Raw genomic sequence first — 144,179 nt, 5'->3', positions numbered from 1 at the left:
TATCCCCAGAGTCACAGCAGGACCTTTGTCAGGGTCTCCAGCAGTCAGCACCACTCCTTTCCAGCCTACATTTTTGCCACTCGTTGTGATTTGCATCCAGACCACCCCTGCGACCAGGATGGGTAACTGATTACCAGCTGTCAACCTGATCAGAGGGTCCCATTCGGGCTGTATCATCTCGGATAAGTGTCGCCTGCATCGTGGTTACTTGGGAGCCGGTGTCAACTAAACAACGAACGGCCCGACCATCCATTTCGGCCCAAACGAGAGGACTCAGAGAAGCTAAACTTATGGTACTTCCTGCTCTCCTTCTTGACTGCTCAGGCTCCGGGCGGCGTCCCCCAGCCACGGAGCCTCCTATTTTAACAGACAGCGTTGAAGGGTTCTTCCCCACCAGGCACATCCTCTAGCAAAATGTCCAATTTACCCACAGTTATAGCAAGTGGGTTGTTCTTCCATGCGGGGAGTTCTCATCTCCTGATTAGATTCAGGACCAGCTCTGCCCTTAGTGGGGTTCACTGGGGCCATAGATTTCTTCCTTGAGTCCGACCACTCCTCTCGCATATCGTGAATCTGGGGCTCAGTGGTTAGCCTGGGTTCGAATCCCACCAAGGACAACATCTGCAAGGAGTTTGTATGTTCTCCCTGTGTTTGCGTGGGTTTCCTCCCACACTTTAAAGACATACTGATAGGGAATTTAGATTGTGAGCCCCATTGGGGACAGTGATGAAAATGTGTGCGCTGCGGAATATGTTAGCGCTATATAATAATAAATAAATTATTTATAATAAAGATTATTAAAAGATTATTATTAATCTCTTTAAGCAGCTCTCTCACCCAACTTGATATCTCCCCGCTCCGGACCTTCCCTGTCGGGACTGACACCTCCTGCTCTTACTCGCGTGGGAGCACTTCGCCTCCAACTTCTAAAAAAGTCATGTGGGGATTTACCCGCAAGCGCTCGTGCAAGGCCTGTTTCAGCAGTGCATCTCTAAGGCCTATCACTAACTGGTCTCACAGCACTATATCAGGAGGGCCCACACCTACGCCGTCTCGCTGAGCAATTGCAGCGTGGTTTTCCTGCAGCACGTTCATGTAGTGAACAGCAGGGCCGGCTCCAGGTTTTTGTGGGCCCCGGGCGAAAGCGTCTCAGTGGGCCCCTTTAACACGTAATGATACACAGCAAAGGAACAACAAGGTTTACCCGTACAGGCCTCCAGACAATGCACTATCAGGGTGCAGTGGACCCATATAATTAGGATAGCAACACAGGTGCAAAAATACCAACAAAATAACCTGCTCACATCCTACCAATATATGGAGGGGGCGGTTATCTGGTATATAGATGCACATGAAACTTGTGTTTGAAACCAAATGGGCCCAGCTGCACCCTGAAAAAAAGTGCAAAGAAAACACATTTAAAAAAATGTGGAGTATAAGCTGATATTTTTGCCAAAATACGTGAGCCCGTAACCTGCGTCAAAGATCTCCACATTTACGGGTACCTAACACTAATATATATTAATACAGCAAAGCACAGAAAGAGGAAAAAATCCTCCAATAATGATACACAGCAAAGGAACAACAAGGTTTACCCGTACAGGCCTCCAGACAATGCACTATCAGGGTGCAGTGGACCCATATAATTAGGATAGCAACACAGGTGCAAAAATACCAACAAAATAACCTGCTCACATCCTACCAACCAAATGGGCCCAGCTGCACCCTGAAAAAAAGTGCAAAGAAAACACATTTAAAAAAATGTGGAGTATTAGCTAAGGCTACTTTCACACATCAGGTTTTCGGCGTCAGGCGCGATCCGGCGTCGTGCCGGAACGCCGGATCCGGCAAATGTTTTGTAAAACCTGATGTGCCGGATCCGGTTTTTTGCCGGATCCGTCTTGTTCTTGACAGACAAAACCGGATCCGTCTCATCCGGTTCATCCGTTTTTCTATCCGTTTTTCGACGGATTACGCCGGATCCGGTTTTTAAAATTGACCCTTGTGGCCTTCCGAACGGGATTGGCTACTGGAAAACTATATATAGCGTGTTCCTACAGCCCTTCTTTGACAGGTTGTAGAGGAGAAAGTGCAGGTTGGAGAGAAGAGCAAGTTACTGGCGAAGATGGATGTTGTCATTGGAAATATTTTGAAGAATTTGGCGGATTTTATAGCGGAGGCGAATCGTTTGAGGGTGATTGTTCTGGAGAAGGAGAGAGCGAGACAGCAGCGCGTCAGGCATCGTAGACGACGTTTGTGGATCCACCCCATTCACAGCCAAGAGAATGACGCATGGTGTCTATTCTACACTCTGCATGAACCTTCGACGAAACCCGGATAAATTTTTTGGATATGTTCGGATGAAAATGGAGAATTTTGATTACTTGGTGGAGCGCATTGCACACCTCATAAGAAAAGCGGACACCTATTGCCGCTTCTCTGTTTCACCCGCAGAGCATCTGATGGTGACTTTAAGGTAAGCCACATTTATTGGATGTGATCGCATCAGAGCACACTTTCACTGCAATCTTGTTGGTGGTAGTTTGTATCTCCAAGTGTTATAGCTGAGTTTTGGTATGTAATGCTGTGATTTAAAACTAATTTATTGTTTTTTAATTCCCCACAGGTTTCTTGCAACTGGAGAATCCCTTTCGTCACTGCATTTCCAGTACAGACTCGGGATTTCCACCATATCTGGAATAGTGAAGTACACATGCCGTGCACTGTGGGACTCCTTAGCTGAAGAGTTTTTACCAGAGCCCACAACAGAGAGGTGGATTGAAATTGCTGACAAGTTTCAACAGATATGTCAGTTTCCCAACTGCTTGGGCGCTGTGGACGGGAAACATATCCGCATTGTAAAGCCAGCCGGATCGGGATCGGAATATTTCAATTACAAGAAATATTTTTCAATTGTCCTCATGGCCATCGCTGACGCGGAATACAAATTTATTGCTGTTGATATTGGGGCCTATGGCCGCTCCAATGACTCTCAAGTTTTCAAACTGTCTGCCATGGGGCGTAAACTGTATGGAAACACCTTCCATTTCCCACCACCTAGACCGCTGCCGCAAACATCTGGTCCACCTATGCCATTTGTCTGTGTAGGGGATGAAGCCTTCCAGCTGTCAGAACACCTTTTGAAACCGTACTCTAGCAGAGGATTGACAAGAACAAAACGCATTTTTAATTACCGCCTCACAAGAGCAAGAAGAATGGTTGAATGTACCTTTGGTATTCTGACAGCCAAATGGCGGGTCCTATTGACTGCGATCAACCTCAAGACAGAAACTGTTGACGAGGTGATCAAAGCTTGCGTGGTACTCCACAATTTTGTTATCTGCAAGGAACCCATTTCCATTGAGGACACCTCTGAAGAAACCACCTTGCAAGATTACCATGACATTACCACTAGAAGTTCTGTGACGGTTTCAGTAATGAGGGACAATTTTGCACAATACTTTATGTCACCTCAAGGCAGAGTACACTGGCAGGATGACAGAGTGTGAAAGATTTGTGCCCTAACCAAACTTGTGTACCTTCTGTACCAACAGTATATACCTTTGCCAACCAAAGTTGGCTATCGTGTCATGGTCTCTATTTTTGGCCACAGGTGTGTACCTGGTTGTGTTTTATGCAAAGTATTTCACCTTTTAACAAAAGTTGTGTACATTGTTAGGAAATCACCAACAATAAACACAACTTTTTAGGTGAAATACTTTGCTTCAAACACAACCAGGAACACAACTGTGGCAAAAAGCTAAAATTTACCCACAGTTATATACCTGGTTTTGAATACCTTTTTACCTTTTATACCCTGTATTTAACCTTTTTTTTAAACATATTTCGCCGCAGAAAGAAATGACAGACAACCAGTGTAAACAATAATTTAACTTTTATTTAAAATATTTTTTTTTGTAAACTGTTTTTAAACTTAAAAAAACTTTTTTAATAAAGGTTTGAAACCAACTGGGCATTTTTATTACAAAACACATCATAAATCTGTGTAGTGTGGGGTGGAAATACTGCTGGAGGGGCTGCGGGACACTTCGACAATGGGAGTGTGGAGAGAGGACTGGGATCGTGGTGGGGAAGGAACAGTTAGAGGTGATGGTGTGGAAAAAGCTACAGAATGGGTGGACATGTGGGAGGCAGAAGAGGTGGTGGGCGGTGGAGTGGAGGGTTGGGCAGGGACTGTAGGAGCAGATGATGTTGATGGAAAGTTGTATGGGGAAGGAGTTTGGTACGGGGAAGGAGTTTGGTACGGGGAAGGAGTTTGGTACGGGGAAGGAGTTTGGTACGGGGCAGGTTGCTGGAAGTGGGGAGATGTCTGGTACTGGGGAGGTTGCTGGTACGTAATAGGAGGGGGAGGATGGAAAGTGGCTGGAGGGGGTGCAGATGTAATAGGAGGGGGAGGATGGAAAGTGGCTGGAGGGGGTGCAGGTGGAGGAACTACAGTGGTGGGAGGTGGAGGTTGGGAGGTAACCTGCTGTAGAGCACCGTGGCACGAATGCATTACATGCATCTGCTGGGTAGGAGATAGCGTTTCCATGCGCTCCACAACAGACCTGAAAAAGGTGTGGTTTGGCGAAGATCTTGCTTCTGAATGCATGGTTTGCAGAAGTGTCTTCACCTCCAGAATGCTGGAGTTGATCTGCTGAAAGCCTGCGGAGATTTGCTCTGACAAGACTTTTAGACAGTTCTGGAAAGATGCATTCAGATGCAAGAACTCTGGCGCATAACTCTTTTCCTGACCCCTCTGCCGCTGCCGCCCAGTACCCGCAGGTGTACTAGAGGTGGCAGGGGCAGAAGGGTGGGGTAAAGGGAAAGCGATCTCCTCACCAGCAGCTTCATGTAATGTAGGCGGCCACGATGCTCCTGTGCTGGTGGATGGGACAGATGGGTCGAATGTGTGGGAAGGCTGGGAAGGTGCAGATGTACCGGGGCGGTCGAAGTGTCCCTCGGTGCCAGTCTCCTCAGGGATCGCCTCAGAAGGGTCCAATCGTGCTGGCTCCCGAGTGCTGCTCACCATACTGTGGAATAAAGAGAAAAAAAAACAATTAAAATAGTGACATGGTATGGCCCTGGCTGAAAAAAAAAAGTTACATCTAAACATTTTTTTGTCACATGTGGTGTGTAATATTTACCTCCTGGTGAGCATTGTTTCCCGGAGGAACGACAGGGCTCGTGCGTACTTGTACTTGCTCCTGCGTCCTCCAGATCCACTCGGGGCCCGCATCTCTTTATTGAACTCCTTCTTGAAACGATCCCTCACAGACTGCCACCGCTTCACAATTCTCTCCCCTGAAACGAGAAAGGACAAAGTGGTTAGTATACAACATCAGTGTTTCCCAAACTCCAGTCCTCATGGTCCCCAGGGGTCATGTTTTCAGGATTTCCAAAGTAAATAGAAATCCTGAAAACATGATCCGTGGGGACCACGAGGACTGGAGTTCGGGAAACACTGGTTTAAATCAAGCAACCGGTACTGTATATACTTACGTTCTTTAATCTGGGCCCGAGCTTCGAGGTCCTCCCAGCGGTCCACAAGGAGCGAACAGATTTCCTCCCAGAGTCGTCGGGTAACGATAAGGTCAGCGTGGCGGCGGTCAGCCATATTCCAGAGTGGCTCCCTTTCTCTGACGAGATCGATGAGGTGGTCGACATCGATTTCTCCATCCTCACCGTCAGAGTCGGGAGCACGCTGTGAAGGCTGTTAAAGAAAAAGACAAAAATAACATAATTAGCCTCCACAAAAGAAATGAAATAAAAAGTGCAAAAAAACAAAGCAAAAATATTTATACTTACACGCTGGTGACCGCCGCGTTGCTGTCGCCGACGACCCTGGGAGGCACTGCGAGGACCTCTTGGCCGAGCACCAGATTGGGAAGACTAGAGAAGAAAACAAAAAATGTTATGTCTTTGGATGTAGGCATTTGTTTGCTGTGTGTGGTCTGCAGAACATTGTTTTCTATGTGTTGTGTGTAGTGTGATGTTGTGTTTCTGCGTTTGATGCAAAAAAACTTACCAATTGTGAGCCCACTCTAAGTGTCTGTCCACCCCTTCCTTCTTCTGGGAGCTCCTCTTCATCTTGTGATTCCTGTTTTGAAATAAAAGGCAATGAATAGACATATATTACAGAGATGATGGATTTTGGAAATAAAAACTTACCGTCAAACACTGACGATGCGAGGGAGGGCTCCCAGAAGAAGATGTGCTGTCTTCCTGATGGCCAGACTCCATGGCTGTGGGTGGTGTTCCTGCTGCTGCCATTGCTGCTGCTGCTGCATTTATTGGGCGGCTGTTTAATAAAGAGAAACAAAGGGCCAATGAATATCTTGATATTCCATAGCCCTAGTTTGGAGGAATGGGGGATTTGATAATTACCGTCTCTCATCTGCTGCTGGACTCCCCTCCTCAGCATGTTCCATTTGCTGCTCCATTTGGGGTGGTGGTGGTGCTGATGGTGCTGCAGTGGTCTCCTGCCTTCTCCTGCTCCTGGTTCTTGGCTTGGGTGGCATGTTGGGTGTGGCTGAGGGTCCCACTGTCTTGCTTTTATATATGTCTTGTGGGCAGAGCTACTGAGCATGCTCAGACCAAAAAAACCGGATCCGGCCACCAGATCCGGCTATCGCCGGAACAGACGCATTGCGGCGCTCATAGGCTTTCATTGTATGAAAAAGCCGGACACGCCGGATCCGGCGTGTCCGGCTTTTTCGCCGGAGACAAAAAACGTTACAGTAGCCGTTTTTTCCAGACGCTGGATCGCGTCACATTGCCGGATCCGGCGAAAATCGGATGAAACGCATGGCCATCCGGCTCGATCCGGCTCTAATGCAAGTCAATGGGGGGGGAAACCGGATCCGGCATTGCATTTCGCCGGATCCGGTTTCTGTCAAAAGCGCCGGATCGCGCCTGACGGCGAAAACCTGATGTGTGAAAGAGGCCTTATTGGAGGATTTTTTCCTCTTTCTGTGCTTTGCTGTATTAGTATATATTAGTGTTAGGTACCCGTAAACGTGGAGATCTTTGACACAGGTTACGGGCTCACGTACTTTGGCCAAAATATCAGCTAATACTCCACATTTTTTTAAATGTGTTTTCTTTGCACTTTTTTTCAGGGTGCAGCTGGGCCCATTTGGTTTCAAACACAAGTTTCATGTGCATCTATATACCAGATAACCGCCCCCTCCATATATTGGTAGGATGTGAGCAGGTTATTTTGTTGGTATTTTTGCACCTGTGTTGCTATCCTAATTATATGGGTCCACTGCACCCTGATAGTGCATTGTCTGGAGGCCTGTACGGGTAAACCTTGTTGTTCCTTTGCTGTGTATCATTATTGGAGGATTTTTTCCTCTTTCTCCCCTTTAACACGTACCACAATTCATGATGCACAGATACGGCAAAGAAATATAGGTATAGTACAATGCCAAAGATTTCACTTACTTCTTACATTACATGAGTGATATCTATTGCAAATTCTACAATGGCTCATAAACCAGCAAATCCTCGCAGAGCACAGTGCGTGCCCTAGTGGGGATTCAAAAGTTTTCATTTAAGACCGGACAGTATAGAACTCCATACAGTATTCTGGGCATCACATAGTCTTCCATACAGTTTATTGGGCACCACATATTGCTTCATACAGAATAATGAGCCTCATATAATGCTCCAAACAGAATAATGAGCCTCATATAATGCTTCATACAGAATAATGAGCCTCATATAATGCTCCATACAGAATAATGAGCTCCAAATATTGCTTCATACAGAATAATGGGCCTCATAATGCTCCATACAATATAATGAGCCCCAAATATTGCTTCATACAGAATGGGCTTCATATAATGCTCGATACAATATAATGAGCCCCAAATATTGCTTCATACAGAATAATGGGCCTCATATAATACTCCATACAATATGATGAGCCCCAAATATTGCATCATACAGAATAATGAGCCTCATATAATGCTCCATACAGAATAATGAGCCCCATTTATTGCTTCATACAGTATAATGAACCCCATATAATGCTCCATACAGAATAATGGGCCCCATATATTGCTTCATACAGAATAATGGGCCCCATATATTGCTTCATACAGAAAAAGGGTCCTCAATAGTGTTGAGCGATACCACCCGATACTGAAAAATATCGGATCGGAATTGATCGGCCGATCTAAAAAAGTATCGGGTATCGCTGATTCCGATACCGGAAGTCCCATTCAAGTCAATGGAACAGAAATATCGGAATTAAAAAAAAACATTTTTTCCCTGTAGGTTAATTCTACATGAAGAAAAACAACTAATAATAATGTAGAATGTATTGTGGGAGGTGTAGGAGACATTAAATTCATAGAGCTTTAGCCCAATCAAATGGAATAGCAGTAATTTTTTTTTTTTTAAAGACGTTCGTAGTTACAAAGATATTGACTATGTTAAAGTCTTTAATATTTTGTCAGATATGTATGTTTCACTACTTCCATGCTCTTCACCTTCTTTTTTACTTCTCCCACACTTTCTCCTTCATCATCTTCAGCAGCAGCATCTTTTTCATCAACTTCTTCTTCACCTTATTCATCTTCTTCTTCTTCACCTTCTTCCAATTTTTTTTTTTTTTACATTCTTCATATTCTTCTTATTCAACTATTATTCTTCTTCATATTCTACTTCTACATCTTCTTTCTATTCTTCTTCATCATATTCTTATTTGTGTCAGGCATTCCTGTAGTTGTAATCTATAACAGTTTGACGATTACACCTTCCGTTCAGCCTGTCACAAAAGATTTACAACAGGATTTGTCCGCGTTCAGTTGGGCCTGCAGCAACAGACCTTTTCCAGGGGCACCACGAGGAGGAACGGACCCACCCACATACACTGCTTAGTCTTCTTCTGCTTATAAATTAGATAATATCATTTGCTCAGATTTTTAGTCTTATGCTTAATGTTCTTCTGCTTTTGGTTTTTATGCTTCTTGTTCTTCTGTCTCTTGTTGTTCTGCATCTTGGTGGTTGTCTTCAAGTTCTTTGTCCTCTTGGTCATCTTCTTCAGGGTCATCTTTTAGGTATTCTTCTGTGTGGCCTTCAGAGTCGTCGTCTTCAGGGTCATTGTCAGGGAGATCCAGAGTGAGAATCAAAAAACATTTCCACAAGCTTGAACTTGGAAAAGTAGCAGAAGGTACAAGAAGGCTGAGGAACTGCCGAGAACCAGCTGACGGTGCTGGAACCCGGATGGGTAGCAGAAGGAACAATAGCAAATGGAACTAGCGAGGACCAGCTGACGGTGCTGGAACCCGAAGGGGCAGCAGAAGGAACAAGAGCCAATGGCACAACTGTGGACCAGCTGACGGTGCTGGAACACGGTTGCTAAGCAGGAGGTACCTGTGCTACAAAGCACTACCAAGGACCAGCAGACGTTGCTGGAACTCGGATACCAAGAAGGAGGCACCTAGGCCAAAGGCTCTGCCGAGAACCAGCTGACGGTACTGGAACCCGGATGGGTAGCAGAAGGAATAATAGCAAATGGAACTAGCGAGGACCAGCTGACGGTGCTGGAACCCGGAGGGGCAGCAGAAGGAACAAGAGCCAATGGCACAACTGTGGACCAGCTGACGGTGCTGGAACACGGTTACTAAGCAGGAGGTACCTGTGCTACAAAGCACTACCAAGGACCAGCAGACGTTGCTGGAACTCGGATACCAAGAAGGAGGCACCTAGGCCAAAGGCTCTGCCGAGAACCAGCTGACGGTACTGGAACCCGGATGGGTAGCAGAAGGAATAATAGCAAATGGAACTAGCGAGGACCAGCTGACGGTGCTGGAACCCGGAGGGGCAGCAGAAGGAACAAGAGCCAATGGCACAACTGTGGACCAGCTGACGGTGCTGGAACACGGTTACTAAGCAGGAGGTACCTGTGCTACAAAGCACTACCAAGGACCAGCAGACGTTGCTGGAACTCGGATACCAAGAAGGAGGCACCTAGGCCAAAGGCTCTGCCGAGAACCAGCTGACGGTGCTGGAACCCGGATGGGTAGCAGAAGGAACAATAGCAAATGGAAATAGCGAGGATCAGCTGACGGTGCTGGAACCCGGAGGGGCAGCAGAAGGAACAAGAGCCAATGGCACAACTGTGGACCAGCTGACGGTGCTGGAACACGGTTACTAAGCAGGAGGTACCTGTGCTACAAAGCACTACCAAGGACCAGCAGACATTGCTGGAACTCGGATACCAAGAAGGAGGCACCTAGGCCAAAGGCTCTGCCGAGAACCAGCTGACGGTACTGGAACCCGGATGGGTAGCAGAAGGAATAATAGCAAATGGAACTAGCGAGGACCAGCTGACGGTGCTGGAACCCGGAGGGGCAGCAGAAGGAACAAGAGCCAATGGCACAACTGTGGACCAGCTGACGGTGCTGGAACACGGTTACTAAGCAGGAGGTACCTGTGCTACAAAGCACTACCAAGGACCAGCAGACGTTGCTGGAACTCGGATACCAAGAAGGAGGCACCTAGGCCAAAGGCTCTGCCGAGAACCAGCTGACGGTGCTGGAACCCGGATGGGTAGCAGAAGGAACAATAGCAAATGGAAATAGCGAGGATCAGCTGACGGTGCTGGAACCCGGAGGGGCAGCAGAAGGAACAAGAGCCAATGGCACAACTGTGGACCAGCTGACGGTGCTGGAACACGGTTACTAAGCAGGAGGTACCTGTGCTACAAAGCACTACCAAGGACCAGCAGACATTGCTGGAACTCGGATACCAAGAAGGAGGCACCTAGGCCAAAGGCTCTGCCGAGAACCAGCTGACAGTGCTGGAACCCGGATAGGTAGCAGAAGGTACCCAGGAAAAAAACAAAGTTGCAAGGCCGTGAGCCGGCCACAGTTACCGAAACCCACAGTCCTACAGGGGGTGCTTGTCCTATTGGCACTACGGAACCAGCCTTTATTACCAGAACCCGCAGCCCACATAGGAAGCAACGAAACTGCAGGCACCATAGACTCGGCTAACCCGACCGCAACACGACAGGACAAGGTATTGGTGGCAAAGTGACGTTGACACTACCCGGAAACAGCAGGCGTGCTGGAACCAGGCTGGGCAGGAGGGAGTGCCCATGCCAAAGACACTTCTGAGCAGCAACTGGCGATGTTGGAGCCCAGGATCAATCACGGAGCAGGCTGAGGCCTACTTGGAGCAAGTTTTACATCGGTTGTACACTACAACTGATTGTAACCGTGCTCCACTTAGGCCTCTGGCTCTACTGTCTCTAGTATTTCCCCTGGCCTCCAACCCCGCAAGTTGCTGCTCTGAAGTGGCGTCTGCCCAATCCACACTTGTTCCTGGGTTACAGGGGCTCAGTCACGTCAGTGGATTCCCTGATGTGTGTCCGGCAAGGTTTCCTGCTCAGTCCTCATTCACACTACTAGTAATGGGAATGTGGACAGAGCAGGAGACATTGCCGGACACACATCAGGGGATCCACTGACGTGACTGAGCCCCTGTAACCCAGGAACAAGTGTGGATTGTGCAGACGCCACTTCAGAGCAGCAACTGGCGGGGTTGGAGGCCAGGGAAAATACTAGAGACAGTAGAGCCAGAGGCCTAAGTGGACCATGGTTAAAAATCAGTAGTAGTGTGACTGTGTAGGCAGCAGTAGACTTTGCCATCCACACAGCAGGGGAGCAGCTGGCGTTACTGAACACCACTGACACAGGAGCGAGTGTTTCTATCTGTGCGGACGGCACTTCCAAGCTACAACTGGCTGTGTTGGAGCCCAGGATCAATGCTCCGAGCAGGCTGAGGCCTACTTGGAGCAAGTAGAAAATAAGATGTTGCGTGATTTTGGAGGCAGCAGGAGACTTTGCCATCTACACAGCAGGGGAACAGCAGGCATTACTGAACCCCACTGACACAGGAGCGAGTGTTTCTATCTGTGCGGACGGCACTTCCAAGCTACAACTGGCTGTGTTGGAGCCCAGGATGAAGCATGCAGCAGGTGGAGGACAACTTGCAGCTGGTTTTATAGAGGTTGTAGACTACTACTGATTGTAACCTTGCTCCACTATGGCCTCCGGCTCCACTGTCTCTAGTATTTCCCCTGGCCTCCAACCACGCAAGTTGCTGCTCTGAATTGGCATCTGCACAATCCACACTTGTTCCTGGGTTACAGGGGCTCAGTCACGTCAGTTGATCCCCTGATGTGTGTCCGGCAATGTCTCCTGCTCTGTCCACATTCCCATTACTAGTAGTGTGAATGAGGACTGAGCAGCAAACCTTGCCGGAGACACATCAGGGGATCCACTGACGTGACCGAAAAACACACTAGCTCCTGTGTTAGTGGGGTTCAGCAACGCCAGCTGCTCCCCTGCTGTGTGGACGGCAAAGTCTCCTGCTCCATCCACATTCAAACTCCTACTGATTTTTATCCGTGCTCCACTTAGGCCTCTGGCTCCACTGTCTCTAGTATTTCCCCTGGCCTCCAACCCCGCCAGTTGCTGCTTTGAAGTGGCGTCTGCACAATCCACACTTGTTCCTGAGTTACTGGGGCTCAGTCACGTCAGTGGATCCCCTGATGTGTGTCCGGCAAGGTCTCCTGCTCTGTCCACATTCCCACTACTAGTAATGGGAATGTGGACAGAGCAGGAGACCTTGCCGGACACACATCAGGGGATCAACTGACGTGACTGAGCCCCAGTAACTCAGGAACAAGTGTGGATTGTGCAGACGCCACTTCAGAGCAGCAACTGGCGGGGTTGGAGGCCAGGGGAAATACTAGAGACAGTGGAGTCAGAGGCCTAAGTGGAGCACGGTTAAAAATCAGTAGGAGTTTGAATGTGGATGGAGCAGGACACTTTGCCGTCCACACAGCAGGGGAGCAGCTGGCGTTGCTGAACCCCACTAACACAGGAGCTAGTGTGTTTTTCTCTGTGAAGACGGCACTTCTGAACACCAACTGGCGTTGTTGGAGCCCAGGTTGAGGCATGGAGCAGGCTGAGGCCTGATGTTGTTGGCATGTGGAGGCAGCAGGAGACTTTGCCGTCTACACAGCAGGGGAACAGCTGGCATTACTGAACCCCACTAACACAGGAGCTAGTGTGTTTTTCTCTGTGAAGACGGCACTTCTGAACACCAACTAGCGTTGTTGGAGCCCAGGTTGAGGCATGGAGCAGGCTGAGGCCTGATGTTGTTGGCATGTGGAGGCAGCAGGAGACTTTGCCGTCTACACAGCAGGGGAACAGCTGGCATTACTGAACCCCACTAACACAGGAGCTAGTGTGTTTTTCTCTGTGAAGACGGCACTTCTGAACACCAACTGGCGTTGTTGGAGCCCAGGTTGAGGCATGCAGCAGGCGGAGGCCAACTTGCAGCTGGTTTTATAGAGGTTGTAGACTACTACTGATTGTAACTGTGCTCCACTTAGGCCTCTGGTTCCACTGTCTCTAGTATTTCCCCTGGCCTCCAACCCTGCCAGTTACAGCTCTGAAGTGGCATCAGCACAATCCACACTTGTTCCTGAGTTACTGGGGCTCAGTCACGTCAGTTGATCCCCTGATGTGTGTCCGGCAAGGTCTCCTGCTCTGTCCACATTCCCACAGCAGGAGACCTTGCCGGACACACATCAGGGGATCCACTGACGTGACAGAGCCCCTGTAACCCAGGAACAAGTGTGGATTGTGCTGACGCCACTTCAGAGCTGTAACTGGCAGGGTTGGAGCCCAGGGGAAATACTAGAGACAGTGGAGCCAGAGGCCTAAGTGGAGCACGGTTAAAAATCAGTAGGAGTTTGAATGTGGATGGAGCAGGAGACTTTGCCGTCGACACAGCAGGGGAGCAGCTGGTGTTACTGAACCCCACTAACACAGGAGTGTCAGGAACACCGCACTGCACTTGCTCACTGAGCCAGTGCGCGTGTCCTGAGTACAAAGACTGTGCACAAAGATACCTGCGGAGCGAGCAGCAGTGGTGACAATGCATGCTCCAGGACCTGAATCACGTGACTGCTGGGGGCGTGGCCTAAGCTCTACAGAGCTAGGAGCTGCAGGGAAACTCCTAGAAGGCTAACTACAGGACAATGTTACCAAGGAGCATAGACAGAGACAGACACCAGATCAAGCCGGGTCAAAGCACAAGATAGCAGGACAGTACCAAAGGGCTTAGACAGAAAGAATAGTCAGGACGTAGCAATAGATCAGAAAACCAGAATGGGCATTAGACGGTACAATAGGGGTAAACTGTAACGGAGTAACGATAGCCAAGCCAGGAGGTCAGAACCAGAAAAGACAATGGTACCAAAAACGAGAGACGGAGTACAGAGTGAAGGAACAAGCCGGGTCATACACGGGAAGCAAAACAAACAACGCAGAGTACAAGCACACCAGGGGTCAGACACACCAGAATAGCAGTATAGCTGACAGAGAACCCTGGTAAAGAGTGAGTATAAATACCCCTCCCAGATCCAGAAAGAGGCCAGGAACACTTAACCCTGTGAGTGCAGGGCAAGAACCCTGTTCAAACCATGACAGTACCCCCCTCTTAATGGGGGGCCACTGGACCCCCAGGCTTGTCTGGGTATCTGGCGTGGAAAGCCCGCACCAGACGATCGGCATGCACCGAACTGGCCGGAACCCATGACCGATCCTCCAGAGAGTACCCCTTCCAGTGTATCAGATACTGGAGTCTCCGGCGCACCCACCGGGAGTCAACAATGCGCCCTACTTCATACTCCAGCAGCCCCTCTACCAGCACTGGCAGAGCATTTGATGAGGGATCCTCTCTCACCGTCCCCACAGGCTTTAACAGGGACCTGTGGAAGACATTAGAAATTTTAAAGGAGGTGGGCAGCTGCAGTCGGTAGGCTACTGGGTTAACAACCTCCACAACTTTGTATGGGCCAATAAACTTGGGGCCCAGCTTTATAGAAGGTATCTTAAGCTTGATATTGCGGGTGGATAGCCACACCTTCTCCCCTACTGCAAATGCTGGACCTGGCCCCCTCCTCCTGTCAGCAAACCGCTTATAGTTTTCCTGGGCCTTGGAAATATTCCTCTGAACCTCCCTCCAAAGAATTCTAAGACGTTGTGTCACATCCTCAGCACCAGGACAACCTGAATCCATATGGGAAAACTCTCCAAAATGTGGGTTAAAGCCATAGTTGACCTGAAAAGGAGACTTCCCAGTAGACTGACTCACACGACCGTTGAATGCAAACTCTGCCATGGGCAATACCTCACACCAGTCCTCCTGCCTGGAAGAGGCCAAGCATCTCAGAATCTGCTCCAACGATTGGTTCGTGCGCTCCGTCTGTCCATTAGACTCTGGGTGGTAGGCAGAGGAGAAGGACAACGAAATCCCCAGCTTTTTGCAAAAAGCCCTCCAGAACCTGGCTACAAACTGTACCCCTCTGTCTGACACCACATTCATAGGCACTCCATGTAACCTAATTATATGCTGCATAAATAAGCGGGCCAGGGTTTCAGCAGATGGTAACGCGGGGAGAGGTACAAAGTGAGCTTGTTTTGAAAACCTATCCACCACCACCCATATCACCGAGTTGCCCCTGGAAGGGGGAAGATTTGTGATAAAATCCATGGACAAATGTGTCCATGGTCTATCCGGAATTGGCAAAGGCACCAATTCCCCGGCCGGCCGGACCTGAGAACTTTTAGAACGAGCGCACACCCCACATGCAGTCACAAACTTTTTAATATCTGTTACCATAGAGGGCCACCAGAAATCCCTCGCAATTGCCCCCCGGGTAGCTGCAATCCCAGGATGGGCACTCAACACAGAATCATGAAATTCCTGCATAAGTCCGAGACGGAAACGTTCCGGTACAAACAATTTACCCGGGGGTTTACCACCAGGAGCCCGAGCCTGGGCCTCCAAAATCCCTCTCTGTAACTCAGATGAGATTTCGGCCACCACTACTCCTGGCTGAAGAATGGAGGAGGGAGGTTCTGGAGGGGACACCAAATCAAAGCTTCGGGATAAGGCATCAGCCTTGATGTTTTTAGATCCCGGGCGGAATGTGATGGTAAACTGAAAACGAAAAAAAAAAAGTGCCCACTGAGCCTGTCTGGGGGTCAATCTCTTGGCAGACTCGATATAGGCCAAATTTTTGTGATCAGTGATGACTGTAATGGGATGAACAGATCCCTCCAGGAAGTGCCTCCATTCTTCAAAAGCCAACTTTACCGCCAACAACTCTCTATAGCCGACATCGTAATTTCTCTCAGCAGAGGAAAATTTTTTAGAGAAGAAGGCGCAAGGCCTCAGGTTAGTAAGGGTAGGAGGGCCCTGAGACAAAACTGCCCCCACCCCCACTTCCGAGGCGTCAACCTCCACAACAAAAGGTCTTGACGGGTCGGGTTGTACCAATACAGGGGCTGAAGAAAAGCACTTTTTTAATGTCATGAAAGAGTTTTTTGCAGCTACAGACCAATTTTTTACATCAGCTCCCTTGAGAGTGAGGTCCGTTAGAGGCTTTACCACCTGCGAGAAGCCCTTAATAAATTTCCTATAAAAGTTGGCAAAGCCCAAAAATCGTTGCAACCCTTTCAAGTCATGAGGTTGCACCCACTCCGTAACAGCCTGGACTTTCTTAGGATCCATGCGGAACCCCTCTCCTGACACAATCAACCCCAGAAAGGATACTTCTTGCATGAAAAATGAGCATTTTTCCAGCTTGGCATATAAATGATTCTCCCTCAGTCTCATGAGAACCATCCGCAAATGGTGCAAGTGAGATTGACTGTCCACCGAGTACACCAGAATGTCATCCAAATAGATAACCACAAAATGACCGATTAAATCAGAGAAAATTACATTAATAAAATTCTGAAAAACAGCAGGAGCGTTGGTAAGACCAAAGGGCATAACCAAGTTTTCGAACAGCCCTTCAGTCGTCAGGAATGCTGTTTTCCATTCGTCCCCTTCACGGACTCTTATAAGGTTATATGCCCCACGTAAATCCAGTTTAGAGAACCACTTGGCCCCGGTGAGTTGGTTACATAAATCAGGAATTAGGGGGAGAGGGTATGTATTTTTCACAGTAATTTTGTTTAATTCCCGAAAGTCGAGGCATGGCCGCAAACCACCATCTTTTTTTCTTAACAAAAAAGAAGCCCGCAGCCACAGGTGAAACAGAAGGCCTAATATGCCCTTTGCGGAGACTTTCAGTAATGTACTCCTTCATGGCTAGACGTTCGGGCCCGGACAAATTGAACAGGCGAGCCTTGGGTAACTTGGCTCCAGGGACTAGATTAATGGTACAATCAAAGGGTCTATGTGGTGGTAGCGCCTCAGCCTCACTTTCAGAAAATACGTCTTGAAAATCTTTCAGGCACTCCGGAATACCTTCCAAATCGACAGACGACACTGACACAGATTTTACTGGGTTGACAAGGGTTGTCAAGTTACAACATAGACCATTAGCCATACAACTCCACTGAATGATCTCCCCTGTGACCCAGTCAATAGTAGGATTGTGACGTTGAAGCCAAGGCATACCCAGTATCAGTCCAGCCGGCAGATTTATGACAAAACATCTTAATTTTTCCACGTGAGTGGAACCCACTTTCAGAGAAAAGGTATCAGTCATGAAACAAATTCCCTCCTGGGTGATAGGAGAAGAATCAATTGCCACGATTTTAACAGGATCTTTTAACCTGACTGTCCCTATCTTATGAAAAGTCACAACTTTGGCATCGATCAGATTAATAGAAGAACCACAGTCAACAAAGGCGGTAGTCCCAACCGGGCCGCCTGTAAGTTCCAGTTCCACCGGAAGCAGAATTTTAGTAAGCGAGTAAAAGGGTACCTGGGAGTCTGGGCAACCTCCTCGATTGTTACCCAGACTCAGTTGTTTTCCTGACGGCTTCACTGAAGAAGGGCAAGAAGGACAGTTCCTTCTCCAATGTCCAGCGGATCCACAGTAAAAGCACAATTGGTTGTTTCTTCGGTGTCTCCTCTCTTTTTCCTCCAATGACGTGGCACCAACCTCCATGGGCTCAGGACTAGATGCAGAGTCTCTCAGATTGGAGAATAAAGGGGTCTCCTGCAGCATGACCCCTCTTGCCCGCAGCCTACGGTCCATGCGGACAGCCTGGATCATAGCGTCCTCCAAAGAATCCGGTGGAGGATGAAGGGCTAGGGCATCTTTCAAACGTTCGGACAGGCCTCTACAGAACAAACCCCGGAGGGCAGCGTCATCCCAGGAGACCTCCGCTGCCCAGCGTCTGAACTCAGAGCAGAACCATTCAGCAGAGTTCCTTCCCTGTGTCACACTCATCACCATATCCTCTGCCAGACGCAATCTATCAGGCTCATCATAAATGTGCCCCAGAGCCTCAAAGAACAAATTCACAGACATGCGTTCAGGAGCAGAGGAAGAGAGAGAGAAAGCCCATGCCTGTGGAGCCCCCCGAAGTAGGGAAATGACGACCCCCACCCTCTGGAACTCATCCCCGGAAGAGCGGGGCCTCAGAGAAAAAAAAGCTTGCATCCTTCTCTGAAAGACCTGAACTCCTTTTTATCCCCTGAGAAAAGGTCTGGCAATTTGACCGGAGATTCTGGGAATGCCAATGACACATCCCTACCCCCAGAACTAGAAGCCCCTGCATCGACAGCCCCCTGCACAGTAACCACCAACTGTTGCTGGGTATGGGCCATCGTGCGCTGTTCCACATTGAGTTTATGGAACATTTGGGTCAGGTGCTTGACCTGATCAGCCAAGGCTTGTATAGGATCCCTGAGGATAACACACACTTTTTTTTTTTTTTTTTTCAGTCAGAGGAAAAAAAACTGAAACGGTCAGTTATAATGTCAGGAACACCGCACTGCACTTGCTCACTGAGCCAGTGCGCGTGTCCTGAGTACAAAGACTGTGCACAAAGATACCTGCGGAGCGAGCAGCAGTGGTGACAATGCATGCTCCAGGACCTGAATCACGTGACTGCTGGGGGCGTGGCCTAAGCTCCACAGAGCTAGGAGCTGCAGGGAAACTCCTAGAAGGCTAACTACAGGACAATGTTACCAAGGAGCATAGACAGAGACAGACACCAGATCAAGCCGGGTCAAAGCACAAGATAGCAGGACAGTACCAAAGGGCTTAGACAGAAAGAATAGTCAGGACGTAGCAATAGATCAGAAAACCAGAATGGGCATTAGACGGTACAATAGGGGTAAACTGTAACGGAGTAACGATAGCCAAGCCAGGAGGTCAGAACCAGAAAAGACAATGGTACCAAAAACGAGAGACGGAGTACAGAGTGAAGGAACAAGCCGGGTCATACACGGGAAGCAAAACAAACAACGCAGAGTACAAGCACACCAGGGGTCAGACACACCAGAATAGCAGTAAAGCTGACAGAGAACCCTGGTAAAGAGTGAGTATAAATACCCCTCCCAGATCCAGAAAGAGGCCACGAACACTTAACCCTGTGAGTGCAGGGCAAGAACCCTGTTCAAACCATGACAAGGAGCTAGTGTGTTTTTCTCTGTGCAGATGACACATCTGAGCGACAACTGGCTGTGTTGAAGCCCAGGGATTATAGTTCAGGTGGTAGAAACATGAACACAACAGGAGACCTGGATACAGTTGCCAATCAATTATTTAGTCAGGAAGAGGACTGGCAAATTCTGGAGAGATCCAGGCCTTGTTCATTTTCAGAAAAGTAAGCCGGTCGACGTTATCGGAAGATAGTCGCGTGCGACGGTCTGTTAGTACACCACCTGTGGCACTAAAGACGCGTTCTGATATTACACTGGCAGCAGGGCAAGCCAGCATCTCCAATGCATACTGGCTAAGCTCTGGCCATGCATCCAGCTTAGAGACCCAAAACTTGAAGGGGGAAGAGCCATCTGGGAGTACACTGACAGGGCAAGACATGTAGTCTGTCACCATCTGACGGAAACGTTGCCTCCTGCTGACTGGAGCCGTCTGTGATGGTGTAGACAATTGTAGCGGACACACAAAACTTTGCCACATTTGGGCCATAGTGGTCTTGCCTTGTGCTGAGGCGCTGCCTCTGCTGCCTCTTTGTGCTGAGTTTCCTCCACTGCCTCGACGCACAGAGCTGCTTTGTAAAGCACTAGCACCACTGCTGTCGGGTGGAATAGAAAACATGATGGACTGCACCAGTGAGTCTTGGTACTCCCGCAGTTTACGCTCCCGGTTCAACGTTGGTATGAGGCTTTGTAAGTTGTCCCGGTAGCGAGGATCTAGGAGGGCGTACACCCAATAATCAGCCGTGTAGAGAATGTGGGCGATGCGGCGGTCGTTTCTCAGGCACTGCAGAATGAAATCAACCATGTGCTGCAGACTCCCAACTGCCAAAGAACCGCTGTCCCCTGCTTGAGGTGTGATCTCTGCCTGCTCTGCATCACCCCACCCTCGCTGTACATACTGACTAGATCTTTGTGTACCTCCCTCCTCTGGAGAGATGTCTTCCTCCTCCATCGACTCCTCCTCATCCTCCTCACAAAGTGTCCCCTGCCTAGGCCTTTGTGAGGAACCACGTAGTGCAGACTGTCCAGAAGCAGATGGCATTTGGGACTCCTCATCCTCCACCTCTTCCAAAACCTCATCCCTTAGTGCTTGCAGTGTTTTTTGAAGCAGGCAGATAAGGGGGATAGTCATGCTGACTAGTGCATCATCTGCACTCGCCTTCCGCGTGGAATCATCGAAGGCACGCAAAACGAGGCAGATGTCCTTCATAGAGGCCCACTCAGTGGTGCTGAAGTGTGACCGGCGCACAGTGCGACTTGTTTGCGCCTGATGCAGCTGGTACTCCATGACTGCTGCCTGCTGCTCACACAACCGCTCCAACATATGTAACGTTGAATTCCACCTGGTGGGTAGGTCAAATATGATGTGATGTACCGGAAGGCGTAATCGGCACTGCAGAGCAGCAAGGCGCGATCTTGCCGTGCTGGAACGCCGCAAGTGAGCGCACTCTATGCGGACCTTGTGCAGCAGTGCATCAAGATCCGGATAGTCCCTCAGAAAGCTCTGCATGACCAAGTTCAGTACATGTGCCAGACATGGGATGTGAGTGAGGTTACCTAGGCCAAGAGCTGCCACCAGATTTCGGCCATTGTCACACACTACCAAGCTCGGCTGGAGATTCGCTGGCACAAACCACACGTCGCTCTCCTGCTTGATGGCATTCCAGAGCTCCTGCGCTGTGTGGCTTCGATTCCCCAAAGAAATTAATTTGAGTACGGCCTGTTGACGTTTGGCCACGGCTGTGCTCATATCGGTCGTAACAGGCTCCTGCTGCGCTGTTTCTGAGGAACTTGAGTAGGAGGAGGAGTCTATGTGTACAGACTGGATTCCTGCAATCCGTGGAGTTGGCAGAACACGTACAGCGCCACTCTCCAGATCTGTACCAGACGCCACAACATTGACCCAATGGGCAGTGAGGGAAAGGTATCGTCCCTGTCCATGGTTACTGGTCCACGCATCGGTGGTCAGGTGGACCTTGCTACTAACGGCGTTTAGTAGCGCATGTTTTATTTTTCCCTCCACATGTTTCTGCAGGGCAGGGACAGCTCGCCTGCTGAAATAAAAGCGGCTGGGCACGGTGTATTGTGGGACTGCCAATGCCATTAAGTCCCGGAAAGTGTCAGTCTCCACCAGCCTGAATGAGAGCATTTCAAGTGCCAGTAGTTTGGCAATGCCAGCATTGAGAGCCTGTGCTAGGGGATGGTTTACTGAGTATGGCCACCTTTTATCCCATGCCTGTGCTACCGATGGCTGTCGAGTGGCCTGGGAGTGTGAGGATGACTGGGAACGTGGTGCTGTGGGTGGAATGTCACAGGGTCTCCGGACAACAGTGCCAGAGGTTCTTCCTTGGCGATCCTGTGAGGAAGCCGAACCAGCTGTGTGTGAGCTGGAGGAAGAGGCCCCAACACGAGCTGAAGAGGTGGTAGGTGGTGCTGTACGTTGGCCTACGTCTTCAGTGTGTCAGTGTAACTCCATCTCGTGCTTGGTCCGCACATGTTTCCACATATTAGTGGTATTGAGGTTGCTGACATTTTTCCCTCTTTTGACTCTCTGATGACACAGCTTGCATTTGACAAAGCAAATGTCATCTGCAACTGTGTCAAAAAAGGACCACGCACTGCAAGTCTTGGGAGCGCCCGTTTTGCCTTTTGAAAGAGGAATGCTCCTAACGGTTGCCGAAGTGGAGGCTACAGGCAACAAAGTCTGCCCCCTCCCTCTCCCTCCTGTTTTGGCCGTTTGGGGAATCTCTTCCTCAGAGCTGCTCCCACCAACTTCCTGTTCCTCACGCCATGATGGGTAAAGGACCTCATCATCTACACTCCCCCCTTCAAATACCTGCTTCTCCTGGGTTGTCTCGCCAGCACAGTACGCACCAGAAAGTGGCACTTGTGTTTCGTCATCATCTGATGCGTACTGAGGTGTGCTGACCATGGGCACTGGCCCACCCGCCTCTTCGGATTCAGAGGGACAAAGAAGTTGCGCATCACTGCATACTCCCTCTTCTTCACATTCTGGAATGCTGCTTGGCTGGACCCCTCTTTCCAAGCCAACAGATTCAAAGAACAGAAGTAGAGACTGTGATGGCTCCTGTCCAGAGCTCTCTGACTGCCTGGGTACTTTGGCAGGTGGTGAAGAGACAGATGGTTGCTCTTCGGTGCTCTGGCCCTGAGAGGATGTGGAAGTCATTGCAGTCGATGCGTTAGCTGCCATCCATCCGACAACGGCTTCAATTTGTTCCTCCCGCAGCAGTGGGGTACGGCGAGGTCCTACAAAGCTGCGCATAAAGGACTGTTGCCTGCTAAAACTGGGGGCTGCTGACTCACTGGTGCCCGGAGCAGGCACAGAATCCCCATGTCCTCTCCATGCAGAATCCCCACGTCCTCTCCCTGCAGAATGCCCACCTTCTCTCCCTGCTGAAACTCCACGCCCACGCCCACGTGCCTTACTCCCTGCCTTCTTCATCTTGCTAGACTGATAAAGATAGGCAGAAAAGTACAAAGGGGGGGCTTAGTGTGCTTATTCCTGAACAGCTAGTTACAGGTGGAAGAAACACTAATTTTATGAAGTGTGTGTGTGGACTACACTTTAATAGGAGCTAATGTGGCCTACACAACTTTCAAATGTAGTGTTTGGTGAACTTTATTGTTTTTTTTTGTGAAAAAAAACTAAAAGGATGTGACCAAAGATTTGACAGTGATAGTATCACCAACTTTTTGGAGCTACTGCAATGCAGACAGGTAACCTACAATGCAAAAGATGAGGCTCCAAAAAAATTGGGTAATACTAATCTGGCTGCAGATGAAAGGCACAAGCCAGAAAAAAGGCCCCTCTATCTACTCCTATATAGTGTTTGCAACCAACCTGCTATGAATGAGTCACCGTAGGAGGCAAAAACAGAAATACTAGCTAAGTCCAGAAAACCAGAGAAGTTGGCAGCTATCGGATTGCAGACCCCTGAACCTATCAACAACAACTAGCAGTAGTCATGGGGGGTTCCTACGGTGCCTAGACCCCTCAATCACAGCCGGAGAACTAAATAGCCTAAAGACAGAAAGGGAAATCTAAATTGCCCCAGAGAAGACCCCAAAGCAATAGGCAGCCCCCAACATATAATGACGGTGAAGCAAGATGAAAAAACACTCACACAGATAGAAAGATAGGCTGAGCAAATGATGGGGCCCAAGCTAACTAAATAGGAAAGGATAGAAAAGCTGCTGTCTGCAATCCGCCAAAACCCTATCAAAACAAGAGCCAACAGACTGATAGGGAAAAAAGCCCTCTAGGCTTCAAAAAGACTAAATCAGTACTCAGGTATTTTCTGAAGACAGAGCAAAAAGGAATTCAGCTCACCCCAGCAGGGAATGGCAGAAATCCAGAAAAACAAGGCAAAACAAAACCAAAACACAAATGCAAAAAGCAGAGTAGAAAACTTAGATTTTGAGGAGCAGGAATCAGACTGGTCTCCTAGAATCCCTCAGAGAGATCACCAGCAAGGCAGAAGGGCGTCGGCTGCCTTATATCCAGTCAGCAATTCCAGTCACCCAGTCATCATCATCCTGCACAGGTGCATGGTAATTAGCCTCACTACCTTCCTTCACCAGAAGAGGGAGTTCATCAGACCTCAATGGTGAAGGGGAAAATGAACTCACAACACCAACCAATGTAGATGGATAGGGATGGATGCACACTAATAGGAGAAGAAAAAATGAGCTGCAATTAAAGAAAAATATGTGTAAGGCAGTGACGCACGCTGAGCGGCCTACAACCAGACGTAGCTGCAGGACACACTACTCAGCGTGAGCTGCACTCACACACAGTCAGAGACCTCTCATACAGCCGTGAACAGTGCAGCTAAGTGGGCCCTAGCCCTGAAAGACTGCAGAAAGGCTCCGCTGTCTACTCCTAGAGTGTTTGCAACCACAGTATATGGATACGGATGGATGCACACTAATAGGAGAAAAAATGAGCTGCAATAAAAGAAAAATGTGTGAGGCAGTGACACGCTGAGTGGCCTACAACCAGACGTAGCTGCAGGACACACTACTGAGCGTGAGCTGCACTCACACACAGTCAGAGACCTCTCAGACAGCCGTGAACAGTGCAGCTAAGTGGGCACTAGCACTGAAAGGCTGCAGAAAGGCTCCGCTGTCTACTACTAGTGTTTGCAACCAACGTATATGGATACGGATGGAAGCACACTAGATATAATTTTTTAAAAATAAGCAGCTCAAAAAGAAAAATATGTATGAGGCAGCAGTGAGGCACGCTGGGCGGCCTACAACCAGGCGTAGCTGCAGGACCCACTCCACAGCGTGAGCTGCACTCACACAGCCCTTGCAGACAGCTGTGAACACTGCTGCTAGGGAAAAGAAAGCTACAGTGGTGGTTTATGTAGCCTGGGTAAAGCACAATATTGTTTTGAGAATCGCTATTTCTAACTGTCCCTCACAGTCTTCAACAGCAGCCTGTCCCTAACTGAATTCACAGCAGAGTGACCATAAATGGCGGCGGCGGCTTTTATAGTGCATCATGACATCATTTCAGCAGCCAATCACAGCCATGCCAATAGTTAACATGCCTACATGCCTAACAGGATGTGCCCACACTTCTGAGGATTCCCATTGGCTGAATCAATGCGAGCGGGCTCATAGCATTATGGGAACTTCCGATTCCGGTATCCGATATGAAAAAAGTATCGGAAGTCAGTATCGGAATTCCGATACAGCTAATATCGGCCGATACCCGATACTTGCGGTATCAGAAAGCTCAACACTAGTCCTCATATAATGCTCCTTACATAATAATGGGCATCATATAATGGTCTATACAGAATAATGGGCCCCATACAATGCTCCATACAGAGCTCCAGACAGAAAATGGGCCTCATATAATGCTTCATATAGAATAATGGAAACCACATAATGCTCCATACAGAATAATGGGCCCAATATAATGCTCCATACTGGATAATGGGCCCCATATAATGCTCCATACAGGATAATAGACCCCATATAATGCTCCATACTGGATAATGGGCCCCATATAATGCGCCATACAGAATAATGGACACCATGTAATGCTCCAAACAGGATAAAGGGCCCCATATAATGCTCCATACTGGATAATGGGCCCCATATAATGCACCATACAGAATAATGGGCACCATGTAATGCTCCAAACAGGATAATGGCCCCATATAATGCTCCATACTGGATAATGGGCCCCATATAATGCACCATACAGAATAATGGACACCGTGTAATGCTCCAAACAGGATATTGGGTCCCATATAATGCTCCATACTGGATAATGGGCCCCATATAATGCTCCATACAGGATAATGGGCCACATATATTGCTCCATACTGCATAATGGGCCCTATATAATGCTCCATACTGAATAATAGGCCCCGTATAATGCTCCATAGAGGATAATGGGCCCCATATAATGCTCCAAACAGGATAATGGACCCCATATAATGCTCCATACAGGATAATGGGCCCCATATAATGCTTCATACTGGATAATGGGCCCCATATAATGCTCCATACAGGCATACAGGATAATGGGCCCCATATAATGCTCCAAACAGGATAATGGGCCCAATATAATGCCCCATAGAGAATAATGGGCTCATCTCCCCCGCTGGGCTCATTTCCCCCCACTCTCATCTCCCCTGCTGGGCTCATTTCTCCCCCCCGGCTCACTCTCATCTCCCCCCGGGGGGCTGGGCTCATTCTCCCCCCAGCCCCACTGCTGCTCATTCTCAGCGCCGCTCACCTGAGTCCAGGTGCCGGTAACTTTTTCCTGTGAGAGCGCGCGGTCACGTGGTACCGCTCATTAAGGTCATGAATATGGGCGCCACACCTATATTACCTTAATGAGCGGTAACATGACCTTAATGAGCAGTAACATGTGGACCGTGCGCTCTCACAGGAAAAGAGATGCTGGTCAGTTTGATGTTGGGCGGAGGGCGGAGAGGGGAGGGCGGAGAGTGGAGGGCAGAGAGCGGGGGACCGACCCTGGACTTATAAATAAAAAAAAAATTGTTCAGGTGCCAAGTGGACCCCCCTGTCTCGCCAGGGCCCCGGCACTTGCCCGGGTACGTCGGGAGCTGACAACGGCCCTGGGTTACAGTCTCCCCCTCCTTTTGAACACGGCCAAACAACTACATGCACAACTCTCTGACGTCTGTGGGGTCTCCGTGCATTTCCTCCAGAATGTGCAGAACTTTGTCAAGTGTCTCATTCACAGGGGAAAGGGGGGGCAGAGCATCACAGAACTCCTTGCCTCCTCATCCAGGGCCATCAGGGCTACCTCTGCCTCCATAGTGGGGCTCATGGGGTACATCCTCAACATACCCCTGACCTGCTCTGTCCAGTCCCATAGCAGGGTGTTGTTCCCTGTAGATTTGGGGAGGTTGTTCAACATTTCCCCTAGTGATATGCTGGTCCTAGGGGAACCCCCAACCGCTTGGTCTGTCATTTCTGTTCCGGTGGACTGTATCCTGTCGACTATGCCAAGTGTGAGCAGGTTGCGGGATGCAGTGATGGACAGGAGACGGAATAAGGGATAACGTAGTTTACGTTAACAGGGCCTGCGCTGCTATGGTGCTTGAGAGACAGAGCAATCACCTCCCCCTGCTGCATGCTGTCAATTCCCGCCAAGTCTGCCTCTTTCCGCACACGCTTCTGCTTTTTTACCTCAGACATGCTCCCTGCAGCTAACTGCAAAGGTTGGACTGGTTCTTTTAACTTTCCCCCGGACAAAGAGGAGACAGCCCGACAGTTCCGGATCCGGCGCAAGAAAGGTACCCCCAGTCCGGTCCTTCTGCTTACAGTCACTGAACTAGAGATGTAAAACACCAATTCAAAAAAAGTTGGGACGCTAGGTATAATGTAAAGAAATCAAGAATGCAAAGATTTGGAAATCTCTTAGAGCTAACTCCTAATAAAACATAGAATCAGAAATTTTTATTGGAAAAAATAAATAATTTAGAAATTGATGGCAGCAACACACCTCAAACAATTGGGATAGGATTAACAAAATTCTGGACAAGTAAGTGGTACTAAATGGGATAGGTAGTTTTAAAGGATAAGGGGGCATTGAGAGGAGGGGAAAAGAGAAGGAGGAAATACACAGGACAGGGCCTCGCTTCCTCAGCAGCAAGATACTAACTGAGATTAGACATTGCACAGGCAATGTTTCAGTGGGTGTGGCAGAACTAAATAGTCAAGGGCTCTAGGTGATTGGTCAGGGACAGATTAGACAGGTGCACCATGACTGCATAAGAACCAGAGAGTTCTGGCGCCGCCCGCCTATACACACATAGCCAGGAAAACTACAGGAGAGTAGAGGCACAGAGCACAGGACTGGCAACAGACAGAATTCACAGCATGACCCAGAGCAGTGAGTAAGTTGATCTGCGGGGGATGGGAGACCATGCAGTGACGCCAGCAGGGTTGTTACAATCTGACCAGAGAACATTCTTCCAAAACGTTTTAGGCTTTTTCAGGTAAGTTTTGGCAAACTCCAGCCTGGCTTTTTTATGTCTCGGGGTAAGAAGTGGGGTCTTCCTGGGTCTCCTACCATACAGTCCCTTTTCATTCAGACGCCAACGGATAGTACGGGTTGACACTGTTGTACCCTCGGACTGCAGGGCAGCTTGAACTTGTTTGGATGTTAGTCGAGGTTCTTTATCCAACATCCGCACAATCTTGCGTTGAAATCTCTTGTCAATTTTTCTTTTCCGTCCACATCTAGGGAGGTTAGCCACAATGCCATGGGCTTTAAACGTCTTGATGACACTGCGCACGGTAGACACAGGAACATTCAGGTCTTTGGAGATGGACTTGTAGCCTTGCACACAAGGACACAGGACAGAGGTTGAGTCAACTTTAATCCATGTCAACTGGCTGCAAGTGTGATTTAGTTATTGCCAACACCTGTTAGGTGCCACAGGTAAGTTACAGGTGCTGTTAATTACACAAATTAGAGAAGCATCACATGATTTTTCGAACAGTGCCAATACTTTTGTCCACCCTCTTTTTTATGTTTGGTGTGGAATTATATCCAATTTGGCTTTAGGACAATTCTTTTTGTGTTTTTTCATTTAAGACAAATTAATTGAAGATAATAATAACAAAGAATTTGTGTTTGCAATCATTTTCAGGAAGAAACTGAGTATTATCTGACAGATTTGCAGGGGTGTCAATACTTTTGGCCACAACTGTATAGTGGTACAGTGGTACAGTAAAGGGTGTTTTACTGGATGGGAGATACATTTCTCCCAGCAGATTAATATTTGGCCGGGTTTTTCCCTAAAGACAGGACCTGCGATGGTGTCATGGTCACGTGATCAGCCCATGTGATGTCTAGCTCACTGGTGGGAGGGGTTATGGGCTATGTAATGGAGGTTGGTATTTGGCACATGGTGAGTGTCTGGAAGTTACAGGAACTTGGCTGGACTTAGCCTGAACTTGTATACAGGATCCCCGTGCTGCAGGACTATAGCAGCAAGACTCTCAACAACCCTGGGAATGGCACCTGGCGGATGCCACAGGACCTGGCAGCTGCTTAGTTAAACCTGTCCCATGCAAGCGGTGAGTCTGGGACCAGTGGTTCTCCAAGCTGGAGTACATTTATGTTTTTCCCTTATTTTCTGTTAACCTGCTGTTTGCAAAGTGACATTAAACCATTAGACTTTAAGCCTGTGTATTGCCTTGTTACTGCAGCCCTGCCATTACCTACCAGAGCGAATCCCTACAATTGATGGACTGAATACGGGCAAACGCAGTGAGGCCAGGCTGTTTTTGCGTATTTTTTATCTGTACCCCAGCCTATGTCCTGGGTGAAACAAGTGGCACAGACCAAGGCGGGGAACTTTCCAGAAATGGAGGCCACGGTCAAAACGCTCATAGAGGCCATGCGACAGCAGCAGCAGGCTATGCAGCAGCAGGCTACACAGCAGCAGCAGGCTATGCAGCAGCAGGAGGCCATGCGGCAGCAGCAGCAGGAGGCCATGCTACAGCAGACTATGTAGCAGCAGGCTGTTCAGCAGCAGCAGGAAACCAATCTGCTGTTGATACAGCATATCACGACAGCACAGACAAAAGGAGCTAACCGGGGAATCCATGATGTCCGGAAAGCAGTTCTTGCAGTGGTTCCCAAAATGGAGAAGTCAGACGATGTGGAGGCGTACCTGGAGATGTTTGAAGGAGTCGCTGAGAGAGAGAAGCTACCCCGGGACCAGTGGGCAGAAATCATCGCTCTGTTTCTGGCCCCAGGACCTTTGAAAGCATATCAGGACCTACCCATGGAGCAAAGGGGGGACTACACGGTTGTCAATGGTGAGATACTGGCACGTCTTGGGGTAAATGTGTTAGTTCGGGCCCAACGGGTACATCAGTGGGAGTTTACCCCTCCAAGCCGGCTCGGTTCCAGTATTACAACCTGTTGCACCTGTTACGAAAGTGGTTGCAGCCTGAGGTGTTGTCCAACACGGCCATGCTGGACCGCATAGTGACTGATAAGTTTTGGAGGGCTTTGCTCCACTCCCTCCAGACATGGGTCGGCCAGGCATCCCCTACTAATGCCATGCAAATGATAGACCTCATAGAAAAGTATGGGGCTACCATAGAGCTACAGGGTGGGACTCCCTGGAAGGTAACAGGAAGGTTCCCTAAGTCTCCACCCCTGGTTCGGCGAGTGGAGCCCAGGAAGGCCGCTCAGGACTTATCTGGGGAAGTAAGGAGCCCCATAATCTGCTGGCAGTGCCAGGAACCAGGGCATACGAGAGCTGATTGCCCCCACCTGGCTGAGCCCATGGACACCAACTTTGGGTGCCGCCAGTCTCACTATGCCGAACCGATGTGTGCAATGGGCACCCCGAAAGGTCCCAATATGGAACATTTGTGTCAGGTTGAAGTGGAGGGCACCCCGGCTGTGGCCCTATTGGACTCAGGGAGTCTTGAAACCCTGGTACGAGCCAGCTGGATACAAACCAGCGAGTATACGGGTCGGAAAATTGGGGTGTTGTGTATACATGGGCACTTAAAAGGCTATCCCACGGCACTTGTGGTGATCAGCACGTCAGCAGGAAGGCGGTGCCACAAGGCGGGGGTTGTGACTAATTTGCATTATGAGGTGATAATTGGAAGAGACTTTCCTTTATTTATGCTGTGGCCATCTGTTGTCTCACCCACGGAGCAACTGCCGGCACCAGAGGCAACCAGGTTACATTCTCCAGAAGTAGGGCATGAACCTGGTGGCCCAGAGGAAGAAGTGCTGGCGGTAGGGGTAACCTTCCCTTTGGTGGACGAGGGGGAGAGTTCTCCCATAGAAGTATTGGCTGGAGAGGTGGAAGACTTGCCGCCGGAACCCGAGTTGTCAGGCTTGAATGTGTCAGGTGACAATTTTGGAACGGCGCAACTCCGAGACCCTACTTTGGCCCGGGCCAGAGAAAATGTACTGTTTGTCAATGGGGAACCCCAACAACCTGGGGCAGCTACAGTGCTGCCACGCTTTGAGCTACACCAAGATTTATTGTACCGAGTGGAGAAAATACGTAGGGAACTGGTAGAACAGTTACTCATACCTCAGAAATATCCTAGGCTGGTAATGGACTTAGTGCATGCACATGTACTTGGTGGGTATTTGGACCAAAAGAAAACCCTAAACCGAATTCTGCAGCGGTTCTACTGGCTAGGGGTCCAGGAAGAAGTTAAATGGTACTATAGTTCCTGTCCAGTGTGCCAGGTAACCAGCCTCACTTTCGGAGTCCTTTGGTGCCTTTGCCAATTATAGCGGTACCCTTCGAGAGAGTGGCAATGGATTTGGTGGGGCCTCTCAATAAGTCAGCAAGGGGACACCAACACATCCTGTTAGTTCTAGATTATGCTACCCGATATCCTAAGGCCATTCCTCTGCGCCACACATCAGCTAAGCTTATAGCAAAGGAACTCATGGGTATGTTTTCGCGGGTGGGAATTTCTCAAGAGATTTTAACAGACCAGGGAACTCCCTTTATGTCAAAAATTATGAAGGAACTCTGCCGTTTACTAAATGTTAAGCAGTTGCGCACATCGGTCTATCATCCCGAAACAGACGGCCTGGTAGAATGGTTCAATAAGACGCTGAAAAGCATGTTAAAAAAGGCAGTTTCCAAAGACGGGAAGGACTGGGATCTCTTATTGCCATATTTGTTGTTTGCAGTGCGGGAGGTGCCTCAGGCATCTACGGGGTTCTCGCCCATTGAACTATTGTACGGCAGACATCCACGGGGCTTACTCGATAAAGCCAAAGAGGCCTGGGAGAACCAACCTACCCCCCACAAAAGTGTGATAGAACATGTTGCAAAAATGCAAGAAAGAATGGAGACAGTCCTACCCTTAGTCCGGGAACATATGGAGGCAGCACAACAGTCACAGAGTCGGGTCTATAACCGGGAGGCTCGGTAAGAACCTTTAGCCCTGGGGATCGGGTGTTGGTACTTGTGCCTAACGTAGATAGCAAATTCCTTGCAAGGTGGCAGGGACCCTACGAGATCATGGAAAAGGTGGGGCCAGTAGACTACAAGGTACACCAGCCAGGATGGAGAAAGCCAGAACAGGTTTACCATGTTAATTTGCTTAAACCATGGAAAGATAGTGAAAACCTTGGTGGGGATAGTCCGCTGCCTGCAATTCAGATGGAGAAGGCTCCATTACCTCAGGGCGAGGCAGGAGAAGCCCAACCCGCAGTCAAAATTGCAGATACTTTGTCTCCTAGACAGGTTCAGGAGGTCCGGGAGTTTATTAGCCGAAATACAGATGTTTTTTCGGAGCTCCCCGGATGCACCTCCCTAATCCAACATGACATTGTCACGGAGCCACAGGCCAAAGTCCGACTAAAGCCATATCGGGTGCCTGAGGCCCGGCGACAAGCCATCTCGGAAGAGGTGAAAGCTATGCAACAGTTAGGCTGTGTTCACACACAGCGTTTTTTTAGCGGTTTTTACCACGGTTTTCACTATAAAACCGCTAAAAATAAGGTGCACAGTCATTTCTATGCATTTTGCACTTTTTGTGCACATTGATGCGTTTTTTACCGCGAAAAAACCGCATCGCGGTAAAAACCGCAGCATGCACATTAATTTTGCGTTTTTTTCCGTGGTTTAGGCTTCTCCCATGCTTTTAGAAACCGCTGCGGTAAAAAACGCATCAAAAACGCATCAAAACCGCGCAAAAAACACGCAAAAACCGCAGCGGAAAAATAGGTGCGGTTTCTGGGAAGGGATTCAGGTTTTTGTGCAGAAATTTTCTGCAACGTGTGCACTTAGCCTTAGGGGTCATAGAAGAGTCCCAAAGTGAGTGGGCTAGCCCAATAGTCCTAATACCCAAGCCTGATGGGTCTCTAAGATTCTGTAATGATTTTAGAAAGCTTAATGACATTTCAAAGTTTGTGTTAGGGCTGGCGGAATGCACCAAATTATAAAATAATAGTAGGTGCGTTCACCGCCCGGGGTCCACTGTGCAGAGGTGTTACGCTGCTGCTAAGAAATGGCGGACGCACAATATGGCGGTAAAACACACGCGGGTTGAACGTCACCCGGTGTGCGCTGGGCGGGCTCTGTTACATCGCAGAGTCGCTGAAGCACTAAACACAAATACTGAGCCTGTTCAAGCTCACAGAGCAAAGGGAGATGCACGCTCGGCATACGATCACAGGACTCTGGCCCAAGACACAGGGTCAGCGTCCCTCTAGATCTACCATGCGTGCGGAGGCGCAGTCGCGAATGCCAATAACTGCTGCAGACTGCAGTGAGGCGACAGACACTGCCGCGGTACAATAATGCCCTGTAAATGGCCACACTATCGGACGCTAGTACAGTGGAATGATATGCACCGTGGCCTGTAGCTTGCCACTGACTGGCGCTGACTCTATCTCTAGTTCCCTGTCCACACACGTATTATCAGAGGGAGGGGAATCTTAATGAGTCATTCGCAGTCTTCAGTCCGTTCATCACTCAGGCCTGGCCGCTGTAAGTCTTCGTCCCACTTCTTCTCCCGCAGAAGACCTCTTACAGTTTCTGTGAGTACTCCTACCTCTTTTCTGAGGGACTTATTCAGACCTTGCCACGATGCCAGTTGACCTTTAAGCTCGAAGACTTCTTTCTCTAGCTCATCTAGTCTGTGCTCCCTCTCTCTCAGAGCCACAGTCACCCCTAGAGTCTGAGTCACACTGATCATCCAAGAGAACCCTCCAGTTACCCTCTGACTGTGTGTCCACCCCAGTAGTCTCATCTCCCAGCCCACCATCAGTCATGTCACGAGACGTCAGGTCCGTACGTTGGGCAGATGTACCCCTTCTTCCGGTCACTTCTACAACTGACCTGTCCAGCTTAGCAGGCGTCACCATCACAATGTCTGCTAACCCAACATTAGGAACGTCTCCATCCTCCTGCCATATGTCATCAAACAAAATAAAGTCTCGGCCCCTCTCCAAGGCATACACTAAGTCACGTGGTATCCTGCCCCCCCTTTGGTCCCCTCAAACATTACTCTGTCTATTGCATAGTCCACAGTGACCCCGTGTTTACAGCGAACCCTGACGTTTTTCTCGGTCAGAGAGAAAGCGAGAGGAGTTCCTGTCAGAGTCACCTGACTCTTTGAGTCCAACCGTCCAGAGACTCCTTCTCGGTGCAACATCACGGTACACACCTGTGGCCCGTCGTTATCTGGAAAGTACATGCCGCACTCCTCAAAAGACATACACACATTGCGGTTCCCCAGACATGTCCACTGAGGTACCCAGTGCTGCCCCTTTTGATAACTCGGCCTCTTTCTGGACCACCATCCCAATTTGGGCCACCGCCTCCCTCTGGGACTCCACCCCTTTTTGCATTACCACCCTGATTTGGGTCACTGCCCCCTTCTGGGACTCCACCCCCTTTTGGGCTACCACTAGGATTTGGGCCACCGCTCCCTTTCGGGATCTCCCCATATCCATTCTACAGGTCTTCTCAGACCACAGTTCACACAACACAGTTCATGTCTCTTTTACGATACCACACAAGTCCTTGCTGGCACCACCACAGCTCCTGCTGTCACCGATCACCGACACCTTCGGCTGCCGTTCACACACGGATGCTGCTGTCACCTTCGTAACCCCGCCGAGTTACAGGAAGCCACTTGTCCCCTTCGAAACCCCGCCGAGTTACAGCCAGCCGCTTGTCACTTTCGTAACCCCGCCGAGTTACAGCAAGCCGCTTGTCACCTTCTTGACTCCCCTGAGCCACCACAAGCTGAGTTCAGAAAAGACAAAAAAAAAAACCACACCACACAAAACTCACGTGTCCTATTCAGGATGTTCCGTCTCCACCTGAGACCGTCCAACACACAGGGCGCACTGGGTGCTATTAAGGGAGCCGACCCTCCTCCCAGGGTTTCCCAACACACCGACCCCACTTGCAGTCAATCAGGTTGTAAATGTCCGTGTGTAAAGCCCATTCTCCTTGCCTTAGGGCCCTGCAGCTTAGATAGTCTGCCTTCATGTTGTCTTTCCCCCTGATGTGGAGCGCAGTTAAAGATCGAAAATTTTCCTCAGCTATCTGAAGGAGACGTTCCGTTATCCGCATCAGGGCCTCGGAGCGTGTTCCACCTTGGTGGTTGACATAGGCTACTGCTACCTGGTTGTCCGAGAGGATCCTCACATGCTGACCCTGTAGGTACATAATGAGTTCTTTAACTGCTAACTCAATCGCCAACAGCTTCCTCTGGTTAGATGAGGTCTCAGCATCGGAGTCCCAATGTCCCTGTACCACTATGTCCCCCATATGGGCCCCCCAACCCAAAGGGCTAGCATCTGTGGTTATTATGCAGGTTATCTGCGTCAACCAGGGCACCCCTGAGGATAAGTTTTTGTCATCGAGCCACCATCTAAGAGATGTAAGAGTCAAAGGGGTTAGTGATAATTGACCCTGTAGAGACCCCTCTAAGGCCCTGCTATTAACTAGGACATCTCTCTGAAGGGATCTAGTGTGAAATTGTGCTCACCTGACTGCTGGGATACATGAGGTAAGAGAGCCTAACAGAGACATAGCTTGCCTAAGGGTCATGGAGGGTCTATTAATTGCCCAAAGTACCTGCCGTTGTATATGTTGTAACTTATCTGATGGCAAAAGACACTGCTGAGTTTCTGAGTTTAACAGTAAGCCTAGAAACTTTTGGACTCTTAGGGGCTGAAATCGGGATTTCTTGTAATTTATTATCCATCCGAGGCTCTCTAGTCTGGACTTGGCCTTCTCTATCTGGGATAGACAATGGTCCACCGAATTCCCCACAATCAAAAAATCGTCTAAGTACGGGACAATCAAGATATCAGCCTCCCGCAAATGAGCTATGACCTCGGCCATGTCTTCGTAAATACCCGGGGCGCTGCTGAAAGACCAAAGGGAAGAGCTCTAAACTGAAAATGACGGATTAGACCCTCCATTGAAACCGCCACTCTTAAGAACTGCTGGAAGTCTGCGTGGATAGGCACATGATAGTACGCGTCTTTCAAATCCACGACTGCCATAAAACACCCTTCAAACAACATCTTTATTGTTGAACTGATGGATTCCATCTTAAAGGTGCGATTAACCAAAAACTCATTGAGGAAACGTAAATTAATAATGGTTCTAAATGTTTTATCCGGTTTTTGGATTAGGAATAAGGGAGAGTAGAAGCCTCTACCTCTCTCTGATTCCGGAACCTCTACCAGGACGTTTTTCAGGCACAGGCTCAAGACCTCTGCTTCTAAAGCAGCTTGTTCCAGGGGCGAAGATCTTAAGGGAGTTGGTTTAAAGGTATCCCGTGGAACATAACTGAACTCCAACCTGAGCCCGGTGGATATTACATTCCGCACCCAGTCACTATTGGTGATCTGTAACCATGCTGGGAGGAAGGCTGACAGTCTACCCCCCACGGGAATTGCTAGTCATTGGCTCTGCTTCTTCCGTTCTCTTGACGAGCGCCTGAACATGAAGCCCGTACCTCCTCTTCTTCTATCCTCTGGGACGGTCTCTATTAGGTGAAGGATTGCGCCATCTCCCCTGACCGAATCTCCTTCTATTGAATGGACGTTGATAGGATGCGGACCAAAGATTCGGGAACTTTTTCTTAACGTCCCCGGCTTTCTCAAGCAGCTCATCCAGGACTGCTCCAAACAAATATTCCCCCTCACACGGGATAGTACAGAGTTTTGCATGTCTCCCTGCCAGCACTTTAGCCACAAGGCTCTACGAGCAGCATTAGAGAGTCCTGCTGCCCTCGCGACAATTCTCACCGCATCAGCAGAGGCATCCGCTAGGAAGGCTATGGCCTCCTGGATTACTGGTAGGGCCCCAAGAATTGTCTGTCTAGACATTCCCTGTTTTATCTGCGACTCTAACTGGTCCAACCAGATCATCATGGACCTGGCCGTACATGTTGAGGCTACTGCTCGTCTTAAAGAACCGGCTGCCATCTCCCAGGTACTCTTAAGGAAGGTATCTGCCTTCTTATCTAAAGGATCTTTAAGGGACCCCATGTCCTCGAAGGGTAGTGAGGATCTTTTTGATGCCTTCGCGATTGCCGCATCTAATTTGGGGGCCTTGTCCCAAGTGTTCACCGTCGGATCATCGAAGGGCTATCTACGCTTGAGAGCTGGTGGTAGCGAACCTCTCTTATCTGGTTTCTTCCACTCTCTACGGATTAGATCTTGAATTTTTTCATTCAAGGGGAAGACCCTTCGCTTCCTCTGCTCCAGCCAACCGAACATGACATCCTGCATGGATAACTGAGGCTTAGGCTTCTCCACTTCCATTGTCCCTCTGACTGCTTTTACCAGCTTGTCCACCCAGTCAAGCGGCAGACAAAACCGACCAGAATCCTCTTCCTCTGAGGAGGACGAGGGAGATGAAACATGGGAGCCCTTACTTCTCCTCCATTCTACCGAGGAATCAGACTCCACAGGGTCCCCACCCCTTAAGCTTCATGGTTGGGACAGGGATTTCAGGGTTTCCCTCATCTCTGCCCTGACTATGTCCTTTAAGCTTACAGCTACCACGGGCGATTCTTCCGCCACTGTCTGCTGGATACAGGGGGGACACAACCTTTTGGGGCACGAGTCTGGCAACGGGCATGCACACAGTGCGCATTCTCTGTGTTTTGTTTTACTTGTGGCTTTCTTCCCCTAAAAGTAAAACATAGAGGGAGGCCCCGTCACTGAGTGAACATTCACGTAGATCACTTACCAGTGCCACAATTAAGTACCGGAGAATGAGGGGGATTTTTCTCAGTCGATGCTCCTGTCCGTCTAGAGGAGCTTTGATGACTGGATTGGTCACTTCGTCCCGCATGCTCCTTACTGTCATGGGACTCTTTCTTCTTTTGTTTGACCTGCCGAAGGTCCTCCAGGGGCGGCAGTGATGATTGTCGCTGCTGCTGCCGTTGCCGCTGGTTTTGCTGCTGTTGCTGCTGATCTCTCTCCATTACTGCGCTGCAATAATGTGGCCAAGACATGGCACCCATCTAGGGTCCTGCCTATATACCCCTCCTCCGGACAGCAGACATGCCGCGCCCTCCCCCCTTAATAGGGCCCCCCTCCCCAGCTGGCGCTGCTATTGGCCGGTGGACCGGCGCTTACCGGCGCCTCTCCCGATGGGCGCCACCATCTTGGGGCCTTCGCGCCTGCGCAGTGGTGCCCCTGACCCGGAAGTGCCACCAGGCTCCGTCTCCCGACGTCACCGCGACCCGTCGTAACCGGAATTCACGCGGGACTCCCGGGCATTCCCCCATGCAGCGCTCCCCCGGTCCCCAGCACCATGCAGCCACGCCGCCCCCCCCGACCACCGCAAACGCTCCGCCGGAGCCGGGAGACCCCGGGTGGCATACTCATCCTTCCTATGGAGACGGACATCCTCGGGACGCCGCTCCCTGCTGCACACGCCACCGCCGTGCTGCCCAGCCAGGGCCTCCGTAGTGTCCTCCAGGAACTCCGCACCAGGCCGAGGTAAGAGAACCCCTGCTACCTGCACCGGCCGGCCGGCCTGGGATCCATTCTGTCTGTAGGATCCCGTCCCCTCAGGAACAGGAAACCAACTGATGCGTGGGAGAGGTGCCGCCCTTTTGTATCTGTAGGTTTCCTGTTCCTGAAGGGTTGATCCCCTCTCTCGTGGTGCTGTCATAGGAGACCGAATAAAATGCCCTGTAAATGGCCATACGATTGGACACTAGTACAGCGGAATGATATGTACCGTGGCCTGTAGCTTGCCACTGACTGGCGCTGACTCAATCTCTAGTTCCCTGTCCACACACGTAATATCAGAGGGAGGGGAATCTTAATGAGTCATTCGCAGTTCCATGAATTCATCATCATTCACACATGTAGCAACTAGAGTCTATACTAGCGCATGGCCGAGCGGTCATGCGAACCTTTTATAGCCGAGACCGTCCGGAAGCTTCCAGATCTCCAATGGGAGATCATCCTGTGAGCATGCTCAGTGGAACGACGGAAGGACTTAGCCTCAGGGGTGGCTTGCTGCTGAGCAGCTTGCGTTGCTATTGCTGGCCCAGAGGTGGCAGCAACAGCCTGACCCACAGAGCTGGTCTGAGCAGAGCGTCGGGAACGACGAGACTGCTGAGCAGGCTCCTCTGCGGTCGAAGAATGGGAGACCGCCAATTGCAAGGCTCTGGATTCCTGCTGTGCAGTGGCAGGAACCCAACGCCTAACAGTTTGACGCATGCCCCGAGTTGATAGAGTGATTTGGGCAGGCACAGTATTTTACAACTCTGGACCTCACAAAAGGTTATTGGCAAGTACCCCTAACAGAGGCGGCGAAGGAAAAAACTGCTTTTGTAACGACCAAGGGGCTGTTCCAGTATAAGGTGTTACCCTTTGGCTTGCATGGCGCACCAGCAACGATCCAGCGATTAATGGATATTGTTATCCGTCCCCATCACCGCTATGCCTCAGCCTATCTAGACGATATTATTGTGTACAGCACCGACTGGGAAAGTCACTTAGCAAAAGTACAATCAGTGATAGACTCTCTGCGACAAGCAGGGCTAACTGCCAACCCAAAGAAGTGTTCCATAGGGTTGGAGGAAGCTCGGGACTTGGGTTACGTCATTGGGAGAGGAGTTCTCAAGCCTCAAGTAAACAAAGTGGAGGCAATTCAGAACTGGCCCCGTCCTCTCACAACAAAACAGGTAAAAGCCTTTTTAGGTTTGGTGGGATATTACAGGCGGTTCATTCCCAACTTTGCAACCCTGTCCGCGTTTTTAACAGACTGCTTAAAAGGAAGGAAATCTGTGATGGTCCACTAGAATGATCAGTTAGAGGGGGCCTTTACAAAGTTAAAAGAGGTACTGTGTGGTACACCAGTCCTGATCACTCCAAATTACAAAAGAGAGTTCGTTGTGCAGACTGATGCCTCTGAGGTAGGGCTCGGTGCTGTGCTGTCTCAGGAGGTTAACGGGGAAGAGCATCCCATTAGTTTCCTAAGCCGGAAGCTTACCCCAGCTGAAACCAGGTACAGTATTGTGGAGAGAAAGTCCCTGGCCATCAAGTGGGCACTGGAGTCATTGCGCTACTATTTGCTGGGGAGAACATTTCGGTTGGTGACAGATCATTCCCCTCTTAAGTGGATGAGTCAAGCTAAGGAGAAGAATGCCCGAGTCACCAGGTGTTAGGAACGGCGGAACGCACTAAATGAAAATAATAATAAAGTGCGTTCGCCACTCGGGGTCCACCGTGCAGTAGGTGATATAACCGCTGCTAAGTGGTGGCAGGAGCAATATGGCGGTAATGCGCACAGGGTTAAACGTCACCAAGGTGTGCAGAGCAATCTCTGTTAAGTCACAGAGATGCCAAGTAAACACAAATACACAGACTGAGCCTGTTGAGGTCACAGTACTCAGTATAAATACACACACGGTATCAGGTCACAGGAGTAGCCCAAGACGGCGGCACTACGTCCGTCTAGACCTACCGTGTGTGCAGCGTCGCAGCTGCAGATGCTAAAGAGAGCTGCTACTGCAGCACGGCGTGGACACTGCCGCTAAACGACAAAGCTATGACGCAAGCGCAATGTCGGACGCTAGCAGCTGTGGATGTTGCAGCAGAGCAGCGCTGTCGCTGATTCTAACTCAGTCCCTAACCACATACATAATATCAGAGGGAAGGGGTTTTATAATGAGTCATTCACCAGAATCATACATCCGTCCTCATACACACAGCAGCAAGTAAGACTATACTAGCGCATGGCGGAACAGCCATGCGCGCCTTTTATAGCAGCCGGGACCTTCTGCAAGCCTCCAGATCTCTGAGATGGACCAATGAGATCTGGAGCAGGACCTGAGCACATGACTCCCGATCTCCATGAGCATGCTCAGTAGGAGGGCAGAAGGACTTAGCCTCAGGAGAGATTTGCAGTAAACAGCAGGAGACTGCAGAATGTGAGGGTCTGGATCCCTGCAGAGTAAGCGCAGAAATCCGACGCCTAACATTACCCCCCCTCCTAGGGCCCCCTCCCCTGAGCCTTCTGATCCAGCAATTTGTGCCCATCAGAGGTATAGACCTCAGACTCATCCGAAGGCAAGTCAGATGTCCCGGTAGGTGACAGAGAGACCCGGGACAAGTGGAAGGCATCAGGGGCGGCAAGGTCGCCAGGTTTGAGAAGGGACTCGTGGGAGACGACCTGAGCGGATGTTAAAGTGGAACGCCACTGTGTGTCGGCAGGCGTCTCCTCCCTTCATTTAGAGAGGCTATTCTGAGCACAAAAGGCGCAGGCCTGAATATATTTTTTAACATCCCGAGCCCTGTGCGGCCACCAGTAAGGCCCTGCCAGGAGTTTTGTGGTCTGCATATAGCCACAGTGATCACCCCTCCTGGACGCGTGTGCCCACGTGAGAACCTTCGGCCGAAGGCGAGGAGGAACAAGTGTCTTGCCCGGCGGCACAGAGTTTGACCGTTGCGGGGCACTGTTGTCCTGAGAAACAGTGTGTTGACAAATATAACTGCAACTGGAGTCTTGTGCCGGACGTGCCTGGAGAACGGCGCGAGACACCTCCATGGGCTCTGGGGGTGGAACCTCAGGCTCGGGTAGTTCCAGTGGCTAAAAGAAATTGGGAGCCGAGGTAACCTTCCGTTTGGATTGAGCACGTTCCATACCGCGCTCTGAAAAGTGGAAGTCAATGCGGGTGGAAATGGCAATCAGCTCTTCCAAACTTGCAGGAACCTCTCTGGTAGATGCTCCGCCAAACCTCTCCAAAATACAGGGATGAGGGCTTTGTCGGACCACTCCAGCTCGGAAGCCAGTGTCCGAAAACGGACGGCATACTGACTAACCGAGAGAGAACCCTGAGTCAAAGCGAGAAGCTGAAGAGAGGTGTCGTGCGTGACCCGTGCACCGAGGAAGACCTGCTTAATAGCTGTTAAAAACTGAGCAGCAGTCCGAACCTCTGGGTCACCACGCTCCCATAGTGGCATAGCCCACTCCAACGCCAACGCCTAACCCGACAGAAGAATAAACCCCACCTTGGCCCGTTCCGTAGGGAATCGCGCAGCCAGTAGCTGCAGCTGGATAGAGCACTGGCTGATGAAACTCCTACAGGAGGCGCCAACGCCAGAAAATTTATCGGGCAACGGGAGGCGGGTAACTGTCGGTGCGTGGGAGGACGTGGACATAAGTGAAACCGCGTCTGTGATTGCCTTTACAGCAGCTTCGGTGGATTGTGCAGCTGAGAGAGCCCTCAAGAGTGGCCAACCGGCCCTCAAGCTGCTGAATACACTGTAACAGTTGCTGCTGTTCTGCCATCACTAGCCAGACCCTGGCGCTAGTATAATGTTAGGAGAGAAAGTCCCTGGCCATCAAGTGGGCACTGGAGTCATTGCTCTACTATTTGCTAGGGAGAACATTTCGGTTGGTGACAGATCATTCCCCTCTTACGTGGATGAGTCAAGCTAAGGAGAAGAATACCCGAGTCACCAGGTGTTAGGAACGGCGGAACGCACTAAATAAAAATAATAATAAAGTGCGTTCGCCGCTTGGGGTCCACCGTGCAGTAGGTGATATAACCGCTGCTAAGTGGTGGCAGGAGCAATATGGCGGTAATGCGCACAGGGTTAAACGTCACCCAGGTGCGCAGAGCAATCTCTGTTAAGTCACAGAGATGCCAAGTAAACACAAATACACAGACTGAGCCTGTTGAGGTCACAGTACTCAGTATAAATACACACGGTATCAGGTCACAGGAGTAGCCCAAGACGGCGGCACTACGTCCGTCTAGACCTACTGTGTGTGCGGTGTCGCAGCTGCGGACGCCAAGGAGAGCTGCTACTGCACCGCGGCGTGGACACTGCCGCTAAACGACAAAGCTATGACGCAAGCTCAATGTCGGACGCTAGCAGCTGTGGATGTTGCAGCAGAGGAGCGCTGTCGCTGATTCTAAGTCAGTCTCTAACCACATACGTAATATCAGAGGGAAGCAGTTTTATAATGAGTCATTCACCAGAATCTTACATCCGTCCTCATACACACAGCAGCAAGTAAGACTATACTAGCGCATGGCAGAATAGCCATGCGCGCCTTTTATAGCAGCCGGGACCTTTTGCAAGACTCCAGATCTCTGAGATGGACCAATGAGATCTGGAGCAGGACCGGGAGATCGTCCCATGAACATGTGGGTCGCCCCTCACACCCAGGGAAGCGGGGTACTCAGTACCGGGCCAGTGTCAGGGGGATGTGTCACAGCAGCAGTGACCCGGTCCATGGCCCTGAGCGCCCAATATCAATGGCGGTGATGTCAATAGTGTTATTGCTTAGTTGAATAGTTTGTGACGCCACCTGTGGTGTTTGGCAAGTAAGATGTTGAGCCAACGCTGCATGCAGATCCACTGGGACTGATGGTGTGGTGCAGCAAAGATGGTGTAGCTCCCCACAGGTGGAGCTGTGGTCCCAGGGCAGTGTAGGTGCAATGGATGAGGAGAGACGCAGAATGGTATAGATGCTGGTACCCAGATGTAGCGGTGCTGAAGGTGTTAGCAACGAATGAATGGAGGACACCAGGGCTTGTAGTTTCAAAGCTTTACTCACAGTTCGTGGTACCCACTGGTGCCCGCCTCCGTGCCGCGTCCTTCGGGGTAGAGACTCAATCAACCTCCCGAGTAAATCAGGGTTTTCCTCTCCAACACTCCGCCAACATGTGCCTTTCCTGAACGACTCCTCTATTGCGCCTTTTAATGTGAAGAGCTCCAGTACCGTAGTTCTCTGGAATTCCTCCTGTTAGATGTTCCTAGAACCTTACTTGTATGACAGACAGCTGTAGCCTCTATCGGGGACTCCTCTCAGAGTCCTGGCTCGCAAATCGGTTGCTGTTGTGTCCCAAGTCTTGGATGGGAGCAGTGCATTTACAGCCAACTACTCCACCGGTGTCTGCTGCAGAACCATAAGTGTCCATACAACCTCAGGGACCGGGCCCCGGCCTTGCGCTGAGAACCTATAGGCAGGGTTCCTCTTCCAACCCACAACTCCTCTCTGTTCTCTTACTCTTTCGTTCTGCGCTGTTCCTTCTCTCTCTTATGGAAGCTTAGCTTGCAGGTCTACGTCTTTCTCCTTCTCTTTCCCGTGCCAGCTGGCTCAGATCACTGAGGCAGCTGCAGCACTCTTTCTAAACTGAACTCAAACTGAACTCAAAACTAACTTCAGAACTGAACTTCTCTCGCCTGACCTCCCATCAGACTGACCTACACTTCTTCACTTTCCCCCTCTTTTATACTAACTCCACCCACCTCCCAGCACATTTCGTGTTATGAAGCAGGGTTCCACGAAGGGTGCTCTGCTACCCCCAGCCTGAAGCTGCTAGGTGAACCTACTGAACTATCCTGTGTGTGGGATGCAGGTGTTGGAGTGTGGAAAGGAGTTCCCAACTTACCTAGTTGGTGGGGCACCACACCTTAGGAGAAGGTGCAGTACCTCTGTGGCGACTGAGCCTCAGGGGCGCCACATACCCCCCTCCGTTAAACACAGCATGTCCGCGGGCTGCAAGATAACAAAGTAGACAGCAAAGAAACATACAAAAATTTTGTAATGCATAACAACTTTTCTTATACTAATCTTCCTAGTATAGGAGGTACTCATCTTGAACGTTACAAACAATTCTTTCTCAAATCCTATCTAAAATTGTTAATTCTAAGTGCAATTCTCAATTCAAAGTGCTATTCTCTGTAACACATTTTCTCTCAGTTTCTCTCTCTCTAGTACACATTTATTTTTCTTTTCACTGTCTCTTCTAGACGCAAGACACTGACCGCAAGTACCTGGTCTGTCACCTGTCTACTTTCAATTCTTTATTCACATTTCTCATCTCTAAATCAGACATTCCTAATTCTTCTATAAAAGCCATTTCTCAGTTAGTAATACTCAATAAACACATTATCAAATACTTCACAGTAAAACATTCAACAGTTATTCTTGTAAAGTGCTGGACACCGCTCCCAGCCGAGATCTCTTGCAGTGTCCTTTGAGGTAGACATCATCTTCGAAAAGTGTCCATGCAAAAACATTATCTTCGCAAAGAATCTCTAAATGTAAAACCAAGAAAGGACACCTAAAGAGGTGCAACTATTTACAAGTAAGAGTTTTTGGATCACTCCAAGTTCATGATCGCTAGTTCAAATTGTGAAAATGCTGCCATTGCAAAAACTAGGCAACAAAAGTGCTACCAGAAAAACAAAACATGATAGCAAAAATAGAAAAAGGCACAACTGGTGCAAACAAACCCTCCTGGGCAACGAGAGTTACTGTAAATTTTCTAGTACTGGTCCCCTCCTGGGGTTGGTATCCCGGTCCCAGACCAGATCTAGCACGACCTGGCCAGCCGCTGCGACCGTGGTGCACCCCAGGGCCTTCCCAGTTGTCGGGGCATCAGACGTACCTGGGGCCTCCTGGCGGTGTGGTCTCGGCTCCGGTGCAGCGTCGGCAGTCACCGCAGATGTAGGCCCCTCCTGGGCGTACGGCTTGCTCAGCCTCCATAAGGCCTCTTGCCTCAGTCGCAGACGGCATGTCGGCTGGGCTATTTCGTCCTCCAGCTGCTGGCGGTTCATCCTTGAGATCGGGTCGGAGCCTTCAACCATGGCGCCGGTGAGATCCGTTTCTCCGCGCTCCGCAGGCCTCCTTTCCTCACTCTCCAAAATGGCGTTCTCGCGTTCTTCCTCCTGCCTTGGCCCCTTTCCCGCCACTGGCTTCTTCTGCCCCTCCTTCCGGGGGCGGCGTCTTCTTCCAGCGCCTCCATACCAAGCCAGTATACGAACCCCTCGGGGGGCGGGCCATGTCGCTATCACATAGTAATTCAGGCAGGGAAGGTCCAATACTCTTCGCGGTCTTCTCTTCACGCCCTTCTTCTCCGCTCCAGCGGCCATTTCTAATGTCCATTTTACAGTCTATTAAATCAGGTCTTCTGCACATTTTCAAAAGCACAAAGTCTCACAAATCTTAGGCGCACAGAACCCGATGGCATCGGGTCTCGTCATCCTGTTCGTGACGCCAAAATTGGGTCACCCCTCACACCCAGGTCAACGGGGTACTCGGTACCGGGCCGGTGTCAGGGGGATGTGTCACAGCAGCAGTGACCCAGTCCGTGGCTCTGGGCGCCCAATATCAATGGCGGTGATGTCAGTAGTGTTATTGCTTAGTTGAATAGTTTGTGACGCCACCTGTGGTGTTTGGCAAGTAAGATGTTGAGCCAACGCTGCATGCAGATCCACTGGGACTGATGGTGTGGTGCAGCAAAGATGGTGTAGCTCCCCACAGGTGGAGCTGTAGTCCTAGGGCAGTGTAGGTGCAATGGATGAGGAGAGGCGCAGAATGGTATAGATGCTGGTACACAGATGTAGCAGTGCTGAAGGTGTTAGCGACGAATGAATGGAGGACACCAGGGCTTGTAGTTTCAAAGCTTTACTCACAGTTCGTGGTACCCACTGGTGCCCACCTCCGTGCCGCATCCTCCGGGGTAGAGACTCAATCAACCTCCTGGGCAAGTCAGGGTTCTCCTCTCCAACACTACGCCAACATGTGCCTTTCCTGAATGACTCCTCTATTGCGCCTTTGAATGTGAAGAGCTCCAGTACCGTAGTTCTCTGGAATTCCTCCTGTCAGATGTTCCTAGAACCTTACTTGTATGACAGTCAGCTGTAGCCTCTATCGGGGACTCCTCTCAGAGTCCTGGCTCGCAAATCGGTTGCTGTTGTGTCCCAAGTCTTGGATGGGAGTAGTGCATTTACAGCCAATTACTCCACCGGTGTCTGCTGCAGAACCATAAGTGTCCATACAACCTCGGGGACCGGGCCCCGGCCTTGCGCTGAGAACCTATAGGCAGGGTTCCTCTTCCAACCCACAACTCCTCTCTGTTCTCTTACTCTTTCGTTCCGCGCTGTTCCTTCTCTCTCTTATGGAAGCTTAGCTTGCAGGTCTACGTCTTTCTCCTTCTCTTCTCTTTCCGTGCCAGCTGGCTCAGATCACTGAGGCAGCTGCAGCACTCTTTCTAAACTGAACTCACACTGAACTCTGTTGTGAGTTCATTTTCCCCTTCACTACTGAGGCCCGAGGAACTCCCTCTTCTGGTAGAGAAAGGTAGTGAGCCTGATTATCAAACACCTGAGTTTGATGATGATGACAGGCTGAGTGGAGTTACTGACTGGATATAAGGCTGCCGACGCCCTTCTGCCCTGCGGGTGATTTCTCTGTGGGATCCTTGGAGACCAGTCTGAATTCCTGCTCTTCTAAAGCTAAGTTTTCTGCTCGGCTTTTTGCATTGGTGCTTTGACTTTGTTTTGCTTTGTTTTTCTGGATTTCTGCCATTCCCTGCTGGGGTGAGCTGAATTCCTTTAGCTCTGTCTTCTGAAAACACCTGAGTGCTGATTTAGTTTTTGAAGCCTAGCTGCTTCAGGGTCTTTTTCCATATCAGCTGTTGGCTTATGTCTTTGATAGGGTTTTGGCAGATTGCAGACAGCAACCTTCCTTTCCTTTTCTGTTTAGTTAGCTTGGGCCCCACCGTTTGCTCAGCCTATCTTTCTATCTGTGTGAGTGTTTTTTCATCTTGCTTCACCGTCATTATATGTTGGGGGCTGCCTTTTACTTTGGGGTCTGCTCTGGGGCAGTTTAGATTTCCTTTTCTGTCTTTAGGCTATTTAGTGCTCCGGCTGTGATCGAGGGGTCTAGGGCATCGTAGGAACCCCCCACGGCTACTGCTAGTTGTGTTGATAGGTTCAGGGGTCTGCAATCTGATAGTTGCCAACTTCTCTGGTTTTCTGGATGTAGCTTCTATTTTTGTGTCTGCCTCCTACGGTGACTCAGTCATAACAGAACTCAAAACTAACTTCAGAACTGAACTTCTCTCGCCTGACCTCCCATCAGACTGACCTACACTTCTTCACTTTCCCCCTCTTTTATACTAACTCCACCCACCTCCCAGCACATTTCGTGTTATGAAGCAGGGTTCCACGAAGGGTGCTCTGCTACCCCCAGCCTGAAGCTGCTAGGTGAACCTACTGAACTATCCTGTGTGTGGGATGCAGGTGTTGGAGTGTGGAAAGGAGTTCCCAACTTACCTAGTTGGTGGGGCACCACACCTTAGGAGAAGGTGCAGTACCTCTGTGGTGACTGAGCCTCAGGGGCGCCACACATGCTCAGTAGGAGGGCAGAAGGACTTAGCCTCAGGAGAGATTTGCTGCAAGGCAATCTCCTCTACAATCTCCTCTGCAGTAGATAAACAGCAGGAGACTGCAGAATGTGAGGGTCTGGATCCCTGCAGAGTAAACGCAGAAATCCAACGCCTAACACCAGGTGGTTCCTGTCCCTGCAAAATTTTAAATTTTCAGTAGAACATCGAGCAGGCAGACTACAGGGGAATGCAGATGCCCTGTCCAGAGTTCACTGTATGTCATGTGTCCACTCCTTTAGGGTTGAACATAGGAGGGAGGTATGTGGTACAGTAAAGGGTGTTTTACTGGATGGGAGATACATTTCTCCCAGCAGATTAATGTTTGGCCGGGTTTTTCCCTAAAGACAGGACCTGCGATGATGTCATGGTCACGTGATCAGCCCATGTGATGTCTATGTGGCGCCCCTGAGGCTCAGTCGCCACAGAGGTACTGAGGCACCTCCTCCTGAGGTGTGGTGCCCCACCATCCAGGTAAGGTGGAGACTCCTGACCACGCTCAAACACCTGCACCTCACACCACAAAGTAGTGTAGCAAAGCACTTTCGGCGGCTCCCTGATTGGAGTATAGCAAAACACCCATTGGTGGCTCCCTGCTTGGAACACGAAACGTGCTGGGAAGTGGGTGGAGTTAGTTTACATTACAAAGAGCGGGAAGAGATTAGGATTTTTAGTTAGTTAGTTAGTTGGTGAGTGACGGGGTGAGAAGAAGATCCCCGGAGAGAAGGATAGATGGATAGAAGTGCTGCAGCAGATTCCAGTGACCTGGGTCTGCTGGCACAGGAAAGGAAGAGAGAGAGAGCAACATAGTCTGGAAGCCTGATTTTCCATAGAAAGCAAGATTAGTACGGAACGTGAGGAGTAAAAGAGAACAGAGGACATGGGTTAGAAGAGAACCCTTCCTAGAAGTTCTAGTTCTAAGCGCAAGGCCGGGGCCCGGTCCCCGAGGTTGTATGGATACTAATGGTCCTACAGCAGACACCGGAGGAATAGAACTAGTGACCGCTTTATTCCCACACAAGACTTGGGGGCACAACAGCAACTGGATAGTGAGACGGGACTTAGTAGCAAGGAGTCCCCGAGGCAGGCTACAGCTGTCTGCCGTACAAGTAGAGTTCATAAGAACATCGGACATGAGGAACTCCAGTGTAACTCAGTACTAGGAGTACTTCATTTAAAGGCGCTATAAGATGAGACCTTCAGAAAGGCACATGTTGGCGGAGTGTTGGAAAGGAGTATTCCATCTGGCCTGGAGGTTGACTGAGTCCCTGACCCGGAGGACACGGCATGGAGGCAGGCACCTGTTTGTACCACGGACTGTGAGTGAAGCTTTGGAACTACATGCCCTGGAGTCCTCCACTCATTCCTGCGCCAACCCGCCCAGCAGTGCTACATCCCTTGTGCCTGACACTACACCATCCAAGTGTCACTTCACCTACACTGCCCTGGGACTACAGCCCTGCCTGTGGTGGGATATAACATCATTGCTGCACCACACCATCTGTCCCAGAGGATCTGTCTGCAGCGTCGGCTTAAATCTCCCTTGCCGAACACCACAGGCGGCATCACGAAACATTTATAAACTTTCATCACCACTGCAACAACCCCCTTTTACAATGGGCGCCCAGGGCCACGGGCCGGGTCCCAGCTGCCGTGACATCTCCCATTGAAGCTCATCGGGCCCGGTACCGAGTACCCCACAACCCTGGGAGGGCGACCCATCTACCTCACCGGTGGGAGGGGTTATGCGCTATGTAATGGAGGTTGGTATTTGGCACATGGTGAGTGTGTGTCTGGAAGTTACAGGAACTTGGCTGGACTTAGCCTGAACTTGTTTACAGGATCCCCGTGCTGCAGGACTATAGCAGCAAGACTCTCTACAACCCTGGGAATGGCACCTGGTGGATGCCGCAGGACCTGGCAGCCGGTTAGTTAAGCCTGGCCCGTGCAAGGGGTGAGTCTGGGACCAATGGTTCTCCAAGCTGGAGTACATTTATTTTTTTTCCTTTATTTTCTGTTAAACTGCTGTCTGCAAAGTGACATTAAACTACTGACGTTAGACTGAAATTAGACTTTAAGCCTGTGTATTGCCTCGTTACTGCAGCCCTACCATTACCTACCAGAGCGAATCCCTACAAAATATATATATATATATATATATATATATATACACACATGCACATACAGTATATAGTATGTGTATGTATATTATATTTGTATACTGCATGTGTGCAGTACATTGTGTAAATATACTGTATATAAACTGTATATGTATGTGAGCATACTGTATATAAACTGAATGTTTCTGTGTGTATATACCTTATATATGTGCTTATACACACAGTATGTGTGTACTGTATATACAGTATATAGTGTATGTTTCTATATTTATAAAGTATATATAATGTATGAACATGTATAGTGTGTATCTGTGCTGCATATATAGTTCTGTAATTGTAGTGTCACCATAATAGGAATCAATAGTTTACCGTAACACGCACCCCAAATTTTGAGGTGAAAAATAGGAAAAAAATCTTTTTCTTAATAAAGTGGTGGTGCTCCATGCATCTTATTGTTTACTGGTGACACCAATATCGGTGTAACACCTACGTATTTTATATAGATATGGGGGGGCCCCACTTTGAATTTTGCCTAGGGCCCCAATTTGACTAAAACTGGCTCTGACCATTGAATCACTGTTCTATGTTCTGCTGTGAATTAAATATGGCAAAAGACATTTACAAATCATTGTATTTCTCTTTTCTTTACATCTCGCATCTTAACTTCTTTGAAATTGGAGTTGTAGCATTAGATGGTGGCCATTTAAATGAAATGTCAACCATATAATACATTGCCGTGTTTAGTCCCTCACTCAGAACGTGAGTTTCTGTTTGCAGGAACTCTGCTTTGGCTGATCATAGTGAGTCTCAAGTGTAGGACCCCACTCTATGGTATTTTAGCCTAGAGCTTATGAGCAGGATTGTTCTGATGAGAAGGGTAGCACGGTGGCTCAGTGGTTAGCTTTACAGTGCTGGGGTCCTGGGTTCAAATCCCACCAAGGACAACATCTGCAAGGAGATTGTATATTCTCCCCATTTTTGCTTGGGTTTCCTCCCCCATTCCAAAGAAATACTGGATTATGAGCCCCATCAGAGACAATAATGTCTGTAAAGCACTGTGGAATTAATGGTGCTATATAAATGAGTAAAATAAATAATGCTGAAGTTAATCTTTAGTGTGGACAAGGAATGTAGAAACGTTTATACTTGAACCTAATTTAATTCAGCAATCTCACCTATAATGTCTGGCCTGAGGGTGCCAATCTGTTTTGAACTCATAAAAACAGCAAGATTGATTTTTAGTGCTGTGTTTAAAATTTCTTTGTAGTCATTGAATTCAGGCGTATTTACTAAATTGTATCTTGACCTAAAAAATTATTTGTGGATAAAGGGGGTCAGTGGAAATTTTATTAAGTGCTTACATCTAAGCAACTTTCCCTATGATCAAGTCAATCATACTTTGACCACATCTTGGGCAGTGTCTTATTCATTAAATAAGCGTTCAGTCATCCTCCAAACCGAAAGACATCGTACACACATCATGTGACAGAGGTACAGCGCCCCCAGGCTGTAAGAGAGCAGTAGATGGTCTGCCCATCATGTGTGGGATGGTTGGAGGCAGGTGCAGCATTTGGAGATCTTTTCTCAGAGGAATGTGAACTATTCTGAGCATACAGGCCTGCTTGTCCCTCTTCAGCTTGTTTATAATTAGGGAGAGTCAGCCCATAGGGACGAAGGAGGGGGATCTGTAGTGTCTTCCCAAAATAGATACATTCCATGTGGGGAGAGAAGCAGCTTTTGAGAACAGAGGGAGGGATTTACAGAAGAAGGGAGTAGGAACACAAACATCCCTGAACTAAGAAAAGTTACCATCCTCTCCAGCAGTAACTGATATATGGCCGCAAAGGAAAATATGATAGGTAGGACGCTACAGATGGGGGCAAGGCAAAGGTCAGTGCTTTATAGGGTCCATGTTACATTATAACATATCTTGTTGTGTTTGCATGTATCACAAAACAAGGGGTCTGCAAAAGAGGTAGTCATAGAAATCATTTCATTTCTCATAGAAATCTTTTCATTTCTCTGTGTCTCACTCTATGTTGTCTTCATATAATCATAATTTCCATACCTGGTACTGGTGGGGACTAACAAGCAAGAAAATTGCACTAATCGGTCCTTTATTCTGAAAGTTATTTTCTACCCTTTTTTTTTTTTTTAAATCTAAATAAAATATAATATTTGGGTGTTGTAATGTGGCCCTGTCATACTGGATATGGGAACATTGGAAGGCTCCTTTGTTAGTCAACTAAGGCTATGTGCACACGTAGTTTTAAGTGCTGCAGATTTTTCCGCGTGGATTTTGAAAAATCCGCAGGTCAAAATACCTGCGGTTTACCTGTGGATTAGCCTGCAGTTTAGCCCTGCGGTTTCACACCTCACAATGGTGAAGGTGTGAAACCGCAGCGGAATCCGACATGCTGCGGATTGTAACCCGCAGCAAATCCGCGCGGAAAAATCCACAGCATGTGCACAGTGTTTTTGGTTTTACCATTGCAAAGAATGGTACTGTGCAACCCAGCAGAAACTGCTGCAGACCCGCAGGGCCAGAAACGCTGCGGATCCGCAGCTGAATCCGCAACGTGTGCACATAGCCTAAGGGTATGTGTACACGTTGCGGATTTGGCTGCGGATCCGCAGCGGATTTGGCCCTGCAGATCCGCAGCAGTTTTCCATGCGGTGTATAGTACCATGTAAACCTATGGAAAACAAAATCCGCTCTGCACATGCTGAGGAAGATTCCGCACAGAGTTGCTGCGGTTTATTTTCCGCAGCATGTCAATTCTTTGTGCAGAATCTGCAGTGTTTTTACACCTCTTCCATTATAGGAATCCGCAGGTGTAAAAACGCAGGTGAAATCCACACAAAATCTGCAGAAAATCCGCAGGTAAAACGTAGGTAATTTTATCTGCGTATTCAACCAAATCCGTGCTGAAAAATCCGCAGTCAAATCTGCAAAGTGTGCACATACCCTAAAGACTTATAAGGCTTTTGAGTTTTTTCGTGGAGACCTGCGGTGGATGTGCAAATTGTGGTCTGTTCAAGGACCGTGAAACTCAGGCATATGAAGCCAGCCTTAAAAGCAGTTGGCAGCATAGACTGGTTATTTAGAAGTGGAATTGTTAATATGATTTCTAGAATGTATTATTCTTTGCAATCTTCTGTCTTATTATCATTTGTTTTATACAATTGGAGGTACATTTTAAAGGAAACCTGATAGCTGGTCCATGCTGCCCAAACTTCTCCCCATCCCTCTAGATCAGTGGTCCCCAACCTTTCTGACGCTGAGAGCCACATTCAGCTTAGAGAGAGGGTCACGAACCACATTCAGCACTGAGAGAGGGTAGCGATTCACATCCAGCTCCCACCCCCTGCAAAGTAGTGTCAACCAAAGCCCCATTACAGGTATAATGATAACCAAAGCTTTTTCACATACAGTGGGGCAAAAAAGTATTTAGTCAGTCAGCAATAGTGCAAGTTCCACCACTTAAAAAGATGAGAGGCGTCTGTAATTTACATCATAGGTAGACCTCAACTATGGGAGACAAACTGAGAAAAAAAAATCCAGAAAATCACATTGTCTGGTTTTTTTTCATTTTATTTGCATATTATGGTGGAAAATAAGTATTTGGTCAGAAACAAAATTTCATCTCAATACTTTGTGATATATATATCCTTTGTTGGCAATGACAGAGGTCAAACGTTTTCTGTAAGTCTTCACAAGGTTGCCACACACTGTTGTTGGTATGTTGGCCCATTCCTCCATGCAGATCTCCTCTAGAGCAGTGATGTTTTTGGCTTTTCGCTTGGCAACACGGACTTTCAACTCCCTCCAAAGGTTTTCTATAGGGTTGAGATCTGGAGACTGGCTAGGCCACTCCAGGACCTTGAAATGCTTCTTACGAAGCCACTCCATCATTGCCCTGGCGGTGTGCTTTGGATCATTGTCATGTTGAAAGACCCAGCCACGTTTCATCATCAATGCCCTTGCTGATGGAAGGAGGTTTGCACTCAAAATCTCACGATACATGGCCCCATTCATTCTTTCATGTACCCGGATCAGTCATCCTGGACCCTTTGCAGAGAAACAGCCCCAAAGCATGATGTTTCCACCACCATGCTTTACAGTAGGTATGGTGTTTTATGGATGCAACTCAGTATTCTTTTTCCTCCAAACACGACAAGTTGTGTTTCTACCAAACAGTTCCAGTTTGGTTTCATCAGACCATAGGACATTCTCCCAAAGCTCCTCTGGATCATCCAAATGCTCTCTAGCAAACTTCAGACGGGCCCGGACATGTACAGGCTTAAGCAGTGGAACACTGATAACAAGTTTAAACAGGTGCCATTACTACAGGTAATGAGTGGAGGAAAGAGGAGACTCTTAAAGAAGAAGTTGCAGGTCTGTGAGAGCCAGAAATCTTGATTGCTTGTTTCTGACCAAATACTTATTTTCCACCATAATATGCAAATAAAATGAAAAAAAAAACAGACAATGTGATTTTCTGGATTTTTTTTTCTCAGTTTGTCTCCCATAGTTGAGGTCTACCTATGATGTAAATTACAGACGCCTCGCATCTTTTTAAGTGGTGGAACTTGCACTATTGCTGACTGACTAAATACTTTTTTGCCCCACTGTAAATCACTCCAAAGCAGTACACTGAGATCCAGGGGTTCGCACAATACCCCCATTCAGTATTATCCCATCAAGGACTCCCAACACACTGTCACATCCAGCTTCGAGCACCTCCTCTGATATGTAGTATCATCCTCCAGTGTACCATACCTAAAACATCTCTAAACCCCAAGACCAGTAAATGTGCATATTCTGACTCATGAATATGTAGAACGTATGGTGCCTGGATAGACCTCTCTTTCTGGGCCCTTTCCGTATCGACCTGTACTCACGTTCATACCGATTAATCAGACAGCTTAACTCAGCCATGATCTCATGTAAGAAGACTCCAGGAAAAGAGGGATGCTTTAACTGAAATTCTTGTATTATGATGAAAGCAGCAGGTAAAAAGGAATATTCTTCAGAGGACATGCAACAGGATGCATACAGATGGAGGGACGATCACAAAATGGAGACTAAGGGAGGGGACAAACATACATCACAGGACTACAGGGAGAGAGTTGGGACAAAATACGGGGAAAGGCAAACTTCTGCCTAGCAACAGAGATGCAACACAACAATGCAAATATTAAATGATTTCCCCAGTCGTGGGACATGACACTCCCCGTCTGAAATCCTTGGATTTCACGATGTCCGTAATTCTTCGAAGTCGTTCGAACCTGAAAAACAAGAGAAACATGTATACAATAATAAACATCAAATATTTTTAAAGTCCAACTCGTTGTTGTTGACCCGTAGATCACACCGGAAGATAAGTCCAAGTCTATGAACCCATCTTCGGATTGGGGAAGCCGGAAACATGCCAACTCTTCCACCAACCCAGCAATCCAATGGAAAATGTCAATGTTCAATAAAAAACTGGGGAATGAGGAGGAATGCTCCCCGCCGTGAGCAACATCCAGGAGCAATGTTCAGTTCATGTGACGTCCTCCTTTGGCAGAAGCAGCACGAGATCGGTAACCGGACGGAGGAAGGTTCGGGTAGAGCCCCCTTTTGTCACCTTAACTTCTGTCTTACGAGTCTTTCCATCCTCGCTGGGCATGACCTTGGTGATAAGACCCATTGGCCAGTCATTACGATGAGCCTCTTTGTCTTTTAAGAGAACAAGGTCTCCTTCTTGGAGATTGGGACTGGGTGTCTGCCATTTGTGATGGTTTTGAAGCAGGTGCAAGTATTCGGTCTTCCAACGGTGCCAAAACACGTTGGCTATGTGTTGTACTTGCTTCCACTGACGTTTGTAAATGTCCTTGTTATCGAAATTCCCGAGAGGAACTGTAGCAGCTCCAATCTTCTGTGTAAGAAGTGTAGCTGGGGTAAGAATCATTGGAGCATCAGGGTCAGATGATTCTGGGACCAAAGGTCTAGCATTTATTATGGCTGACACTTCTGTGAGGAAAGTGACCAGAACTTCATGACTAAGAGGAAGTTTATGGTCCAGCAACATGGAGTCAATTGCAATGTCCATTTCGTCTCTTACAACTTCAGCAATTTCTACTGCCAGTACTGCAGCGCAAAGTTCGAGTCTGGGTACAGAGTGTGCAGGCTTCGGAGTTAATTTGGCCTTACCCAGGATAAAACCACAATGCACCTTATCAGCTTCTAAGGTCTTCAGATAAGCTACTGCGGCTATGGCTTCTGTAGATGCATCACAGAAAATATGGACTTCTCTTCTGATTGCAGCCAAAGATGATCTTGGAGAATAACAACGTGGGACTTGGAGTTGCTCTAAGAACTTCAAGGACTTCTTCCATGTCTCCCACCTTTGCTGTTTCTGAGTCGGAAGCAGGGTGTCCCAATCAGTGTTCTCGGCAGTGAGCTGTCTTAACAGTATCTTGCCTTGAATAGTGATGGATGCTACAAACCCGAGAGGATCGTAGATGCTGTTTATGACAGATAGGACTCCTCGTTTGGTAAAGGGTTTGTCACAGGGCGACACTTGGAAGGTGAAGGTGTCCTGTTTGATATCCCACAGTAGACCAAGGCTGCGCTGTGTGGGAGGAACATCAGAACCTAGGTTGAGGTCCTTTAGGTTCGTGGCATGGTCCTCAGATGGAAACGCGCTCATTACTTCTTGACTGTTAGAGATGATCTTGTGGAGTCTGAGGTTTGATGTGGATAGCATTTCCTGTGTCCTGGAGAGTAGGTCAATTGCCTCTTCACTTGTGGGCAAGGACTTGAGCCCATCGTCTACGTAGAAGTTCTTCTCTACGAATTGGCGAGCATCGGATCCGTACTCTCTCTCACCTTCCTGGGCTGTCCGTCTCAGTCCGTAGATCGCCACAGCAGGTGAAGGACTGTTGCCGAAGACATGGACCTTCATCCGGTAGTCTATGACTTGATTGTTGACATTGTTGTCTTTGTGCCATAGGAACCTAAGATAGTTTCTGCTGTCTTCCTTCATGATGAAACAATGAAACATCTGCTGGATGTTGGCCATTATAGCAACAGGTTCTTGTCTGAAGCGGATCAATACTCCAAGGAGGCTGTTGTTCAGGTTGGGTCCAGTTAGTAGCAGGTTGTTGAGAGAGAGGCCTTCATACTGAGCACTGGAGTCAAACACCACTCTGATCTGGTTAGGCTTGCGAGGGTGATAGACACCAAAGGATGGAAGGTACCAACATTCTTCTCCTTCGTTCAGTGGTGGCGCAGGTTCAGCATGATCTTTGTCAAAGATGTTCTGCATAAAGTCAATGAAATGCTTCTCCATCTCTGGTTTCCTCTTTAGGAAAGGATGAGAACCTTGCAGTTGCTTGCTGCAGGTTGTTTGGCAATCTCGCTCTTGGGAAACGAAAGGGTAAAGGAGCTACCCAACTGTTGGAGTCATCTTGAACAAATTCTTTGTTCATAACCTTTATGAATTCTTTATCTTCCCTTGTGGGTGCTAACTTGTTGTCTTCACTTGTGGAATCGAACACTGTTGACCCGAGGTTTTCGTCCCAGGGCTGGAGCGTGTTCATGTTGTTGAAGGATTCCTGTTGCCTCTTGGTGTTGCTCACTTTCTCTTTCACCCAGTAATGATGTGGGCATGGCTGAAAATGAGTGCTGCGACCATTTGGCAAGATGTGTGTTTTGTAAGAGGAGATGTTATTAGGTCTCTTCATCTTGTGTATGCAAACATCGCCTATAATTACCCAGCCTAGATTAAAGCGTTGGGCAAATGGTGCGTCGTGTGGTCCGTTAATTTGCTGACGTACCTTATGCAGCCGGAGAATGTCTCTGCCAAGCAGAATCAGGATATCTGCGCTGTTGTTGAGGGCTGGTATCTTGTTTGCTATCCCCTTGAGATGTGGGTGATGAAGAGCAGCCTCTGGCGTTGGGATCTCTTCTCGATTGGATGGAATCTGGTTGCACTCGACAAGTGTAGGTAAGGGTATCTCCACAATGTTGTCGAGGGATGTCGCTATGAGACCACTGGCCCTTCTCCCAGAGACCTCTGTAACACCGCTGCATGTACCTAAGGTGTAAGGGTAAGCATTTCCCTTTAAGTTAAACATATCAAAGAGTTCTGACCTTGCAAGTGATCGGTTGCTCTGATCATCCAAGAGGACGTACACCTTCACGGCTTTCTCTGGGTGACCGTTGGGATATACGTTCACCAGGCAAATCTTCGCACAGGACTTGTCCCAGAGACCTTCTCCGCAGACTTCTGTGCATGAAGAAGATATTGTGGTATGACTTGCAGTTTGAGCTGCGTCCTCCCCGCCATGGCTCGTGGTGGGGGAAGGAGTACGTGTAGGGTCGGGACGGTATGGGTGGAGTGCTTGTACGTGATCCTCACTGTCACACTCCATACACTTAATTGTAGTTTTACAGTCCTTAGCAAGGTGTTCAGTAGAAGCACAACATCTGTAGCATACCCCGAACTTCTTTAGAAGTTCCTTGCGCTCTTGGAGCGGTTTCTTCCTGAAGCCGATGCACTTTTTTAAGGGATGTGGCTTCTTGTGGATGGGACACTCACGATTTGGGTTCTCTATCTTTTCACCCTTGTTGCTCTTGCCTGGAGCTGATGTTGGTAAGGGAAGAATATCCGTCTTCTTCCCTGACACTGGACCCCTGCGGTTTCTGTCATTGGAGCGTGTGCTCACGTATTTAGAGGGAGGTGAAACTGGGCCACTGGATTCTCCATAGGAAAAGCTTGTTTCGTTCTTACGCTCTGCAATGTCTTTTATAAACTCACAGAAGTAGGAGAACGGAGGAAATGACACTTGATGGTCTTTCTTGTATTTTGACCCTATTGCAGTCCACTTCTCTTGTACATTGTATGGTAGCTTGGAGATAATGGGGTTTACTCCACGAGCAGTGTCCAGGTAGCTAAGGCCAGGTAGGTGGGTGTCTGCCTTGGCCAGCTGGAGCTCTAACAGCAGGTCACTGAGCTCTAGGAACTTTGAACTGTCCTTGCTGGATATCTTTGGAAAACTCTGTAGCCGCTTGAACAGTGCATCCTCTATGGCTTCTGGACTGCCAAAGTTTCTCTCTAGTCTTTCCCATGCAGCCATGAGACCAGCCGTTGGATTACTGATATGTACGGACCTGAGTCTCTTGACACGCTCTGTGGATTGTGGTCCTAACCATCTGATCAGCAGGTCCAGCTCTTCCGCAGCAGTGATGCCGAGGTCACCAGTTACGGTTCTAAAGGCACTTTTCCAACCTCTGTAATTTTCAGGTTGGTCGTCGAACCTTGTGAGACCGGTTTTAGTAAGTTCACGGCGAATCATGTACCTTGCGAAGTCGGACATGTCTGTTCTTTCTGACTTAGGATGCACAATTGTAGGCTGAGCGGTGTTGTACATAGGGGTGGAGACGTCTTGGCCTTGAAACATGGGGAAGTATGGAGTGGCATATGCATTTAGTCCAGCAACTGGGTTGGTGGGTATAGTTTCTGCTACATGTGGAGGTGGCACTGTGTAGTTGTCGAGGGTATAATGACCTTGAATGCAGGATTCTGTAAGTGGATCGGCATCCTGGTGCTCTAGAGAAGCGTCAACACCATCAAGAATGTTAGTGATGATCTGCGGTTCGTCATCTTGGCTTAGCACGTAGTCTCTTGTGCGTTCAATAGGGTCTTCTGCCTCCATTTCACACAAACTGACGCTGTCTCTTTGACTCCCACTGACAGCCTGCTCGAGTACCTTTAATTCTGCCATGGCTGTTGCATGCTCACATTCCTTCTCTAGAGCTTCCTTTTCCGCTTTCACGCGTGCCGCTTCCATTTCTGCTCTCTTTTGTGCAAAGGCAGCTTGTACTTTAGTAGTTTCAGCCTTAGCACGTGCTCTTATAAGCTGCTCAGTAAGAGTAGAATATTTTGATGAACTTGACCTAGATGAACGTTTTGAGTGCTTACACGATTTGGATGAGCGAGTTGATGCATCTGGTGTCCGTGCGATTCTAGCCTCTGTCTTGGCTTTAATGTCACGTACAGTGCAGTCTCTTTCAGAATTAAGCTGCTGGAAACCTTGCAATTCGTTTAAAGTCTCTGGGAGATTCAGTTTCTTCAGGAGAATAATGTATTGGTCACTCTTCTCCATATACATTTGGTATGCTGTGCATAATTGTTCTAGGACTCCCTCTGGTGGTAACTCATGAGAAGCAGGCCTTGATACAGTGTCTATGTGACTCAGCACTTTCTTCCATACTGAAGACACATCACTATATAATTCACATTTTGCAGTCTCTAAGTTCTCCATAACTTTCCATGTGGGTTTGACTGTACGTTTTCCCCTTTCGCTAGATGGTGGATGGGGGTCTGGGTCTCTTTCCTGTGCTTGTAAGTCTGGTAGGGGCATTGTATTCCTTGCTTCAGACATGATTAGATTGCAGGCAGGAAGAGTTGATGATGGGGGTTATACTTCCCACTGTTCAGCAACAGGAAATACACAGAGACTCTGCACAGAGTTGATACTTTGTATCTAATGCTGGAGCAGCTGCAGGGTCCTGTGTAATAATGGGAGTTATATTCCTCTCTGTTCAGCTGCCGTGTGTGGCTTCTATGCACGCTGGGGTCTGGCTGGAACTGGGTTACAGTCTATCTGGGAAATGTCCTTTTCCACTGAGATTTAGCACAGACCTTGAGTTACTGTCTCTGAAGGCAGGTTATTCCTTTTTACTATTCTGACTCATGGATATGTAGAACGTATGGTGCCTGGATAGACCTCTCTTTCTGGGCCCTTTCCGTATCGACCTGTACTCACGTTCATACCGATTAATCAGACAGCTTAACTCAGCCACGATCTCATGTAAGAAGACTCCAGGAAAAGAGGGATGCTTTAACTGAAATTCTTGTATTATGATGAAAGCAGCAGGTAAAAAGGAATATTCTTCAGAGGACATGCAACAGGATGCATACAGATGGAGGGACGATCACAAAATGGAGAATAAGGGAGGGGACAAACATACATCACAGGACTACAGGGAGAGAGTTGGGACAAAATACGGGGAAAGGCAAACTTCTGCCTAGCAACAGAGATGCAACACAACAATGCAAATATTAAATGATTTCCCCAGTCGTGGGACATGACAGTGCATCCAGATCTGCTGCAGGGCTACTCACAAAATTCACCATTTTGAGATGTACTCTTCATACATGTTTGCTAGACCTGGACCTAATTCACCAAGTTGGCAGACAACTTGATAAACTAGTATATATACTTAAAAACTAGTAAACAAACAAATAAGTTCCTCTAAGAAGTTGGAGCACATAGGTATCTATAAACTGGTAAATAATAATTAAACAGGTATATAATAGGGTACATAATATATTATATATCCTATTCTATACTTTACCAGTTTATATATACCTCTGTGCCTCAACTTCTTAGATGAACTTCTTTGCTTGTTTACTATTTTTTGTATCTAGATTTTAATAGACACTTTAATAAAAATTGTGACTTTTATATTGGAGTTGTAATGCACTTTTTTGGGTTCCATGGGATTCAGCAGTCTCCCTAGGATCTCAGTTTTGTTCTTCCATATGTGCTTAGTGCATCCATGAGATGATATGATGTCTTATTATAGAAAAATCCAAGTTTTTTTTATATGTACAGTGAATGACCTCTTCCAGGTTCTAGGGTGAATGGTGCCTGTAGGATAACTCTGCCTCCAGAGCTTATTTTACATGAAGGGGAAGTTAGTTACCAGAGTGAGACAAGGAACCAACACAGAACAGGAGAAATTAAATGTCTTCTTCCAAACACATTTTTTGCTTCTCTCTCAACTCTGCTGTATTGCAAACATATTGCAACCCAATCTGCCTGTGAGCTGGAAGCTAAAGCTGAAAGGAGCTGGCAGATGTGTCAGGTAGGCCGGAGTCACACTGGCGAGGAATACGGGCGAGTGAGAGGCGCTAAAAGCACGCATTAGACACGGACAAATGATTCTCTATGGGGCCACTCGCACCAGGCGTATATTTCTCATCCGTATTCTACGCTCCGTGCCAATCGCAGCATGCTGCGATTGTCAGCGTACTACGCCCGTAGTACGCCAATGCAAGTCAATGGGTGCGCAAAAAATACGGATTACACACGGAACACACGTGTGACCTGCGAACAATACGCAGGTCTTTTGGCTGGTGACAGGAAATGGGCCAATCCATCATCAGGAAGCCTAGACATGCAAATGAGCTCAAAAAGCGCTCCAGACATCCAGGAAGTACGCCTCCACGGAGTACAGCAGCAGCATGGCGTCCACATACATTAATGTTGAGATGCTAATTGTGCTGGTGCAGGAGCATCCCGAAATATGGGACCCACGCGATGCAAATTATGCTAACCGGACAAGAAAGAAGGCGTCATGGAGGCGCATCTGTCGCCAGATGTACCATGACTTTGGTGACAGACCACGTGATGAGCAGCATAAAATTCGTAAGTGCAACCATAAAAACATCATTAAACTTAGCGCGCGCAAAAAAATGAATCTAGAATCAGCACCCCCCTTCCTGTGCATGTACTTTTATTAGCCTCATGAGGCCGTTACATTTGGATGTGACACGTGGCTTCACACAGCCATAATTTGGGTTTAGGCCACAAGCTCCTCATCCTCCTAGCCAATAAAATTAGTTTAAGTGTAGCTAATGAGACCCTGTGTATCTGCCCAATTACATATGCCACCATGGGTAGAACGCACACCCCAGAAGGCCCCATGCCTAGACCACTGTTAGAAAATGTGACCTCTCAAATATGTGATTTTGACAATATTCACATTGCAGTGGAAGATGTGATGAAACGCTGGCGAAGCATCCGGGACCAGTTCCGCCGGGAACGCCAGCAGTGGTCCAGGAGTGGGGATGCTGGATATGTCAAAAGAAAGTACATATACTATGACCGGTTGAACTTCCTCGCCCCAATTCTGGATCTGAGACCGTAAGTACATACCTCACACCACATTACACAAATACATTACACAAATACTTTACAGAGACAAAAATATTGATGTATTTTTGCCTCTGTTCTATTTCATAACAGAACTCAATCCAACCTTACGGATCGAGGAACGGCCTCAGAGGCAGAGCCCATTATAGATCCTGTAGGGGATGAGGTGGCTGGCCCATCGTCTCCCCCTACAAGAAGGATGGCTGAAGATGAGGCATCCCAAGACAACACAATGGCTGGCCTACACACAACACCACCAGGACGGTCTGCTGCTGCCACATCACCCATCCTGGAAGAGCCGGGCAACTTGAGCAGCAGCCCAACTGCCCAGATCAGGTCCTCCCCACAGGCTGCTCTAACGTCACGGCGAACAAGAAGAAGGCGCCAGGTCACTATTCAAGAGAGCAGGACCAATGTGGACACAGGGTTGCTCAATTATTTGTCTAGAGTAACTACAGATGATGGCGAGGAGGCCTATGCACGTAGCCTCACCCTTTATCTCCGTGCCCTTACCCGTGAGGTCCGGCTCCGTATTAGGGGATGTATTCAGATCCTGCTTGATGCAAGCACCCCCCCAATACCCCATATGAGGTTTTTGAATTTCTGGAGAGGTGGCAGCTCTCACCATGAAATTTAATGCGCATGAGACCATCCACACAGATGCTTGCTCAAGCAGGGTCCGAACAGCCCCTAATACGTGGGCCAACACCTCAACCCATTCCTCCCCCTACCCAACCTTCTATTCCGCAGCCCCAAATGTCTTCCTCAAGCCAACCCCACCAATATGGCCACTTGTACCCACCCAGTGTTGGAGGCTGGTCCCAACCTGGTTGGGGACGATCTTGCTATCTTGGTGGGTATGAGCCACGTGCCTACCAGAGCCAACAAGAAGCCCCTCACCATCATCATTACTCTGGCCCGTATCCCCAACAGTCCCAGGAGGCAGGACAATTCCAGCATCATGGGCAACAGTATGGCCCCACACAGGGCGATGTTGGCCACAATGTCCAGCAGCACCCACAGGCTATTCTTCCACGTTCCCCTTCCCCAACCTATGAGGATTTATGATTCTGATGGGTGGAGATCTCCAGTGAGTTTTAACTGGTGCTCCTAATAGAAAGGAAAAAACAGGTGTTCTCCATCACCAACATTTAGAACATAATTTAACAGTCACATTTTTAAACAATGTTTTCCAAACAATCCATCATGACAGGCAAGGCTACCTCACGCTACTCACTTGCTAACGCCTATGAAAGGCGTGCTCGCCTTAGTGAAGTAGTCACCTTTTTTGTTAGCAATCTCTATTAAAAAAATTCAAGGCGACCAGCATTCAGAATATCACGCTCTCTCTATGTCTTAACAAGTGAGTTTTGTATTTTCATCCTTTCCAGTATAGCATGCTTAAATATTCTCTGTTCTACAGACAGGTAATATCTGTGTGAAAGCTGTGAGGTAGCCTTGCCTGACATGGTGGAATCTTTCTATGATTGGATAACATTATGAGGAAATGTGAGTGTTATCTTGTAGCCTTTATTTTGGTGATGGAGCTCACCTTTTGTTTGCAAATCTAGTTTAATCTAGTCATGCAGCAATGTTGTTATTGCCTAATCTTTGTTGCTGTTTTGTTATGTAATGTTAATTTTACAACAAGTTAAAGAAGGCACAAAGGGTCATTTTGCCCATTGCCAAATTTTTCTTATGGCAGTATTATGTTTGCCTTTAAGCAAAACAAAAAAAAAGGCAAAACTAAAAATTTGTCTACTCTAGTTAACGTCTCTGTGTGATTTTTCACAATCCCTCACAACATACTAACAGACACAAACCAATGCAATGAAACACTCATAGAATCATAAGGGCTTGAGTAATATATATGTAGACACAATTAAAGAAACAAATTATAAGATAGACACACATAGATGCCCCCTCAGGTGAGCTAAAGTAATTAGTGAAAATATCACGCACTTTTAGGCCAGAGAGCGGTCTACATTGAGGGTTCATAGGTGGTCTCACCCTGCGCACATTGTCCGTTCTACGCACAACACCATCAGAGGAGGAACAATCATGTATCCTGGTGAAGTTATGCAGAACAACACAGGCTTTCACAACTTCATTCACATTTTGCTCACTCAACTGAATGGCAGACTGGAGTACCCGCCATTTGGCACAAAGAATCCCAAAGGAACACTCCACCAGTCGCCTAGCACGTGATAGGCGCAAGTTAAAAATTCTGCGCCTGTGGTCAAGGTTGCGCCGGGGATATGGCCTCATGACTTTGCGCGATAACTGAAAGGCCTCTTCTGCCACAAGGACATAAGGGACTGATTGTTCGGGGGAGCCTGGTAGCTGGCGTGGTGGTGGTAGATCCAACTGGTTGGTGCGTAGCCGCCGAGCCATTATGGAAGTATTGAAGACTCTAGAGTCTCCCATCCTTCCATAGGCCCCAATATCAACAATTATAAACTTGTATTGAGGGTCTACCAGAGCCAACAATACAACAGAAAAGTATTGTTTATAATTGAAGAATTGGGAGCCAGAGTTCGGCGGCTTACGCACCCTGATATGTTTGCCATCCAGGGCCCCAATACAATTTGGAAACTGGCAGTCCTCCTCAAAGTCCCTTGATATCCTTAACCAGTCTTCCATCCTGGGCTCGGGCATGACCACTTGATGGAGTCTTGTCCAGATTTCTGCACATGTAGACCTCACTATGCCTGAAATGGTTGACTTTCCAATGAGAAACTCATGGTGGAGGGCGGCATAAGACAGGCCAGTGGACAGGAAGCTGTAGAACAACAGAAATAGTAAAGTTTAGAATGGCTAAAGTAATAAAAAATCAGTTACATGCCGACCAAACTTGGTAGGAAATGAGAGAGAATAACACACACATATTTGGTGGCACAATGACTAAGTGATATGCAGGACATATTAGATGTAACATTCTGGTGTGTCAGGTGAAACATATTTGGAGTAAGATGAGGGCATTAAACTTTGTCCAAGAAGGGCAAAAAATATAATTTAGCACACACATTATGAACATAGAGAATGTGGTTGTGTAGTACATACCGTATTGTGAGTAGAAGTCGCTCCTCTGCAGATATCGCTTTGCGCATCCTTGTGTCCTGAAAGGTTATCCCAGGGCGCACTGTCTCCAAGAGTCGATCAAATGTGGAAATGCTCATGCGACAGTACTGGTAAAATTTCTCTGGATGCTCCCGCAGAGAATAGAGGCGGTGAAAATGACCTCTTGTGAGTCGTTGTCTCAAAAGTGGATGGACCCACATGCGTCTCCTCCTCCGCGGATCCACTATCACAGGATATGGTTGCCCAAAGCGCCGTGACAAAAGCCAGGTAAAGAGAACCTGCTCAGTTGTATTGAATCTCAGACCCTCTGCCATGCTGCACAAAGAACACCAACACACTTCGTGAAAGCAAGGTGACAAATGGACAGAATGTAGGCAGCCACCTGTTTCTGAGTGTCTAAATAGGGTGCAGGCTAATGATTTAAATTGTTTGCAGGCCTCAAAACCGTTAAATGTCCATTTGGCAAGGCTGTGAGAAAATCTCGCCATACGGATTGCATACGGATGCCACACGGATTACATACGGATGCAGACATGCGCAAAATACGCGACCTCACCTTGCTTACGGATGACCTATGGAGCACTATTTAGGGGTCATTCATCCCTATTACGCAAGTAAACTACGGACCGTATTTTGCGCAGGTTAGTGTGACTCCAGCCGTATAATCACACACAGCACTGCAGTGAAGTCAGGAGAGCAGAGAGCGACCATTGTATATCACACTGGTAAGTAATGCCCCCTTCATTTAAAATAAGCTCTGGAGGCAGTTATCTTTCGGGGACCATCCTCCCCAGAACCTGTATGAGGTCATTTACATAAAGTGATAATGGGGCTCTGGAACAACACAAACTATCTCCAGTAGTTCAATAGACAATGAACAGAGTGGAGAGCGAGATGAAACTCCATTCAAGATGGGGCTCTACAGAGAACGGCTCTAGAGCCCAGTTCTTAAGATCACTAGGAATTCAACTGCTAGTCCCCTCAGCAATCAGTAAGTGGATAACTTACTATTTTGGACTAACCCTTTAATAATATATGCAGCTTGTATTATGAAATGTTGTGGCCGATCCATTAAATATACATTTTTGTAATCCATTTTTAGTGCTCCAATTCATTTAAACAGGGGTGGACATACCATTGGTGCAGCCTGTGCAGCCGCACAGGGGCCCAAGAGGTAAGGGGGCCACTTCTATCTCCAAAACTGGTGGGATTGTGCATTATGATGAGTTATTGGACTGCACAGGGCTCATATATTGTTCTTGCAAAGGGGCCCTCTTCTGTTGGTGTCAGCTTCTGCGTCTAAAATAGAAAATAAAGCATCGTTACAAATAGTCTGGATTTGCGTGTTGCGGGTTTGTGTATCCAGTCCATGTGCAGAGACTCTGAATCAGCAGCTAGTCAGTGGCACTATGACTGATCTACTGCTGCAGCGACATGATGACTGTAATATCCATTATAGCTGGCATCAGTCAGACCTAGAGTAGCAATCTGACAGCTGTGCAATTTGTTATGTCTGCAGTGTTTTTCAGTGAGCTGTCAGACGTGCGATGCATAGAAAATAGACCTCAATTGTTATTTACCATATCTTCATGCTCATAATTCCTATTTATTCCGTTCACTTTTTTTAAGTGCGAGAGGATGGTGATGGAAACTGTTTTCCTGTTGTTTTATATTGGGGCAGTTATTGAACTGAAGAAAGGGTTAAACGCTGCCTCATTGCCAGGTAACGATGGTGCGGGTAGCAGCAGCTCAGGTGCTGCGGAGCTGTATACTTGGTCTGCAACAAGCGGCATCTTTTTCCAATGCTGGCAAGTACACTTCAGTGGAAAAAGGGAGAGGAGGGAGATGCATAGGCTTTATGGAAAAAGCGGGAGAACCCCTAAGGATAAGCGTTCGTAGTGTTTGGGGACTGATATTTACAATGTGCAGGCTCGGGCATGTATACTACAATAAGTCTGAGGTATTATCACCGGGGTCTAACGGCCCGTATACATGAAAATGCTGCATGGAAATGGCCATAGGGGCTCAGCCATGAGGGAAAAGGAAATAATTGTACGTGAGACTCTTTCCTGTACGGCAATGATATTTTACACTGGAGAATATTGATTACGTGCTATAACCAGATGACATTTCATAAAAGATCATGGCGGACAGTTTAATAGAAACAGAAATCAGACTAAAGCCGCATGTACACATTCAGTATTTGGTGAGTTTTTTACCTCAGTATCTGTAAGCCAAAACCAGGAGTGGGTGATAAATCCAGAAGTGGTGACGTGTTTCTATTAGACTTTTCCTCTGACTGTTCCACTCCTGGTTTTGGCTAACAAATACTGAGGTAAAATACTGACCAAATACTGAACATGTGCACATGGCCTAATAGAAACACGTCACCACTTCTGGATTTATCACCCACTCCTGGTTTTGGCTAACAAATACTGAGGTAAAATACTGACCAAATACTGAACATGTGACCGTGGCCTAATAGAAACACGTCACCACTTCTGTATTTATCACCCACTCCTGGTTTTGGCTTACAAATACTGAGGTAAAATACTGACCAAATACTGAATGTGTGCACATGGCCTAATAGAAACACATCACCCCTTCTGTATTTATCACCCACTCCTGGTTTTGGCTTACAAATACTGAGGTAAAATACTGACCAAATACTGAACGTGTGCACATGGCCTAATAGAAACACGTCACCACTTCTGGATTTATCACCCACTCCTGGGTTTGGCTTACAGATACTGAGGTAAAATACTGACCAAATACTGAACGTGTGCACATGGCCTAATAGAAACACGTCACCACTTCTGTATTTATCATCCACTCCTGGTTTTGGCTTACAAATACTGAGGTAAAAAACTCACCAAATACATGTAAACGTGGTGTAAAAGTAATTTCACCGACAAGTCACACGACCATAATCAGTTTGTGTGACTTTTTCTGTGACTTACTGTTGTGTGAACTAACAGCCAAACTGCAGACCTGTCACTTACATTATTTCAATGTGACACCGCCATCTTCATGTTATGTAATATGCTGCTGTGCACACAACCTGTACGGAATATGTACACTTTCTGTATAAATCTTTAACATTTCATTACCAGATTGGTACATAGATGTTTGGGGTTGTAGCTCTTTTAGGCTGTGTGCACACGTAAGCGTTTTTTTGCGTTTTTACCGGCAAAAACGCTTACAAGAAGCATCCCATTCATTATAATGAATTCTGCACTTTTTGTGGATATTGATGCGTTTTTTTTCCGTGAAAAAAACGCATCGTGGTAAAAAAAAACGCAGCATGCTCATTAATTTTGCGGAAAAATCCGCATTTCTAGCTATTTTCTATGAGACTGGGGACGCACGGAAAATAACGCATAAAAACGGGCGTTTTTTCCACATAAAACGCGGGAAACGTGCAAAAAAACTCACGGAAAAACCACACGTTTTCTGTGAAGGAGTCCGGTTTTCATGCAGAAATTTTCTGCATACGTGTGCACATAGCCTTATGGTCCCATGATCTTATTTTATTCAAGCTGCTTCCCTGAGTATTCGGTTGTTGTTTTTTTTAAGCCCACCATATGGTTGCAGAGATATGGACCTTTTTATTTGGTGCTATTTTTATGATCTTTGCCAAGGGCTCACAGGTTCATAATACAGGGCAGCTTAAATGGAAAAGAGACAATTGCAGCCAGCTTACCCAATATTGTCCATAAGATACAGGAACACGGAATTCCATCAAACCAAACGTAAACTACCTAAAGGAAGAGAAATTGATTCCAGCTCCTGGTAAGATGCAAACTTTAGTGGAAAGTTACAAATAGGAATCCATTAAACTCATGAAGAAATCTACGATTTTCAGACGCACTTCAGCGTCTTTGCCTGAGTCGGTGTCATTTGTCTGAGCTCAGAGAAAGGAGTGCATCTGAAACGCGTTGCTGATTTCTTCATGAGTATCATGGATTCCTACTTTAACATTTCATTAAAGTTTTGCATTTTACGAGGAGCTTTTGTTCCTTTAGAGAAGCTTACAGACATGCCCCAAGAGAACCCTGTGAACAACATCCCATTGGTGAACACCATAAAAATGAGCACTTAATTAAAAGGTTTATATCTCTTGGACAATATGGTGGATTTAAAAAAAAAAGAGGCATACCCAGCAGGAATAAAAAGAGAAAAAGTGGACACTTGATCTGGTGACAAGTCCTCTTAAAAGGGATTGTCTGACATGACAAAGGGTATTCGAGACTCCTCGTAGCTTCCAACCCCTTTTACCATTTTTAGACAAATCCCATACCTCTTTTTCCAGCCTCATGACCCCTATCCATTTCCTCATGAGTCGAATAAAGACAGATACACTTGTTGGATAATTTGGCCACAGCAGCCATTTATTAACATATAAACAAATGTTTTAAAGTAATTCACGACCCAGAGGGGCGGTCCTCGAAGCCCCGAAACCAAAACATCCATGATGATATTATGCCAACATGGCCCCCAGGTTGAGTCTTGCCTCCAGCCATAAAGCACCGGCTCAGAGGCACCAAAACAACCCGCCTGGCCATGAACCATTACCATGTCCAAGTCCCCTTTATTCCTCCTTCGGGATACCACAAATATCCGACCACTTGGACCCGCGCTGGAGGGAGTCCAGGACCTCTTCCGATCCCCCCCCCAGAGTATCCAGCCTTACCAACTTCGAGGACCACCCCCATGCCACACTGCCGTGACAAAGATCAAATAAGCAAAATAATATTACAACATAATAAAATACAATTAATATTCAAGTAAAGCAAGGGATTGAAAAACCAAATAAACCCGTAGGCCAAATATAACAGGGAGAGTGGGTGGGAGATTCTTTCAGTTACTAAGGGGTGCCTAAAATGGTTGCCCTTGTAAGATGGATCCTCCTATTTATGCCAACTTCTCTCGATCCGCCTTCTCTTTGACCCCCCCTTGGTAAACCCAGCCCAGCTCTGCCTAACTCAGATTAACCCCTTACACAACACCTCCTTATGCAACAACTGCAGCTTCCTCTTTCCCTCTCAGCCTTGTCATGACGGCCTCCCTCTTATGGCCTATGGCGTAGTTTGTCCTCACTTGACAAAGGGTATTCGAGACTCCTCGTAGCTTCCAACCCCTTTTACCATTTTTAGACAAATCCCATACCTCTTTTTCCAGCCTCATGGCCCCTATCCATTTCCTCATGAGTCGAATAAAGACAGATACACTTGTTGTTGGATAATTTGGCCACAGCAGCCACTAACATATAAACAAACGTTCTACAGTAATTCACGACCCGGAGGGGCGGTCCTCGAAGCCCCGAAACCAAAACATCCATGATGATATTATGCCAACATGGCCCCCAGGTCGAGTCTTGCCTCCAGCCGTAAAGCAGCAGCTCAGAGGCACCAAAACAACCCGCCTGGCCATGTTCCATTACCATGTCCAAGTCCCCTTTATCCCTCCTTCGGGATACCACAAATATCCGACCACTTGGACCCGCGCTGGAGGGAGTCCAGGACCTCTTCCGATCCCCCCCAGAGCGTCCAGCCTTACCAACTTCGAGGACCACCCCCACACCACCAACATAAATGTTTTGACTCCCTCAAACATTTGTGTCCCTCCACACCTGTAAACCTTTTTCTATACCTTCCTGTATAGCCAGGCACCACATGTCCAGCCCCACGGCATTTAGATGAATTATATCCTTCCTCCAAAACTCTCCTTTTCCCGACTCCAAATCCAGATGTCTAACAACAATTGCCCCATTCTGTGCGATAAATCTTGCCACCGTCCTATTTAATTTGATTCTAGCCCTGTTAACACCCTGAACAAAGCGAGCTCCGTACCAAACTTTCCTCGGAATAATATCCGACCAAATTACTCTTAATCCCGGAAACATGGACCACAAACGCAACATGTCAAATTTAACGTCGTTAATCAACTCCCGGCAAGGCCGCTTCCCCAGGTGTCATGTCGGACGCTATTCACACCACAGCGTCCGGCAGGCAGAGATTGTTCCACCTCCGTCCACTATAGCCTCAGTGGCGCCGGCTTGAGTTTCTCAGGCTATCGGGGGTTAATCTAGCTGGAGAGCAGGTTGGATGTTTGGTCACGCCCACGGTCTTTAAATAGTCGTGCTGGCCTATGGGCGTCGCCGATTATAGCTTGTGTGTCATACCAAGTGGTTCCGGTCTGGAGTGGAGGGGTTGGAGAGAGATTCATATCTGGTGTCGTATGATCCATTGTTACCTTCTCGCCTTCCCATATTTGTGTCTTGTTGTGCCCTGTTCACATTACTGTATAGTCCTGTGTGTATGCGGTGCAGTTTAAGTTCTCCCTGTCTGTCTTTATTGTGTGGGGCTTTGGTGGTTTGTCTCCTCACTGGGTGGAGGGTGGAGGGTTAAGCTTAGGGCTGAGCAGGAGATAAGGAAAGGGTGGAGGCTCAGGCATTTGCACCATCAGCAAAAACCCTGAGTTGAGGTCAGACAGGGTTTCCCCTAGTGAAAGGGACACCACAAGGGCCCCGGGTATTTCTGCCTTAGTTGACCTAAGCCCCGTGTGACATTATAATCGGCCTACATTTTTCAGGAGTCCATGGATCCCATGGATTCCATAACCCGCCAGTTGGCGGCGCTGTCCTTACAGGTCTCCGAGTTGAAAGGGGCAGTTCAGCAGCAGGGCCTGGTAGTAGCGAAGGTGCAAACGGCATCTGCAGGTATCTGTGCAGAGCCGAAGATCCCGCTGCCAGAACGATTCTCAGGGGAACGCAGCAAATTTGTCATATTTTGGGAGGTCTGCAAGTTATACTTCCGCATGCGCCCGGTCTCCTCAGGTAATGAGGCTCAGCGGGTGGGTCTGGTGTTATCATTACTGAGTGGGGACCCCCAAGCATGGGCATTTTCCTTACCAGCTAACTCTGCTATATTTCATTCTGTCGATAATGTTTTTTCTGCACTCAGGCTCATTTATGATGATCCTGACAGATTAGCTCTAGCGGAATCTAAAATCCGCGCCCTCCATCAGGGGGAACGTATGGCGGAAGACTATTGCTCAGAATTTCGCCGTTTGGCAGTAGACACACAGTGGAATGACCCAGCGCTGCAGAGTCAGTTTATTCATGGGGTTTCAAGAAGAGTTAAACAGGCCCTCCTGATGTATGAGACTCCTGCATCGTTGGAGTCTGCCATGAGTTTGGTTATACGTATTGATCGCCGTTTGCGTCAGGGGGCACAGGAGACGCTACCCCTGGGGGAAAGCAGAGGTGCAAGTGTGGTTGCTGCAGGTGAGCCCACTGAACCTATGCAAATTGCGGGGGTGTCACAGGTTAAGCGTCGCGTTCCTGGGTTCAGGAAGCCCGGAGCATGTTTTTACTGTGGTAAAAGGAATCATTATGTTAACGCTTGTCCTGTGCTACCGAAGAAGGTCACACCGGCGGAAAACTGCTAAGCTCAGTGGGTATGGAGGAGACCCAACTGAGCGTATGCATATCCTCCATGATGGTATCTCAATGTATGCTCCCTGCCAAGGTTATTATCGCGGGCAGAGAGCTACCAATATCAGTGTTTGTGGATAGCGGTTCCGCCACCAATCTCATAGATGAGGAGTTTGCACGCACTGCCGGGTTTAAGATCGAAAAACTCCCTCATCCTGTTCAGGTGGTTACCATTAATGCCGCTCCCCTCCCACAAGGGGAGATTACGGAGTTTGTGGCTGAGGTGAAACTCCACATTGGGGTCCTACATTCTGAGTGGGTTACATGTAGGGTCCTCCGTAATCTCCCAGCACAAATGGTCCTGGGTTTTCCATGGTTGTCCAGGCACAACCCGGTGATTGATTGGAAAACTCAGGACATAGTCCAATGGAGTGGTTTTGCCAGGATAATTGCTTGGCCACATGTGTGTCCGCCGTGACGCCCAGCCTTCCGGAGGCTTTGCAGGATTTCGCGGATGTATTCTCTGAGAGGGGTTGCTCAGAACTGCCTCCACATCGATTCTATGACTGTGTGATTAGGTTAAAACCCGGGGCCAAATTACCTAAGGCCAGGATGTTTAATATTTCTGGTCCAGAGAGACAAGCTCTGAAAGACTACATCGCGGAGAGTCTGAGCAAAGGACACATCCGGCCTTCGTCCTCGCCTGTAGCAGCGGGGTTTTTCTTCATTAAGAAGAAAGATGGGGGGTTACGCCCGTGTCTGGATTTCCGGGAGTTAAACCAGATTACGATCCGTGATCCATACCCGATGCCTTTGATCCCTGATTTGTTCAACCAGGTGGCGGGGGCAAAGTGGTTTTCCAAGATTGACCTCAGGGGGGCGTATAACCTCATAAGGGTCCGTCAGGGGAATGAGTGGAAGACGGCGTTTAACACTCCTGAGGGTCATTTTGAGAGCCTGGTTATGCCATTTGGGTTGACAACCGCGCCTGCTGTTTTCCAACATTTTATTAATGATGTATTTGCTCATGTCCTGGGGAAATTTGTGATTGTATACCTGGATGATATCCTCATTTATTCGAGCGACCGGGACATTCATTTAGAGCATGTCAGGCAGGTGTTACAGTTGCTCCGTGAGAATAAGCTCTATGCTAAGCTGGAAAAATGCTTATTTTTTGTTCAGGAGTTGCCTTTTTTGGGATATATTGTGTCCGCCGCAGGGTTTAAAATGGACACCGCGAAGGTGCAAGCGGTGCTACAATGGGAAAGGCCTGATAATCTGAAAGCGCTCCAGCGGTTCCTTGGGTTTGCTAATTATTATAGGAAATTTATAAAACACTTTTCTACTATAGCCAAACCGCTCACGGACATGACAAAAAAAGGTACCGATCTGACTAGCTGGTCTGAGGTGGCGATACGTGCATTTGAGCGTCTGAAGAACAGTTTTGCTTCAGCCCCCATTCTGGTGCAACCGGACGTGTCTAAACCTTTTGTGGTGGAGGTTGATGCGTCTGAGGTGGGAGTGGGGGCAGTACTGTCACAGGGCTCATCTTTGAGCGATATGCATCCATGCGCCTACTTCTCCAAGAAGCTGTCGCCGGCCGAACGGAATTATGATATCAGCAACAGGGAGTTGTTGGCCATCAAATTGGCTTTTGAGGAATGGCGACACTTCTTGGAGGGGGCGGCTCACCAGGTCACAGTCATCACCGACCATAAGAACCTGCTCTGTCTGGAGTCGGCCAAGCGTCTGTCTCCTAGGCAGGCTCGCTGGGCATTGTTTTTTACACGTTTCAATTTTCTGGTGACTTACCGTCCCAGGGCTAAAAACACCAAGGCGGATGCCTTGTCCAGGTGTTTTCCGGGGGAAGAACCTCGGGAAGAGCCGGTACCCATCCTCCAGGAAGGTGTAGTGGTTTCGGCTCTCACGACTGAGGTAGAGGTGGAGATTGCCGAGGCCCAAGAGGAGGTACCGCCAGGACTTCCCGCCAACAAATCATTTGTACCCCTTCATCTTCGTCTTAAGGTGTTGAGGGAACATCACGACTCAGTACTGGCTGGTCATCTAGGGGTTAAGGGCACCTTAGAGCTGGTATCGCGTCGTTTCTGGTGGCCCAAAATCCGGCAGGACGTGGTCTCGTACGTGGCAGCTTGCATCACGTGCGCTAGGGCCAAGTCGCCCCGAGCCCGTCCTGCTGGCACGCTACAGCCTCTGGGGGTACCTAATAGGCCATGGACAGAAATCTCCATGGATTTTATCACAGACTTGCCAGTCTCGGCGGGGAACACGGTCATCCTGGTGGTGGTTGACCGATTTTCAAAGATGGCGCATTTTGTCTCATTGCCTTCCTTGCCCAATGCGAAGACGTTGGCTCAGGTGTTTGTGCAGGAGGTGGTCAGACTCCACGGAGTTCCATCAGACATAGTATCTGATAGGGGAACTCAATTTGTTGCGAGGTTTTGGAAAGCTTTTTGCTCACGTTTGGGGATCAAGTTGTCACATTCATCGGCGTTTCATCCACAGTCAAATGGTCAAACTGAGCGCATGAACCAAAATCTGGAGCAGTATTTACGATGCTTTGTGTCCGACAACCAAGAGGAGTGGTCTACTTTCCTTCCTCTGGCCGAGTTCGCGTTAAATAATCACCGCCAAGAGTCATCGGGAGAGTCTCCGTTCTTTTGTGTTTACGGTCAACATCCTCAATTTTGTACCTTACGTCAGGGTGACTCGGGGGGCTTCCCGGAGGAGGACCAGCTAGGAGCTCAATTATCATCGGTCTGGAGGAGGGTGAAACAGCGATTGTTGAGCATGAGTGCGAGGTACAAACGGGTGGCTGACAGTAGACGCATGCCAGGTCCGGACCTGTGTGTGGGTGAATGGGTGTGGTTAGCGACTAAAAACATAAAACTCAAAATTCCATCTTTAAAATTGGGTCCAAGGTTTATTGGGCCTTTTAAGATTGCTGCCATCATTAACCCAGCTGCTTATCGGTTGGAACCGAAACACAACGTGTTTCACAGGGCTTTATTGAAAAAGGTGGTAGGCTCTGTGGACACGACGCCGATGCCACCTCCGGTCATGGTGGATGGCGATTTAGAGTTTGAGGTCTCCAAGGTAGTGGACTCTCGAGTAGTGCACCGTACTCTTCAGTATTTGGTACACTGGTGGGGGTATGGTCCGGAGGAGAGGTCTTGGGTACCAGCCTCGGACATACATGCGGATCAGCTGGTCAGTTCTTTTCACCGTCATCATCCGGACAAGACGGGTCCTATCAGTCTTGAGGGCCCTGGGGTCCCTCGTAGAAGACGGGGTACTGTCATGTCGGACGCTATTCACACCACAGCGTCCGGCAGGCAGAGGTAGTTCCACCTCCGTCCACTATAGCCTCAGTGGCGCCGGCTTGAGTTTCTCAGGCTATCGGGGGTTAATCTAGCTGGAGAGCAGGTTGGATGTTTGGTCACGCCCACGGTCTTTAAATAGTCGTGCTGGCCTATGGGCGTCGCCGATTATAGCTTGTGTGTCATACCAAGTGGTTCCGGTCTGGAGTGGAGGGGTTGGAGAGAGAGAGATTCATATCTGGTGTCGTATGATCCATTGTTACCTTCTCGCCTTCCCATATTTGTGTCTTGTTGTGCCCTGTTCACATTACTGTATAGTCCTGTGTGTATGCGGCGCGGTGCAGTTTAAGTTCTCCCTGTCTGTCTTTATTGTGTGGGGCTTTGGTGGTTTGTCTCCTCACTGGGTGGAGGGTGGAGGGTTAAGCTTAGGGCTGAGCAGGAGATAAGGAAAGGGTGGAGGCTCAGGCATTTGCACCATCAGCAAAAACCCTGAGTTGAGGGTCAGACAGGGTTTCCCCTAGTGAAAGGGACACCACAGGGGCCCCGGGTATTTCTGCCTTAGTTGACCTAAGCCCCGCGTGACACCAGGTCATTACCCCCCAAGTGTAATACTAGCAAATCCGGAGCTCGGTCAAGTCTTACAAATCTGTGAAATTCCGGAAGAAGTTGTTTCCAAACCATGCCTCTCTTTCCAATCCATCTCACGACTGCTACATCACGTGGCACACCCAGCTGCCTTCCGTCCGGACGAACTGCCGCTCTCAATGCTGCCCAAAAGACGAACGAGTGCCCCATGATCCAGCAGAGATGTCCGAACTCTGAAAATAAACCAAACATAACAACCAAGTCAAGGAAACATTAACAAATGTGAAATTATTGTACTTAAACCGAAGTAGGGCGAATATAAGAACAGAACCTCTCCGATTCCCAACGCCCAATTCTCTACACCACCTCATCGCCCAAACCTCTTTTTGCCGCCTCTGTGGCTGCTCCAATCCGAAAGAAGTGGCCGCTATAGTTTTTGGCCGTAAGACCCCCTTTTTCCAAACAGGACCGAAATACCGTCACAAACTGAAAACGCGACAAAAATGAACCGTCTTCATGCACCAGAAGTGGAGCGTCAGGTATTCCGCCATTCCCCAAAAAATTGTGTACGTACTTCACCGGACACATGGGAGAACCCTTAACCTCAAAAAGAACAATCTTACAACCTTTTCCCAACCTATCTGTTTTAGACAAGCGGATGAATATAACCAACCTATCCCCACCAACGTCCACGTCCTGCCTCATAATACCACCTTTTTTCTCTCTAGAAGGACTAACTAATTCACCTATCTGAAAGGCCCCGAAAAAGGCCAAAGAAAAAGCTAACCTAAAAAGAGTCCTTTCCCACTGAGAAAAACAAACTGTCCCTAACTTATCGTTTAATATTAGCAATATTTCGTACGATACTGGCCGTCTCTCGTCCGAGACTTTCCAACCTTTTTTTCCAGGTTTTCATCGCCTGCAGTATCATAAAGGTTTTTGTTAAATCCTGTAAGCCTCTAAATTTAAAACCAAATGCTAATCCGGACATAAAATTATTAATTTTTGAAACTGACCTACCCGACTCCCAACTGTGACCTACCAGCATCAACAACTTACTTTCCTCGTCCAACTCATCATTCATGGAAGCCTTCCACTCTTCCCAAATGTTCCAGGATTTTCTATAGTGAGCCCAAGTTCCCGCTGACAAAGACCTGAATAATAAATCCCTTACCGCGACAATGGGAGGTTCCACAACTCCGACACACAACTCAACCCTCCTGGTGACGCCTGAGGTGCCAATTCCCGAAAACGATCCCACTGTGAAGTAAAAAGAGCTTCAAGAATAGGTGACTTGACCACAGAATAAACTTCCGACACAATCCACAAATTATTACTCAATCCTAACCAAACCAAATGCTGAAGCATCTTTACGACAGCACAGTCCGAAGAAGATAAAGAGTTCAAGGCCCTAACCGCACCTAACGATTCACACCTAAAATAAATTTTCTTGTTCTGAATCCTTGACCCCCATAACGACAATGCAACAATTATGGGGAAAATCTCTTAAACCACCTGACTAGATGACAAACCCTCCTCCTTCCAGGTTCGGGGCCAAGCCTCCACCAGCCACTCTCCTTGAAAAAATAAGCAAAAACCTCTGCCATCTGCTAGACCAACCAAAAGACCCAACTCTTCAGCTGGCAACACTGGCGCTAGCCACATAGATCTGCCATTGTAAGAATCGAGGAAAAGCGCCCAGACTTTCAAATCATCACTAACCTCCCTCTTCAGTCTGATAAAATGGCCCGGAGACCTAATTCCAACCGTTGCTAAAGACAACCTGCGACAAAATGCCCTCCCCATGGGCATAATACGGCAAGCGAAATTCAATTTGCCCAATAAAGACTGCACCTCTCGTAACGTCGCTTTTTTCAAGTCACTAACTCGATGGACTTCCGCACGCATGTCCGACACTTTATCCACGGGCAGCCTGCACTCCATCTTTAGAGAATCGATTTCAATGCCCAAGAAACTCAGCGAGGTAAGAGGACCAACCGTCTTGTCCTGCGCTAAAGGAACTCCAAAACGTTTAGCCCAAACTCTCCATGGTATGCAACAACAACGAACAATCAGTGCTCTGCGCTGGACCAATGAACAAAAAATCATCAAGGTAATGAATGCATGATTTCAAACCAGACTTCCTTAACCGTCCATTCCAAAAACGTGCTAAATGCCTCAAAATAATAACACGACAGCGAACACCCCATGGGCAAACAACGATCAACGTAAAAACCACCATCCCAAAACAACCTCGCAAATGCATACTATCCGGATGAACAGGCAACAACCGAAACCGTTTTTGCTAACAAGGCACCTTTTCCACAAACACGTACCCAATCCAAGGCAGCATCAAAAGATGTGTACATCACTGAACACAACTCCGGATCAATCCCGTCATTCACAGAAGAACCTCTTGGAAAGGAGAGGTGATGAATTAGCCTAAACTTATTAGGCTCCTTTTTTGGAACTACCCCCAACGGGGAAACTGTCAAATTAGTTACTGGAATTGAGTAAAAGGGCCCTGCCATTCTACCCAAAGAAACTTCCTTGGCTAACTTTTCTGACACCACCTCCGAAAACTGCAATGCCGATTTCAAATTTTTTGTGGAAATTCTCACCTCAACATCAACACAAGGAATTTTAAAACCATCTCTAAAGCCTTCCTGTAATAATGATGCAGTATACTTATTTAGGAAGTGCTCCATCTCTGCCAGACGAACCGGTGTCACTCCTTTTCTCAACACTATCTGCCCCTCTGTTCCTCCCACCCTTGAAACATTTTGAAGACGCATGACTGCCCCCACAAGAGGAACACTCATGCTTAAATTTACATTTTGCTCCGAATCTACATGAGCTGTCATTGAAGGAAAAACACAGTCCTTTTTGCAGTGACACCGAGTGCCCTGACTGTTCTGAACCCCCGGTGCCCCCTTGAAACCACTGTGAGCTCTGGCCCACTCTAGGTGGAGCCATCACCCTCATCCACAAAGCTATGTCCTTGTGGTCCCAACGAATGTTGGGTCGCACAGCCTTCCTTTGACGAAACTGTTCGTCATACCTCAACCAACCCTGTCCTCTATAGACCCTATAAGCCTCCCCAATTGCATCCATGTAACAGAAAAGGCCCAAACAATTTTCCGGGGCTTTCTCCCCGATTAAGCTGGCTAATATTGCAAGTGCTTGCAGCCAGTTAGAAAAGGTCCTGGGAATTAAACGGAACCTCCTCCTCTCCTCGTCCTCTTTTTTGCTGTCATCCCTCCTCACCCTATCTAGATTGAAATGCTCTAGAGGTAGTAAGGAGAATATCTCCACATATTCCCCTTTCCATATTTTTTCCCTGACTTCCTGTTTCAAGTGCGACCCAAGGGGACCTTCAAAACAGACATAAATCTCACCCCTGGCTGTGTCATCAACTCTACTTGCTTCATCCTTATCCTTCTCCCCACCCTCTAATGGTATGGCTCCTGTGCTCTGGATACCTCCCTCCTCTGCAGCTGTAACTGAATTACTCGCTGAACCAGCTGCACTCGCCCCTGAAAGCGAGCCTGGTAGGGTAGACCCCGATACTTGTCTGAGACCTGTATCCCTACCACTGCCCAACCATGCTGACGTAGGAGAAACCCCACCCCTCGAATCCCACAAACGGACTAGATCACGCAGGCCATATAACAAGGACCCCACATTCCCAATAGACTCCCCTGCAGACCCAACAGTACCTCTACTATCAATAGAAGACATAGAATGGTTAATATTAAAATCATGGTAAGTCTCACCTGGCTGCCTGGGTGCTGTGGGCCCAACAGCCGAAGATCCGGAATCCAGACGTGAAGAAACGGCACCATTTCCGCTTAATCGACTGTGCAGTGCCATCCTGTGTTCCGTGTTGTTCGCCGGTAGGCCAGCCGATTGCTGCCTGACATCCTGGTTCCCTTCCGTGACGAGATGTCCGCTGGAACCCCTACCCCCGCTCACCCCCAATGTAGCCGGCTGTAGCCCGCGGTCCTGAAATACCCCTACGCCCTGCCCAAAACTCCCCCCTAGGCCAGCCGTATGCTGCCCGCATGCTTGAGCTCCTCCTGAGCCCCTCTGCCTATCTCAGCTTTGTAGCCCTAACCCCACTGATTGCTGCCCTCTATCCCGGGCTCCCCCCGTGCTCTTGTGGCTGCAGCATCCCCACCCTTCACCCCCCAGGCCAGCCAGACACTGCCCGCTATTCCCTTGTCGCGCCGCTGTCAGAGTCAAGTGGGCAGAGCTACCGCTACTCTGACCGCTGCTTTGAAGCGCCGATGTACTCGGCCTCCGTCCTCCATATACCTCAGCTGGATCGTGCTGAGCGGGTGCTGCTCCAGGCTGCAGCCCCGCCGCCCCCACGTCCCGGCGTGGATCACACACACCTGCTGTCTGTGGTCCCGGCTTCTCTCCCCACCATCGCTTCTCTGCTGAGAGGCCTGCCCTCCGCCGGTTCACCGGCTCCCCTCGCCTGCGCTGAGTGGGGCCCGTTCCAGGGTGAGCTCCCGCCATACCACTGACCGGATCCTGTGTCCCAGCTGCTGCAGATGAAGAGGGGGAGGCCAATTTTCCCCCCCCCGATGCAGGCTCCACCGTGTAGCAGGATTCCTCCCGACTCTCTGTGTGTGAGCTCCTGGCCTGCAGCTCGCAGCCTGAGCCGGAGGGTCCCTAGAAGGGCTCCTAATGCGGCGCCGGGCCCGAGGGGTGGGCTCTGGACTGAGGCGCACGGGAGGCCTAGTTCTCCGTGGCCGGCGTCCTTCTGGTTGGGGTTGAGGGGGCCCCGCCACCCCTTGAAGCAGGCCCTGAACAGAAGCCTGAAGCCATCCTGCGCCCCGAGAACCCGCGGCATCCCTCAGCATCTGGAGAACGGACTCAATCTCCATAATGGCAGGTACCTCACAGATTCTTTCAGTTACTAAGGGGTACCTAAAATGGTTGCCCTTGTAAGATGGCTCCTCCTATTTATACCAACGTCTCTCGACCCGCCTTCTCTTTGACCCCCCCTTGGTAAACCCAGCCCAGCTCTGCCTAACTCAGATTAACCCCTTACGCAACACCTCCTTATCCAACAACTGCAGCTTCCTCTTTCCCTCTCAGCCTTGTCATGACGGCCTCCCTCTTATGGCCTATGGCCTAGTATGGCCTCACTAGATGGTCAATGTAAGAGATTCCCCTACAGGATGTTAGGGGAAGTTCAATTATTTTCAAGTTTTGCACATTAATAAAAATATTAATATACTCATTAATCAAACTCCCAGTTGCCTTTATGCAGACATTCTATGGTCTTTGTTATATTTAACATACCTTTTGTAAAATTATATATCTTTTTGGAAACAGTAGTTCTACCTTTGCCACTTTTTTATTAACAACTAGTTGAAGAGCCCGGCGTTGCCAAAGGCATAGTAACTAACTGCCATCCCGCTCTCTCTCTCCGCAGCCCCGCTCTCCACTTGCCGTCCCACTCTCTCCTTCCGAAGCCCAGTTCTCCACCCGTTATCTCGCATTCTCCCTCAGCAGTCCCGCTCTCCATCCACCGTCCCGCTCTCTCCCTCGGCAGCCCATGTCTCCACTGGCCATCCCGCACTCTTCTTCAGCAGCCCCGATTTCGCTTTGCAGCCCCGCTGTCTCCCTCCGCATCTCAGCTCTCCATCCACCGTCACGCTCTCTCCTTCCGCAGCCCCACTCTCCAATCGCCATCCTGCATTCTCCCTCCACCGCCCCACTCTGTTCCTCAGCAGCCCGTCTCCACTAGCCGTCCCTCTCTCTCCCTCCATAGCCCCGCTTATCACTGGCCGTCACGCTCTCTCCCTCTGCAGCCCCGCTCTCCACTCGCTGTCCCGCTCTCCTCCTCCGCAGCCCCTGTCTCCACTGGCCGACCCGCTCTCCCTCAGCAGCCCAGCTCTCCACCCATGTCCCGGTCTCTACCTTATCAGCCCCGCTCTCCACTCGCCATTACGGTCTCTACTTCTGCAGCCCCGCTCTCCACCCGACGTCAAGCTCTCTACATCTGTAGCCCCATTCTCCATGCACCGTCCCGCTCTATCCCTCCGCAGCACCACTCTTCATCCGTGTCCCGCACTTTCCCCCTGCAACCCTGCTCTCCATCTGTGGGCGGGGCTATGTGGAATGGGAATGGCTTGATACATACACACAAACATACATACACTCAGATTTATATATATATATAGCTACTGCAGAACCCAGGCAGCATTTCTTGCATGCCCATTCTTTTCAATATAATGTACTATAAAGGATTTTGTGATACGCTGCTAAAAGAAGAGGTGTAACATGAAGCCCCAGGCCCTCACCTACTAGGTGCCATTTATAAAACTGGTGTCTTCCATATATAAGATTACCGTACTTTGGGCCCTTTCAGGCTCCACTGCTACGTCTGCACCGATACTTACCTGTACCTATATCTATGTCCCTCAAGAGAAGCACCCTTAATATCAGCCCATGATCTTGCAGTTATGCTAGGATAACACGGCCATATTTACTCTCATCTGAGAAAATCTGTTCGATTATGGTAATCACACTCTGATCTGAGTTTTATCAGAGTATGATCAGTGTGTGATCCAACTTTCTCAGTTGTGGAGAAGACTGTAAAAAAAAAAAAAAATTCTCCATCTTCTCCATTGTGTCACTCCCTGAAAATCAGACCGCACTCGTATGCTATGGCTGAGTACGATACGATTTACGGGTGCAAATTGTGCATGCTTCAATTTTCTCAGGCGCTGGTATGTGGGATACTGATGTTGCCACACGTATGCCACACATATGAAACACACGGACACGGATACCTCCGGTACTAGTTTTTCCAGTACCAGTAATATCAGGACATGTGAAAGAGCCCTTATGGACATTAAATGTCTATGGGGCAGTTTACACGTTCAGTTTGTTTTGCAGATAAAAAAAACCCAGAGATGTCCATTTTTTTATCAAGTCACGGATCAAACTTGACCATGCAGCTCAATAAGTATTCAAAAAAAGAAAATAGGTAGCACACTGATTCCATCTGTTTGTCATCCGAGTCTTGTCTGTTTTCTACTGTTTAATGGGTGTGAGAAGCCTCAAATATATTTTTTTATTTGCATACGAGAAAAAGGTATGCTGCATTGTGATTATAAAAATGGACATGGATCAAAAATGGCTGAAAATCAGATCCAGCACACTCTCAATGCTACAATCATACATCCGTTTTCTTTTTTATATCTACAAAAATGGACTGTTTGTCTTACGTGTGTCATCATTTTTTTTCTCATCTGTTTTTACTGAAAGAAGTAGCCTGTCTAGCCTTTATTAAAACACTGACAAACAGCAGTGGATCAATTAAAAATGGATAAAAAAACTGATGGAAAACATATGTCTTCATTTTAACATCTGGTTATAATGGACTAGATATTGAATCCGTTCTACGCCTGGGTGGCGACCATTTTTATTGGTACATTTCCAGCACCATTTTTTTTAAGACACTGTGTCTGCGAATTCACATATTGAGTATATGCAATAAAATAGCGCCGGTTAGCGCGGTATGTGCACACCCTGATTCCGGCGCCATTTTATTGAAGCATTGTAATACAAAAGTAAAGGTAACCTGTCACCACAAACAGTGCTGTTACCTTGCAGATATGGGGTTAATCTGCAGGTTAACAGTGTTATGATGTTGCACATAGCCGAATGTAGCGGGGAGAAAATGAACTTTTTTCTCCCAGCCAGCAGTCGGTTATAGTCATAGAGCTAGTTCAGTCATTGCTCTGAGTATACAGAACGGTTTCTGTAAACACGTCCCTGGCCCTGACTGACACCCCTCTACATTGAAGCCGGCTGTCAGTCAGGGCCAGAGACGTGATAACAGTCGTGGTTCTCTATTTTCAGAGCAATGACTGAACCTGTGGCGCCCCTGCCTCCATGCCTGAAGCCAAATGCTGGTGGGGAGAATAAAGTTACTTTTCTCCCCAGTTCATTCGGTGCCGAGCAGCATAATAATGCTATTAACCTGCAGATTAACTGCATATCTGCAGGTCAAACACTTTATTTCTGGTGACAGGTTCCCTTTAACCCCGTTCTGACATATGACGTACAATCCCGTCCAGATGACCGGGGCCCGTATGACCGTGGACGGGATAGTATGTCGTGATCAGCTGCGCTCACGGGGGAAGCACAGCTGATCGCAGCCGGGTGTCAGCTGATTATGGCCGGTTTCACATTAGCGCTTTTTAAGCGCACGCACGGCCGGGGGTAGCTCCGCCCCCGAGCCGGCTCTCTGCCAGGCGTGCCCGCCCCTTGCTTGTAGCGCCAAAATCAAACTTTTCGGATTTTGGCGCGCACGGCGCACCGTCAAAAGTGCGCAGCGCAGGTCAAAGCGCAACTAGCGCACGGCCTGCGCACGATCTGCGCACCCTATGCTAAAGATAGGGTGCGCCGATCGCAGGCGCCGCTGTCCGCTAGTAGGCGGCGCTACAAGCAAGGGGCGGGCACGCCGGGCAGAGAGCCGGCTCGGGGGCGGAGCTACCCCCGGCCGTGCGTGCGCTTAAAAAGCGCTAATGTGAAACCGGCCTATCACAGCTGACACCCGGCACTATGTGCCAGGAGCGGTCAGGGACCGCTCCTGGCACTTTAACCCCCGCACACTGCAATCAAACATGAGCGCAGTGTTCCGGTGGCATAGGGAAGCATCGGGCAGGGAAGGGGCTCCCTGCGTGCTTCCCTGAGACCCTCAGAACGCGTTGTTCCAAGGGCTTCCTTCCTGCAGGACCCCGGATCCAAGATGGCCGTGGGGTGCTTCCGGGTCCTGCAGGAAGGTGGCTTGTCAGTGCCTGCTGAGAGCAGGCGCTGAGAAGCCTCCTGCAGTGCCTGTCAGATCACTGATCTAACACAGTGCTCTGCAAGTGTTACATCAGCGATCTGATATAATACAGGGATGCCCCACCCTGGGACAATGTAAAAAAGTGAAAAAAAAAAAAAACGTGTAAAGATATTTAAAAAAAAAATCCTAAATAAAGAAAAAAAATCCCCAATAAATACATTTTGTTTATGTAAAAAAAACAAACAATAAAAGTACACATATTTAGTATCGCCGCATCCATAACGACCCCCCTATAAACTGTCCCACTAGTTAACTCCTTTAGTGAACACCTTACATAAAAGGCAAAAAAAAATGCTTTATCATCATACCGCCAATGAAAAAGTGGAATAACACGCGATCAGAAAAGACGGATATAAATAAACATGGTACCACTGAAAACGTCATCTTGTCCCGCAAAAAACGAACCGCCATACAGCGTCATAAGCGAAAAAATAAAAAAGTTATAGCTCACAGAATAAAGCGATGCAAAAATAATTATTTTTTATATAAAATTGTTTTTATTGTATAAAAGCGCCAAAACATAAAAAATGATATAAATGAGGTATCGCTGTAATCGTACTGACCCAAAGAATAAAATTGCTTTATCAATTTTACCAAACAGGGAACGGTATAAACGCTCCCACCCCTCAAAAAAAAAGAAATTCATGAATTGCTGGTTTTTGTTCATTCTGCCTCCCAAAAATCATTATAAAAAGTGATCAAAAAATTTCATGTGCCTAAAAACGTCAACTGGTCCCGCAAAAAATAAGACGTCACATGACTCTGTGGGCCAAAATATGGAAAAATTATAGCTCTCAGAATGTGGTGATGCAAAAACTATTTTTTGCAATAAAAAGCGTCTTTTAGCATGTGACAGCTGCCAAACATAAAAACGCTATAAATAGTAAATCAAACCCCCCTTTATCACCCCCTTATTTAGGGAAAAATAATAAAATAAAAAAAATGTATTTATCTCCATTTTGCCATTAGGGTTAGGGCTAGTATTAGGGTTGGGATTAGGGTTAGGGGTATGTTAGGGTTATGGTTAGAGTTGGGATTAGAGTTAGGGGTGTGTTGAGGTTAGGGTTGGAGTTAGAATTGGGGGGTTTCCACTGTTTATGCACATCAGGGGCTCTCCAAATGCGACATGACGTCCGAACTCAATTCCAGCCAATTTTGCATTGAAAAAGTCAAACAGCACTCCTTCCTTTCCAAGCTCTGCCATGCGCCCAACAGTGGTTTACCCCCACATATGGGGTATCAGCCAAATTGCACAATAACTTTTGGGTTCCAATTTCTCCCGTTACCCTTGGGAAAATAAAAAAAAATGGACCTGAAGTAGTTTTTTTGTGAAATAAAGTTAAATGTTCATTTTTTAAAACATTCCAAAAGTTCCTGTGAAGCACCTGAAGGGTTTATAAACTTCTTGAATGTGGTTTTGAGCACCTTGAGGCATGCAGTTTTTAGAATGGTGTCACTTTTGGATATTTTCTATCATATAGACCCCTGAAAGTCACTTCAAATGTGATGTGGTCCCTAAAAAAAAATGGTGTTGTAAAAATGAAAAATCGCTGGTCAACTTTTAACCCTTATAACTTCCTAACAAAAAAAAATTTTGGTTCCAAAATTGGGCTGATGTAAAATAAACATGTGAGAAATGTTACTTATTAAGTATTTTGTGCGACATATCTCTGTGATTTAAGGGCATGAAAATTCAAAGTTGAAAAATTGTGAAATTTTCAAAATTTTCTCAAAATTTCCATTTTTTTTCACAAATAAACGCAAGTCATATCAAAGAAATTTTACCCCTTTCATGAAGTACAATATGTCATGAGAAAACAGTGTCAGAATCACTGGGATCCATGGAAGCGTTCCAGAGTTATTACCTCATAACGGGACAGTGGTCAGAATTGTAAAAATTGGCCCGCTCATTAACATGTATGCAAACCACCCTTGGGGGTAAAGGGGTTAACATACACACGTGGTCAAAATTGTTGGTATCCCTCGTTTAATGACAGAAAAACCCACAATGGTCACAGAAATAACTTGAATCTGACAAAAGTAATAATAAATAAAAAAATCTATGAAAATGAACAAATGAAAGTCAGACATTGCTTTTCAACCATGCTTCCACAGAATAAAAAAATATAACTCATGAAATAGGCCTGGACAGAAATGATGGTACCCCTGAAAATAATGTGACAAAAGGGACATGTTAAATAACGGTGTGTCCACTAATTAGTATCACAGGTGTCTACAATCTTGGAATCAGTGAGAGGGCCTGTATACAAGGCTACAGATACTCACTGTGCTGTTTGATGACATGGTGTGTATCACACTCAACATGGACCAGAGGAAGCGAAGGAAAGAGTTGTCTCAGGAGATTAGAAAGAAAATTATAGACAAACATGTTAAAGGTAAAAGTGATAAGACCATCTCCAAGCAGCTTGATGTTCCTGTGACTACAGTTGCATATATTATTCAGAAATGTAAGATCCATGGGACTAGACATGGCCGCAGGAGGAAAATTGATGACAATTCAAAGAGACGGATAATACGAATGGTAACAAAAGAGCCTAGAAAAACTTGTAAACAGATTAAAGGTGAACTTCAAGCTCAAGGAACATCAGTGTCAGCTCATACCATCCGTCATTGTATGATCCAAAGTGGACTTCATGGGAGATGACAGATGACCAAGGAGGACACCATTGTTGAAAAAAAATCATAAAAAAGCCAGGCTGGAATTTGCCAAACTACATGTTGACAAGCCACAAAGCTTCTGGGAGAATGTCCTATGGACAGATGAGACAAAAATTGAACTTTTTGGCAAGGCACATCAGCTCTATGTTCACAGATGGAAAAATGAAACATATCAAGAAAAGAACACTGTCCCTACTGCGAAACATGGAGAAGGCTCTGTTGGATTCTGGGGCTGCTTTGCTGCATCTGGCACAGGGTATCTAGAATCTGTGCAGGGTACAATTAAATCTCAAAACTATCAAGGGATTCTAGAGAGAAATGTGCTGCCCAGGGTCAGAAAGCTTGGTCTCAGTCGCAGGTCATGGGTCTTTCAACAGGATAATGACCCAAAAAACACAGCTAAAAATGATACACTGGATTATTCTGAAGTGGCCTTTTATGAGCCCTGACCTAAATCTTATTGAGCATCTTTGGAAAGATCTGAAACATGCAGTCTGGAAAAGTCAACCTCCAAACATGAGACAACTGGAGCAGTTTGCTCTTGAGTGGGCCAAAATACCTGTTGAGATGTGCAGAAGTCTCATTGACAGTTACAGGAATCGTTTGATTGCAGTGATTGCCTCAAAAGGTTGTGCAACAAAATATTAAGGTAAGTGTACCATCATTTCTGTCCAGGTCTATTTCATGAGTTTTATTTTTTTTTTTTTTAATTCTGTGGAAGCATGGTAGAAAAGCAATGTCTGACTTTCATTTGTTTATTTTCAAAGAGTTTTGATTTATTATTACTTTTGTCAGATTCAAGTTATTTCTGTGACCATCATGGGCGTATCCACCATAGGGCGGGGGGGGGGGCAACTGCCCCCCCCCACCCCCTAGAAGCAGTGGTGCACAACTAAAGAACACCTCCTGGCCAGGGTAGTGGAGAGCGAGTTTACTTTTCCCGCCGCCCCATCCTCACCCTCCCAGAGAGATCCACCGCAGCCCCTCACTGCTAATAAATCCCAGCAATGACGTCGCTGGGCTGCTCTGTGTGCACAGGACCTATGATGAGGTCACAAGAGGGGAGGAGTCAGGGGTCACATGATCAGGGGCCTGTATGCAGGACTCTGCTGTGCTGGTTGCCATGGTGCTGGATGAGGGAAGTTTGTGGGGTCAGGAGGGGTTTACAGGGTGTACGGAGCAGAGATGTGTGTGTACTTGGTGTACGGAGCGGAGCCACGTGTGTACGAAGCGGAGCTGCTTGTGTGCAAGGTGTACGGAGTGGAGCCGCGTACATACGAGGTGTATGGAGCGGAACTGTGGGTGTGTGTACGAGGTGTACGGAGCGGATCCATGTGTGTACGAGGTGTACGGAGCGGAACCGTGGGTGTGCGGAGCGGAACCACGTGTGTACGAAATGGAACCCTGTGTGTACGGAGCGTACCCGCATGTGTACGAGGCGTACAGAGCGGAGCCACATGTGTACAAGGTTTACAGAGTGGAACCATGTGTGTGTATGTAAGGCATCGAGTTTCTCTTACTGCACAGGGGGAATCTCGAGCCATGTCCTCTGCGGTTTCCCATTCCTCTGCGGCTGCAGAGATTCCTGCTCAGCAGAGGCGTCGGTCCAGACGTCTTGCCCAGGCTAATGCTAGGTGTCTGATTGCTCCTTCAAGCTCTGCTGTAACACCATGCTAGAATCAGCAGCAACAGACGCTCCAGGGACTAAGTCCTGTATTTTGCCTACTGAGCATGCCCGTGGGACGACCTCTCGTTGGAGGTCGGAGGTCACATGCGCAGGTCCCGCTCCTGCTTGGATTGGTCCACCACTGGGAAGGTCCCAGAAGGACGCCACTATGAAAGAGTCGCATGGCCGCTCGGCCATGTGCTAGTATAGACTCTTATGCTAAAGATGTGTATGATGATGGATGCATGTATCTGGTGACTGACTCATTGGAAACCCCTACCCTTGGTTGTGCCTGTTGTTAGGGTCTAGTGGTTAGAGTCAGCGCCTGTCAGTGGCTAGGCTATAGGCCACAGTGCTCCAGGTCAGCACCTCATGTAGCGCCATATTGTGCCATCCAGCGCAAGGCACATAAGTGTCGCATCTATGGCAGCGCCGATTGCTGGTGAGTATAGAGGGACTCCGACCCTGTGTCTTGGGGCAGAGTCCTGTGACTTTACACCAGCGCTCACTTCGCCGAGCTTTGTGAGCTTAACAGGCTTCGGCGATTATATTTGGCGGTAGTGCGGCTCTGTGATGCAACAGAGTCTGCCTCGTACACACCGGGTGACGTTAACCCACGTGTGTTCGCTTATTACACCGCCATATAGTATCTGCCATTACTTAGCTGCAGTATTCCATCTCTGCACGGTGGAACCCATTCTGCGAACGCACCTCTTTATCATTTTATTTGGTGCGTTCCGCCAGCCTAACAGTGTATGAGGTGTATGGAGCAGAGCCGCATTTGTGCAAGGTTTACGGAGTGGAGCCATGTGTGTGTACGAGGCATACAGAGCGGAGCAGCGTGTGAACGAGGTGTATGGAGCAGAGCCACATGTGTACAAGGTTTACGGAGTGGAGCCATGTGTGTGTACGAGGTGTACGGAGCATGGCCGCATGTGAACGAGGTTTATGGAGTGGAGCCATGTGTGTACTGAGTGGAGTCGTGTGTATGCGCGAGGTGTACGGAGCGGAGCCGTGTGTGTACGAGGCATACAAAGAGGAACCGTATGTGTATGAGGTGTGCGAAGCCGTGCGTGTACAAGGTGTATGGTGGGGAGCATTCACACCTCCCAACCATCCCGGATCCAGCGGGACAGTCCCGATTTTGAGATTCTGCCCCGCTGTCCTAGCCGGGAGCTTACTTTTCCTGCGAACGCAGGAGTACACGGCGGAGCCCCGAGGCGCACTTTAAAACTCGCACAGGACATTCCACCAGAATCGGGTGGGTGCCTTGGAATCGAGGATGCCGGCCATGTGAGCAGATCATGATATGTCCTGCACCGGGAGGCTCAGGTGGGCATTACAATGTGAGCCAGGCTGCTATAGTATCTTTATAGAATCTTTCTTTCTCTCTCTTCTTTCTCTCTCTGTTCTTTCTTTCTTTCCCCTCATTCTTTCATTATTTCCCCTCGTTCTTTCTTCTTTCTCTGTTTTTTCTTTCTCTGTTCTTTCTTCTTTCTCTCTCTGTTCTTTCTTTCTTTCTCTGTTCTTTCTTTCTCTCTCTTTCCCCTCTTTCTTTCTCTCTCTCTCTGTTTGTTAGCGTGGATGGGCAGGAGCCGGAATCTCCAGGAGTGGACCCTCTGGACCGTGGCACCGAGGGGCCCTGGGCGAGCTGCCAGATGGAACCGACCCCTATACAGGGACCGTTAGGAGCAGGCCCAGGGGTTCAAGTACCACGGTAGCCGGTACCAAGAGGGGCGGCTCAGAATGGACTGGAGTAGGAGTGCGGGACTGAAGCGTAGACTGTAAGGCTGGAATATGGAGAGATGGCTGGAGCAGAACACAGGAGATAGAACTGAAGTAGGAGTATGGATAGCTGGATGGAGCAAGAACACCGGTGGCAGGTCTGGAGTTGGATGGACCTGGAACACAGGAACAGGACTGGAGTAGAATGGAACAGGAACTGTTGTGAGTTCATTTTCCCCTTCACCATTGAGGTCTGATGAACTCCCTCTTCTGGTGAAGGAAGGTAGTGAGGCTGATTACCAAGCACCTGGGTGTGATGATGATGACTGGGTGACGGGAATTTCTGACTGGATATGACAGCCGACGCCCTTCTGCCTTGCTGGTGATCTCTCTGAGGGATTCTAGGAGACCAGTCTGATTCCTGCTCCTCAAAAGCTAAGTTTTCTGCACTGCTTTTTGCATTTGTGTTTTGTTTTGGCCTTGTTTTTCCGAATTTCTGCCATTCCCTGCTGGGGTGAGTTGAATTCCTTTTTGCTGTCTTCAGAAAATACCTGAGTGCTGATATAGTCTTTTTGAAGCCTAGCGTCTTCAGGGCCGTTTTCCCTATCAGCCCGTTGGCCCTTGTTTTGATAGGGTTTTTGGCGGATTGCAGACAGCAGCTTTCCTATCCTGTCCTACTTAGTTAGCTTGGGCCCCATCATTTGCTCAGCCTATCTTTCTATCTGTGTGTTTTTTCATCTTGCTTCACCGTCATTTTTTGTTGGGGGCTGCCTATTGCTTTGGGGTTTGCTCTGGGGCAGTTTAGATTTCCCTTTCTGTCTTTAGGCTATGTAGTTCTCCGGCTGTGATCGAGGGGTCTAGGGCACCGTAGGAACCCCCCACAGCTACTGCTAGTTGTTGTTGATAGGTTCAGGGGTCTGCAATCCAATAGCTGCCAACTTCTCTGGATTTCTGGACTTAGCTAGTATTTCTGTTTTCCAGGACGTCCACCTGACAGCACCATGGAGGACGTCCTCCTCCTCCTTACAGGGACAGGAAAGCACACGAGAGGTTAAAAGGCCATGTCCCACCCCCTTTCCCTCAGTGTTTTTCCTGTCCCTGCACGGAGGGACACGCGAGAGCTTACCGGAGGGGCCCAGGGGATCGTGCGGCCGGTCCAATCCTTCCCCTGTCAAGAGGTCCCGGGGCCGAAACTTCCCGGTGGGGAGTCCCTCGGCTCCAAAGGCCAGGAGCAGGACGACGCTCCTGGAGGGAGCCGTTCCTCCCGGTGGGGGGGCTCTCGGCTCCAGGACGGGTCGGCTCCCCGCAGGCGGCTGGCCGTGCGGGCACCGACAGAAGTGGGCGCAATCGGCCGCGGCGGGCCGAGTACCCGCAGGACGACGCCGACGGCTGGGCATTGGAGGCCGGAGCGCCATAGCAGGCGGGGAGGCGGCTCCCTGCACGCGCCGAGCGCGGTCGCGCGCAGATGCCCGGCAGGAAGTGGAGGCGCGGCTTACCAGCGTCACATCCGGTGACGTCAGATGCCGGTTTCAAATCCAGGGCGCGCGCGCTCCTGGACCACAGCGTTCTCCAGAGTCATCACAGGTCGTTCCAGGCTGTGTGACTGCATCGGACGCCAGGGGATGGAAGGCAACACTGCATCTGGTGGAGGGGTAAGTGCGCATAGCGCAGACCACCCTCCCCACCCGTCCCCACAGCCCAGATCTGATGAGGTGCCCCTTATGTTATCAGGAAAAGGGAACCCCGGCAGAGTCCCCCTCGGGGAAGGACCCGGCGAAAGCCACCTCCAAATCAGTCAGATGTCCGGTGTGCAGAGTAAAGCTGCCAGACACCTATAGCAAGACCCTATGCGGTCCCTGTACCTCCAGGGTCATAGGCGAGGAACAGCCATCTCTACTTTCCGAAATGAGGTCGCTGATAAGGGAAGAGATTCAGGCCTCTACAACCCGGCGTCGATCCCCCAGCCCTGGGCCAAGTCGCAAGCGTCCGAGGTGGGAACCAGTCCCAGTATCGAGCCCTAGCGAGGAATCCGATTTCCGAGACTCAGATCAGGAGGAAGAAGGCGAGATCCTGGGGGATAGTCAGGAGCAGAACAGAAAGTACCTATTCAGACTGGAGGATACGGACGAGCTGGTACACACGGTCAGAAATACCATGCAGATGGAAGAAGTCCCTAAGCCACAGTCCAGACAGGACTTAATGTTTGGAGGACTGGTGTCCCGCAAACAGGTGGTGTTCCCTGTAAGCGAGCACATCAAAGCAATGATCCTGGAGGAGTGGAAAGAAGCAGAGCGTCGGTTGACACTCTCCCGAGACTTTAAAAATAGACTGCCCTTCGATCCCGAGGAAACTCGGGCGTGGGAAGAAGTCCCTAAGATCGACGTCCCAGTCGCCAAGGTTACTAAGAAGTCGGCTATCCCAGCCGAGGACTCATCCGGTCTTCGAGACCCGATGGATAGAAAGGCGGACGTCTTGTTAAAAAGAGCATGGGAGACGTCGGCGGCCCTGATTAGAGCCAACATAGCAGCCACCTCGGTGGCTAGGTCTATGTTCCTGTGGTTGGGGCAGTTGGAGGAACACCTAACCAACAAGACCCCGAGGTCAGAGATACTAGCATCTCTTCCTCTCTTGAAATCAGCCACGGCGTTCCTGTCGGATACGTCGGCGGAATCAGTTAGGTTTGCGGCCAGAAACAGCTCCCTCTCTAATGCGGCCCGGAGAGCAGTCTGGCTTAGATCCTGGTCGGGGGATAACCCTTCTAAAGCAAAGTTATGTGCCATCCCTTTCTCGGGTCTGAGGGTGTTTGGTCCAGCCCTGGATAATATCCTTGAGCTGGTGTCCGATAAGAATAAGGGATTCCCGGAAGAAAAGCCCAGGCGGTCCCAGTCCTTTCGGAGAGGCTCCTTCTTCAGAGGGCAGTCCGAGTTTAGGGGCCGGGCGAGGTCTAATAGAAGCTCCTACAAAGGCTCCTTCAGCCAAAGTGGGAGGAACAGAGGTCCCCCATTTGCATCGACATCTATATCGAGGAGACAATGACGCCATAGGCATTGGGGGGAGACTTCGCCACTTTGCAGCAAACTGGTCACGAGTCACCAACAATCAGTGGGTCCTCAGAACCATCAGGGAAGGTTACAGGATAGAGCTCTATTCTCCTCCCCCCGACAGATATATTGCCCCCACTGTCGTCCAGGAGGACTCCGCAATGTGGTCGGATCTTCAAAGCTGGTGGTAGAGGTGGTGGCCTACCTGAGAGATCAGGGTATTGTGATTGTGCCGTACCTGGACGACTTCTTACTGGTGGCAAGATCCAAAGAAGCGCTCATCCGAGACAGGATCCGAACAACTACTGTGATGGAGTTCCTGGGCTGGGTGATCAACTGGGAGAAGTCGGACCTCACACCAGACACCAGAAAGGTATTCCTGGGAGTCCTCCTAGACTCAGCCGACAGAATATCCTGGCTACCTGAGCAGAAGCAGAAGTCCATTCAGGCCAGAACCAGAGGCCTGTTGAAGCGTCAATGCTCCATAAGGGAAGCAATGGAGGTCCTGGGCCTCATGACGGCCTGCATCCAGTGTGTCCGTTGGGCCCAATTCCACTCGCGGTTGTTACAAAGAGAGATTCTCGCGAGGTGGGACAGGAGTCAGGCGTCGCTAGACAAACCCCTAAGGCTCTCAGGACGAGTAAAGGAGTCCCTTCGCTGGTGGTTACAGGCCAGGAACCTTCAGGTGGGCGTGCATTGGACAACCTCTCCATACGTGGTAGTCACCACAGACGCAAGTGCGTGGGGATGGGGAGCCCACATAGAAGGGAAGATCTTCCAGGGGAAGTGGCCAGCAAGTATCAAGGCCAGATCCTCCAATTTCAAGGAACTCTTCGCGGTCTGGGAAGCATTGCGGAGAAACCGGTCGGTACTAAAGAGTCGTCATGTTCGCATTTTATCCGACAATACAACAACAGTGGCATTCCTGAAACACCAAGGAGGAACCAGACATCAACCACTACAGGCACTGGCGGAAAAGATATTCACGTGGGCAGAACGGACAGTTCGATCCGTGACCGCGGTACATCTAGAGGGTTCCCAAAACGAAGTGGCAGACTACCTGAGCAGACAACAGATCCACCCGACAGAGTGGGAATTGAACGTAGAGATCTTCGACCAGCTTTGTCAGCGCTGGGGGAACCCCAGTATAGATCTCTTCGCAAGCCGGAAGAACTCGAAGGTTCCCAGATTCTACTCCCTAAATCCGATGGACCATCCAGAAGGCGTAGACGCCCTGAGTCAGACTTGGGGAGAATCCCTCTCTTATGCGTTCCCACCACTGGCCCTCATACCGGCAGTGCTCAGAAAGATACGCGAGGACCACGCAAGAGTGATATTGATAGAGCCATACTGGCCGAGGAGAAGCTGGTTTTCCCTTCTGGGAGCCATGGCAGTAGAAGATCCAGTCGAGCTGCCCTTGTGGGAGAACATCATCCACCAGGGCCCGATCCACCACCCGGACCCAGCAAGACTCCATTTATCGGCTTGGATCCTGAGAGGGACATCCTGAAGGCAAAAGGATTGTCGGAGCAGGTCATATCCACCCTACAGGCCAGCAGGAAGCCGGTGACGTCGGCAATTTATCGGAAGATATGGAAAAGATTCTGTCTGGAGGGTGGCAGGTCAGAGCTCGTGGCAGGCACCCCTGATCTCCCTAACATACTAGGGTTCCTGCAGGCAGGTTTTAATAAAGGCCTCAAGCCCAGCACTCTAAAAGTCCAGGTTTCAGCTTTGAGCGCCTTCTTCGATTATCAGTTAGCTGCACATCCCTGGGTGATAAGGTTTATAAAAGCCACACAGCGCCTGCGCTCCACGATTAGGCAGCTCACCCCGCCATGGGACCTGGGCCTGGTACTTCGGTTCCTCTGCTCGGACACTTTCGCCCTTAGTGAGAAGATAGCCATCCCTGCTCTCACTCGTAAAACGGCCTTTCTAGTAGCCATTACCACGGCCAAAAGAATAGGGGAGATCCAGGCCCTATCCACTAAGGATCCATACCTCCAGATAAGAGAGGATAGTATAATCCTAAGGTTAGACCCGGCATTTACCCCGAAGGTGGCCTCTACAAGAAATCTGAACCAGGAGGTAGTGTTACCCTCTTTCTGCGATAATCCCCGAAATGAGAAGGAGCGGCGGCTCCACTCGCTAGACGTGAGGCGCGCAGTTATAGAATACCTAGAGGCCACCAATAGTTGGCGTGTCGACCCGAACCTGTTCGTTCTCTTTGGAGGTAGGAATAAAGGGAAGAAGGCCTCTAAGGCGTCCATCGCGCGTTGGATTACCTCAGTAATCTCGGATGCCTACCAGGCTGAAGGAGCCAGCCCGCCTGATTCCTTAAAAGCCCACTCTACGAGGGCGGTATCGGCCTCATGGGCCGAGCGGGCGGGGGCGTCAGTTGATCAAATTTGTCGAGCGGCAACCTGGGCTAGTCTTAATACATTCTGCAAACACTACAAACTAGATGTGTTAGCTGGCCAACAAACCGCATTTGGGAGAAAAGTTCTCCAGGCAGTAATCCTACCCTGAGGAGGTGCTTTGGTACTCTCCATGGTGCTGTCAGGTGGACGTCCTGGAAAATAGGTATTAGACCTACCGGTAATGATGTTTCCAGGAGTCCATCCTGACAGCACGGGTAGTTCCCTCCCTGTTATGTTATACTATGTTGTATTATGTTATGTCATATGCTGTAATATGATTGTTTCATTAAACCGTTACTAGCATCATCCACCTTGTGGTACTTTTCAAATCACTGAGGGAAAGGGGGTGGGACATGGCCTTTTAACCTCTCGTGTGCTTTCCTGTCCCTGTAAGGAGGAGGAGGACGTCCTCCATGGTGCTGTCAGGATGGACTCCTGGAAACATCATTACCGGTAGGTCTAATACCTATTTTTGCCTCCTTCATAACAAGGAACGCTGGAGCAGGACTGGAGTAGGATGGAACTGGAACACAGGAACAGGACTGGAGTAGGAAGGAACAGGAACGCTGGAGCAGGACTGGAGTATAATGCAGGGAACACGGGAGACAGGGCTGCGAGGCTGCTGCAGGAAACACCGCGGACGGAACCGAGAGGTTGCAGAGAGCACAGCAGGAAGCAGGGTCCAGTGTGCAAGGTAACACAACGATCAGGCGCCTCCCTCAGGGGGAAGCGGCCTGATATGGCCCCGTCTGGTCTGCCATTGGTCCGAAGGTGCTTCCAGGTCAGGGCACAGCCGGAGCACAAGAAGCAGAAGGGAGGCGCGGCCGTGGCCTATGGCGCATGCGCATTGCATGCAGAGATGGCGTCGGCCGCGAGCCCGTCAGAGGTGACCGCCGTGGCCGTCGGGTGGGGAGAGGCTGCGGCGTGGGAGCGGAGGCCGGCTGAGGCGTGGGAGCGGAGGCCAGGTGAGTATGACGGAGCGGTGTAACACTATTCTTTCTTCTTTCTCTTGCTGTTCTTTCTTCTTTCTCTCTCTGTTCTTTCTTTCTCTGTTCTTTCTTTCTCTCTCTGTTCTTTCTTTCTGTCTCTATGTTCTTTCTCTCTCTCCCTGTTCTTTCTTCCCCTTTCTTTCTCTCTGTTCTTTCTTCCCCCTCTTTCTTTCTTTCTCTGTTCTATTTTTCTGCCCCCTTTCTTTCTCTCTCTCTGTTCTTTATTTCTTTTTCTTTCTTTCTCTGTTCTTTCTTCCTTTCTTCCCCTCTTTCTTCCCCTCTTTCTTTCTCTCTGTTCTTCCTCTCTTTCTCTCTCTGTTCTTTCTTTCCCATCTTTCTCTCTGTTTTTTCTTTCCTTCTTTTTTCTCTCTATTCTTTCTTTCGTTCCCTTTTTTCTCTCTGTTCTTTCTTTCCTCTCTTTCTTTCTCTCTGTTCTTTCTTTCTCTCCCTCTGTTCTTTTTTTCTCTCTCTCTGTTCTTTCTTTTCCACTGTGCCCTCAGTACCAATCAGTGTGATTAGTAGTGCTACACGGGTGTGGTTGGGGTGTGGATATGGGTGTGGCTAGTTGTGAAATGGGTGTGACCGGGGCGTGGCCTAAAATTTGCCGCGTGCCTGACCATGGCTTGCCCCCCCCCTTAGTTTTGGTCCTGGGTACCCCCATGGTGACCATTGTGGGTTTTTCTGTTATTAAACGAGGGGTACCAACAATTTTGACCACGTGTGTAGCACAAAAATGTTTCGATAAAAATGCTCGCCACACGGGCATAGAACAGGTTCAATAGTCTGGTTTATGGTCCCCCATCCTATTATATGCTCACCCTTCCTTGTATATGCTCCCCAGCCTAGTGTATATGCTCCCCATCTTGGTCCCCCATGCTATTATATGCTCACCCATCCTGCCTGTGCTGCTGTTGTTCAATACATATTGAGATCGCAGTACTCACAGCCGCTGACTTCGGCACCACACTCCTCCTCCAGCCTTGTCCTCCTCCGTCACCTCGAGGCACTGGACGCTTTTTTCATCTGCATTGAGGCCTAAGGCCGGGGTAAGATGAGCGTATGAAAAATTGTCCCATTTTCATCCAGCAAAAAGTGGACGATTGTTTTTTACGTGTGTCATATATCATCTGTGTTTTTTTTTTTTTTACATCGATATGGCATCTGTTTTCATACATGAACATTTAATAACTTTTACAAGGCCAAATAGAATCCCATGTTGATCATTGGAATGTATATGTAATAATCAGATGATTTGAGTGTTTTTGGGCACCCATAGACTTGCTGCGACTTAGGCTGGTTTCACATGTCAGTGGCTCCGGTACGCGTAGTCACAGTTTCATCACGTACCAGAGACACTGACACACACAGACCCATTCAAATGAATGAGTTTATGCACGTCAGCGTGTTTTCACAGACCATGTGTCCGTGAGCAAAACACGCAGACATGTCGGTTTTCACCTGGACACACAGGCTGCAAAACGTGCCGCACGTGGAAAACAATGTACACTGTCCTCCGTGTGCAGGTGCTGAACACGACTGTCATCCATTTTCCCCTGCTCTGCCTAGCAGGGAAGAATGAATGAGTGAAAAACTGACCTGCTGTGACCTCCGGTCCATGGAAAAATGCAAGTGATGAGGTCACGGCAGTTCAAGATCTGTGACGTTATCACTTGCATTCTACTAAGGTCCTGAGGTCACAGCAGGTCAGTTTTTAATTCATTCATTCTCCTCTGCTCGCGCTGATCGAGGCAGAGCAGGGGAGAATGACAGCCGCCGGGGGACAGCAGCTTACAGTAGCGCTACTTCCCCAGCAGCCGTCCTTGTGGTCCTGATGTGGCATACGGTTGCCACACATGTGCTGCACGTAGTACATACAGACACCATTATCTCTGGTACCGGAAATATCAGGATGTGTGAAACCGGTCTTACTGTCATCTGGACAACCCTACTGAATAACACTGGTCCATATGCTATGGAAACTTCACATGTGCACATCCGCCCATATAATGGGCCAGGTAGACAGTTTCCCATGTAATCTTTCCAAATGATATGTTAAAAATGGATGTCTATTAAAATCTATGGACAAAAATCATACGAAAACAAAAAACAATGAAACCGGTGCACGGGGTGATTTGTTCCCCCTACAGACTGCCAGTCCATGTCCACTCCGCCTTTCACCCCCATTGTAGACATTATGGCCGGCCTCAGCTTCTAGGACTTCCTATAGAGCTACTGCCCCAGAATATATATTGGATGGAATATATGGGTTTGATGCCCGGTGCCCACAAGTATGTATGTTCTAGCCCATGCTGGGAGTTGTGCTCCTCCAGCAGCGGCTGCCTGATGTGTGAGCCTGAGCAGTGCTGTTTCTAGGTGTCAGCATGGAGGAGAGTGGCGAAGGATGCCGCCTCCCATAGGCGGCTGTGGGGAGCGTGCGCTGCGGCTCTGGAGGCGGAACCTGTGCTCGGTGCTGTGCATTTCCCACACACTGAGGGACGGTCACGGACGAGCTCTCCCGGGGAATCCGGCTCCATGAGGCTTTAATCGGCAGAGCAGCAGCTTGCTGCCATTATCCTATTAGCTATTACACAGCCTGAGCCTCACACTCCAGCTGAGCCTCGGCCCAGGAAGAGATGTGACCGGAGACGCTGCCCGCTGAGGCGCCCTCGGGGGCAGGTAAGTGCCAGGAAGCAGAGGGCACAGGGCAGAGACTCTGAAGTGGGCAGGACAGGTTTAAATGTCACCCTGGGTTCACTGTCCCCTGATTGGCACATTATAGTCAAGACATGCAGCGGAGATGGGTCACAGGAACCTCCCAAGTGCAGTCATGGCTCTCGTAGTCCAGTGGTGACTAGTGCCAATGCTCGGATGGGTGACATGGAGGTGACCAGTGCCAGTGCTCGGATGGGTGACATGGAGGTAGCCAGTGCTCGGATGGATAAGATGGAAATGGTCAGTGCTCGGATGGGTGACATGGAAGTGGTCAGTGCTCGGATGGGTGACATGGAAGTGGTCAGTGCTCGGATGAGTGACATGGAGGTGACCAGTGCCAGTGCTCGGATGGGTGACATGGAACTGGCCAGTGCTCGGATGGGTGACATGGAAGTGGTCAGTGCTCGGATGGGTGACATGGAAGTGGTCAGTACTCGGATGGGTGACATGGAAGTGGTCAGTGCTCGGATGAGTGACATGGAGGTGACCAGTGCCAGTGCTCGGATGGGTGACATGGAAGTGGCCAGTGCTCGGATGGGTGAGATGGAGGTGGTCAGTGCTCATATGGGTGACATGGAAGTTGTCAGTGCTCGGATGGGTGACATGGAAGTGGCCAATGCTCGGATGGGTGACATGGAAATGGTCAGTGCTCGGATGGGTGACATGGAAGTGGTCAGTGCTCGGATGAGTGACATGGAGGTGACCAGTGCCAGTGCTTGGATGGGTGACATGGAAGTGGCCAGTGCTCGGATGGGTGAGATGGAGGTTGTCAGTGCTCATATGAGTGACTTGGAAGTTGTCAGTGCTCGGATGGGTGACATGGAAGTGGCCAATGCTCGGATGGTTGACATGGAAGTGGTGAGTGCTCGGATGGGTGACATGGAAGTGGCGAGTGCTCGGATGGGTGACATGGAGGTGGCCAGTGCTCGGATGGGTGACATGGAGGTGGCCAGTGCTCGGATGGGTGACATGGAAGTGGCCAGTGCTAGGATGGGTGAGATGGAGGTGGTCAGTGCTCATATGGGTGACATGGAAGTGGTGAGTGCTCGGATGGGTGACATGGAAGTGGTGAGGGCTCGGATGGGTGACATGGAAGTGGTCAGTGCTCGGATGGGTGACATGGAGGTGGCCAGTTCCTGGATGGGTGACATGGAGGTGGCCAGGGTTGTTATGTAGGCTCGTGTGTCAGCTAGCATTGGCTATAGCATCACTATAATTTGCCCTGAATACTGCTGGTCTGACCACCTGGTCCAGAAATTGTGGCGCTGGGTCCTCTTTTCTGGATGTCCTTCATCCATGTTAGTGTGGTCACTCAGCTTTTTCCTTCATGGCTATTTAACACTGGGGAGTGACCAGTAAGGAGCCTCCACTTCTCCTTGTACCCCTTCTCAGGCCCCCAACACTGAGATAATGGACAATTATCTAATGTAGTGTTGTTTTTGTCATTGTGTCATTCATCTGATGGGGTTTGCAGAAATCTGTGCACCCTCTGCTGATGTGACCCCATTCTGCCACTTCTGAATTTCCCCTAATTGTGAAAGCTGATTAATTAAAGAGTATGTTGTTAGAAGAGGGGGTCTGCGTGATTGAATCAATAGTCCGTGCGTGACCACTGCTTCATTCACTTCTATGGTCTCTGATGCCAGCAATCATACATTTATCACCTATCCTGTAACTGTTGTTTATGGAAATCCCCTTTAAGCATTTGCCCTGCAAATGCCATCTTCCATATGCAGCCAGGATTCTATGAATGGAGTCCTCTCATGAGCAGACATGGCACGCAGACGGGCATTATGATAGCCGTTCAATGAATTTCTCCTGCAGACTTTAGCACTGGATTTCGCTTCCGTCTGTAAAGTGATTAGTCCTGACAATGTTATTAATTTACGCATCTGCTCATAATGCACACCCACTGGGTAGCATGGCACAAGTGCCATCTATTATTATGCATGCAGTGAATTGTGGTGTTTTCTCCGGTGTATGGCAGGAGGTAAGGACGAGGTCAGTGGGCAGATTAGCAGCGTGTATGTCACAGCCCTGTAAATATAGTAAACCCATCAATGAGAGCTGTCAACAACCTGCCTGCGAGTCGTCCCTGATCGTCATCCTCATTATGTGTTGGCACACTATTGATTCCTGCGGAGTGATGGGTTGTGTGAAAAGCTGTTCCTGTCTATAGCTGCATCGTTCTCGAGCACGCCATTGGTTTCTGGAAATGCCAGGAATTATGTAATGTGACTGGAGAGATTAGCTGATCGTGTGTGTTAATGGCATAATGATGTTCTTTCTTTCTTGTTTTGTTTGCCAGGTGCCCCCTATGCCAGGAAAGATCCAAATTAAGAATGTCAGTCCAGGATGGTGCCAGCCCGGCACCCCCTCACTTGCACCCTATCTCCAGAACATTAACACTGCGGGGAATACGTGGGCACACAACGGAGACCAGCAGGCATGGCACGGTTGCAGACTGCAAGAAGGTTCATAACTCCTTAAATAAGGTGACAGCCTGTTACCGGCAGCTGGTGATGTGTGTCGGGGGGACGTCGGACTGTCCTCGGCTACGAGAGGAGCTGGAGGAGAGCAGGAAGAAAGCTTTTGAACTAAGCACTGGTGAGTGTGGGTGGGGGTCCCAGCAGAGGAGATGAATTAAGCAACTAGTCATGAATTTGCCCCACCAATCCAAAGTATAAGGCCGGGATCACACACAGCGAGATACGGCCGAGTCTCGCAGGTTAAAACCAAGCTCTGGCGCCGGCACTCCGGAGCGGAGCGTGCAGCCGCACAGCAATACATGGAGCTGCACGCTTCGCTCCGGAGTACCGGTGCCAGAGCTTGGTTTTAACCTGCGAGACTCGGCCGTATCTCTCTGTAGTGTGACTTCGGCCTTATGCTAAGATGTGAAGGTAAACGAGTGGTAGGACATATGTACCCCTGAGTCGTGCAGGCAGAGGCAAGAACAGTGCTAATCCATGGGGGTCTCTGTGCGACCCACACTGATTTAAGTTATTCCCTATACAGTGGAGAGGTGATAATTTACTTAGACCAGAATAGATCTTTAAGCCTCAGCTAAAGCCTGTAAGACACCACCAAGACATATATATGGGAAAACACTCATCCGCACACATACATTCCTACATATATGGAAATGCCAGACAATGAAAAAATTCCAGCTTCCAAATATAAGCAAAATTTATTCAGGCATAGCATTGCCATTCTGCGCTGTTGCGGTCTGTCCAATGACCTTGTTTTTATGCCTGAATACATTTTGCTTATATTTGGAAGCTGGAATTTCTTCATTTTTTGGCATTTCCACGTGGGACTACATGGAATCCGTGCTTCCTATGCACCACTAGCCAAGACAGGTGAGCTGGTTATTCACCGCATTGCACATTCCTACATATATACTGTATAAGTGTATGTATGTGTATATATATATATATATATATATATATATATATATATATATATATATACATATAATTTTAAGGTTTTTTTTACCAATACATCAATTTGCCATACCACTACAGTATCAAGCTCAATGCCAACAAGGACTACTAAAGAGGGAATCAAGTCAGGGAATAATATGTCTTTGGTGAATGCCCACCCTTACACTGGGGATGCTTATCCCACTATTACAATGATTTTACTTCCGTCCATCCACCCAGAACTATCCGTATAATGACGGCTGCCAGGCAGGATCTTCCACCTTGTTATTACTAATGGCATCCAGAGGCTTTGTCATTATTGAATATGTATATTCCCATTTCAGATTTATCAAAATACTTTTCAGACCTAGAGAGACATCAGGAAATTTAGATGACAGTTTAGGAAATTGCACAAACAACTTTTTCTCGTACAGTGATGCTATTCAGAAGTGGAATATAGAGCGCACCCTTTACATGGCCATCTGACCGCAGTTTGGGGGTTTATATACTGCATTTTATATCCAGATGGAGACTATGGTGCAGTGTTGGATCAGACCTGTCTGTGAGAGCCATTATTTTCTGACCTGCATTGCTAATAGCAGGGCAGCTGCTATCATATAGGGCCCGATTGACTATTGGTTGCATTTTCACCAGTTTTTTATTGAGTTTTTATATTTTTGCACATTTTTTTTTGTTTGCGGCGTGTTTATTTTTCCATTTGTCCCTTATTTAAAGTCACTTTTTTATGTGTTCGTTTTTTTATGTTCATCATTGTGGACGGAGTTTATAGTTTAATGATATATTTTTTGCGCAATTCGGCATCTGTGACTTTTCGAAAAGTCACAAAATTTGCCGCAAATGTACTCCACCTTAATGACAGAAATTAAGAACATTTTTGATTATTTTCGTGTAAAAAATGTCAGCGAATATGACAACAGTAAAAAGAAAAAGTGACTTAAAAAAATGCAAATGTTGAATTTGGCCCATAATATTTACTTACCTTCACAGTATTGACCCTTTTATTTGGATAGCAAAATCAGTGTTGGCCCTGTGTAATGAATGCCCTGTCGGCCACCAAGCTGTGCAGATAAATCTATAAAAAGGAGTGTGCTGACTGGGTTTCCTTCCCAACATTTGTCAGCTGGAAAATGTATAGTGGTAAAATGTCCTTGACAGCACCCACCTGTACAGCACCTGGAGAGACTGTTCTGGAGCTTCCCCACCTAGATCTAAACAGCACACATCTAATAACGCTGCTGTGTACATGGGTGGGCAGGGAGCGTTAGTATTCGGAGACTAGCATGTGTGAACAGGGGCTGAGGCAGTACTGTAATCGATGTGAAGAAGGAAGGACAAGAACCTGCTGTGATTACTGGGGGTAATGACAAGATACTGCTATGAATATTGGGGGGGCAGCAAAAAAAACAAGGTTCTAACAATCTGGTTACAGTAGAAAAAGTAGTAGCAAACAAATCTTATATTTTGGCCCAAATGAGAGCTAAAATCTGTACACAAAATCTGTAACACATTCTGTCCAGACAACAAGATTTCTCCAGATTGACTTTTGTTTATAGCTCTTCCATCTGCTATTTTCAGAATGCATGTACAGGGTGGGCCATTTATGTGGATACACTTAAATAAAATTGGAATGGTTGGTGATATCAACTTCCTGTTTGTGGCACATTAGTATATGGGAGGGGGGAAACTTTTCAAGATGGGTGGTGACCATGGCGGCTATTTTGAAGTCGGCCATTTTGGATCCAAATGTATTTTTTCCAATGGGAAGAGGGTCATGTGACACCTCAAACTTATTGATAATTTGACAAGAAAAACAATGGTGTGCTTGGTTTTAACGTAACTTTATTCTTTCATGAGTTATTTACAAGTTTATGACCACTTATATAATGTGTTCAAAGTGCTGCCCATTGTGTTGGATTGTCAATGCAACCTTCTTCTCCCACTCTTGTCACACTGATAGCAACACCGCAGAAGAAATGCTAGCACAGGCTTCCAGTATATCCGTTGTTTCAGATGCTGCACAACTCGTATCTTCACAGCATAGACAATTGCCTTCAGATGACCCCCAAAGATAAAAGTCTAAGGGGGTCTGATCGGGAGACCTTGGTGGCCATTCAACTGGCCCACGACGACCAATCCACTTTCCAGGAAACTGTTTATATAGGAATGCTCGGACCTGACACCCATAATTGATGGTATGGTGTGGTATATGGGGTACAAATATAGTGGGGGCTATTCTTCATCAATGGAGACCTCAGTGCCACTGGATATCTGAAATTGCTACATGATGATGTGTTGCCCTCTTTATGAACTGAAGATGGCACGTTCCCTGAGTTTTTCCAGCTAGATGGTGCACCACCACATTATGGGTGTCAGGTCCGTGCATTCCTACAAGGAATCTGACCCCTTAGACTAGCATTTCTTCTATGGTGTTGATATCAGTGTGTCAAGAGTGGGAAAAGAGGGCTGAATTGACAATCCAACACAATGGGCAGCACTCTGAACACATTTCATAAGTGGTCATAAACTTGTAAATAATTCATGAAAGAATAAAGTTACGTTAAAACCAAGCACACCATTGTTTTTCTTGTGAAATTCTCCCATTGGAAAAAATAAAGTTGGATCCAAAATGGCTGACTTCAAAATGGCCACCATAGTCACCACCCATCTTGAAAAGTCCCCCCCCATAACTCCCATATACTAATGTGCCACAAACAGGAAGTTGATATCACCAACCATTCCCATTTTATTTAGGTGTATCCATATAAATGGCCCACCCTGTAGATTAACAAGGTCAACTATTAATTTCCCCCATTATCCTTACTCTTTTACCCTTAGTGTCTGACCTTAATGACACTGATGACTGGCATTAACCGGGCTGTATTATCAAATGAGACCTTAACCTTTATTGTCCAGAACTGATCATTTTTTGACCAAAGACACAACAACTATCAGGACCATTTTTTGGAGCTGCATCAGCAGTATAAGAGTATGTGCACAGACTTATATATGCAGATCTAATGTATGTAGATAAGTCTTAGCATAATCGTATATGAATCCTGAGCAACAAAGCATGATTCAGAGGGTGTGGGTGGACAGATACTTTGTAGACAAAATGGCTAGATAGATAGATAAAGTAATGGAGCCTGGAAACAATATTAGAAAGTAGTAGTAAATCAGAAGATGTAGAACATGTAGGTGCTACCTATGCCCCATCAATCATAGCCTCTATTATCTAGGCACAAATAATGAAATTGGGGGTGGGGGTGGCATGGGGGGTGCGGTTAGAACAGTTAATAATTTAAGAAAGAATAGAGGTACAGAGAGATACATAAAGTGCATGTATACTAATGCCAGAAGCCTCGCCAACAAAATGGAGGAATTGGATTTAATGTTGTTGGAACATAATTATGACTTGGTGGGGATATCTGAGACATGGCTGGATGAGAGCCACGACTGGGCGGTTAATTTACAGGGCTATAGTCTTGTTCAGAAATGACCGAACAAATAAGCGAGGGGGAGGCGTGTGTTTATATGTAAAATCATCCTTAAAACCCATCCTTCATGATAATATATATGAATCTAATGAAAATGTAGAGTCCCTGTGGGTAGAGATAAGGGGAAGGGGGAAAAATAATAAATTACTGATAGGGGTTTGTTATAAGTCTCCAAAAATAATGGAAGCAACAGAGAATATCCTCATAAAGCAAATAGATGAAGCAGCGACTCAAGGAGAAGTCATTATTATGGGGGACTTCAACTACCCTGAAATACATTGGGGAACCGAAACCTGCAGTTCCAGCAAAGGTAATAGGTTTTTGACAACTATGAGAGACAATTACCTTTCACAACTGGTTCAGGACCCAACAAGAGGGGGGGCACTGCTAGACCTAATATTAACCAACAGGCCAGACCGCATATCAAATGTAAGGGTTTAGGGTCACTTGGGTAATAGTGATCACAAGTTTTCATGTATCCTTTAATAAGATGTGTAGTAGAGGGGTTACAAGGACACTAAACTTCAGGAAGGCAAATTTCCAACGGATGACAGATGATCTTGGTGCAATTAACTGGGACGATATCCTGAGACAAAAAAATACACAAAGAAAATGGGAGACGTATATTAGCATCCTGAATAGGACCTGTGCACAATATATACCATATGGGAATAAACATGTTAGAAATAGGAGGAAACCACTATGGCAAAATAGAGCTGTAAGGGGTGCAATAAGAGATAAAAATAAAGCATTTAGAGAATTAAAGCAAGTAGGTAGTGATGAGGCATTAACTAAATACAGAAGATTAAATAAATTCTGTAAAAAGCAAAGCAAGACAGCAAAGATTGAGACAGAGAGACTCATTGCCAGAGAAAGTAAAAATAATTCCAAAATATTCTTTAACTACATTATTAGTAAGAAACTAAAAAATGATAGTGTTGGTCCCCTTAAAAATAGTCTGGGTGAAATGGTGGATGAGGATGAGGGAAAAGCCAATATGCTAAATGACTTTTTTCAACAGTATTTACACAAGAAAATCCCATGACGGATAACATGATCAGGGATAAAAATTCTCCATTAAATGTCACCTGCTTAACCCAGCAGAAAGTACGGCGGCGTCTAAAAATCACTAATATTGACAAATCCCCGGGCCCGGATGGGATACACCCCGGAGTACTGCAGGAATTAAGCACAGTCATAGATAGACCATTATATATTTAATCTTTAAAGATTCCATAATAACAGGGTCTGTACCACAGGACTGGCGTATAGCAAATGTGGTGCCAATATTCAAAAAGGGGACAAAAACTGAACTTGGAAATTATAGGCCAGTAAGTTTAACCTCAACTGTGGGTAAAATCCTGGAGGGTTTTCTAAGAGATACTATACTGGAGTATCTGGAGAAGAATAACCACATGACCCAATATCAACATGGGTTTACAAGGGACCATTCCTGTCAGACTAATCTGATAAGCTTTTACGAAGAGGTAAGTTCCGGACTGGACCAAGGGAATGCAGTGGATGTGGTGTACATGGACTTTTCAAAAGCTTTTGATACGGTGCCACACAAAAGGTTGATACATAAAATGAGAACAATGGGGATAGGGGAAAATATGTGTAGGTGGGTTAAGAGCTGGCTCAGGGATAGGAAACAAAGGGTGGTTATTAATGGAGCACACTCGGACTGGGTCACGGTTAGCAGTGGGGGTACCAAAGGGGTCAGTTTTGGGCCCGCTTCTTTTTAACATATTTATTAATGACCTTGTAGGGGGCATAGAGAGTAGAATTTCCATATTTGCAGATGACACTAAACTCTGCAGGGTAATCAATACAGAGGAGGACAATTTTATATTACAGGAGGATTTATGTAAACTAACTAGAAGCTTGGGCTGATAAATGGCAAATGAGCTTTAATGGGGATAAATGTAAGGTCATGCACTTGGGTAGAACAAGATGTATAATTATGTGCTTATTTGTAAAACACTGGGCAAAACTGTCACTGAAAAAGACCTGGGTGTATGGGAGGACGACAAACTCACATTTAGTGGCAAGTGTTAGGCAGCTGCTGCAAAGGCAAATAAAATAATGGGATGCATTAAAAGAGGCATAGATGCTCATGAGGAGAACATAATTTTACCTCTATATACAAGTCACTATTGCGACCACACTTAGAATACTGTGTACAGTTCTGGTCTCCGGTGTATAAGAAAGGCATAGCTGAACTGGAGCGGGTGCAGAGAAGAGCGACCAAGGTTATTAGGGAACTGGGGGGTCTGCAATACCAAGACAGGTTATTACACTTGGGGTTATTTAGTTTGGAGAATCGAAGGCTTAGGGGTGATCTTATTACAATGTATAAATATATGCGGGGACAGTACAAAGATCTTTCTAATGATCTTTTTACTCTTAGACCTGTGACGGGGACAAGGGGGCATCCTCTACGTCTGGAGGAAAGGTTTAAGCATACTCAGACGCGGATTCTTTACTGTAAGAGCAGTGAGACTATGGAACTCTCTGCCATATGATGTTGTAATGAGTGATTCCCTACTAAAATTTAAGAAGGGACTGGATGCCTTTCTTGAAAAGTATAATATTACAGGGTATATACACTAGTTTCCTTAATATTGCGTTGATCCAGGGAGCTAGTCTGATTGCCGTATGTGGAGTCGAGAAGGAATTTTTTTCCCCCAATGTGAAGCTTACTGTTTGCCACATGGTTTTTTTTTTTACCTTTCTTTGGATCAACATGTTAGGACAGGTTAGGATAGGATATGGGTTGAACTGGATGGACTTAAAGTCTCCCTTCAACCTTAATAACTATGTTACTATGTATCTACATAGATAACATTGTGGTGGTAATCCAAAAGTCATCCTCTGCATGTAAATTAGAATATGATAGGTTGTATACTTCTAAGGCTATATGTGCAAGTTGCGTATTTGCTCGCAGCAATTTGCAAGGTTTCTGCATCTCTTGACAGAAAAACGCAGCGGAAAATACTCGTGTTTTTTAAGCGTTTTTTTAAAATCCATACAGCTAAATAAAGATATATTATTAGAAAAAAAGAATTGTGACGTAATTTCCTTGTTCAATCTCTTCTTTTTCATTTTCCATTGAAGACCATAATGTCATTACATACCATGTTCAAATTTATAATGTTTACACACACAAAACAAATATAAGTGCAACATATATATACACTCACTGGCCACTTTATTAGGTACACCATGCTAGTAACGGGTTGGACCCCCTTTTGCCTTCAGAACTGCCTCAATTCTTCGTGGCAGAGATTCAACAAGGTGCTGGAAGCATTCCTCAGAGATTTTGGACCATATTGACATGATGGCATCACACAGTTGGCGCAGATTTGTCGGCTGCACATCCCTGATGCGAATCTCCCGTTCCACCACATCCCAAAGATGCTCTATTGGATTGAGATCTGGTGACTGAGGAGGCCATTTGAGTACAGTGAACTCATTGTCATGGTCAAGAAACCAATCTGAGATGATTCGAGCTTTATGACATGGCGCATTATCCTGCTGAAAGTAGCCATCAGATGTTGGGTACATTGTGGTCATAAAGGGATGGACATGGTCAGCAACAATACTCAGGTAGGCTGTGGCGTTGCAACGATGCTCAATTGGTACCAAGGGGCCCAAAGAGTGCCAAGAAAAAATTCCCCACACCATGACACCACCACCACCAGCTTGAACCGTTGATACAAGGCTGGATGGATCCATGCTTTCATGTTGTTTACGCCAAATTCTGACCCTACCATCCGAATGTCGCAGCAGAAATCGAGACTCATCAGACCAGGCAACGTTTTTCCAATCTTCTACTGTCCAATTTCGATGAGCTTGTGCAAATTGTAGCCTCAGTTTCCTGTTCTTAGCTGAGAGGAGTGGTACCCAGTGTGGTCTTCTGCTGCTGTAGCCCATCTGCCTCAAAGTTCGACGCACTGTGCGTTCAGAGATGCTCTTCTGCCTACCTTGGTTGTAACGGGTGGCAATTTGAGTCACTGTTGCCTTTCTATCAGCTCGAACCAGTATGCCCATTCTCCTCTGGCATCAACAAGGCATTTCCGGCCACAGAACTGCCGCTCACTGGATTTTTTTTCTTTTTCGGACCATTCTCTGTAAACCCTAGAGATGGTTGTGCGTGAAAATCCCAGTAGATCAGCAGTTTCTGAAATACTCAGACCAGCCCTTCTGGCACCAACAATCATGCCACGTTCAAAGGCACTCAAATCACCTTTCTTCCCCATACTGATGCTCGGTTTGAACTGCAGGAGATTGTCTTGACCATGTCTACATGCCTAAATGCACTGAGTTGCCGCCATGTGATTGGCTGATTAGAAATTAAGTCTTAACACACAGTTGGACAGGTGTACCTAATAAAGTGGCCAGTGAGTGTGTATATATATATATATATAATACCAAACCCGAGGTTTAGTAACAAACAGGTGTCAGCCAGATACCATCATTAATAAAACAGTACGTAATGGGTTAAATAAAGATGTACAGGCACACACACATACACACACATGCCTATGTAGGAACATTAATCTACATATGGTGTACAAAAAACAAAAAAACCAACTGTCAGAAATCTGCGTGAAATGTAATATCTGTTTACTTTTCAAAAAATTGAAAAAATAAATTGTGTGGGCTCCCACATAATCTTCATAACCAGCAGAGGGAAAGCCGATGGCTGAGGGCTGATGTAAATATTCTGGGACGGAGCCAATAGCCATAAAGGTTCCCAGGCTATTAATATCATCCACAGCTGTTTGCTTTGCCTTTACTGACTAGTTTACAGGGGATCCCCAGAAAAAAATGACATGGGGTCCCCCTATAAAATCGAACCAGCAAAGGCTAAGCAGACAGCTGCGGGCTGATATAGCCTGAGATGGAGCCATGGATATTGTCACCCCTCCAGGCTAAAACATCAGCTCTCAGCCACCCCAGAAATGGGGGGGGTTGATGTCACCTTTGTATTGTCAGTTGACATCAAGCTCACAGGTTAGTAATGGAGAAGCGTCTATAAGACACCTATCCAATACTAACCCCATAGTGATATTGTATAAAACACACACACCCAGAATAAAGTCCTTTATTTGAAATAATCACACAGACTCCTTTATTGAATGTGAATTTACCATACTTACTTAACGCCTAATCCGCGACTCCCTTGTTTCCTGCAAACAATAAAAAAATAATAAACCAACATATAATACTATCCTGTCCAACATAGTCCATTTAATATCGAGTGTGTCCCACGGCGATCTCACGTGTAGAACAGTCTGGCGATACACTGATAGGAGGTAATTGCACTGGCAGTGTATCACTGAGCAGCTGTCAGAAAGTTCACCAGAGTTCATCAGCTTTGGTGCTCTCACTCACGGCACCGCTGCGTGAGAACCGGAGCTGATCAGCTGATGAACTCCGGTGAACTCTCACGGCAGCTCAGTGATACACTGCGGGAGCGCTTACCTCCTGTCAGTGTATCGCTGGGTAGAGCGGTCTCATCTTCAGATGTGACTGTTCCACACGTGAGATCACCGTGGGACACTTGATATTAAATGGACTACGATAGAAAGGTAAGTATATGTTGGTTTATTTGTTTTGATTGTTTGCAGGAGTCACGGGCATTGGGGATTAGGCATTCGGTGAGTATGTATTTTGTATGTGAATATTTATGTATTTTGTATATGAATATGTATGTAATTATGTAAATGTTTTGATTTTTTTTTTCAATTGAACATAGGCGCCGGATGATGAGACTATTTTCCCATCATCAGCTCATGCTGTCTCTGTTATATGTGACAGCATACATAGTCGGATGGGAGTAGTATTCCCATCAGACGACGCCTAAGTACAATCACTATGGGCTGTTCGTCGCATGGTACACTCACCCCGCAGACAGAGGTAGACAGACACAGACATACGCACACATTCTCTGCTAACACACACATTCTCCGCTCACACATATATTCTCTGCTCACACACATATTCTCCGCCCACACACTCTTCCTCCTTCTGACATCATTTCCTTTGACAATTCGCAGCGTTTTTGACAGCAAATCTGCAGCAAATAAGCCGCAAATCCGCAAACCTTTTTACACCTGCGTTTTTGCTGCAGATTTGACTGTTTGACAATTGAAGTCAATGAGTCAAAAACGCTGCAGAAAATAAAATGCTGCAAATACGGATGGAAATTTACTGATCATCTGAACAACCCTTCAGGATTGTCATTGAATTACCTTGCATAAGGAATCCATTGTGTTTTTGGACCATTTAAGCGCGTAAAAAACGTTGCAAAAACGCTGCAAAAACGCATCAAATATGCACAGCCTGACACAAGTAACACTATGTAAAACCATACTTATTTTTTAAAGAAGACCTGTCACTTGCTTAAAAATTGTGTGAAACACCTTGTAAAAATCACTGAGCTCCCCTGATTCTGACACTTCTTTTTTTTTTTACATTTTTATGCTTGGTTGCTCCATTGCAGAGATATTCACATTTGCTGCTTTTGGATTGCAGTATCTGAAATCTCTTTTTACAGATCAGCTGTGTGTTTCTACAGTTTTCCCTGGGGGTGTGCACTTTCACCCACCCATTTCTCAGATGCTGCCAATCACAGCTCGGCAGCTGGTCTAGCAGTCTCAAACTCTGCCGAGCTGTGATATTGCGTAAGGAAGAACTCTAAAGAAACGCCCAGTTGCTCTACAAGCAGAGATTTCACATGCTGCGCTCCAAAAATAGTGACGCAGCGCAAATTGGAAAAGAGTGGCTGGCAGAATAAGGGGAGCTAAGGGATTTTTTTTACAAGGTATTTATCTCAATTTTTGTGTGCAAGTGACAGGTCCTCTTTAAAGGGGTTTTCCACTACTCAGACTCTTCTCAATAACTGTTTCCCTTTATAAAATAATTACACTAATACTCACCTCTGGTGTCAGCGTTGTTTCAGCTCTATTTGCATAGGCTCTCCTGGGGATTGTGTGATATTATTATGTCACGCGATCCCTGCGAACTGTCAGCACTGGCGTCTTTACCCATCCTTCGGACAAATCAGATACATGTTTTAGAATTGAGAGAGCCCGTGCCAAGAGCCATTTTTTATCTCGGATAACCCTCTGTGTAGGACAGAGCAATTTCTCTGCAATGGGCATATGGTAAGATATATGTTGTAGAGCTAATCTGATCTCTTTATATGTTTACCAATAGATCTGATGAACACATTGATGGGCCTGTTGATGGAGCAAGAGGTGACACAGGAAGACAGAGTAGAGCTAGAGCGGACCTGGGTACTATTCCTCTCCACCCTAGAGCTCTTCCAGCAGGATCTGTGTAAAGCACACCATCTTTGCCAACTTTTTCCTTTGCATGGTAGACGAAAAAGACTGGTCAACACAGGGGTTATCGGTAAAACATCAGAAGTTGCTTACAGAGCCAGGAACATAAAGTCTCCCAGTAGCAGCAGGGTACGGGAGAACCAACAAAGAGCCGACAGACCCTGCTCCCCGGATCTAGCCGGCCAGATTGAGCATGTGGAAAGGATGCTTCACGACATGCAGATGAAGGTCAGCATTCCTATATGGACGGTAGAGGCCACCGAAGAGGCTTGGGCAGAGATGAGCTCCGCCTGTGACCTAGATGAGGGTTCAGACAATGAAATACTGGCTGGAGAGGATATTTCTAGCAGGGGCTGTTGTGCTCAAAGGCAATCACTGACTCGTCCTTTATGTATGGTTTCGTAGCGAACAGCTATCCTTGAGTTCTTAAAAACAGCTGGACATGGCACCCAAAAATATGTGACTACAATAGGAAGTTAATGAGGCTGCCTCATGGATATATTTGTTCTCAGGTGTCATCAGATCAGTTTGGCAGATGTTGGAGTTCCCGTCTACTCATTCATAAAATTACCTTGTGATGTGGGGTGGACTCCCAAGATGTTGGCAGCCCACGACTGGTTAGGACTGTGGACAGTGCCGGTATCGTGATATCTGCTCATCCTGCGGATAATTTCCAGAAATGATATAAGGAGTGAAGAAGTCGGCTTTGATGTGACATTTGGGGCAGATAGCCGATTCTACATTGTGAGGATAATCAATAATTATAGTAAATTAATGGCAATGGTGTATACATCCGTATATATTCACCACCTTAGAGCTTTGTTTTTTCAATTGGAGTGAACAATATAATCATGCATGCAGTCTTCCTCAGGGACGTCCATAATTAATTAAACACTTACTGGAAGGAACAGATTTTCTCAGTCTATCTTTTTAATGGTCCTCATTAACCACTTCTGTGTCGAAGAAGGCTGAACCGATTCATGGCGGCCAGTCCAAGTCACCTCCTACATTTGTCTGTGCTAATAGGAAACATCCTCCGATTATAGTAAAAAGGTTAATTATGAATAATATATCAAGGAATTGAGTAAGTTCCTTTTATATGTGTCACTATCTGGATCACTCCCTGTAGACGCGAGCATTAAGAGTATAATCTGTTGGGATCGATTCATATAACTGGTATGCAATGTTCCTTTTAACCTAGAGCACTCTAATAATTAGCCATATGCCTGCTAGTCGCAGTGCCACAAAGCGGATAAGTCTATATCACAGGAGACCTAGACCAGTGGCAGTGAAGGGGCTAATTACATCCCTGGTAGCTTAGGACAGTGAGGGGGCTAATTACAGCCCTGGTAGCTTGGGGCATTGAGGGGGCTAATTACAGCCTTGGTAGCTTAGGGCAGTGAGGGAGCTAATTACAGTGCTGGTAGCTTAGGGCAGTGAGGCGGCCAATTACATCCCTGGTAACATGGCAGTGAAGGGGCTAATATCTGCATTATGTATTACACTGGTAGGAGGCATTGCTTGGTTTACATAAGGGTGATACACAAAAACAGTTCAGCCCTTACAAATCTCTCTCTGTATAAAGATTGCAACGGCCTAACCAATCTGTCTTCATAAAATATGGCAATGAAGAAGGTTGTATTTAACTCCTTTGGGTCTGGTGCATTTAACAGCTATAATTTATTTTTGGTATGAGTCATTTAATTGGTGATATTTCTTCAAATGGTTTTTTCAATGGTAGTTATATCGGTGAGGTAATTATAATAGATATTTTTTTTTCCATTTAATCAGATGCAACGTGCCACAATTGATACTTTCCCGAGCCCATTACTAATTCATTCTGTTCTGTGGACACACCACTTGCAGAAATAGGTGGATGAGTTTTAATTAGGCTTTATTTTACAGTGCCATGGAAAGTTTTAAAGGGACCCAAAAAAGCTCCTTCATGGAGGCCTCTCTTGGGGTAAAATCTGCAGAAAATTTGCACTTAAGACATGCAGATTTTTAGCATACATTTACAACCTGTATAAATGCACCCTTATTGTTCAGAGGAAGAAATCTGTGGCAGTCTTGAGAAGGAGCCTGCACGTTATAAATACATTAGTGGGCAAGCGTTGAAAAAAAGGGGTGCATTTTCAATAATTCCAGGCCCAAGCTCTAAGTTCAGAAAAGGTTTTGTTAGATACTTGGTGTGGGGCAAATTATACCTAGCTAGTGGAAATCGACCCCATCCCAAATAAGGGTGACGTGCTAAGGTTTGTTTTATGTGCACGGGATGAGATTAAGGCAGGAGACAACAAGACCTCTTCACTTTCTACCCCAATTGGTTCCCATGGTCTCACTTCTGAGGTTTACCCTCTCTCCACCTGATTGTCGAGTGGCATTTCACCTTCTTAAAACTCTCTATTCAATGTCCGCAACCTTCTCCCGTGATCCTGCACACTTCGTTTTGTCAAACGTTCTATTCTAGACACTATAATACTTTGTTTGGAGCTATGTAATTGTTCTTTTTTGCACTTATCCTCTCTATATGTGCTCTTATACATGTGCAATTGTTTGTCAAAGAGATCTCAAATAAAAACTTTTTAAACCATAAAAATATCCAGAAAATATTTGTGACACCATCGACATAAGAGAAGACACAAACACTGATACTTCTGTGTGCATTTACAGTAGATTGTGCATTTCTCAAAATTTACTAATATGGCTTGGTTACTAAATTTTACAACAGGTTAGTGAGCACAATATTCTGACTCGAAACGTGATTGATTATGTTTGTAATGCCATTTTCAGACACCCTTAAAGGGGTTGTTTAAAGCTAAAATTGCAAAGTGTTTGTAAAAACAAGCAACTTTACAATTTATTTATTAAAAATCCTCTTCCTTCTCAAGAACTTTTGTAATTTTATAGTGTGGCAGGTTAAATAGGTAAGGAGATTTCGCCACATGCAGGCTCTGTGCTTTACAGCAGGGGTGGGGAACCTCCTTTTCTCCAGTCCAGATTTCAGGGGACCGCAGTGCTCGGGTAGTCATGTTTTGTCGGCCCGTTAATTGATCTTTACACAGCAACACTGTGGCCCATGCAATGAAGGACTACATCCTGACACAGACCATTGCCAGCATCAGGACGAACTTTACGGGAGAAGTCAGTGTGCTCTGTGCTTCAATCCCACCGACAAAGACAGCTGCCACAGCATCTCAAGCTGTGATATGCCCTAGCGTCTCCCTGCTGTGATGCACATGTCCTAAAGTCTCCGTGCTGTGAATGTATATGCCCTTGCATCTCCCTGCTGTGATGTACACTAACTACCATTCAAAAGTTTATGGTCACTTAGATGTTTCCTTATTTTTTTTTTAAAGAAAAGCAGTTTTTTTCCAATGAAGCTAACATTAAATGATTCAGAAATACACTCTATACATTGTTAATATGGTAAATGCCTATTCTAGCTGCAAACGTCTGGTTTGTAATACAATGTCTTCACAAATGTATAGAGGCCCATTTCCAACAACCATCACTCCAGTGTTCTTATGGTGTTTGCTAACTGTGTAAGAAGGCTAATGGATGGTTAGAATACCCTTGAAAACCCTTGTGTATGTTAACACAACTGAAAACAGTTTGGCTGATTAGAAAAGCTACAAACCTGACTTTCCTTTGAGCTAGTTGAGAATCTAGAGCATTACATTTGTTGGTTCCATTAAACTCTCAAAATGGCCAGGAAAAAAAGAACTGTCATGTGAAAAAGACAGTCTATTCTTGTTCTTAGAAATGAAGGCTATTCCATGTGAGAAATTGCCAAGAAACTGAAGATTTCCTACAACGGTGGGAACTACTCCCTTCAGAGGAGAGCGCAAACAGGCTCTGGCTCTAACCAGAGAAGAAAGAGAAATGGGAGGCCCCGCTGCACAACTGAGCAACAAGACAAGTACATTAGAGTCTGTAGTCTGAGATTGGCAGCAAAACGCCAGTGTCAACGTCTACAGTGAAGAGGCGACTTGAGATGCTGGCCTTCAAGGCAGAGTGGCAAAGAAAAAGCCATATCTGAGACTGGCTAATAAAAGGAAAAAGATTAATATGGGCAAAAGAACACAGACATTGGACAGAGGAAGATTGGAAAAAAGTGTTATGGACAGACGAATCCAAGTTTGAGGTGTTTGGATCACACAGAAGAACATTTGTGAGATGCAGAACAACTGAAAAGATGCTGGAAGAGTGCCTGATGCCATGTGTCAAGCATGGTGGAGGTAATGTGATGGTCTGGGGTTACTTTGGTGCTGGTAAAGTGGGAGATTTGTACAAGGTAAAAAGGATTTTGAATAAGGAAGGCTATCACTCCACTTTGCAACGCCATGCCATACCCTGTGGACAGTGCTTGATTGGAGCCAATTTCATCCTACAACAGGACAATGACTCAAAGCACACCTCCAAATTGCATGAACTATTTAGGGAAGAAGCAGGCAGCTGGTATTCTATCTGTAATGGAGTGACCAGCGCAGACACCAGATCTCAACCCCATTGAGCTGTTGTGGGAGCAGCTTGACCGTATGGTAGGCAAAAAGTGCTCATCAAGCCAAACCAACTTGTGGGAGGGGCTTGTGGAAGCATGGCGTGAAATTACTCCAGAATGCCTCAGCAAATTAAAGGGAACCTGTCACCCTCCACAGGCGTTTTTAAGTAAAAGAACCACCTTGTGCAGCACTAATGCTGCATTCTGTCAAGGTGGCTTTTTTATTTAGCGTCCCTTCCTCCGCCAAAATAATCGTTTTTAAAATTGGTCAGACATACCTGATATTTGTCAGAGGGGCAGGGCTTTCCCCCCTGGACACATAGACTCACATACGTCAGTCATGTCCAGCTTTTGAACTTGGCGGCGCCGCCTCCTCAGTGTTCATTTCTTTTTCTCGCACCTGCGCTGTAATATTCTTTCAGTGGTGCAGCAGGACCTGTGATGATGTCAGCACCATGTGATCAGTAGGGGGCGGAGCTCAGCAAGCAGTGGTGCCAGCAGGGCCTGTGATGACGTCAGCATCATGTGACCAGTAGGGGCGGAGCTCAGCAGAGCAGTGGGTGCCAGCAGGACCTGTGATGATGTCAGCACCATGTGACCAATAGGGGCAGAGCTAAGCAGGGCAGCGGTGCAGCAGGCATGAGAAAAAGAAATGAACGCTGAGGAGGCGGCGCCAAATTCAAAAGCTGGACATGACTGACGTATGTGAGGCGTCTGTGTCCAGGGGGGAAACCCCCCCCCTGACAAATATCAGGTATGTCTGACCAATTTTAAAAACGATTATTTTGGCGGTGGAAGGGACACTAAATAAAAGAGCCGCCTTGACAGAATGCAGCATTAGTGCTGCACAAGGAGGCTCTTTTACTTAAAAACGCCTGCGGGGGGTGACAGGTTCCCTTTAACTGCTAGAATGCCAAAGGTCTGCAATGCTGTAATTGCTTCAAAGGGAGCATTCTTTGACGAAAGCAAAGTTTGGAGAAAATTATTATTTCAAATAAAAAATCTTTTTCCAACCTTGTTAATGTCTGGACTAGATTTTAAATTCATTTGGCAACTCATTTGATTAATAAAAGTCTGAGTTTTGATGGAAAACACAATTGTCTGGGTGACCGCAGACTTTTGAACGGTAGTGTATATGCCCTAGCGTCTCCTCCTGTGATGTATATATTGCAGCTTCTCCTCCTGTAATGTACAGTTGTGGCCAAAAGTATTGACACCCCTGCAATTCTGTCAGATAATACTCAGTTTATTCCTGAAAATGATTGCAAACACAAATTCTTTGGTATTATTATCTTCATTTAATTTGTCTTAAATGAAAAAACACAAAAGAGAATGAAGCAAAAAGCAAAACATTGATCATTTCACACAAAACTCCAAAAATGGGCCAGACAAAAGTATTGGCACCCTCAGCCTAATACTTGGTTGCACAACCTTTAGCCAAAATAACTGTGACCAACCGCTTCCGGTAACAATCAATGAGTTTCTCACAATGCTCTGCTGGAATTTTAGACCATTCTTCTTTGGCAAACTGCTACAGGTCTCTGATATTTGAAGGATGCCTTCTCCAAACTGCCATTTTTAGATTTCTCCACAGGTGTTCTATGGGATTCAGGTCTGGACTCATTTGCTGGCCACCTTAGAAGTCTCCAGTGCTTTCTCTCAAACCATTTTCTAGTGCTTTTTGAAGTGTGTTTTGGGTCATTGTCCTGCTGGAAGACCCATGACCTCTGAGGGAGACCCAGCTTTCTCACACTGGGCCCTACATTATGCTGCAAAATTTGTTGGCAGTGTTCAGACTTCATAATGCCATGCACACGGTCAAGCAGTCCAGTGCCAGAGGCAGCAAAGCAACCCCAAAACATCAGGGAACCTCCGCCATGTTTGACTGTAGGGACCGTGTTCTTTTCTTTGCCTCTTTTTTGTCCTGTAAACTCTATGTTGATGCCTTTGCCCAAAAAGCTCTACTTTTGTCTCATCTGACCAGAGAACTTTCTTCCAAAACGTCTTAGGCTTTTTCAGGTAAGTTTTGGCAAACTCCAGCCTGGCTTTTTTATGTCTCGGGGCAAGAAGTGGGGTCTTCCTGGGTCTCCTACCATACAGTCCCTTTTCATTCAGACGCCGACGGATAGTACGGGTTGACACTGTTGTACTCTCGGACTGCAGGGCAGCTTGAACTTGTTTGGATGTTAGTCGAGGTTCTTTATCCAACATCTGCACAATCTTGCGTTGAAATCTCTTGTCAATTTTTCTTTTCCGTCCACATCTAGGGAGGTTAGCCACAGTGCCATGGGCTTTAAACTTCTTGATGACACTGTGCACGGTAGACACAGGAACATTCAGGTCTTTGGAGATGGACTTGTAGCCTTGAGATTGCTCATGCTTCCTCACAATTTGGTTTCTCAAGTCCTCAGACAGTTCTTTGGTCTTCTTTCTTTTCTCCATGCTCAATGTGGTACACAAAAGGACACAGGACAGAGGTTGAGTCAACTTTAATCCATGTCAACTGGCTGCAAGTGTGATTTAGTTATTGCCAACACCTGTTAGGTGCCACAGGTAAGTTACAGGTGCTGTTAATTACACAAATTAGAGAAGCATCACATGATTTTTCGAACAGTGCCAATATTTTTGTCCACCCTCTTTTTTATGTTTGGTGTGCAATTATATCCAATTTGGCTTTAGGACAATTCTTTTTGTGTTTTTTCATTTAAGACAAATTAAATGAAGATAATAATACCAAAGAATTTGTGTTTGCAATCATTTTCAGGAAGAAACTGAGTATTATCTGACAGAATTGCAGGAGTGTCAATACTTTTGGCCACAACTGTATATGTCCCCGCATCTCCTGTGATGCCCTATCCTCTCCTGCTGCGTTGTATATGCCACAGCTTCCCTGCTGTGATGTATATGCCCCTTTGTCTCCTGCTATGATGTATGTACTCCAACGTCTCCTGTGGTGCCCCAGCATGTCCCATGATGCCCCAATGTCTCCTGTTGTGATATATATGCCCCAACGTCTCCTGTTATTATGTATATGCGCCAGAATTTCCTGTGGTGCCCCAGCATCTCCTGTTGTGATATATATGCCCAGCGTTTCCTGTAATACTGTATATGTGCCCCAGCATCTCCTGCTGTGATGTATATGCCCTATCGTCCCCTACTGTGATGTATATACTCCAGCCCCAGAGTCTCCTGTGGTGTAAAGGCTCCAGGCCCAGTGTCCTATGTGATACAGTGGGGCAAAAAAGTATTTAGTTAGTCAGCAATAGTGCAAGTTCCACCACTTAAAAAGATGAGAGGCGTCTGTAATTTACATCATAGGTAGACCTCAACTATGGGAGACAAACTGAGAAAAAAAAATCCAGAAAATCACATTGTCTGTTTTTTTTTAATTTTATTTGCATATTATGGTGGAAAATAAGTATTTGGTCAGAAACAAAATTTAATCTCAATACTTTGTGATATATCCTTTGTTGGCAATGACAGAGGTCAAACGTTTTCTGTAAGTCTTTACAAGGTTGCCACACACTGTTGTTGGTATGTTGGCCCATTCCTCCATGCAGATCTCCTCTAGAGCAGTGATGTTTTTGGCTTTTCGCTTGGCAACACGGACTTTCAACTCCCTCCAAAGGTTTTCTATAGGGTTGAGATCTGGAGACTGGCTAGGCCACTCCAGGACCTTGAAATGCTTCTTACGAAGCCACTCCTTCGTTGCCCTGGCGGTGTGCTTTGGATCATTGTCATGTTGAAAGACCCAGCCACGTTTCATCATCAATGCCCTTGCTGATGGAAGGAGGTTTGCACTCAAAATCTCACGATACATGGCCCCATTCATTCTTTCATGTACCCGGATCAGTCGTCCTGGCCCCTTTGCAGAGAAACAGCCCCAAAGCATGATGTTTCCACCACCATGCTTTACAGTAGGTATGGTGTTTGATGGATGCAACTCAGTATTCTTTTTCCTCCAAACACGACAAGTTGTGTTTCTACCAAACAGTTCCAGTTTGGTTTCATCAGACCATAGGACATTCTCCCAAAACTCCTCTGGATCATCCAAATGCTCTCTAGCAAACTTCAGACGGGCCCGGACATGTACAGGCTTAAGCAGTGGGACACGTCTGGCACTGCAGGATCTGAGTCCATGGTGGCGTAGTGTGTTACTTATGGTAGGCCTTGTTACATTGGTCCCAGCTCTCTGCAGTTCATTCACTAGGTCCCCCTGCGTGGTTCTGGGATTTTTGCTCACCGTTCTTGTGATCATTCTGACCCCACGGGGTGGGATTTTGCGTGGAGCACCAGATCGAGGGAGATTATCAGTGGTCTTGTATGTCTTCCATTTTCTAATTATTGCTCCCACAGTTGATTTCTTCACTCCAAGCTGGTTGGCTATTGCAGATTCAGTCTTCCCAGCCTGGTGCAGGGCTACAATTTTGTTTCTGGTGTCCTTTGACAGCTCTTTGGTCTTCACCATAGTGGAGTTTGGAGTCAGACTGTTTGAGGGTGTGCACAGGTGTCTTTTTATACTGATAACAAGTTTAAACAGGTGCCATTACTACAGGTAATGAGTGGAGGAAAGAGGAGACTCTTAAAGAAGAAGTTACAGGTCTGTGAGAGCCAGAAATCTTGATTGCTTGTTTCTGACCAAATACTTATTTTCCACCATAATATGCAAATAAAATGAAAAAAAAACAGACAATGTGATTTTCTGGATTTTTTTTTCTCAGTTTGTCTCCCATAGTTGAGGTCTACCTATGATGTAAATTACAGACGCCTCTCATCTTTTTAAGTGGTGGAACTTGCACTATTGCTGACTGACTAAATACTTTTTTGCCCCACTGTATATACGCTCCAGCCCCAGTATATGCCCCGGCGTCTCCGGTGATGTACAGTTAGCTCCAGAAATATTTGGACAGTGGCAAGTTTTGGCATTTTAGCTGTTTACTAAAAGATTCAAGATACAGTAATATCAATAGGAGCTTAAAGTGCAGACGAGGCTTTAATTTGAGGGTATTCATATGCTAAATGGATCAAGGGTTTAGGAATTATAGCTCTTTAATATGTAGCTGCTTTTTAAAGGGCCCAAAAGTAATTGAACAGCGCAAAAGCTCTTTATTGGGCTGCATAGGCTATTCCCTTGTTAATTCATTATCAATTAAGCAGTTAAAAAGTCTGGAGCTGATTTCAGGTATGGCATTTGCATTTGGAAGCTGTTGCTGTGAACCCACGACATGTCAAATGAGCTCTCAATGGAAGAGAAACAGGTCATCTTTAGGCTGAAAAAAGGAAGAAATCCATCAGAGAGAGAGCAGAAATGTTAGAAAAAAAAAGTGTGCACTGGTGAGATTGGGAAATCAAAAAAGCCTGGACATTCACCGAAGACAACAGTGGGGAATGATTGCAGAATCCTACTCAAGGTGAAGAAAAGCCCCTTCACAACATTGACCCAAGTGAAGAACAGTCTCCAGGAAGTACGTGTTTCAGTATCTAAGTCTACCATAAAGAGACTTAATGAGAGCAAATCATCGGCCTTAAAAATAGAAACGCCAGATTAGTCTTTGCCAAAAACATCTAAAGAAGCCAGACCAGTTCTGGAAAAACATTCTTTGGACAGATGAAACTAAGTTCAACCTATACCAAAATAATGGGAAGAAAAAAGTATGGAGTAGGCTTGGAATGTTTCATGATCCAAACAACATCCTCTGTAAAATATGGTGGAGGCAGTGTGATGGCATGGGTATGCATGGCTTCCAATGTCACTGATGTTTGATGATGTGACTGAAGACAGAAGCAGTTGGATGAATTCTGAAGGATACAGGGCTGTTCTTTCTGCTCAGATATAACAAAATGCAGCAAGGTTGATTGGACTGTGCTTCACAGTGCAGATGGCCAATGATCCAAAACATACTGCGAAAGCAACCAAGGAGTTTTTTAAACAAAACCTGTCAGTAGGATTTTGCTCAGTAAACTACAGACAATGTCAGGTTGGCGTTGCTATACTGATGAAAATGGTAACTGGGTTGATGAAATCTGTCTTGTGGTTGTTGTTTAATCTGTATTTGTAGTTTTCAGTTAATGAGATTCTTGTGCTTCGGGGCGGGCTGTGGGGAGGAGGTCTTTATGTGGTGCTCTGCTTACATTTTCATTTCTATGGCTTTTGTCAGGTCACTGATCGCTCAGTGACTTGCCCCCTATCTTACTTACTGAATATTTTATTGTGGAGTTACAAAAAAAATCTATATTCATCAAAATGGCACCTGTCTACATGCTTTATGCATATACCATTGTATTTTTTTTAAAAATTGACTCCATCACAATGGCAGCGGTTCCTGTGCAGTTGCAGCTATCGTGTTCCGATAGATGCTGCTGCACAACGGCTGCCGCCGCCGCCATTTTGATGGAGCCATTTTTTTTTTAACCCCATGATTGTATAGGCATAAAACATATAGGAATAAAGCACAAATACATATAGGCATGTATCATGCTACAGCACAAGCACCGACGCTGGCTCCATTTTGATGAAGTTGAATTTTTTCTGTAACCCCACAATATTATATGCATTTTGTAAAATAGGAGGTTGGTCACTGAGGAGTCAGTGACCTGTCCTAAGCCATAGTGATGAATATGTAAGCAGAGCACCACATGAAGACCCCCCCCCCACAGGCCGCCCTGAAGCATGAGAATCTCAGCTGAAAACTACAAATAAAGATTAAACAAAAACCACAAGATGGATTTCATCAACCAAGGTATCAATTGAATCAGCATAACAAGTGCCGACCTGACACTGTTTGTAGGCTACTGAGCAAAATCCTGCTGACAGGTTCACTTTAAGGCAAAGTAGTGGAATATTCTGCAATGGCCAGGTCGACTGCCAGATTTTACCCCCAATGAGCATGCAATTCACATGCTTTAAGACAAAACTTAAGGCAGAATGTCCTTCAAACGCAACAAGTGAAGTCACCTGCTGTAAAGGCATGGAAAAGCATCATACAGGGGGAAACCCATGGCTTCTAGACCTCAAAGTCCTAAAATGAGGAGCCTTTGTAGAAAAATGATTGCAATTCCTAAACATTTCACAGGATATTGTTTTTTAATTAAATCTAAAAGTCTTCATTTTAATTGCATATCAGTTGTTTTGTTTTAAATAAAAAATAGTTGCATGCAGTGCCAAAATCATGACGATTCTGTCACTGTCCAAATATATTGGGACACATCTGTGCCGTGACTTGCGAAACTATTCACCACCTTGGCATTTTTTTTCTGTATTGCTACCTCACAACCTGTAATTTCACAGTTTTTTTCTTTAGGGTTTGCATCAGCTCATGTAAACAACCTGCCTACAACTGTGAACATTTAGTTTTCTTTTTATTGTGAAGCAAACAAAAAATAGGACACAGTAGTTGAAAACTTAACCATTCACCGCCTTATTATGTTGTATAGTCTCCTTTTGCACCAGTTACAGCTGCAAGTCGCTTTGGATAAGTCTGAGCTCTCTCCATCTTGCCATAGGGATTTTTTCCCATTCCTCAAGGCAAAAGTGCTCCAGGTCCTTCAAGTTAGATGGTTTCCTCTGGTTAACAGCAATCTTGAAGTCTGACCACTAGAGTTGAGCGAAACGGGTCGAAAAATTTCAAAAGTCGCCGACTTTTGGCAAAGTCGGGTTTCATGAAACGAAACCCGACCCTAGGATGAGGTCGCCCACGAGGTCGGCGACTTACGCGCCAAAGTCGCGTTTCAATAGTTTGTTTTGCGCTCTTTTTCAGCCAATCAGGATCCACGGACACTGTGGGCAATGTGATGACATAGGCAGGGGTCACCACCATCTTTCAGAAGGGCATGCAAGTGATTGGCTTGCTTTGGTGGGCGTCACAGGGGTTATAAAAGGGCGTGCACGCCGACCGCCATCTTACTTCTGCCGATCTTAGCATAGGGAGATGTTTCTGCTGCTGATTCTTTAGGGAGAGCGTTAGGCAGGGAAGAAGAAAAAAAAACCTGCTTCTGCTGCTAGCGATTTTGCCTGTACAACACACCAGTCACTGTGTGTGCAGTGCAAGGGGAGTCTATATTGTGGTGGATCAGCGGTGTTGGTTGTTAGGCTGCCTTCTAAGGCTTCCTGACAGCTGCATTGCTGTTTACCCACTGCTCTGCAAACTGCTTTTTTAAAAGCAATCCCAATTTTTTTTTTTGTCCTGCTGAGGTACTGAGCGTGCATTTTTTCACACCATACAGCGGTGTACGCTCCTCACACAGTACCGTGTAACGGCTGTTATCACAGCCACAGTGAAGCTATCTGTGTGTCACTCTGTGAGAATAAGTCGAGGACATGTTCCGTTCTTACAGACCTGCACCTCCTAGTTTTGTCTAGCTTTCAAACAGTTAAATATATTTGCTGTTTGATCACATTCAAAACTATAGAGAGACAGCGTGTGTCAGTCCGTATACTTAAAAAACACGGAGCTTGACAATTTTACGTACACCGGACAGCCGTGTACGTGCACGCTCCTCTCAGTACCGTGTAACGGCTGTTATCATGGCCACAGTGAAGCTATCTGTGTGTCACTGTGGAAGGATAAGTGGAGGACTTGTTCCGTTCTTACAGACCTACACTCTAGGGAGATTCCTATTCTGCCCAATTCTACATACACCTTGTAGTTTGTGATACACTAGCCAATTTCTGCCTGTGACATAGCGCTCTGATATTCAGTGGGCCTCACACAATCCAAAAGTGTCCAGTGTCCACAAGTGTGTGCAGAAATTCAAAATCTCCCTTATCCTGTAGTCACTTTTTTCACACCTGTGCCATCGAGCCTGTGACATAGCGCTCTGATATTCAGTGGGCCTCACACAATCCAAAAGTGTCCAGAGTCCACAAGTGTGTGCAGAAATTCAAAATCTCCCTTATCCTGTAGTCACTTTTTTCACACCTGTGCCATCGAGCCTGTGACATAGCGCTCTGATATTCAGTGGGCCTCACACAATCCAAAAGTGTCCAGTGTCCACTAGTGTGTGCAGAAATTCAAAATCTCCCTTATCCTGTAGTCACTTTTTTCACACCTGTGCCATCGAGCCTGTGACATAGCGCTCTGATAGTCAGTGGGCCTCACACAATCCAAAAGTGTCCAGTGTCCACTAGTGTGTGCAGAAATTCAAAATCTCCCTTATCCTGTAGTCACTTTTTTCACACCTGTGCCATCGAGCCTGTGACATAGCGCTCTGATATTCAGTGGGCCTCACACAATCCAAAAGTGTCCAGTGTCCACTAGTGTGTGCAGAAATTCAAAATCTCCCTTATCCTGTAGTCACTTTTTTCACACCTGTGCCATCGAGCCTGTGACATAGCGCTCTGATATTCAGTGGGCCTCACACAATCCAAAAGTGTCCAGTGTCCACTAGTGTGTGCAGAAATTCAAAATCTCCCTTATCCTGTAGTCACTTTTTTCACACCTGTGCCATCGAGCCTGTGACATAGCGCTCTGATATTCAGTGAGCCTCACACAATCCAAAAGTGTCCAGTGTCCACTAGTGTGTGCAGAAATTCAAAATCTCCCTTATCCTGTAGTCACTTTTTTCACACCTGTGCCATCGAGCCTGTGACATAGCGCTCTGATATTCAGTGGGCCTCACACAATCCAAAAGTGTCCAGTGTCCACAAGTGTCTGCAGAAATTCAAAATCTCCCTGTCCTATAGACACCTTGTACCTTGTTTTACATTACTATATAGTTTGTTGGATTTTGTCTACATTTCTACCAAAAATGAGGAAGGCTGGTGGAAGAGGCCGTGGAATTGGGCGGGGGTTGGCAGCTGGTAATGATGGTGTTGGTGGTGGATCTGATGGTAGTGGCAAAAGCAAAATAGGACCGAATGCAGGAGGTGTTGAGCCTGCGTCATCGTCTGGCTCCACAAGGCCTCGAAGGCTTAGTTTTCTAGGAGTTGGCAAACCGCTTTTAAAGCCAGAGCTTCAGGAAAAAGTTTTGTCTTACATTGCTGACTCAGCCTCCAGCTCTATCGCCTCCTCTTCCGAAGTTGTAAAAAATAAAAGCACTGAGTCGTCATTGGAGGCTCATGTTCATGAACCACACCTTTCCTTGTGTCCTTCACCCCAACCAAGATTGAAGGATGACGCAGGCCATACTACTGATTACTCCATGGAGCTGTTTTCACATACCATGCCTGGATTATCAAGTGAAATGGTGAATTACCCAGGCCAAGATGAATCTGACATGGAGTGCACTGATGCACAGCCGCTGATAGATGATTCTGCTGGTACATTCACTCAGAGCACTACATTGTCCTCGCAGTGTACAGAGCCAGATTCTGACCCTGATGAGACTCAGGTGCCCCTTCCCGCACACTATACCACCATACACGGTGACACAGAGGAAGGTGCACATGACATTGAAGAGGAGGTGATGGATGACCCAGTTGTTGACCCAGATTGGCATCCATTGGGGAAGAGGGTGCTGCTTCCAATAGCTCAGATGAGGAGCATCCACAGCAGACATCGACATCGCAACAGCTGTTATCTGGCAGGCCCGGAGCACTCCAAAGACAGGTTCCAAAAATCAAAAGAGTTGCTGGACAGCTTGTCCAGAGGGTCAAAAGATCACAGCGTGCTAGGCCGCAAAATGTCTGCCAAAGTAGGAAGAGTGCAGTGTGGCACTTTTTTGAACAAAATCCTCATGATCAGGCCAAGGTTATCTGTAAGAAGTGCGCAAAGACCTTTAGCCGAGGGAAAAATCAGAAAAATTTGAATACCAGTTGCATGCTTAGACATTTAACCAGCATGCACTTGCAAGCGTGGACACAACACCAAACCTCAAGTGCCACATGTGCAACTGATCAAAAAGAAGGTAGTCAGCAACGCTACATTGTTTCCCCCACTGTAAGCCCACCGGTTAGCACAGCAGCAAAAGTTGAGGTGTCGTTGCAAGGCCACAGCAGTCAGGGAATCCCACTGATATATCAACGAAATACTGAATCTAGGCCATCAGAAAAAACACCAACTCCATCACCATCATCAACCCTCTCTCAGTCCGCCCTGTCCACCGCTACTTCCACCATATGCAGCTCTCAAGTCCAGCTCACCCTCCCAGACACTATGAGTAGGTCAAGAAAGTACTCAGTCTCTCATCCGCGTACACTAGGTTTGAACGCCCACATTGCCAAACTAATCTCGTTTGAGATGATGCCCTATCGGTTGGTGGAAAGCGCAGCTTTCCGCGAACTCATGGCCTATGCAGTACCACGCTATGACCTACCCAGTCGCCACTTCTCGCAAAGCCATCCCAGCCCTCCACCATCATGTAAAAGACCGCATTGTCCATGCACTCAAGCAGTCAGTGAGTGGAAAGGTGCACCTCACAACTGATGCATGGTCCAGTCGGCATGGCCAGGGCCGTTACGTGTCCATCACTGCGCACTGGGTTAATGTGGTGGATGCAGGGTCCACAGGGGACAGCGGTGGTGGGACAGTGCTGCCTAGCCCACGGTATAGGACACAGTTGGCTGTAGGTGTTCGACTCTCCTCCTCCTCCAGAAGCGAAAGCTCGTCCACAGAGCGCAGTCGTACGAGCACTCCATCTGCAGCTGCCACTGTTGCACACGAGGTGTCCCCCTATCGAGCAGCTAGTGGAAAGCGTCAGCAGGCTGTGTTGCAGATGATGTGTTTGGGCGACAGACACACCGCCGAGGTGCTGGCCGAGTACTTGAAGCGACAAACTGAGTCATGGCTGGGTAGTGTACATCTTGAGGCAGGCAAGGTAGTTAGTGATAACGGCCGTAATTTTGTGGCAGCCATAGCCCTTTCAAAACTCAGCCACATACCTTGCTTGGCTCACACCTTGAACCTGGTGGTGCAGTGCTTCCTCAAAAATTATCCGGAGTTAACAGCCCTGCTCCAGAAGGTGCGAAGACTGTGCGCGCACATCCGCTGGTCGCCTGTACACTCCGTTTGTATGCAGAAGCTGCAGCGATTGCTCCACCTTCCCAACCACCTCCTCATTATCGACATTGCAACAAGGTGGAACTCCACCCTGCACATGGTGGAGCGGCTGTGCGAGCAGAGGCAGGCCATAATGCATTTGTGGGAGGATACACGGCCAGGCACTTTGAGAGCAGACATGGAGTTGACAGGTGTGCAGTGGTCGAAGCTGAAAGACCTCTGTAAAGTCCTTCAGTGTTTTGAGGAATGCACACGGCTGGTAAGCGCAGACGACGCCATCCTAAGCATGAGCATCCCACTTATGCGTCTGCTCATGCAAACTTTGACGCACCTTAAGGAGCAGGCGTCTGCAGCCAATGTTGATGAGGAGGAAGAGGAGGAGGGAATCCTTGATGACATTCAGCCATTGTCTGCTCAGGGACCTCTCCTGGACGAGGTGGAGGAAGAAGAGGAGGAGGAGGATGATGATGGGGATGATTACTTAGGGGAGGAGGATGCATCTCGTGGGGCAAGTGAAAATGTTGGCGTGGCAAGGTCTGGTACAGGGTTTGTGCGTGACTGGAGGGATGTGGATTTGACAGAAAGTGCTCCTCCAACCAGCACTCGCAGTGCATCATTGACACCGGGAACATTGGCCCACATGTCAGATTATGCCTTGCAGATCCTAAAAAGGGACCCCCGCATTGCCAAAATGATGAACGATGACGACTACTGGTTGGCCAGCATCCTGGATCCACGCTATAAAGGCAAATTACAAAACATCATGCCACAGGAGAACCTTGACCTAATATTGGCTAATAAACAAGCAACTCTGGTAAATCGGTTGCTTGAGGCATTCCCAGCACACAGCAGCGGTGATGGTTCTCACACGAGCCGTACGGGCCGGGGGCAGCTTGGCAGAGATGTTCATGGTGCACACAGCAGAAGTGGCGTTGGAGACGGGTTTCATGACAATGTTGTGGACTGATTTTTCAAGTACCGCTCACCCAACTGGTAATACTGCATCGATGGAAAGTGACAGGAGACAGCAGTTGTCAACTATGGTTACAAACTACTTTTCCTCCCATATCGATGTTCTCCCACACAGGTCATTCCCCTTTGACTATTGGGCCGCTAAACTGGACACCTGGCCTGAATTGGCACAATATGCCTTACAGGAGCTCGCTTGCCCAGCTGCAAGTGTGCTATCAGAAAGAGTCTTCAGTGCAGCTGGATCAATCCTGACAGAAAAAAGGACCCGCCTGTCAACCCAAAATGTGGATGATCTAACCTTCATTAAAATGAACCATGCATGGGTTTCCAAGGATTTTGTCCCACCTTCCCCTGATGACACATAGGGTGACAGAAAAATGGCTTGCTTTGGTCCACCTCTTCCTGGGACTTGACCTATTTCGCCTTTTGCATCAGCTGAATGTCCAACATCAACATATGCCACTTTCTAAAACTCCCTAACTGTGCTGCCTCCCCCCCCATGGCCGGGGTCACCACCTAGCGCACGACACCGTGCGAGTGCCGTTTCCCTGGACAGGTGGGTAGACCGACTCTTGGGCGCGGGCACTGGCACAGGGTCCCTCATAGTGCAATCAAGTGTCTCTGACGGTGGTGGTGCACACCCGCCGTCAGACACACCGCCGTACTAGGAGGGGCCCAGTGCCAGTACCGACGCCCACGAGTGGGCCCCCCTTGCTTGGGCAGGGCCCCAGCATTTGCAATCTTTACCTCTACCTGCTCCTCCGCTGTGTAGTCTGGGCCGTCAAATCCATACTGTGCCTGACACCGTCTGAGCCTGCCTCCTGATGTATAGACATATATTTTGAATGTGTACGCTATCCATACATGTTATCCGGGGATACGGTACCCTTTCTCACCTTTGTGCAATCACGTGCAAGCCATACTGGGCCTAACACCGTCTGAGCCTGCCTCCTGATGTATAGACATATATTTTGAATGTGTACGCTATCCATACATGTTATCCGGGGATACGGTACCCTTTCTCACCTTTGTGCAATCATGTGTAATCCATACTGGGCGTGAGAACGGCTGGCGAGCTGTTAAGCAAGCTACAGCATCTGTGGTTTGCACACGTAAGTTTTTCATTTTTTCAGGAATGACGGTTAGGCCTAATTCCGGAACTGCGGTTGACCTGCACTTACTGGGAAATCATCGTTCGCGGGTAATAATTGTAATCAGTGATCCCCATCACTAACGTTGTTCAGCGGGTTATCTGCACCTGTAAGCGACAAACGCTGGCCTTGTGTAGCGCACATACAGCCACAGACATGTAAGGGCATGACACACCAGTTATTGGCCAATCTCATGTGCCAGAGCCTCACGTGTCCCTCTAGTAAGCCGGACTCGGACCGCGGGGCATGACGGAGTCTCGTTCGTTAATGGAATTAAGCTTGCAATGTGTGCATCTGTTCTGTAGCTGGCATGGTTGAGGTTTCCCAGGTGGAGTCGAATTTAACCGTAGGCTCCACTCCTGGTGGTGCCCTTCTGGACATTCTTTTAAGGTTCAGCTTTGCAACCATACTGCCCACGTAAAACAAACACTTTGCCTTCATGAACGCTGTTTGGAGGGTCATGACTCGTGGGAATAACGCCGCCCAATCAGTTAACCTGCTAGAGAGATCCTTCGTTGCTCCCAAGCATGACATCACACTCCCTAGGAGGAAGGTAATGCCACTGTGGCGACCGTACTCCTGGGGGCGACACAAGTGCACTGATGCCCAGCCACTGCTCGATGAATCTGCTGGTACATTGACCCAGACCACTACATTCCCCTCGCACGCTACACGGCCTGAATCTGACCTTGATGAAACTCAGGTTACCCTTCCCATATACAGTTCCATCTTACACGGTGACAAAGAGGAAGCTGCAGATGAAAGTGCAGGTTCGGCCCACCCGCCATCAGACACACCACCGTACTATCAGGGGCCCTGTGCCAGTGCCGTCGCCAACGAGTGGGCCCCCCCTGCTTGCTCAGGATAACAGCACCTGCAAGGTTGAAATACTGTGCAGTGAGATGGAAGATGGGGACGACGAGGAGTCCAGACTAGTACAGGGATTCCCTAGCGAGGAGACTTATTTGATTGTTTTCAATGTTGGGACAGCAATTTTTGGGGAGCACTATACTCTGGAGAATGATAGATGGGGCCCACCATACACTGGAACATTCCAAAGGTGGACATCAGACACTGGAGCAGCATTTACAGGGCCCATTATACACTAGAGCATTAGAAATGGGGCCCATTATGTTTGGAGCATTATTTGGGCCCATAAGACAGTGGAGCTTCATTCATGGGGACCAACATATACTGTAGCATTATGTGGAGCTCATCATATACTGTTTCAAACATTATATGGGACCAATGATTCTGTATGGAGAAATAGATGGGCCTCGTCATGAGATGTAAAAAGTGAAGTATTTTTCATTGTACTATACCGCTATTTCTCTGCCGTATCGGAGCATGATGAGTTGTGGTATGTGTTAAAGGGGCGCTCTTTCGCCCAGGGCACATGAAAACCTGGAGCCAGCCCTACCCCCCCACAACTTTAGCCAAATAACCCCCATTTTTCAGTGGGTAACTTGTATTATGAAGTTAATTAAGGTTGACAAGCTTAAGTAAGAAGAATTGATGCTTTTGGCATTCAAATGGGCACTGTAGGTGTGTTTCCTGTCCTCCTCTCACTGCCGACTTTTATTCCCCTTTGACTTACATTGGGTTTCGTGTTTCGGGACGACCCCGACTTTTCCCTATAATCGGCCGATCTTGCTCGACCCGACTTTTGGAAAAGTCGGGTTTCACGAAACGAAACTCGACCCTAAAAAAACAAAAGTCGCTCAACTCTACTGACCACAGATTCTCAATTGGATTAAGGTCTGGGCTTTGATTAGGCCACTCCAAAACATTTACACATTTCCCCTTAAACTACTCGAGTGTTGCTTTAGCAGTATGCTTTGAGTTAATGTCTTTTTGAAAGGTGAACTTCGGTCCCAATCTCAAATCACTGACAGACTGAAACAGGTTTTGCTCAAAAATATCCCTCTATTTCACACCATCCAGCTTCCCCTTGGCTCAAACCATTTTCCCTATCCCTGTTGCCAAAAAACATACCCACAGCATGATACTGCCACTGCCGTGTTTCACTTTGGGGATGGTGTTCTTAGGGTGATGAGTTGTGTTGGTTTGGCGCCAGAGATAGCATTTACCTTTGAGGCCAAAAAGTTCTTATCAGACCACAGCCCCTTCCTCCCTACATATGGGGAGCCTCCCATGTCTCTTAACAAACTCAAAACAAGCCTTACATGTAAAGGCTTTTCTGCTCACTCTTCCATAAAGGCCACCTTTATGGAATGTCTTGGCAGGTTTGTTGTGGTACCATGTTCTTTCCATTTGATTATAATGGATTTGATGGTGCTGCGGGGGATCATCAGAGATTGAGATTTTTTTTATAACCCAACCCTGACTTCTCAACAACTTTGTCCATTACTTGTTTGTAGATCTCCTTGGTCTTCATGATATTATTTAGTTATTGTCACCTTTTGCTTAGTGGTGTTGCAGCCTCTGTGGCCTGTCAGAAAAGGTGTGTGTGTACCGACAGATTGCCCACAAGGTTTCACTAAGCATGTGACTTATGAAGGTAATTGCTTGCACAAGAAATTTTTAGGGGGTTCACAGCACAATAGGTGAATACATATGCACATGCCAATTTGTATTTATTTTATCCCATAACTTTAACCCCTTAAGCCCCAAGGGTGGTTTGCACGTTCATGACCGGGCCAATTTTTACAATTCTGACCACTGTCCCTTTATGAGGTAATAACTCTGAAACTCTTCCATGGATCCTGGTGATTCTGACATTTTCTCGTGACATATTGTACTTCATGTTAGTGGAAAAATTTCATTCAAATAACTTGCGTTTATTTGTGAAAAAAACGGAAATTTGGCAAAAATTTAGAAAATTTTGCAATTTTCCAACTTTGACTTTTTATGCCCTTAAATCACAGCGATACGGCACACAAAAAACTTGATAAGTAACATTTCCCACATGTTTACTTTACATCAGCACAATTTTGGAACCAAAATTTTTTTTGTTAGGAAGTTATAAGGGTTAAAAATTGACCAGCGATTTCTCATTGGGACCTGTTGAAGTGCATTGTGCACGAAACGGCTGTCGTCCATCTTTTTGCGTTTCTTCCATGCCATTCCTATGCTTTATTAATATGAAATAAAGTGAATCATTTCAAGAGAACGGTGAGTGCCACCCTGCTGTCTTTTTCTACTATGATTTCTCATTTTTGCAACACCATTTTATTTTTACGACCACATCACATTTGAAGCCACTTTGAGGGGTCTATATGATAGAAAATACCCAAAAGTGACACCATTCTAAAAACTGCACCCCTTAAGGTGCTCAAAACCACATTCAAGAAGTTTATTAATCCTTTAGGTGCGTCACAGGAATTTTTTGAATATTTAAAAAAAAAAATGAACATTTAACTATTTTTTTCACAAAAAAAATACTTCAGGTTCAATTTTTTTTATTTTACCAAGGGTAACAGGAGAAATTGGACTGCAAAATTTATTGCGAAATTTGTCCTGAATACGCTGATACCTGATATGTGGGGGGAACCACTGTTTCGGCGCATGGCTGAGCTCAGAAGGGAAGGAGCGCCGTTTGACTTTTTCAATGCAAAATTGGCTGGAATTCAGATCGGACGCCATGTCACATTTGGAGAGCCCCTGATGTACCTAAACAGTGGAAACCCCCTACAAGTGACCCCATTTTGGAAACTAGGCCCCCCAAGGAACTTATCCAGATGTGTGGTGAGAACTTTGAACCCCCAAGGGCTTCACAGAAGTTTATAACATACAGCCATACAATTAAAAAAGCATATTTTTTCCACAAAAATGATCTTTTCACCCTCAATTTTTATTTTTCCAAGGGTAACAGGACCCTAAAAGTTATTGTGCAATTTGTCCTGAGTACGCTGATACCCCATATGTGGGGGTAGACCACTATTTGGGCTCATGGCAGAGCTTGGAAGGGAAGCAGCGCCATTTGATTTTTTTGGCTGGAATTGAGATCGGACACCATGTCGCGTTTGGAGAGCCCCTGATGTACCAAAACAGTGGAAACCCCCCACAAATGACACCATTTTGGAAACTAGACCCCCCAAGAAACTTATCTAGATGTGTGGTGAGCACTTTGACCCCTCCCGCGCTTCAAAGAAGTTTATAACGCCTGGGCGTGAAAATAAAAAAATCGTATTTTTTCCACAAACATGATCTTTTAGTCACCAATTTTTTTATTTTCCCAAGGGTACCAGGAGAAATTGGACCCCAAAAGTTGTTGTCCAATTTGTCCTGAGTACGCTGATACCCCATATGTGGGAGAAAACTGCTGTATGGGCACACGTCGGGGCTCGGAAGGGAAGTAGTGACGTTTTGGAATGCAGACTTTGATGGAATGGTCTACGGGTGTCATGTTGCTTTTGGAGAGCCCCTGATGTACCTAAACAGTGGAAACCCCCCACAAGTGACCCCATTTTGGAAACTAGACCCCCTAAGGAACTTATCTAGGTGTGTGGTGAGCACTTTGAACCCCCCAGTGCTTCACAAAAGTTTATAACGACCGGGCGTGAAAATAAAAAAATCGTATTTTTTCCACAAACATGATCTTTTAGTCCCCATTTTTTTATTTTCCCAAGGGTAACAGGTGAAATTGGACCCCAAAAGTTGTTGTCCAATTTGTCCTGAGTACGCTGATACCCCATATGTGGGAGAAAACTACTGTATGGGCACACGTCGGGGCTCGGAAGGGAAGTAGTGACGTTTTGGAATGCAGACTTTGATGGAATAGTCTGCGGGTGTCATGTGCGTTTGGAGAGCCCCTGATGTACCTAAACTATTGAAAATCCCCACAAGTGACCCCATTTTGGAAACTAGACCCCCCACAGAACTTATCTAGATGTGTGGTGAGCACTTTGAACCCCCAAGTGCTTCACAGAAGTTTATAACGTCCGGGCGTGAAAATAAAAAAATCATTTTTTTCCACAAAAATGATATTTTTGCCCCCAATTTTTTATTTTCCTAAGGGTAACAGGAGAAATTGGACCCCAAAAGTTGTTTTGCAATTTGTCCTGAGTAGGCTGATACCCCATATATGGGGGTAAAACACTGTTTGGGCGCACGGCAGAGCTTGGAAGGGAAGGACCACCATTTGACTTTTTCAACTCAGAATTGGCTGGAATTGAGATCAGACGCCATGTTGCATTTGGAGAGCACCTGATGTGCCCAAACAGTGGAAACCCCCAATTCTAACTCCAACCCTAACCCCAACACACCCCTAACCCTAATCTCAGCCCTAACACTAGCCCTAACCCTAGCCCTGGCCCCAACCGTAGCCCTATCCCTAATGGGAAAATGGAAATAAATACATTTTCTTTTAATTTTAATATTTTTCCCTAACAAAGGGGGGTGATAACTGGGGGTTTGATTTACTATTTATGGCGGTTTTTATTTTTGGCAGCTGTCATACGCTAAAAGACGCTTTTTATTGTAAAAATAGTTTTTGCATCACCACACATTGAGAGCTATAATTTTTCCGTATTTTGACCCATTGAGTCATGTGAGGTCTTATTTTTTGCGGGATGAGTTGACGTTTTTATTGGTACCATTTTAGGGCACGTGACATTTTTTGATCGCTTTTTAATCAGATTTTTGGGACGCAGAATGAACAAAAACCAGCGTTTCATAAATTTCTTTTGGGGGGGTGCGTTTACACCGTTCCGCATGCGATAAAATTGATAAAGCGGCTTTATTCTTCGGGTCAGTACGGTTACAGCGATACCTCATTTAGGTCGTTTTTTATGTTTTGTCGGTTTTATGCAATGAAAACTATTTTATATAAAAAATAATTATTTTTGCATCGCTTTGTTCTGCGAGCTATAACTTTTTGATTTTTTCGCTGATGATGTTGTATGGCGGCTCGTTTTTGCGGGACAAGATGACGTTTTCAGCGGTACCACGGATATTTATATGCGTCTTTTTGATCACGCGTTATTGCACTTTTTGTTCGGCGGTATGATAATAAATCATTATTTTTTTGCTTTGTTTTTTATTTTTATTTTTTAAGGGGTTTGCTAAAGGGGTTAACTAATGGGATAGTTTTATAGGGCAGGTCGTTACGGATGCGGCGATACCAAATATGTGTACTTTTATTGTTTTTTTTATTTCCAAAAAATGAATTTAATGGGTGAATATATATATATTTTTTTTTTCTAATTTGGCGATTTTTTAAAATTATTTTAACACTTTCTGTTTTTTTTTTTACTTTATTACATTGTCCCAGGTGGGACATCACTGTCCTGTGACAGATCGCTGATCTGTCACATCACAGATCACTGACAGATCAGCGATCTGTCACAGGCAGTGCAGCAGGCTTCCTCGTGCCTGCGCTTTGCAGGCACTGAGGAAGCTGGCTCCCTGCAGGCCGCTGAAGGTCCCCGTCGCCATCTTGGATTCAGGGGCCTGCAGGGAAGGAGCCCCCCGCAGCAGCGCTGCACATTGCGCTGCCGTGGGGGGCTCAGGGAAGCACGGAGGGAGCCTCCTCCCTGCCGATGCTTCCCTTTAACCCCCGGTACACCGCGATCGTGTTTGATCGCGGTGTGCAAGGGGTTAATGTGTCGGGGGCGGTCCGTGACCGCCCCTGACACATTGTTCCGGGTGTCAGCTGAGATAATCAGCTGACACCCGGCCGCGATCAGCGGCGCTCACCACGTGGGCGCCGCTGATCGCTATGACGTACTATCCCGTCCCTGGGAATTAAGTCCCAGGGCACATGGACAGGATAGTACATCATATGGGATTAAGGGGTTAATTTTTGCTTATATTTTTCTCACTTCACTAACTTTGACAATTTAGTGCTAATAATCACAAATCGGATTACAAAAAGATTTAAATACAGGTTGTAATTTAACAAAATACGTAAAAAGCAAAGCAGGGCGTATACATTTGCAACCCACTGTATATGCCAAAGCCTCACCATCTCCTGTGTGATGTGCGTACAGCAGTCTCGGTGTCTCCTATATGATGTATTTAGAGCAGTATCTGTGTCTTCTAGGTGATGTATATACTGTTGGGCTTTCACTTCTTGAGTTGTAGAAATGCTACATGAGCAGTTATGAATTTCCCACTGTGAGGAGACCTGCAGTGTAATATACATCTGTGTTCAGAACTTACTGCTGCAAATTCTTTTAAAAATTCATCGCAGTCGACTGCTCTCCAGACTGATGCAAATCTGGAAAAACAGCTGTGAATAGTATCTTCTGTACCACCTAATGTCACACACCTCAATCAAGAGAAGCAGCTCAAACCATCACATTATTTGTGAGTTAATTAAATGTTTGACCAAATATACAGTAGCAGGATAATTTTCAAGTTAATTTTTCACTATGAAGCTGGCTGGATCTGACAAACCTTGGTGTCTCTGCATTTCTCCCATGCTGCATGTTACATCTGTGCCTGTACCTCAGCAAGACCCTCGGCGGGGTTCCCGTCCTCATGCTATAAGGGCCGTACCTCTGCGAGACCCCCAATGGGGTCCTAGCTCTCAATCGCTGCCTGCTGTCCTGCTGCTTCCCCTGCTTCCTGCAGCGCATTTTTCAAAAAGAGTAATTAGCCAATGGCAGTGCACTGATTGCTATTTCTGAACCCACTGCCATAGGAAGGGCGCCGGTGCAACGAATAGCTACTGTTGCTAGTTCCGGTTCTGTGTCTGCTCTGTCTGCACTTCTGCAGTATTCCATCTAGCACTCTGCTTACACTGTTTCCACAGAATATCAGTGACCTGTTATTTGGCTATCCAGGACGACGTTTGTACTAGCTGCTTCATTTCCGTCTCGTCCCGCCACTTAACCATTCGAACTGGACTCAGCTTCCAATTGCATACCCAAGATTACCCGGTCACCGTCAGTGCCAGCTTCTACCCGGCTCCCGCCGGTCAGCTCTACCGTATCTGTATTTTCTGGTTACCCGTTTGTCCCGCTGGGACAGCTGACACGAGTCTAGGGTCTTACTGGAAGTGGCACCTGTGTCCTCCCAGTACTCCATTCAGATCCTATTCGAGGGGTCTTACTACGGATATCTGGGGCTCACTAGTCACGCCCCCTTCAGAGCCCCCCGGATCGTGGTCCCGAGGTTCCACTCAAAAAATAAATGAATGTGAACACCACCTGTGCCTCCGTTTCCATTCGTTACACTGCACAGGCTGAAATTGCAACACCCTGGGAGTAAATTCAGTCTGGACTAGTTATCCCAGAGGACTTGCCGGTTCTTTTGGGTGCAGGCGTCATTGTGGCTGATACCGCATTGTCCTAATGTAAAACACAGGACAGCTTACTAACACATGGCATTAATTAGTGCTACAGCAATCTGTGCCTTTAAGGCCACTTACAATCATTGGTGATTCAGAGGGAATATCGGTCCTCAGAGTCCTCCATGCTGATCAAGAGGTTACCTCTCTCACAGCCTGTCCCCAGATCAAGGTAGCCTTTTATGTCCTACCTTGTCTTCTGATGCCTGTGCTGCTGGGCAGGTGCCTCATCCGGAATCCCCTGGGCGGCATGCCCACTTCACCGCTTCTGACATCACTGGAAGCGCCACCAGTGCTCATTGCATTCCAGCCTGGAACGCATCCAGAAGTCCCTCATGTGGCGCCCGGATGTGACGCGTGCGGTCCTCTGCCGGCGGTGGAAGCCGAGAGCCCTCGCTGGGAGGGAAACGTCTCCAAGTCTGAAGCCCCTGCTCACCCCTTCTTGAGAGGTGTCAGCCCACCACCACCACATACCATGCTGATAGGGGTGGTATTGTATCCAGAATAGATTAAATGTTATTTTCCAAAAATATGTCCTGTAGGAATTTTGAACAAAATGTTGTACCTTTTTCTCATCATGAGTGTTTGAGAGGTGTGTTTAGTGCGATTGATGGCCGTGTGTATGGGTGTGGGGTATGGAAGTTGAATGTAAGATTGTTAGAAGGTGAGGATGTGATGAATGAATTAACCCCTTTCTGACATCTGATGTAATAATCTGTCCATGTGCCCTGGGCCTATTTGACCAGGGACGGATTATTACGTCAGTGCAATCACACGGGCTGTGCGCAGGCGATCGCCGCCGGGTGTCAGCTGATTCTGACAGCTGACACCCGACACTAAGTGTCAGGAGCGGTTACGCACCGCACCTGGTACTTTAAACCCCTGAAATGCTGTGATCTAACGTGATGACTGCTGCATCCCCATGCTTTACAAGCGATCAGCCTGCATAAAATAATAGTCCCATAATGGGACAAAGTAAATAAATAAAGTAAAAACAATTTTTAAAATAAAACAAAAGTGCACATACCGTATATACTCGTGCATAAGCCGAGTTTTTCAGCACATTTTTTTTTTGTGCTGTAAACACCACCCTCGGCTTACACACGACTGAATTTTCCCAGAAAGCCGGCAGGGAAGGTGGAGTGGCGGAGCAGCGGGTCACAGAGGCAGG

The 144,179-nt window shown here is 47.3% G+C and overlaps 1 protein-coding gene across 2 annotated transcripts; it reads left to right on the top strand.

Moving 5' to 3' along the window:
• Positions 1 to 52,091: 52,091 nt before the first annotated feature.
• LOC141069617 (regulator of G-protein signaling 9-binding protein-like) lies at positions 52,092 to 118,787 on the top strand. Of its 2 annotated transcripts, none has more exons than XM_073559325.1 (3): positions 52,092 to 52,241; positions 104,205 to 104,503; positions 116,061 to 118,787. In XM_073559325.1, exons 1-3 carry the CDS (start codon positions 52,186 to 52,188, stop codon positions 116,591 to 116,593), a joined length of 888 nt encoding a protein of 295 aa, XP_073415426.1. In that variant the 5' UTR covers positions 52,092 to 52,185; the 3' UTR covers positions 116,594 to 118,787. The 2 variants fall into 2 exon arrangements, with proteins under 2 accessions (XP_073415426.1, XP_073415427.1); XM_073559326.1 differs by lacking the exon at positions 52,092 to 52,241 and adding an exon at positions 101,520 to 101,860 and having other exon boundaries at positions 116,061 to 117,096.
• The last annotated feature ends 25,392 nt before the right edge of the window (positions 118,788 to 144,179 follow it).

The sequence above is a fragment of the Dendrobates tinctorius genome, unplaced genomic scaffold (assembly GCF_039654945.1).
Source record: "Dendrobates tinctorius isolate UK_male_01 unplaced genomic scaffold, ASM3965494v1 ptg000270l, whole genome shotgun sequence".
NCBI lineage: Eukaryota > Metazoa > Chordata > Amphibia > Anura > Dendrobatidae > Dendrobates > Dendrobates tinctorius.
The sequence above is the reverse complement of the archived record's forward strand: the minus strand, read 5'-3'. Positions and strand labels throughout refer to the sequence as shown.

What these genes read in the sequence shown, in the direction of transcription:
- LOC141069617 (XM_073559325.1), top strand. Translation starts at nt 52,186, where the DNA reads ATGGCCGCAAAGGAAAATATGATAGGTAGGACGCTACAGATGGGGGCA. An exon ending in CAGATGGGGGCAAGGCAAAG is followed by an intron (nt 52,242 to 104,204) that starts GTCAGTGCTTTA and finishes TTTGTTTGCCAG; the next exon opens with GTGCCCCCTATGCCAGGAAA. An exon ending in AGCTTTTGAACTAAGCACTG is followed by an intron (nt 104,504 to 116,060) that starts GTGAGTGTGGGT and finishes GTTTACCAATAG; the next exon opens with ATCTGATGAACACATTGATG.